The 144179-nt window shown below is 43.2% G+C and overlaps 1 protein-coding gene across 1 annotated transcript; it reads right to left on the reverse strand.

Annotated features, from left to right (window-relative positions):
* Positions 1 to 9798: 9798 nt before the first annotated feature.
* ube2wb (ubiquitin conjugating enzyme E2 Wb) lies at positions 9799 to 117702 on the reverse strand. The gene is made up of 6 exons (XM_068032050.1): positions 117621 to 117702; positions 116363 to 116454; positions 76054 to 76156; positions 50428 to 50583; positions 27655 to 27730; positions 9799 to 14467 (listed from the first exon to the last, which is right to left on the reverse strand). Exons 1-6 carry the CDS (start codon positions 117633 to 117635, stop codon positions 14454 to 14456), a joined length of 456 nt encoding a protein of 151 aa, XP_067888151.1. The 5' UTR covers positions 117636 to 117702; the 3' UTR covers positions 9799 to 14453.
* Positions 117703 to 144179: the final 26477 nt, after the last annotated feature.

Below are 144179 nucleotides of genomic sequence, written 5' to 3' on the forward strand. Positions count from 1 at the left end.
TAGGGTTGTTTTCCTTGGAGCAGAGAAGGCTGAGAGAGGACCTGATGGAGGTATACAAAATTATGAGGGGCATTGATAGGATAGATAGGATGAAACTTTTTCCCTTAGCAGAGGGGTCAATAACCAGGGGGCATAGATTTAAGGTAAGGAGCAGGAGGTTTAGAGGGGATTTGAGGAAAGAATTTTTCACGCAGAAGGTGGTTGGAATCTGGAACACACTGCCTGAAGGGGTGGTAGAGGCAGGAACCCTCACAACATTTAAAAAGGATTTAGACGAGTACTTGAAACACCAAAGCATACAAGGCTACGGGCCAATTGCGGGAAAATGGGATTAGATTGGATGGGTGCTTGATGGTCGACGCAGACACGTTGGGCCAAAGGGCCTGTTTCTGTGCTGTATAACTTTATGACTCTATAAGCCAGATCAAACTCCTGACTATTCATGGGGTTAACGTAGGGAAAATTACACCCATTAAACAGAACCCTTATTGACTCAATCCTGATAAATTGGTTCAGGTCAGAGAAGATGTTCAATATATGCTAAAGAATCATATAATTGAATCCAGTCAAAGTAACTGGAGTTCTCCAGTTATGCTGGAACCAAAGCCAGACAGTTCTAAAAGATTCTGTATTGATTATTGGAAAGTCAATGCAACAACTAAAATGGACTCTTATCCAATCCCATGACTTGTATTGCATTGACAGTCTTTATTGGAATGGCTAATTTGCTGAAAGGATAGTGGCAAGTCCCCTTGACCAAGCAAGCCAAAGAAGTTTCTGCCTTCGTGACCCCAGATGGCCTATTTCAGTGTAAGATCCTGTTGTTTGTTATGAAAAACGCACCAGCCACATTTCAAAGATTGACTAACCAGATGATTGCTAGACTAAGCAATTGTGTTATGTATACTGATGACCTATTGGTATACAGTGACACTTGGGAAGATCCTGATGAACACTTAAAGGCTCTATTTGACAAGTTAGAGACAGCCAATTTGACAATAAATTTAGCAAAGAATGAGTTTGCCAAAGCCAAAGTCACCTATTTGGGACATTTGTGGATCATGGTCAAGTGTTGCCAAGAGAAGCTAAGGTTCAAGCGACAATCGACTTTCTAGTCCCCAAGACAAAAAAGGAGACACTACGATTCCGAGGGATGTGTGGGATCTACGAAAAGTTGTTCCTAACTTCAGTACTGACAAATTTATTAAAGAAAAACATACCAAATTCTGTCAAATGGCATTTGAGAAATTAAAAGCAATTTTAATAAATGAACCTGCCCTGGTTGGTTGGCATCCTTCCATCTACGAAGGATGATGGACACGCAGCAAACAATCCATATAGATAGGGTGTCTTCTCTTGGTGCGTCTTTGCTAATGACCATGAAGGCCAATCCTGGTTACCATGAGAAGAAACCCAGATCAAAGACCCTTTCGAAAGCAGGGTACAAGGTTGCAACACCTAAAGGACAATGGGTTTCGCTCTCCCAAACTCTCATTGTAATCAGGGAGCCAGGGCTCGAATTCACGAGAGTGAAAGATAGAGGAGAAATAGAAAAAGAAACACCAGCGGCTGTTTTCTGGTGAAACATCTGCACTCAGATTACTGATACAGCAAAAGGCTTAGATTTGAACCCGGTTCGAAGGCTCAAGGTTTGTGGAGAAGACCAACAGGGTCACCAGAGATTGCCTTATTAACAGAAGTCCAGTTGAATGTTCTCTGAAGAAGTGAGCAAAGAGGACTTTGGTTTTGAGAAGGACACTGGAAGATCCAACCTTTTACAGCTGGGGACGGTTTAGACTTTTAACTGCGAAGATACCTTTTCGCTGAGAACACTGTGTAGTATATGAATGTGATGTGGGGTTTTTAAAGAGTGTGCTAATAAGTTAATGGGAAATACCTTTCTCTGTAATTTATTGTATTAGCTACTTATTAAGTATGCTTACTTATGTTGAATTTTAGTTTTGTTGTTATAGTGAGAGTCTTAAAACATTGATTGATGATTAGTGAACCAGATGGGTTTTTACAACAATGTCCTTGAGGCAAGGAACTCTGCTTTCCTTACCTGGTCTGGCCGACATGCAACTCCAGACCCACAGCAATGTGGTTGACTCTTAATTGCCCTCCGAAATGGCCTAGAGAGCCACTCAGTTGTATCAAACTGCTACAAAGTCGAAGTGGAGGAATGAAACCAGACGGACCACCCAGCATTGACCTAGACACCGGAAACAACAATGGCAAAACCAGTCTTATCGACCCTGTAAAGTCCTCCTTACTAACATCCGGGAGCTTGTGCCAAAATTGGGAGAGCTATCCCACAGACTAGTCAAGCAACAGCCTGACATAGTCATACCCACCGAATCATAGCTTACAGACAATGTCCCAGACAACACCATCACCATCCCTGGGTATGTCCTGTCCCACCGGCAGGACCAACCCACCAGAGGTGACAGCACAGTGGTAAACAGTCAGGAGGGAGTAGCCCTGGGAAACCTCAACATTGACTGTGGCCCCCATGAAGTCTCATGACATCAGGTCAAACATGGGAAAGGAAACCTCCTGCTGATTATCACCTACTACTAGCGGTGGCACCACTACTGACCAAGCTGGCAGAGTCCTAAAGGACATAGCTGCTAGACTGGGTCTGCAGCAGACGTGAGGGAACCAACAAGAGGGAAAAACGGACTTGACCTCATCCTCACCAATCTACTTGTCGCAGATGCATCTGTCCATGACAGTATTGGTAGGAATGACCACCGCACAGTCCTTGTGGAGACGCAGTCCCGCCTTCACACTGAGGGTACCCACCATTGTGTTGTGTGGCACTATCACCGTGCTAAATGGGATAAATTTCGAACATCTCTAGCAACACAAAACTGGGCATCATGAGGCGCTGTGGGCCATCAGCATCAGCAGAATTGTATTCAACCACAATCTGTAACCTCGACTCTACCATTACCGTCAAGCCGGGAGACTAACCCTGGTTCAATGAAGAGTGCAGGAGGTCATGCCAGCAGCAGCATCTGGTATACCTAAAAATGAGGTGTCAGCCTGGTGAAGCTACAACACAGGGGTACTTACATGCCAAACAGCATAAGCAGCATGCAATATACAGGGCTAAGCGATCCCACAGCCAATGGATCAGATCCAAGCTCTGCAGTCCTGTCACATCAAGTCGTGAATGACGATGGACAATTAAACAACTAACTGAAGGAGGAGGCTCCACAAATATCCCCATCCTCAATGATGGGGGAGCCCAGCACATCAGTGCAAAAGACAAGGCTGAAGCATTTGCATCCATCTTCAGCCAGACGTGCCGAGTGGATGATCCATCTCGGCATCCTCCTGAGGTACCCAGCATCACAGATACCAATCTGATTCACTCCACACGATATAAAAAAACAGCTGAAGGCACTGGATACTGCAAAGGTTAAGGACCCTGACAACATTCCGGCAATAGTACTGAAGACCTGTGCTCCAGAACTAGCCACACCCCTAGCCAAGCTGTTCCAGTACAGCAACTACACTGGCATCTATCCAGCAATGTGCAAAATTGCCCAGGTATGTCCTGTGCACAAAAAACAGGACAAATCCAACCCGGCCAGTTACCACCCCATCAGTCTACTCCGCATCATCAGCAGAGTGATGGAAGGGGTCATTGACTGTGATATCAAGCGGCACTTGCTCAGCAATAACCTGTTCAGTGATGCTCGGTTTGGGTTGCACCTTGGCCACTCAGTTCCTGACCTCATTACAGTCTTGGTCCAAACATGGACAAAAGAACTGAACTCCAGAGGTGAGGGGAGAGTGGCTGCCCTTGACATCAAAGCAGCTTTCGACCGAGTATGGCATCAAGGAGCCCTAGCAAAACTGGAGTCAATGGGAATCAGGGAAAACTCACCAATAATCTTTTATGTGGCACTGTTGGTATACCTACACCTGAAGGACTGCAGCGATTCAAGAAGGCAGCTCAGCACCACCTTCTCAAGGGCAATTATAGATGGGCAATAAATGCTGGCCTAGCCAGCGATGCCCACATCCCCCGAACAAATAAAAAGTGAAATCTTGTCATGAAATTATTTATTCAGTCACTGGTAAGTTCATATCCCTTGTTTTAAAGTTAGCGGTCTCTACGGAGGTCTTAACAGGGTGATGACATGTTTGAGGGAAAGGAAAAGGTAAGATTGTAGATGGAGTGGGAGTTTGCAAAGGATGAGGGTTGGGGGGTGGGGGTGGGAAAGAGGTAGTGTTTTTTTGAGGGGAAAAGATGATCGTTGTTTTGAAAGGCAGAAGATAGTACCTTCGGAAACGTCAGTCAGCATGAGAATCAGGAAGGCCAGTTAGGTGGTCTGCAGTTTAGTGGGAATGGAGTTGAAAGCAGGAGATGGGTGCCATGATTGAGTTGAAGTGGGAGGGAAACTAGAGATCCCACTTTAGGGCTGGGGAGGTTTGGTTTGGTGGGAAAGGGGAGGGAAAGAAACAGCAGAGGCAGCTGAATACATGTTTTTGATATCAAAGAATTCTATGAATTGCCCATATGTTCTTGGATTTAAGGGTGAAGTAAGGTCAAGCAAGTGGCTCTGAATATGGGTAAGAAAGTTTGAGATGGAGGGAAAGAGTTAGGGAGGACAGCAAAGCAGTAAATTCAGAGAGGACAAAGGAGCTAAGATGGAGAGTGAAGATGAGGAGTTGCTCAGTGGCAAGGCTGGAGGAGAATCTTGGTGAGAAGTGTGGGATAGGTGATAGAGAATGAGGTTTTTATAGGAGAAACAAGAGGCAGAACAAGGTGAAGTGTTCAATGGAGAAGGTGCCGGGGAGAAGATGATGCCAAAGCAAGCTGAACATTTGCAGATGGAATGAAAAATTTATGATTTTTAATTGTCCAAATTTAATTTTGATTGTTTCTTTTATTGAAACACTGCAGCCCATGCATTCTCGATACATTAAATATTCAGAATGTACTTTGAAGTTTATTTCAACTTATACTCTGTTAATTTCTGTACGCAAGTATTCCATGAAAATATTTCTCAAAATTTACTCCAAAACCTCAATTTCCATTAACTTGGCCTTCCTTATTTGTAGTACTTTTTAACCTTCCCCCATTCCTGTTATTCTTTCCCTCTTGTGAATCTTGAACACTTTGATGTTTTTTCACCCTATTTTCCCCAACAGAGTCAGTAATTTTAAGTCCTTGGCTTGTTCTATCTTCAACCTTGCTGCTCTGACCAGTTTTCTTTGCTTCATGAGCTTGCTCCAAGGACTCTCACTTCTCCACCTTGTCAAGGTTCCCAATTTTAAGTATTCCACTGATACGTTAACTGGCGTCAATCTTCTGACTTACCACTCTTGGAAAACAGTTATGTATGACAGATAAAGAACAAAGAACAGTACAGCACAGGAACAAGACATTCGGCCCTCCAAGCCTGCACCGACCTTGATGCCTGCCTAAACTAAAACCTTCTGCACTTCCCATCCTATTCATGTATTTGTCAAGATGCCTCTTAAACGTCATTATCGTACCTGCTTCCACCATCTCCCCCGACAGCAAATTCCAAGCACTCACCACCCTCTGTGTAAAGAACTTGCCTCGCACATCCCCTCTAAACTTTGCCCCTCTCACCTTAAACCTATGTCCCCCAATAACTGACTCTTTCACCCTGGGAAAAAGCTTCTGACTATTCACTCTGTCCATGCCGCTCATAACTGTGTAAACCTCTATCATGTCACCCCTCCACCTCCGTCGTTCCAGTGAAAACAATCCGAGTTTATCCAACCTCTCCTCATAGCTAATACCCTCCAGACCAGGCAACATCCTGGTAAACCTCTTCTGTACCCTCTCCAAAGCCTCCACGTCCTTCTGGTAGCGTGGCGACCAGAATTGCACGCAATATTCTAAGTGTGGCCTAACTAAAGTTCTGTACAGCTGCAGCATGACTTGCCAATTTTTATACTCTATGCCCCGACCGATGAAGGCAAGCATGCCGTATGCCTTCTTGACTACCTTATCCACCTGCGTTGCCACTTTCAGTGACCTGTGGACCTGTACGCCCAGATCTCTCTGCCTGTCAATACTCCTAAGGGTTCTGCCATTTACTGTATACTTCCCACTTGCATTAGACCTTCCAAAATGCATTACCTCACAGTTGTCCGGATTAAACTCCATCTGCCATTTCTCCGCCCAAGTCTCCAACCGATCTATATCCTGCTGTATCCTGACAATCCTCATCACTATCCGCAACTCCACCAACCTTTGTGTCGTCCGCAAACTTACTAATCAGACCAGCTACATTTTCCTCCAAATTATTTATATATACTACAAAGAGCAAAGCTCCCAGCACTGATCCCTGCGGAACACCACTAGTCACATCCCTCCATTCAGAAAAGCACCCTTCCACTGCTACCCTCTGTCTTCTATGACCGAGCCAGTTCTGTATCCATCTTGCCAGCTCACCTCTGATCCCGTGTGACTTCACCTTTTGTACCAGTCTGCCATGAGGGACCTTGTCAAAGGCTTTACTGAAGTCCATATAGATAACATCCACTGCCCTTCCTTCATCAATCATCTTTGTCACTTCCTCAAAAAACTCAATCAAATTAGTGAGACACGACCTTCCCTTCACAAATCTATGCTGCCTCTCGCTAATGAGTTTGTTTTGTTTCCAAATGGGAGTAAATCCTGACCTGAAGAATCCTCTCTAATAATTTCCCTACCAACTGACGTAAGGCTCACCGGCCTATAATTTCCTGGATTATCCTTGCTACCCTTCTTAAACAAAGGAACAACATTGGCTATTCTCCAGTCCTCTGGGACCTCACCTGTAGCCAATGAGGATGCAAAGATTTCTGTCAAGGCCCCAGCAATTTCTTCCCTTGCCTCCCTTAGTATTCTGGGGTAGATCCCATCAGGCCCTGGGGACTTATCTACCTTAATGCTTTGCAAGACACCCAACACATCCTCCTTTTTGATAATGAGATGACTGAGACTATCTACACCCCCTTCCCTAGGCTCATTATCCACCAAGTCCTTCTCTTTGGTGAATACTGATGTAAAGTACTCATTTAGTACCTCGCCCATTTCCTCTGGCTCCACACATAGATTCCCTACTCTGTCCTTGAGCAGGCCAACCCTTTCCCTAGTTACCCTCTTGCTCTTTATATATGTATAAAAAGCCTTGCGATTATCCTTAATCCTGTTTGCCAATGACTTTTCATGACCCCTTTTAGCCCTCCTGACTCCTTGCTTAAGTTCCTTTCCACTGTCTTTATATTCCTCAAGGGACTCGTCTGTTCCTAGCCTTCCAGCCCTTACGAATGCTTCCTTTTTCTTTTTGACTAGGCTCACAATATCCCGCGTTATCCAAGGTTCCTGAAATTTGCCAAACGTATTCTTCTTCCTCACAGGAACATGCTGGTCCTGGATTCTAATCAACTGACGTTTGGAAGACTCCCACGTCAGATGTTGATTTACCCTCAAACAGCCGCCCCCAATCTAAATTCTTCAGTTCCTGCCTAATATTGTTATAATTAGCACCTTCACCCGAGGACTACTCTTATCCTTATCCACAAGTACCTTAAAACTTATGGAATTATGGTCACTGTTCCCGAAACGCTCCCCTACTGAAACTTCGACCACCTGGCCGGGCTCATTCCCCAATACCAGGTCCAGTACAGCCCCATCCCTAGTTGGACTATCTACATATTGTTTCAAGAAGCCCTCCTGGATGCTCCTTACAAATTCTGCCCCATCTAAGCCCCTAGCACTAAGTGAGTCCCAGTCAATATAGGGGAAGTTAAAATCACCCACTACTACAACCCTTTACACATCTTTCCAAAATCTGTCTACATATCTGCTCCTCTACCTCCCGCTGGCTGCTGGGAGGCCTGTAGAAAACCCCCAACATCGTGACTGCACCTTTCCTATTCCTGAGCTCCACCCATATTGCCTCGCTGCACGACCCCTCCGAGGTGTCCTCCCACAGTGCAGCTGTGATATTCTCAACATGCAATACAACTCCCCCACCCCTTTTACACCCCCCTCTATCCTGCCTGAAGCTTCTAAATCCTGGAACATTTAGCTGCCAATCCTGTCCTTCCCTCAACCAAGTCTCTGTAATAGCAACAACATTATAGTTCCAAGTACTAATCCAAGCTCTAAGTTCATCTGCCTTACCGGTTATACTTCTCGCATTGAAACAAATATGCACTTCAGACCACCAGTCCCGCTGTGCTCCGCAAGATCTCTCTGCCTGCTCTTCCTCTTAGTCTTACTGGCCTTATTTACTCGTTCCTCCTCATTTATTTCACTTGCTGTCCTACTGCTCTGGTTCCCACCCCCCTGCCACACTAGTTTAAACCCTCCCGAGTGACGCTAGCAAACCTCGCAGCCAGGATATTTGTGCCCCTCCAGTTTAGATGCAACCCGTCCTTCTTGTACAGGTCCCATCTGTCCCTGAAGAGATCCCAATGGTCCAAATATCTGAAACCCTCCCTTCTACACCAGCTGTTCAGCCAGATGTTCAGCTGCACTACCTTCCTATTTCTCGCCTCACTGGCACGTGGCACAGGGAGTAATCCCGAGATTACAACCCTAGAGATCCTGTCTTTTAACTTTCTACCTAACTCCTTAAACTCCCCCTGCAGGACCTCGTCGCTCTTCCTGCCTATGTCATTGGTACCGATGTGCACCACAACGTCTGGCTGTTCACCCTCCCCCTTCAGAATGCCCCCTGTCCGTTCAGAGACATCCTTGACCCTGGCACCAGACCATCCTGGAATCTCTTTCACATCCATAGAAGCGCCTATCTGTGCCCCTGACTATAGAGTCCCCTATAACTATTGCTCTTCTGCGCTTTGTCCCTCCCTGCTGAACAAGTGCCAGCCGTGGTGCCACTTCTCTGGCTGCTGCTGTTTTCCCCTGATAGGCCATCCCCCCCCAACAGTATCCAAAACGGTATACTTGTTAGAGAGGGGGATAGCCACAGGGGATTCCTGCACTGACTGCCCGCCCCTTCTAGCGGTCACCCATCTATCTGCCTGCACCTTGGGTGTAACCACTTCTCTAAAACTCCTGTCTATGACGCTCTCTGTCACCTGCATGCTCATAAGTGCATCCAGTTGCCGCTCCAACCGATCCATGCGGTCTGTGAGGAGCTGCAACTGGGTACACTTCCTGCAGATGTCGTCGTCCGGATAGAATCCATTTTTTCCACTAACACAGCTCCTTAAGAAATTTAAAAGTTAGTGACAGCTTGCCTTTGAGTTGGGTCAGTGTTGCATCTACGAAACCAAAAAAATCAATTAAGTAATTCAATATTGTCTACTTCAGTAAGGCAGATCAGAACACCACAGTGGCTGCCCTCAGTCTAAAAGATTAACATGTTATCCGGATATGTATATTCTTACAGCAATGAACAGCTAGGATGCTAGGTTATTCTGCTGGCTCTGTATTACTTTCAAAGCACAGCTCTGACCAGACATACTGTACACATGCAGAACTCATCACTTGCATCGAAATAGCTGCTAGACTTTTAGTTCTACTGAAGACTGACCCCTCCTTTCTGCAAAGACCAAAAAGTATACAATATGAAGTTTTAAGAAGTCAAACATGCAATCTTTTTGCAATATTATACAAAGTGGGCTTTAACTAGTGCAAAGTCAAAACAGCGAGAGACAAGTTCCTTAAGTTGTCACATATCTTGCCAGAATTAAATTCAGCTTGGTGATGCCCAGTTACACTGTCTTTTTTTTGCATCAGTGAGCCACATGACATCAGATTCTCAACAAACAGCACAAGACAACAGGTACTGGTAAGATTTTAATGTTAACTTTTATTATTTTAAAACAACTATGTTGAATGTCATTGTCCTTGCATAAGAAATAAACCAAAATTTCTTTAGGGAACACAATTTCGATAGGATTATGAAAACTGCCCCAAAAGATTGGTGGTGAAAGTGAACAGTAACACAGTTATAAAATATACAGGTGATCAGACATTAGAGAACATGTTTACAGAAGAGATTCCCATGACTGTGCATCACATTTCTTATTTCCACTGAGTAAAAACAGCAAACATCATTTACAGGAATGACAGCATAAAAGGTGAAGATTGGAGAATAAACCCAAATCAAAGGAAAGATCCAGAAAAATGCAGGAACCAGAGAATGTAGTAATATAATTGAGGGTATTTCTGCCCTGCCTCAAATTCTCTCCTGGGGGGTATAGTTCTATGGTTCCCAATTTTGGAAGCGATTTAAAGAAAGCCCATTTCTGCCCTCAAAAGTCCACACGCAGTATCCAGCAGGAGCAACTGATTTGGGAGGGGGTGCAAGAGTTTTATTTATTCCCCTGACTCCTCAAGCACTTAATTATAAAATCTCTCCTGCAATCCTACGTGAGATCAACTACCTCAGAGATTGGGGATGGAATCTGGTAACTTCCCAGTCTGTGCAGCTCAGTTTCACACCAGGCACTGCATTTACCAACAATTACATCAGAATATTTAAGTGAAAAAACCCATTTGTAATGCATTTTCATCCTAGTGCTGGTTACAGTGACCTTTGCAGGAGATCCAAATGTACTTTGGGGAACAGTATACGGAGGTATGTTTGAGCAGCTAGTCTGCATATGAAATGTTTTTAAACTACCTGAACGCTCACATAGAACATTAAAAAGCTGCACTTTTAAAACTTTGTGGAAATAACTGTCAACAAAAAAGGTTTCAGTGGTGCAGGTGGTAGTTACCTGTCCATGTGGGAGGATTGCACTGCTCATTTGGCAATGGGAACACATTATCAAATTATTTAACGTTTGAGGGAATGTCAGCATTTTTTCTTCTCCTCTGAAGTTAATGACTCATCCTAAAATTGTGTGCATGAATAACCTTCTACTGCTTAAAAAAAGCCATTTTGAATGTACCTGGTGGGCTATTCACCATTAAAATATCATAGCTGAGCTAAATCTTGCAAAAAAAAAGTTGATGTCACACACATCTCCATTAGGATCGCAAACAGCAACAGGAATCCTCTCCCTAACCTGAAGCTGCTGACAATCCCGACTGCCACCCCAGCTTAGTCAGCATATTGAAACCTTGTGTCTTAGTGGTCTCTATGGCTCAGGACCATTGAATCATTTGGGTGGGTCAGCTGTAAAGGATTTAGCTAAACATCAGCGTAGATGAACATGTGCTTGCCAGCAGATTACTGAACACCACACACACAAATATATACACACACACATATATCAATGACGCTTTAAATGTTAAGAAATTAAAAATGTAAATATATCTATAATCCAAATAACTGAAGAACTCAAAGCAGGGAAAAACAAAATCAAGACCAAAGATTACAAGGATGTACCCAGAGATCCTCAAGTCAGGGTGACCGTATTCATTTCAAAATTGCTTATATTGTACCAATCTCTCACTTTCTACTCTTCCTTACATCTGGATAAAATCAACATTAACACAATATTGCAGCTAAAAACTAACCAGAATTTGCATAGCAAGTTTTAACGGTCAGGCTTCTGTACTAGATAAATTATTACATTCAGATTTTCACAAGCTTGTTAAGCATTGAGTAATTTAAAGACAGTGTAAACTAGTCTGGCACTTATTGAATTTAAGTAGCTCAAACATAGACCCAATTTAAAATAGTTACAGAATTTCTTAGTCGGTACCAATCTCAGCAGAAAGCAGTCCATTAAATTCTTCAATACTAGGTGAGGAAGAACTGGGTTTAATGAATAACAGATCTCTGAAGAACGACCAGGTTTCTACAATATGACATGAAAAACATTCTACATGTGACGGTCTGCTCACAGCATACCAAGAAATTCCCAGTTGAAGTTTCCACTAAAAAGTTGTGGAAAATGTGTTCAGAAGTGAAAACAAGGCTTAGAAAATCCTTTGCAGAATACTGTACTGTTATTCAGAAATAATTATTTAAGTGTTCTACTGTATAAAACTATGATTTATTTTTATTTAGCCAATTCATTACTATGTATTTTCCCCCCACAGTACAACACTCAGAAAATATGGTGTAATTAAATAGTATACAAGTTTGATCTATTGCAGTGCCAAACTAACACTGCAAACCATGAGATTATTTCCACCTCCAATGATATTAACAAATGGTAAATGCAGAATTTTGTTAAAACTTTTGCAAGTGCAAAATTTGTACAAATATAGACTACATTCAGGCTACATCAAGTCAATTAGCTGGTGGTGTACTTTTTAAAAAATGTAAACGAAGTCTAATTAAAACAAAACATTGGTCCTGCAGAGATTTCAAATTATACACTTAAGTGCTTAGGCAATGCTTTAATATTGTATTCTGGATATTAAAATTTTTTAAGTGACAGAATTTGCTGAGATAAATTTCTCCCAGAATGTTGCAGGTTGCATAGCCCATGTCCAAAGACAGTTGGGGAAATAGAATGCTTTGATGTAATTAACAGATAAGTTGTGGTTTCACACAAAATCATCAATGCTGTCTGCAAAGGGTTCTCATAGTGGTCATTTGCTGAGATGCTAAAACTGCTGTAACTTTCATCCCAGTTTTGTAAATCTGTGATGATCAAGAATCCTATTTTAAGAAAACTCACAGCCAGTAAATGGATTTGCAAGTAAATTAACCTGAAGTGTTAATCATGGGCCTTTTTAATATAGCTTTGACTATAATATGGCTAACACCAGGCAGTATATAGGCACTTCAGACTGAAGTACAGCAGTGAAAAAATAAACGGAGAGGTGGTTAGTATTTACAAATGCTGTCCAAAAATCATCATTGAGCTCAGAACTGCTGCTGGCTATGCTCTGACAAATCAATTGAACGTTGTGAATAAAAGTTGTTTGTGAATAACTCAACTCAGCCATAGGAAAGTCTATGAAAGCTGCCAATCAACAAAACAAAAATTAGAAAGGAAAGTTAAACACAGCTTTAACATCTTTATGTTAAAAATATCACAAGTATGCATATTTTAGAAGGGGGTAGCACATACTCATTATTTAACCCTGTAGTTGAATTTCTGCACCATTAAAAATAATAATGATATGACCATATTGGTCTAACTTATTTGGAGGATACTGTGAACACAAATATGGTTTCTAACTTTTCTGAATTTATTAAAAATTTACAAAAAAGGTGTTTGCCGGTGTTAACAAAAGTTAACTCGTGAATGCTAAGGCGATTCAGTACACAAAGGGTTACATTTCTTATACAGATCAACACTCCTTTGGAAAAAGTTCACCATCATCTCTGGTCGACCTCAGGTATTATCTTTGGAGGTTTTAACAGTTATGCCCTGAAATTGTTTTCCATACAGTTTTCAGCCCTAATTTTGCTATTAGGAATATATGCCATAGTGGTATAGATTATTCAAGTTCCATATTTTTACAATTACTTTCAAATTCCAACCTATGGCATTTAATTTTATTCATAAATAACGGTATAACAAAGACTAGCTCTAGGCTTTTCATAATAATGAGAAGCTAAACTATAACAGCAACATATATGTTAAACACCTTTAAGTAATATGTCAAAACATTAATTGTATCCTTCAAGATGGATTGCAATTTTTATAGCATAAAGAATTAAGACAAGGCATCATCTAGAAGTGAAATAATTTACAGGGCAATATTATGACAAAACAGCTTTTCGTTCAAAATATATTTCATATTAGAAGCTTCAAGTATAACAAAAAATGTGACATTGGAGAAACCTAAAAATTAATACAAAGCAATACATTATGGTTGTGTTCCAGTTTAAAACTGTGTCTGCTTTGGGGGAAAAGGAGCACAAGGGCCTACACTGAAGGCTAGTCAATGACCCTGACAAATACCCACGAAGAATGTATTTTTCCGTAGGCAATTTGGCTCAACTCAAGTACAATAACAATATATTTTTGTGATGAGATAAATGCTATTCAAAATTTTCTTTTGAGTTTTGGAATGCTTCATTAAATGCAATTTGTTGTCGCAGCAAAACATACAAGTTTTTATATACCCTGCCATGTGACTGCAATGCATTAAATTTAGTACAATAATAAAATTGCAAATGTCAATTAAAAATGGATCCCTTTGCTTTTATTGCACATAGATTTGTATTAAATCTCCAAGCATGCGCCAATATCCATTTATTGCACAACATAGGAGGGCTTCAAACCTTCTCACAAGGTATATCCTCACAGTAAACTAAACAAAGAGATGACTTATTGTTGAAACTACAAGAATTCTTCCTAAATGCTGCATTCATACTGTTTAATAAACCAAATAGGGTCAGTTGCAGGAACTTAACCAGCTATCAGCATGTGCCCTGATGTACACTAGTAGAAATGCAGTAAAAGGAAGTAGTCTCCAGTGCCTGCAGGCAAGTTTCTGTTAAAGTTCAAAGATTGACTGATCAAAGTGCTTTTGGACTCAGCAGTACTTTTTCCTCTAATAGGGCCAAGAATCTGAATCATCAACATGTATCATCTGTAAAACAAAAATGGACCCGAATAAGAATAGTGGCAGGACTATGGCGATATGCAATGTTCTCAGTTATTACATCACAACCATGACGTGAAGATCAGGAATACAGGAAAAATCATATGAAACTATAAATTACTTCATTTTTTTTGGAGTTCAAATAGCTGATGCAATCATCGGAAGCAGATCAAGTTACAAACTTAAATAACATTAAGGATCTATTTATAATGTACAGTCATCTATTTTTCAGATTGTAAACTTTATTCAAATCATTACAGCTTTCACACTGCTGAGTTTTGATGTGCTTTCACTGAATTTTTTCATTTTTACAATATTGCAATGAAAGCTTTGAAACAAAAATCGCTCGACAGGAATCAGTGTTAAAAGAGATTTTATTATAAAAATGTTCATTATGTTGATATTATTGAATAATTTTTAAATTGTGTAAAATGTTGTACCTTACACCATTAATATGAGCCAAGTGATGGATTATCACAAGGTTAATGATCTATCAATGCTTCACTTTGGCTTGCCCACTGCATCTAGCAGGATCATCCCAACTGAGTCTTCATAAAAGGTAATGAGATGCCCATTATATGGTTCATGCACGTTAAAAGTGCTGCTTTAAACTACCATTTAAAGCTGATCAATTTTCTCTCTGATGTTCCCATAAGCTTAACACACATGACAAGTTTGCTGTCAGAGGCAATGCTGCTGTGTAAATATTTGCTGGTGCCTTGAGATACTAAATCCTTCCACGGGAAGGGTTCGACTGGATGTTTCTAATGGAAAATGTTATTGTTGGCAAAGCTTAACGGTTCCCACTGGCAGCACTTGGCTTTAGTTTTATTGTTTTGCGTTTGGCTGTAGATGACCTAAGCCCACCAATATTGTTAGCAACTTGCAACATGAATTGACTCAATTCCACTGGAAGTGGTTCTCCAGAATAAAGCAGCATGTGTCTAGTGATTGATGCTAAATAAAGATAAAAAATGTGATGCGAAGAAAGTATTGTATGGGACACACTTAAAAACGGTTGTAAACTTTTTTGGTTTACTTTGACCCAGGAGACAGCAACGATCCAATGTGCTCCTAATTTCTTCTTGTGCTTCTATAACCAGCTGAGTAAATAGGCAGCATTGATGTTCTTGCTTGCCAATTTTCCCTTACCTGTGGAAACAGCTCCCCTGCACATCTCTCAAACTGGCTGATTTTAGGAAACTTGCAGGTGTGAATGTAAAAAGCTATTTTTTTTAAATAATCCCTATGTAGGTTCAAAAATAGATTTCTTCATGCATAATCTTAGTACAGCCCAAAACCCACACCATAACAGAAAAATGAGCAGCACTCATACAGTACGAGTTCAGTGTATAACCTTATTTGTCATTTGATCTGCACTTGTTCAGTACTATCAGCTGCTTCCATTACATGAAAGGCTAGTTAAAAGTGTCTTTTATCCATCTGTTCTGACCATATTGCAAGCGCATGTCACAGACCGAATAACAGAAGGAAGGGCAGTTCGAACCCAGAACTGGCTGAAAATTTAGTGCAATATATTTAGTTTCTTTTTCTCCACTCTAAGGTGCTGTAAGTTCTATGGTATGCATCCAGGCAGCAGACAATTCACCATTAATTGCTCCAGTGGCTATCCTTCATTCATGGTTGACAGTGGATACCAACAAGTTATTTCACTCTTAAAAGCATTATAGCAAAACTCAGTGCTCTCATCATACATCCACAAACATGCACTTTGCAGCAGGAGTCCTTTGGTATCAATCAGGCAGAGTCCCTGCTCCTTACTTTCCCCTTCCTAGCCGAGGGGTGCTGAGGCCAAATGCAAGACATCAGCTGAGATCAACAAATTCAGCAGACTGTATATAGCATCTGCAAATTTCTGGTCCTCAGGATTCAGTGCTACCCACGAGGCCATCAGGGAGCTCAAAGTAACTATGAAGGAGAAAAGTTAACCTGCATAGATCTGAAAATAAATCAAGTCTAAAAATCTGTATTAAAATAAAAATACTGCAGCTCCATTATGTTCTAAGAGATTTGTTTAAAACATTGAACTGATATATACATTGGATCCTTTAGTTAACAGGGCAGAAAACCAGCATAGTGGTTAAGCATATGCATTCATTTTACAGCAAATTGGAGAAAAGTTAACATTTATAGATGCAGAGTTAAGTTTCCTGTATGTAATCTAAATTGATGGGGAAGTTGGTCTCATGAAGATCTTCTGAATGCCCAAAACAATATTACACAATTTTTTTCCCTTTATAAACTTTGGAAATCAACCTTCACTGTGTATTCAGGTAGAAAGATACAAGAGCACACTTGGGAAAAAATAGAGAATATTAGAAGTGTGAAGTGGATCCAAGAAAGAATCCAAACTGGAGGGTCAGTGGACATAAACTATGTGAGGAATTCAACATATTCCCCATTATACAAGGTACTAAACTGAAACATGGAAATTACTGCTCATATAGAAATGCCTTCAAACGTATAACATTAAAACTTTTAAATCTTACATCACCTTGAATCATTCTCACGTTATTCCTTATTCCCTTGATGCTTTATCAGTACAATAAGAGCAAGAGGATAACTAAGGAAAGGGTAGGGTCTATCAGAGATGTACAAGGTAACTTATGTATGGACGCAGAAGATGTGGCAAGGTTCTTAATGAGTACTTTGTCTCTGTCTTCACAAAGGAGAGGGATGCTGCAGACATTGTAGTTAAAGAGGAGAGGTGTGAAATATTAGATATGCTAGGCATGAGAGGAAGTACAGACATCCTTGAAAGTGGATAAATCATCAACGCCAGATGGACTGTATCCCAGGCTGTTAAAGGAAGCCTCACTAGATACAGGCAAGGTACCAGAGGCTTGTTTAAAAAGGGTGCGAGGGATAGGCCAAATAATTATAGGCCGCTCAGTCTGACCTCGGTGGTGGGAAAATTATTAGAATCAATTCTGAGAGATTGGATTTTTTTCCCCTTAGAATAGAGGAGGCTGAGGGGTGACTTAATTAAGCTGTACAAAATTATGAGGAGCCTAGACAGAGTAGACAGGAAGGACCCATTTCCTCTAGTGGAGAGGTCAATTAATGGGGGGGCACAGACTTAAGGTAATTGGTAGAAGGATTAGACGGGACATGAGGAAAAACTTTTTCACCCAGAGGGTGGGGGGTGTCTGGAATTCACTGCCCGAATTAGGGGTGGAGGCAGAAACCCTCAACTCATTTAAAAGGTACCTGGACCTGCACCTGAAGTGCTATAACCTGCAAGGCTATGGACCAGGTGCTGGAAGGTGGGATTGGAATGGGTGGCTAGTTTTTTCAGCCAGTGCAGACACGATGGGCTGAAAGGCCTCTCTCTGTGCCATAACATTTCTATGATTCTGTGGTTCCCCTCCACTCATTCATTTGCTGTGCTGTGTTGGCTGTGCACCTTCTGTTGTGCCATCCATGAACATATTGCAGATGATTGCATTGACATCATGGCCTTAATGGAAACCTGGTTGAGGGGTGGTGACAACGTTCCCCTTAATGAAGCCTCCTGGCCTGGCTATATCTTCTACTACTTGCTCAACAAAGACGGTTCCCCTATTTTTCTTCCTTTGAGCAACATACCTGGTTCCACCTAAAGCCTGGCTACCCGACTACATCTGTCGGGTTCAGGTTGGGTCGAAATTCCGAGTCCAGCAATCGGGCTTGGGTCGGGTCGAGCTGGACACTGCTTCTGGGAAGTCACGGGATCAGGCTTACCCATGATTCCCCACAACTCCAGCTGCAGGAATAGCCTGCTACCAGAACAGATGAAGGAGATTTGTGTCAGGTGCGAAAAAAATGAAAGGGCTCGGGCTAGGTTTTAATTTTATACCCGAGCCAGGCTTTAGTTCCACCCTTCACTCAAAATTATCGTTCTCTACTGCCCACCCAAGTACAATAAAAATTTCTTCAGAGATATCTTCACTGTTTTCCTCCCTCAGCCTCTGCACTGAACTACTTCACATCCTTGGTGAATTCAACCATCATCTAAACTAATCATTCTCTCTCTCTCTCTCTCTCTCGAGTTCACTGCCCTTTTATCCTCCCTAAATCTCTCTCCCCATGTAAACTCCCCAACCCATACTTATGGCCAATCCTTTGACCTTGCCATCTCACATGGTCTTGCTCGTCCTATTGTATCAATCACAGATAAGGCCATCTCTGAGTACTTCCTTCTACTACTCTCCACCCACATCCCCCTTCCACACCCAAACTCTCTCTCCTTCTGTATCTATCCCTGGAAAAAAACTACCCCCCAATTCACTTACAACTGCACTTTCAAAATCCAACTGTCTAGCCTTTGGCCCTCTTCAGCAAAACATTTCCACAGCTATTGATTTGCTCAACTGCACCCTCACCTCCACTTAAATGCCCTACTGACCAAGAAAACCATTACTCTTTCACCCTGGCCATTCCACCAGTATGACCCTCACCTCCGCTCCCTTAAGTACAAGGGACGCAGACTTGCAGGATATGGCAGACAACTGGTTTCTCTACCCACCGCCAGATCAGGCCGGACCACATAAAGCACTATCGGTCTTGCTCTTGGCGGCAAAAACTACTCACTAGTCCAGGATGATCCTGAAATGCAAAGATAACCACCAGCTTCTTTTCTCTACTGCAAACCTTCTTAAATCCCTCTCCCATAATCTGCATCCTCACCTCCAACAATAAGTACAAACAGTTCATGGATTTCGTTGTCACTAAGATTAAGACCATCTGATCAGCGGGCTCTGCTGCGTTCCTCCCTTCCACTAGCCCACCAGGCTGTACTCCCTCTGAAGCTCCCCCTTGCACCAGCCCTGAACTCGCATCTTTCGCATGTCTCTCTATCTCCACTTGTGCCTTCTCCAAGCTCATCTTGTCCAGAGAGCCACGACTGCTCCCTGGACTCTATTCCCCCTAAACTGACCATCCAACTTCATTTCCTGGTCCTCAGGATATTGTTGATATTGTTAACTGTTCTCGCTCTTCAGGTGTGGTCCTTCTTTCCTTTAAATCTGCCGTAATTGCCCCCTCATCAAAAAAACAAACCTTGACCTTCCTGTCCTTGCAAACTATCGCCCCCATCTCCAACCTCAAAGTCCTTGAATGTGCTGTCGCCTTCCAAATCTGTGCCCATCTTTCGTGGAACTCCACGTTTGAATCCCTCCAATCAGGTTTCTGCCCCTATCACAGTAGTGAAACAGTTCTTATCAAAGTCACAATGACTTTCTATGTGACTTTGATAAGGGTAAAGTTTCCCTCCTCGTACTGTCTGCAGCCTTTGACACCGTTGACCACACCATCCTCCTCCAATAACTCTCCATCGTCATCCAGCTGGGTGGGACTGCTCTCACCTAATTCCATTCTTATCTAATTATATCCAGAGTATCACTTGCAATGGCGTCTCTTCTTGCTTCTGCACTGTTACCTCTGCTGTCTCCCCAAGAATCTATCCTTAGCTCCCTCCTATTTCTCATCAACATGCTGCTCTTCAGCAACATCATCCGAAAGCACATTGTTAGTTTTCATGTGAATGTTGATGACACCCAGCTCCACCTCACCACTACCTCTCTCTCGACTTCTCCACTGTTGCTAAGTTATCAGACCGCTTATCCAAAATCCAGTACTGGACAGGCATAAGTTTCCTTCCATGAAATATTGGAAAGACTGAAGCCATTGTTTTCTGCCTTCACTCCAAACTCCACTCCCCAGCTACCAACTCTGTTCCTCTCCCTGGAAACATGCTGAGACTAAACCAGACTGTTCGCAACCTTGGTGACCCCGAGATAAGCTTCTGACCACATATTTGCACCAACACTAAGGCCACCTACTTCCACCTCCGTAACTTTGCCCTGCCTCACCTCATCCAATGCTGAAACCCTCATTAACACCTTTGTTACCTCTAGACTTGACTATTCCAATGATGGGTGATCTCCCACATTCCACCTTCCATAAATCTGAGGTCATCCAAAACTCTGCTGCCTGTGCCTTAACTCACACCAAGTCCCATTCACATATTACCCGTGCTCACTGACCTACAATGGCTCCCGGTCAGGCAATATCTTGATTTTAAAATTCTAATGCTTGATTTCCAATCCCTCCATAGCCTTGCCCCCATCTCTGTAACTTCCTCCAACCAGACAACCCTCCGCGATATCTGCGCTCATATAAATCTGGCCTTGAGCATCCCCGATTTTAAATCACTCCACCATTGGCGGTCGTGCCTTCAGTTGTCTCGGCCCTAAGCCCTGGAATTTCCTCCCTATACCTCTCTGCCTCTATTGCGTTTTCTTCCTTTAAGACACACCTTAAAATCTACCTCTTTGACCAAGCTTTCGGTCATCTGACCAAATATCTCATGGGGCTTGGTGTGCTATTTTGATTTAATATGTTCTTGTGAAGCACCTTGGGGACTTATGATGTTAAAGCGTTACACAAATAAGTTGATATAGCTGCTGTTGAAGGACTAGGGGTAGGAGACCTGGAGGGATGAAACAGGGAGCCCAGTTTCCTTGCCTTGGTCTACTTGGTACTTCTTCAGAAAAGCATAGCTAAGATTCAGATCGCGAGAGCATGAGAGTATAGAATCTACACCATCTACAAGGCACAAGTCAGAATTGTGATGGAATATTGTCCACTTGCCTAGATAAGTGAAGCTCCAACACTCAAGAAGCTCAACACCACCCAGGACAAAGCAGCCTGCTTGCCTGGCAGTTCACCCACCACCCTAAATATTCACTCCCTTCATCACCGATGCAAAATGGCAGCAGTGTGTACCATCTACAAGATGCACTGCAGCAACTCGCCAAGGCTCCTTTGACAGCACCTTCCAAACCCAGGACCCCTACCACCTAGAAGAACAAGGGCAGCAGGCACATGGGAACACCACCACCTGCATGGTCACACACCATCCTGACTTGGTAATATATCGCTGTCCTTCACTGTTGCTGAATCAAATCCTGGAACTCCCTACCTAACACTGAGTATACCTATGGTGTAACAGTTCAAGGCGGCAGTTTACCACCTCCCTCTGAAGGGCAATTAGGAATGGATAATAAATGCCAGCCTTGCCAGCGACAACCACATCCCATGAACAAATATAAAAAAAGTGTATGCAACATTTTCCAAGTCTGCTGTTGATACTAGGATAGGAGGCAAAGCAAATAATGAGAAACAATGCAACCATATTCAAAAGCATTCAAATATGGATCAGAAGATAGCTTATCCAATTCAACGTGGATAACTGGCTAGATTTTCTGCCACCTATCCTGTTCAAACTGCCACAATGGCAGTGCAGCCCTTAGCAACAAAGAACAAAGAAAATTACAGCACAGGAACAGGCCCTTCGGCCCTCCAAGCCTGCGCCGATCCAGATCCTCTACCTAAACATGTCGCCTATTTTCTAAGGGTCTGTCCTTTCATGTATCCTGCCCATTCATGTATCTGTCTAGATACATCTTAAAAGACGCTATCGTGTTCGCATCTACCACCTCCGCTGGCAACGCGTTCCAGGCACCCACCACCCTCTGCGTAAAGAACTTTCCACGCATATCAAATCAGATTGGACTCTCCCGTACTTCTCTAGCACCTTCTCTTCCTTTGACTGCATCAAATTGATCTACTCCTCCTTTTTGTCATTTTCTACCACTCTCCCATCTCCAGTCCCAAGTTTCTCACCGAACAACCTTCCCTCAGCCTCTGCACTGAGCAATTCCTCATCCATTGTGATTTCAAGAATCATGTCTCTCCTGAATTCACTGCCACTGTGGCCTCCTTAAACCGCTCCCTCCATTAAAATCTCCAATCCATATTCATGGCCACATCCTTGATCTTCCCTCTCACGTGACCTTTCTATTTCTAATATCTTGATCACCAAGGTCACCTCTAATCACTTCGTCGTGTCCCTCACCATCCTCAATCCCCTACTCCCTTCCAATCCCACTTCTTTCTGCATCCAACCCTGGGAAATAAACTATGGCCTTTGAAGGTCCCAACTGCCGACCCTTTTTCCTTCCATTTGCCATGATACTTCAGCATCTGCTCTATCAGTTCCACTGTTGAACACTTGATCACTCTCTGCCATCCTGGTCATTACCCCTGGCATGAATCCCATATTCTCTTCAGGTCCAAGGAGCACAGATTTAGGCATACCCACTGTACAACTGGTTTAGCCATCCAGCAACAGAACTGGAGCTCAAGATGGAGAACAAAGGTAACCTGCTGCTTCTTTTCCCCCACTACCAACTATCTCCTTAAACCTCTCACCTACACCCTCCACCAAGTGTAAGGAGCTCATGGATTTCTTGGTCAATAAGATAGAAACCATCTGTTGATTTGTCTCTGCTTCTTCCCTTTGCCCACAAGCCTCCCCCCCCTTCAGTCTCCTCTCTGCCCTAGCCACAATGACACCTTTCCTTCAAATGAAGCCTCTCCACCTGCCTATATCTTCCATCACATGCTCCATCAAGACCATTGCAGTGGCAGTGTGCTGCTCATCACAAAATCATACCTTGGCCTGACCCCCTACTCTTCTGGCACTTCTGCTTTGAGGATCGCACCTTGTTCCACTCGTCTCACAATCATTCTCTATCGCCCACCCAAGTACGATAAAAATTTTCTCACCGAGATATCTTCACTGTTTTCTGCCCTCAGCCTCTGCAACGAACAATTTCTCATCCTCAGTGATTTCAACCACCATCTCAACACATCATACTCTCTCTCCTCTGTTCACTGCTGACTCACCCTCCCTAAATTTCTCTCTCCATGTAAACTCCCCAATCCAAAATCACAGCCACCCCTTGTGCTCTTGCTATCCCATTGTACCAATCACAGATGAGGTCATCTCTGATCACTTCCTTGTATCACACTCCACCCACATCCCCGTCCCATGCCATAACCCTATTTCCTTCTGTATTGGCTTCAGAAATAACTATTCCCCAAATTCACTTATGGTTTGACACTTTTAAAATCCCAACTGTCTACCTTTGGCTTTCCATTTTCCACAACACTTCTGCAGCTACTGATTTGTTCAACTGCACCCTCACCTCCAGCTTGATGCCCCAACCCCAATAAAATCATTACTTTCTCTTATCCTGGTCATTTCCCCGATATGGCCCTTACCTCCGCTGCCTGAAGTCCAAAGGATGCAGACTTGCAAATATGCAGCGGACAACTGGTTTAACCATTTACGGCCAGATCACAAAGCACTATCAGATTGTGCTCTCATCTGCTAAAACTGCTCACCATTCCAGGATCATCCAGGCAAAGATTATCCTCAGCTTCTTTTCTCAACTATAAACCGTCTTCTTAAACCTCTCTCCCATCTCCTCCACCCTCACCTCCGACATTAAATGCAAGGAGCTCTTGGATGCCTTTGTCACTAAGATCGAGACCATCCAAACAGCTGCTACTGCCGCTTCCCTACCTTCCACTAAAGTCCCCCCATGCCCTCGGCCTGAACTTGCATTTTTCTTTTCAAAGAGTGACTGTGTGGTAGATAGCGAGGGGGATAGCTGTAGGTTGCAGGAAGATATTGACGGTCTGGTCAGATGGGCAGAAAAGTGGGAAATAGAATTCAACTTGGAGAAGTGAGAGGTGATGCATTTGGGGAGGTCAAACAAGGCAAAGGAATACATTATTAATGGGAAAATACTGCGAAGTGTAGAGGAAGTGAGGGATCTTGGAGTGAATGTCTACAGATCCCTGAAGGTAGCGGGACAGGTCGATTAGGTGGTTAAGACGGCAAATGGAATCCTTTCCTTTATTAGCCGAGGTATAGAATATAAGAGCAGGGAGGTTATGCTGGAACTGTATAACTCATTGGTTAGGCCACAACTTGAGTACTGTGTGCAGTTCTGGTCACCTCATTACAGGAAGGATGTAATTGCACTAGAGAAGGTACAGAGGAGATTTACGAGGATGTTGCCAGAACTGGAAAAATGCAGCTATGAGGAAAGAGTGGATAGGTTGGGGTTGTTCTCCTTGGAACAGAGAAGGCTGAGGGGAGATCTGATTGAAATGTTCAAAATTTTGAGGGGCTTGGATAGAGTGGAGGTGAAGGGTCTATGCACCTTAGTAGAGAGGTCAGTGATGAGGGGGCATAGATTTAAAGTGATTGGTAGAAAAATTAGAGGGGAGATGAGGAGAAACTTTTTAACCCAGAGGATGGTGGGGATATGGAACTCACTGTCTGAAAGGGTAGTTGAGGCAGAAACCCTCAACTCATTCAATAGGAGTCTGGATATGCATCTCAAGTGCGGTAATCTGTCGAGCTACGGACCAAATGCTGAAAGGTGGGATTAGAATATGGATCGTTTTTCAGCCTGCAGACACAATGGAACAAGTGGCCTCTTTCTGTGCCTTAAACTTTCTTCAATGATTTCTCTAGTTTCTCTCCTATCTCCCCTCTTGCCCTCTCCAAGCTCATCTTGTCCATGAGATCCACCTCCTGCTGCCTTGACCCCATTTTCATTAAACTGCTGGCCAGCCAACTTCCAGGTCGCCATGTTAGCCAATATTGTTAATGATGCTCTCTCTTCAGGTGCTGTCCCTCTCTCCTATAAATGTGCCAACATCCCTCAAAAAAAAACCTTGACTCCATTACCCTTGCAAACTACTGCCTCATCTCTAACCTCCCTTTCCTCTCCAAAGTGTTTAGACGTGTTGGCACCTCCCAAATCTGTGCCCATCTTTCCTGGAACTCCACGTTTGAATCCCTCCAATCAGGTTTCCATTCCTGCCACAGTACTCAAACAACTCTTACCAAAGTCACAAATGATATCCTATGTGACTGTGACAAAGGTAAACATTGCCTTCTCGAGCTATCTGCAGCCTCTGACATGGTGGCACCATCCTCCAACACCTCTCCACTGTCGCCCAGCTGGGTGGGACTGCACTCGCCTGGTTCCATTCTTATCTAATCATAACCAGAGTATCACTGGCAATGGCTTCCCTTCCCACTGCTGCACTATTACCTCTGGTATCCCCCAAGGATCTATCCTTGGCCCACTCATTTTTCATCTACATGCTGCCCTTTGGCGACATAATCTGAAAGCACATTAGTTTTCACATGTATGCAGACAACACCACCGCCTCTCTTGACTCCTCCACTTTTGCTAAATTATCAAGACATCCAGTTGCGGATGGCTACAAATTTCCTCTAATTAAGTACTGGGAAGACGTCATTGTTTTTGGTCCCCACTCAGAACTCTGTTCCCTAGCTACCGATGCCATCCCTGTCCCCGGCAACTGTCTGAGGTTGAACCAGTCTGTTTACAACCTTGATGTCACATTTGACCAAGGTGAGCTATCGACCACCTATGCACACTTTTACTAAAAATGCCCATTTCCACCTCCAACATCGCAGAACTTCGCCTCTGCCTCACCTTATCTGCTGAAACCCTCATTTATGCCTTTGCTACCTCTAGACTTACACTTCTTGCTGTTCTTCCACATTCTACCCTGTCATCCAAAATTCCACCGTCCGTGTCCTTACTAGCACGGAATCCCATTCAGCTATTAACTCTAGCTCGCTAACTGCTAGGCTCCTTTTCAAGCAACACCTTGATTTTAAAATTCTCATCCATGTTTTCAAATCCCTCCATGGCTTCACCCCTCCCTAACTCTGCAATCTCCTCCAGCCCACAGCCCTTCAAGATACTCGCACTCATTTAATTCTGGCCTCTTGAGCAACCCCGATTTTAATCTCACCACCATTGATGGCCGTGATTCAGCTACCTAGGCCCTAAGCTTTGGAATTCCCTTATGCCTCTGACTCTTTACTTCTCTTTGTTCCTTTAAGATGGTCCTTAAAAGCTACCTCTTTGATCAAGCTTTTGGCCATCTTCCTTAATATCGCCTTACGTGTTTCAGTGTCTAATTTTGCTTTGTAATGCTCCTGCGAAACAGAAACATAGAAAATAGGAGCAGGAGTAGGCCATTCAGCCCTTCGAGCCTGCTCCGCCATTCATTATGATCATGGCTGATCATCCAACTCAGTAAACTGTTCCTGCTTTCCCCCCCCCACCACCCCCATATCCTTTTATCCCTTTCACCCCAAGAGCCATATCTAACTCCTTCTTGAAAACATATAATGTTTTGGCCTCAACTGCTTTCTGTGGTAGCGAATTCCACAGGCTCACCACTCTCTGGGTGAAGAAATTTCTCCTCATCTCAGTCCTGAAAGGTTTACCCCGTATCCTTAGACAATGCCCCTGGTTCTAGACTCCCTGACCATTGGGAACATCCTTCCTGCATCTACCCTGACAAATCCTGTTAGAATTTTATAGGTTTCTATGAGATCCCCTCTCACTCTTCTGAACTTCAGCTAATATAATCCTAACCGACTCAATCTCTCCTCATACGTCAGTCCCACCATCCCAGGAATCAGTCTGGTAAACCTTCGCTGCACTCCCTCTATAGCAAGAACATCCTTCCTTAGATAAGGAGACCAAAACTGCACACAATATTCCAGGTCTGGCCTCACCAAGACCATGTATAATTGCAGCAAGACATCCCTGCTCCTGTACTCGAATCCTCTTGCTATGAAGGCCAACATACCATTTGCCTTTTTTACCGCCTGTTGCATGTGCATGCTTACCTTCAGCAACTGGTGTACGAGAACACCCAAGTCTTGTTGCGTATTCCCCTCTCTCAGTTTATAGCTGTTCAGATAATAATCTGTCTTCCTGTTTTGCTACCAAAGTGGATAACCTCACATTTATCCACATTGGAAACACCGTGGGACATTTTATTACGTTAAAGGCACCACATAAAGGTAAGTTGTTGTATTTGAACACCGCATTCTGCATGGATAAATTAAACTCCTTTTGGCTCAGCAAGTCAATTTCCTTTTAGACTCAATTGGTCAGTTTTAAAAGTCAGCTTTGTAATCCAATACATGACCCAGTCCTAATGTTTAAACACTAACTCGGTGAAACTGGAAAAGTATTGTATTAATTTAGAATTTAGCATTTCAGTTTCTTCTAGTTATAAATCAAAAGCACAGCACCTCATCTAAACATGTTTAAATTTGTATCTAATATAGCGTAATACGAAGAAAAACAAATGCTTTGCAGAATAAAAACACTAAATTTAACATTAAGTTGAACCTTTATCAATTTTTCTAGATTAACACACTGAATAATGCAAGTATCTGTACCTACCATGATACCACCATTTTGTTTTCTTTGGATTTTTATTACACGTCCTTACATAAAATGAATTATCAGGAGGCCTCCTCTGTAATAAAGCAAATAAATTGAAATGATTAACACTAATGCATCAGACACTTCATTTAACATGCCAGAAAAACCCACTCCAAGGATCTGCAATCACTTTGTCATGTACATACTGCCATAATAGGACTGTGGAGCAATTTTCTACAATGGCTTTGCAGGTGTATCCAGTAGCTGCGTCATACAGATGAAGGTGGTTCCAGGTTCAATCTTCTAAGTTAGCTGATCTTAGCCAGTGTTATTTTGGTGTACCATTATTGGCCCCAGTATATGTGGGCATGCAGTGGAGGTTTGGGGGTGGGGGAGAGGCATGGGTCAGCGCTCATGTTTCAGAGACTTTGATTGCAAGTATGGATGTCAGGTCAGGATCAGGATTAGGATTAACTGTGACAACCCATGTGGTTAAATAGTCTGCTGATATAAATACCCATCACACTGATCAAACACACAAAGTGCCCCAACATAAACAGGATATGTCAGTAATACACAGCACTACAAGAGCCATCCACCCCAACAGCAGTGACGCAATTATATATTTTGGTTCAAAAGCAATTAAAAAGTGATAAGAAAACACTGGACAAAGAAAGAATCATAAAAGAGGAGATGTTTCGTGATAAAAGGAAAATCAAAGTTTGATTGAATTTCCATTGTTAAATTTGATGTGTGAAATCTCAACTTTACAAATGGTGCTTTTTTGCAAGCAAAACTGTATTAATTCAAGTTCTTGGCTTTATAAAGCTAGGTGTAAGTGATTAGGTCAACATTCTCTGTTCAAACGAAGCCCTGGGGTGGGGGTGGGTAACTATTTTTGTGAAGACACGTTGATTGAAATTTGCTTCTAGTTAACAGAGAATAAATTGTCAAAGCAGTGGATAACTTATTTTTGAGAAGGTAACTCATGTGGTTGATAAGGTAATGTTGATGGATGCTATTTATATGGACTTTGAGAAGGCATTCAATAAGGTCCCACACAAGAGACTGTTAACAAAAACAAGAATGCATGGAATTGGAGACAACCTATTGACAGGGGTAAGGAATTGGTTAAGAGGTCGGAAACAGAATAGGGATAATGGGTATGCACTCAAATTGGCAGGACATAACTGGTATAGCAAATAGTGTGAATGGGAAAAAAAACGTTGCAGTGGGACATTGATAGATTTAGTGAATGGGCAAAAGTGTGGCACATGTTGGGGGGGTGGGGGGGGGGGGGGGGGGGGGGGGGGAGTGGTGCTGAAATTGGTTTACTCCAGCAGCTTGAAACTGGCTTTTATCAAATTGGCAACCAATTTATCAGTGCCCAATATTCCTTCCAGGAAAGTTCACAGACCAATAGTTTAAATTGTTTTTGGAGACTCGTTTCTTAGTCTGTCATTTTTGCTCAGTTTAAAATTAAAAATCTTGGAAATATTTTCCAAGGTAATGAAAAATAAAAACTGGCCCGGTGGAAAAAAAAATAATCTGCCAACTCACTATGAGTGTTTCGCGCTGCTGGTGTAGACCAATTTCAACCCCATAGATTTTATGTGGGGACGTGGGAGGTCATCCACTTTGAACCCAAGAAAGATACATGCGAGTATTTTCTAAATGGTGAGAAGCTGGGAACTGGAGAGGAGCAGAGATTTAGGGGTCCAAGTACAGAAATCACTAACAGTTAGTAAACTGGTATATTAAAAAAAAAGGATAATGGAATGTTGACCTTTCTCTCAAAGGGGCTGGAATAAAAAGTGCAGGAAGTTTTGTTACAATAATATAAAGCTCTGGTTACACCCCATTTAGGGGGCTGTGTTCAGTTCTGGGCGTGCGCCTCAGGTAAGATATATTGGCCTTGGAGGGAATCTAATTGAAAGGGACCCAATTAATTGCTCTATGAAAACTGGAATAAATTGATTTACAAGAAAAGGGAATACAGCAATATGTGAAATTTTAGTTTGGTCAACATCCAGTCAATGGACAGCCATGAATAAAGGCTGAGGGGCATATGAAGCATGCATACAAATGACACTGAACATTGTAAATGCCACTGTATTAAATATTTGATAAATATTTCTAACCAATACTTAACTGCAATATGGCTTGGAGTTTATATTTTGGGGGCACTTAAAAACAACCATCAAGACTGTCAATTAAGTGTCAAAATTCTTATTGTTTTTGGTTACTCAACCAGTGGCCAGCATTAAAATAATTCAGTACCAGTGGAGTTCACAGACAGTATGTATTTCTTTTTAAAAAAGCTTTTAGATAGGGGACTGAAAAACACAAGAATTTATTGTCTATCCAAATTGTCAACTATTAGTAAACAACTGTCTTTCAAATGACACGTTAAGCTGAGGCCACGTCTCCCCTCTCAAGTGGGTGTAAATGCTCCCATGGCACTATTTCCAAGAAAAGGAGGGGAGTTCTCCCCTCCCTCTCCCATATCCCCCAGACCAAATCTTGGCACTACCCCACCTCTTTGAGCTGAAAGGAGAGCAACCCAACACCATGCAAGAACAAAAATCAGTTCCAGCCCTCAAGTAGAAATCCAATCATCAATCCGAGTGAAATAGTCACCAAATCCACCACCACCCAGCAACAAAATTCAAATCCTGCCAATTCCACCCCAGCCCCCCACCAAGCAAACCTCTGCAGAAATCAGTATGAAGGAGACACTGCATCTTCGCCCCCACCAAACAGTCATCCCTTTCTCCAAATAAAAAAATCCCTGGACCTCGCTGAACTGAAGCCAACCACATTCCCCAGTCACACAAGAAAAAAATACCCTCTGCCCTCCTCATTCCAGCAGCCCCCACTCAGAGATGGAATTAGGCTGTGACCCATGACCATTAAACCCCTTCCCATTTATCAATGTCCCTCCCCGCTGGTCTTCATTTCCTTTATACGTATGTGCATGCATAGAGTCATACCCGCTCAATGCCCATAGCCCTGTAAGTTTACTTCCAAGGTTCCAGGATTTTGACCCAGCAAACAACTGCTTTTTTCCTAATACTATAAAAGGGCAACTACATGCTCCTTAATTTAATTTTTTTTTCACAGATCTAAGTAGTTTAAGCACATAAGAAAATAAGAAATAGGAGCAGGAGTAGACCATATGGCCCCTCAAGCCTGCTCCACCATTCAATATGATCATGGCTGATCTTTTGCCTTAACTCCACTTTCTTGCCCGCTCCCCATATCCCTTGATTCTGAGACACCAAAACTCTATCTATCTCAGCCTTGAATATACTTAACAATGGAGCATTCACAGCCCTCGGGGGTAGAGAAATCCAATGAATCATAACCCTCTGAGTGAAGAAATTTCTCCTCAACTCAGGCCGAAATAATTGACCCCTTAACCTGAGTCTGTGGCCCTCTAATTTAGATTCCCCAACTAGGGGAAACCACCTCCCAGTGGCTACCCTGTCAAGACCCTTCAGAAACTTGCATATTTCAATGACATCACCTCTCATTCTTTTAAACTCCAGAGAGTATAGGCTCAATTTCCTCAGCATATCATAGGAAACCCTCTTATCCCAGGAACCAAACTAGTGAACCGTTGCATATTGTCTCCAATGGAAATATATCTTTCCTTAGAAATGGAGACCAAAACTGGGCACAGTACTCAAGGTGTGGTCTCACCAAAGCCTTATATATTTTTTTTCTTTCATGGGATGTGAGCATTGTTGGCATGCATTTGTTGCCCATCCTCAATTGCCCTTGGGGTGGTGGTGGTGGTGAGCTGCCTTCTTGAACCACTGCAATCCTTGTGGTGTAGGTACACCCACAGTACTGTTAGGAAGGGAGTTCCAGGATTTTGACCCAGCAACAGTGAGAGAATGGTGATATACTTCCAAGTCAGGATGGCGTCTGGCTTGGAGGTGAATTTGCAGGTGGTGGTGTTGCCATGTGTCAGCTGCCCCATTGTAGCAAGACTTCAGTATTCTTGAACTCCAATTCCCTTGCAATAAAGACCAACATGCCAGTTGCCTTCCTTATTGCTTGCTGTACTGCATGCTAACTTTGTGTTCCTTGTACAAGTACACCCAAGTATCTCAGAAGTTCAACATTTAAAAATTTCAGGCCTTTTAAAAAGTATTGTTTTTTTATTCTTACTAACAAAGTGAATAAACTCACACTTTCCCACATTATACTTCATCTGCCAATTTGTTGCCCACTCACCTAACCTGTCTATATTTCTTTGCAGCCTCTTTGGGTCCTCCTCACAGCTTACACATCCACCTAGCTGTTCACCGTCAGCAAATTTGGATACATTACTCTCGGTCTCTTCATTGAAGTCATCAATACAGATTGTAAATAGCTGAGGTCCCAGCACTGATCCTTCCAGCACTCCACTAATTACAGCTGGCCAACTTCAAAATGCTCCATTTATCCCTACTCGCTGCTTCCTGTCCGTTAACCAATCCTACATTTTTTTTTATATTCATTCATGGGATGTGGGCGGCGCTGGCTAGGCCAGCATTTATTGCCCATCCCAAATTGCCCTGGAGAAGGTGGTGCTGAGCTGCCTTCTTGAACCGCTGCAGTTCTTGTGAGGTAGGTACACCCACAATGCTGTTAGAAAGGGAGTTCCAGGATTTTGACCTGGCAACAGTGAAGGAACGGCGATATAGTTCCAAGTCAGGAAGCTGTGTGACTTGGACGGGAACTTGCAGGTGGTGATGTTCCCATGCATCTGCTGCTCTTGTCCTTCCAGGTGGTAGAGGTCTCGGGTTTGGTAGGTGCTGTCTAAGGAGCCTTGGTGCATTGCTGCAATGCATCTTGTAGATGGTACAGACTGCTGCCACTGGGCGTCGGTGGTGGAGGGAGTGAATGTTAGTGGATGGTGTGCCAATCAAGCGGGCTGCTTTGACTTGGATGGTGTCGAGCTTCTTGAGTGTTTGAGCTGCACCCATCCAGGCAAGTGGAGAGTATTCCATCACACTCCTGACTTGTGCCTTGTAGATGGTGGACAGGCTTTGGGGAGTCAGGAAGTGAGTTACTCGCTGCAGGATTCCTAGCCTCTGACCTGCTCTTATAGCCACGGTATTTATATGGGGTAAGTCTTCGTTCGAGTCGCTTTAAACAGGCTCCAGAAGCTGGCTGAGCGCGTCTACCCTGAGGCACAGTGTGGCTTTCGAGCAGAGAGATCCACCATTGACATGCTGTTCTCCCTTCGCCAGCTACAGGAGAAATGCCACGAACAACAGATGCCCCTCGACGTTGCTTTCATTGATCTCACCAAAGCCTTTGACCTCGTCAGCAGACGTAGTCTCTTCAGACTACTAGAAAAGATCGGATGTCCACCAAAGCTACTAAGTATCATCACCTCATTCCATGACAATATGAAAGGCACAATTCAGCATCCTGAGTGGTGTGAAACAGGTCTGTGTTCTCGCACCCACACTTTTTGGGATTTTCTTCTCCCTGCTGCTTTCACATGCGTTCAAGTCTTCCGAAGAAGGAATTTTCCTCCACACAAGATCAGGGGGCAGGTTGTTCAACCTTGCCCGTCTAAGAACGAAGTCCAAAGTACGGAAAGTCCTCATCAGGGAACTCCTCTTTGCTGACGATGCTGCTTTAACATCTCACACTGAAGAGTGCCTGCAGAGTCTCATCGACAGGTTTGCGGCTGCCTGCAATGAATTTGGCCTAACCATCAGCCTCAAGAAAACAATCATCATGGGGCAGGACGTCAGAAATGCTCCATCCATCAATATTGGCGACCACGTTCTGGAAGTGGTTCAAGAGTTCACCTACCTGGGCTCAACTATCACCAATAACCTGTCTCTAGATGCAGAAATCAACAAGCGCATGGAAAAGGCTTGCACTACTATGTCCAGACTGGCCAAGAGTGTGGGAAAATGGCGCACTGACACGGAACACAAAAGTCCGAGTGTATCAAGCCTGTGTCCTCAGTACCTTGCTCTATGGCAGTGAGGCCTGGACGACGTATGTCAGCCAAGAGCGACGTCTCAATTCATTCCATCTTCGCTGCCTCCGGAGAATACTTGGCATCAGGTGGCAGAACCATATCTCCAACACAGAAGTCCTCGAGGCAGCCAACATCCCCAGCTTATGCACCCTACTGAGTCAGCGGCGCTCGAGATGGCTTGGCCGTGTGAGCCGCATGGAAGATGGCAGGATCCCCAAAGACACATTGTACAGCGAGCTCGCCACTGGTATCAGACCCACCGGCCATCCATGTCTCTGCTTTAAAGACGTCTGCAAACGCGACATGAAGTCCTGTGACATTGATCACAAGTCGTGGGAGTCAGTTGCCAGCGTTCGCCAGAACTGGCGGGCAGCCATAAAGGCGGGGCTAAAGTGTGGCGAGTCGAAGAGACTTAGCAGTTGGCAGGAAAAAAGACAAAAGCGCAAGGGGAGAGCCAACTGTGTAACAGCCCAGACAAACAAATTTTTCTGCAGCACCTGTGGAAGAGCCTGTCACTCTAGAATTGGCCTTTATAGCCACTCCAGGCGCTGCTCCACACACCACTGACCACCTCCAGGCACTTACCCATTGTCGCTCGAGCTAAGGAGGCCAAAGAAGATTTATATGGCTACTCCAGTTCAGTTTCTGGTCAATGGTAGCCCCTAGGATGTTGATAGTGGGGGATTCAGCGATGGTAATGCCATTAAATTTCATGGGGTGATGGTTAGATTCTCTCTTGTTGGAGATGGTCATTGCCTGGCACTTGTGTGGCGCAAATGTTACTTGCCACTTATCAGCCCAAGCCTGGAAATTGTCCAGGTCTTGCTGCATTTTTACCCGGACTGCTTCAGCATGTGAGGAGTCACGAATGGTGCTGAACATTGTGCAATCATCAGCAAACATCCCCACTTCTGACCTTAGGATTGAAGGAAGGTCATTGATGAAGCAGCTGAAGATGGTTGGGCCTAGGACACTACCCTGAGGAACTCCTGCAGTGATGTCCTGGAGCTCAGATGATTGACCTCCAACATCCACAGCCATCTTTCTTTGCACTAGGTATGACTCCAACCAGCAGAGGGTTTTCCCCGATTCCCAATGACTCCAGTTTTGCTCGGGCTCCTTGATGCCATACTCGGTCAAATGCTGCCTTGATGTCAAGGGCAGTCACTCTCACCTCACCTCTTGAGCTCAGCTCTTTTGTCCATGTTTGAACCAAGGCTGTAATGAGGTCAGGAGCTGAGTGGCTCTGGCGGAACCCAAACTGAGCGTCACTGAGCAGGTTATTGCTAAGCAAGTGCTGCTTGATAGCACTGTTGATGACACCTTCCATCACTTTACTGATTATTGAGAGAAGACTGATGGGGCGGTAATTGGCCAGGTTGGACCTGTCCTGCTTTTTGTGTACAGGACATACCTGGGCAATTTTCCACATTGCCGGGTAGATGCCAGTGTTGTAGCTGTACTGGAACAGCTTGGTTAGGGGTGCGTCAAGTTCTGGAGCACAGGTCTTCAGTACTATTGCCGGAATATTGTCAGGACCCATAGTCTTTGCAATATCCAGTGCCTTCAGTCGTTTCTTGATATCATGCGGTGAATCGAATTGGCTGAAGTCTGGCATCTGTAATGCTGGGGACTTCAGGAGGAGGCAGAGATGGATCACTTCTGGCTGAAGACTGTTGCAAATGTTTCTGCCTTATCTTTCGCACTGATGTGCTGGGCTCCCCCATCATTGAGGATGGGGATATTTGTGAAGCTACCTCCTCCAGTTAGTTGTTTAATTGTCCACCACCATTCACGACTGGATGTGGCAGGACTGCAAAGCTTAGGTCTGATTCGTTGATTATGGGATACCTTAGTTCTGTCTATTGCATCCTGCTTATGCAGTTTGGCATGCAATTAGTCCTGGGTTGTAGATTCACCAGGTTGACACCTCATTTTGAGGTATGCCTGGTGCTGCTCCTGGCATGCCCTCCTGCACTCTTCGTTGAACCAGGGTTGGTCTCCTGGCTTGATGGTAATGGTAGAGTGGGGGATATGCCAGGCCATGAGGTTACAGATTGTGGTTGAGTACAATTCTGCTGCTGCTGATGGCCCACAGTGCCTCATGGATGCCCAGTTTTGCATTGCTAGATCGGTTCGAAATCTATCCCATTTAGCACAGTGATTGTGCCACACAACACGATGGATGGAATCCTCAATGTGAAGGCGGGACTTCGTCTCCACAAGGACTGTGCGGTGGTCACTCCTACCAATACAGTCATGGACAGAAGCATCAGTGACAGACAGACTGGTGAAGACAAGGTCAAGTATGTTTTTCCCTTGTGTTGGTTTCCCCACCATGCTAATATATTACCCCGCCTCCATGTGTATTAATTTTTTGAGACACACTATTGAATACCTTTTGGAAATCCAAATATACGGCATCTACTGGTTCTTCTTTATCTACCCTACTAGTTAGGTCCACAAAAAACTCTAATACATTTGTTAAACACGATTTCCCTTTCACAAAACCACACGGATTCTGTCTGATCATACAATGATTTTCCCAAGTGCATTAAGATTTCCTTAATAGATTCCAGCATTTTCCTGATGACTGATGTCAGGCTAACTGGCCTATAGTTCCCCATTTTCTCTCTTCTTCCTTTCTTGAATAGCAGTGTTACATTTACTAACTTCCAATCCGTTGAGACGGTTCTAGAACATAGGGAATTTCGGAAAATCATAACCAGTGCACCCATCATCTCTGCAGTTACCTCTTTTAAAACCCTAAGATGTAGGCCATCAGGTACAGGGGATCAGACAGCTTTTAGTCACTCAAGTTTAGCCAATACATTTTCTCTGCTGACATTAATTACCTTAAGTTCCTCACGCTTATTTGCCCCCTGGTTCCCCTCTATTTCTGGTATGAAATTTGTGTCTTCTACTGTGAAAAGAGACACATATTTGTTCAACGTGCCTGCCACTTCCTCATTCCCCACCATAATTTCTGCTGTTTTTGCTCCGAGGGACCAACATTTACTTTGGCTACTCTTTTCACATACTTGTAAAACCTCTTACAATCTGTTTTTATATTCTTGGCTAGTTTACTCTCATTTGACTTTTGCCCCTTATCAACTTTTTGGTCACCCTTTGCTGGTTTCTAAAATTCTGCCAATCCTCAGGCCTATTATTCTTTGCAACATTTCTTCCTTTAATCTAATACTACCCTTAACATCCCTAGTGAGCCAAAGATGGATCTTTCATGCTGAGTTTTGCTTTTTAATTGAGAGTAATTTTGTTGAATATTTTGAATCTTTTTTGAATGTTTCCCACCGTTTATTTACCACCATAATTTTAAATCTATTTACCCAATCCACTATAGCCAGCTCTCCCAGTGTACCTATGTAAGTAGCTTTGTGGTTTAAGATTTTTGTTTTGGACTTGAGCATGTTACTCTCAAAATTAATACAGAATTCAATTGCATTGTATCACTTTTTCTTTTACTATAAGATTAATTAAACCTGCCTCATTACACAATACTAGATTTAAAATAGCTTTATCTCTAGTGTCATGGTCCTGTAGTTTTTTTTCGGAATATGCGGTTTGCCTTTAAGGCTTGCAAGGGGTCAGTATTGCTTTAAGAACCAGCAAGCCTGAGGAGTTATAGGAAAGTACATTTTCGTTGCTTTAGAAACAGCCATTTGGAGACTGCGATTCAAAGGGTGCATTCTCGTTACCATGGAAACAGCCACTGGGAGGGAGTCTCAAGCAATACATTTGTTACAATTCAGTTTTGAACTGGCTCTTAATTGAAGACGGTTTGTTCTAACAGACAGACACAGAAGACACAACTTGTGTTGGCACCTGAAGAGCTCTCAACCATTTAAACTGAAGGAATAGGATTTTAATTTGTTTATTATTCTCAAAATTCTAAAAACAAAGTCAAGCCAAAACAGGATCTCTGGTAATTTAAATTGAAGAAAGGGAAGTTAGACTGTGACAATCTTTTATCCCTCAAAAAAATCAAAAGTCAGATTGATTTTGTTGAAAGAGTTTGCAAGTCGTTAATTGTAGAAATTCGCTGGAGAAGGAAAGCAACGTCCTGTGAGGACTTCGAGCAACATTGGACTATAAATTTGCAAGGACTCTAATTTTTTCTATTTTAAATGTTGTTTATATCTTCATAGTGTTTAAGAATTTAGATCTTCTTATTAAAGAATTAATTTATTGATTCAAAGACACCTGGTTTGGTTAGCCTCATTCGAAGGTTAACAGATAGTACAATTTGGTTGGGCCTTTCTGTAATTTGGAAACTTTTAAATGATATACGTTAGCTGATCTGTGGAATGACGGGATTGAATTAACAGTGCGTTGGTCTTACCATAATCAGAACCGTATATTTTGATTGGGGGCTTTGACAGGTGCGGTCGGTCATAACACTAGTTAGTTATACAACATATTGCTACAGGAAACCGTCGTGAAAGCATTCTACAAACTCATCTTCCAGATTACTTTTGTCAATTTGATTTGACCAGTCTATATGAAGATTAACGTCGCCCACAACTATTATATTGCCTTTGTCACAAGCTCCAATTATTTCTTGCTTAATGTTCTGTCCAATAGTACAACTGTTAGGGGGTCTATAAACTACTCCCACCAGTGTTTTCTGACCCTTGTTATTTCCAAACTCCACCCACACTGAGTCTACTTCCTGATCTTCTGAGCCAAGATCCTTTCTCATTACTGCCCTGTTATCATCCTTTACCATCAGGTTGCTCCTCATTTACCCTTTTTTAAAAAAAATATTGTGTATCCTGGAATATTTGTTCCCAACCTTGGTCACCTTGCAACCATGGTGATGATACTTAGTAGCTTTGGTGGACATCCGATCTTTTCTAGTAGTCTGAAGAGACCACGTCTGCTGACAAGGTCAACGGCTTTGGTGAGATCAATGAAAGCAACGTACAGGGGCATCTGATATGACCTCCTTTTTCCTCAACCGAGGATTCGCCCCACTGTGGTTGACAGGGCCCTCAACCGTGTCCGACCCATTCCCCGCACCTCTACCCTCACCCCTTCCCCTCCCTCCCAGAACCGTGACAGGGTTCCCCTTGTCCTCACTTTTCATCCCACCAGCCTCCATATCCAAAGGATCATCCTCCGCCATTTTCGCCACCTCCAGCGTGATGCCACTACCAGTCGCATCTTCCCCTCCCTTCCCCTGTCAGCATTCCGAAGGGATCGTTCCCTCCGCGACACCCTGGTCCACTCCTCCATTACCCCCACCACCTCGCCCCCGTCCCAGGGCACCTTCCCCTGCAATCGCAGGAGGTGTAATACCTGTCCATTTACCTCCTCTCTCCTCACTATCCCAGGCCCCAAACACTCCTTTCAGGTGAAGCAGCGATTTACTTGTACTTCTTTCAAATTAGTATACTGTATTCGCTGCTCACAGTGTGGTCTCCTCTACATTGGGGAGACCAAGCGCAGACTGGGTGACCGCTTTGCGGAACATCTCCGCTCAGTCCGCAAGCAGGACCCTGAGCTTCCGGTTGCTTGCCATTTCAACACTCCCCCCTGCTCTCATGCTCACATCTCTGTCCTGGGATTGCTGCAGTGTTCCAGTGAACATCAACGCAAGCTCGAGGAACAGCATCTCATCTACCGATTAGGCACACTACAGCCTGCCGGACTGAACATTGAGTTCAATAATTTCAGAGCATGACAGCCCCCCATTTTACTTTCATTTTTAGTTATTTTTTCTTCCTTTTTTTTTTAAACATTCTTTTTTACATTTATTTCATTTCATCTTAGTTTGTTCAGTTTGCTTACCCACTGTTTTTTTCAGGTTTGCACTTGCTGCTGTTCAATATTCAGTGTATTTACACCTAATCTGTGCTAATGCTTAGTCTTTCAACACACCATTAACATATTGTTTGCCTTTGCTCCGTGACCTTTTGGTCAGCTATGTGGCCTGGTCCAATCTGCATCTTATCCTTTGTTATCTCTTGCCCCACCCCCACCTCACTTGCTTATAACCTGTGACTTTTCTAATATTTGTCAGTTCCGAAGAAGGGTCACTGACCCGAAACGTTAACTCTGCTTCTCTTTCCACAGATGCTGCCAGACCTGCTGAGTGATTCCAGCATTTCTTGTTTTTATTTCAGATTTCCAGCACCCGCAGTATTTTGCTTTTATATTAGTAAAGGGGCATCTGTTGTTCGCGGCATTTCTCCTGTAGCTGACGAAGGGAGAACAGCATGTCAATGGTCAATCTCTCTGCTTGAAAGCCACACTGTGCCTCAGGGTAGACACGTTCGGCCAGCTTCTGGAGCCTGCTCGAAGCGACTCGAGCCAAGACTTTCCGCACTATGCTGAGCAGTGAGATTCCACGGTAGTTGTTGCAGTCACCGTGGTCACCTTTTTTTTTTAATGGAGGATGATGATATTGGCATCACGCATGTCCTGTGGTACTGCTCCCTCGTCCCAGCACAGGCAAAGCAGTTTGTAGAGTGCTGAGAGTATAGCAGGCTTAGCACTTGATTATTTCAGGGGTAATGCCGTCCTTCCCAGGGGCTTCCCAGAGAATCAATGGCATCACTGAGTTCTGATTTTGTTGGCTCATCCATGACTGGCAGAGGCTGGGCTGCATTGAGGGCAGTCTCAGTGACAACATTCTCCCTGGAGTACAGTTCTAGGTAGTGCTCAACCCAGTGGTCCATTTGCTTGCATTGGTCAGTGATTCTGTCCTGATTTAGATTGGAGGGGAGCGATCTTCTTGATGGTTGGCCCAAAAGCTCTCTTAATGCCATCATACATTCCTCTGATTATTCCGGTGGCTGAGGCCAGCTGAATATGACTGCATAGGTGTTGCCAGTAGTCATTTGCGCAGCGCTTCTGGCTGCTTTAAGTGCTACGAATGTTAACTCGCTGGGGGCTTTCTTGTAGTTCAGCAGTGCAACGCGCTTAGCAGCTATGACAGGTTCCAGCTCTTCAAAGTGAGATTGAAACCAGTCTGCATTCCAGGGTTGGGGCCGACCATGACTCATGGCCAACCTGCCTTGGGCGCTATGGCATTGGAAGGATGAATGAGAATGGACAGAGACTGCTTGAGTTGTGTACCTATCATAACCTCTGCATCACCAACTCATTCTTTCACACTAAACCCTGTCACCAGGTTTCTGGAGGCACCCAAGATCACGTCGTTGGCACCAGCTGGACCTCATCGTCACAAGGCGAACCTCCTCAGTGTTCAAATCACACGTAGCTTCCACAGTGCGGACTTCGACACCGACCACTCCCTGGTATGCAGCAAAGTTAGACTCAAACCAAAGAAACTGCATCACTCCAAGCAGAAGGGCCACCCGCACACCAACACGAGCAGAATTTCTTATCCACAGCTGTTACAAAAATTTCTAAATTCACTTGAAAAAGCCCTTCAAAACACTCCCACAGGGGATGCAGAGACCAAGTGGGCCCACAACAGAGACGCCATCTATGAGTCAGCTATGACCACCTATGGCAAACGTGTGAAGCGGAATGCAGACTGGTTTCAATCTCATTTTGAAGAGCTGGAACCTGTCATTGCCGCTAAGTGCATTTCCCTTTTATATTAGCTATAAATCTGGTCATACTCTCTTTTTGTCCTTCTGATAACCTTTTTCAATTTCCCCTTGCAATCTCTATTCTGCCTGGTTTTCAATTATTTTCTGTTGGATATTTGTCATAAAGCTCAATGTTTTATTTTAACCTCCATTTCTTCTGTCAACCAAAAAGCTCTAGCTTTGGATGCCCCATCTTACTTTTTAGGAGGGGGAATATGCTTAGTTTGAAAGCCTCCCATTGTGTACGTACTCTTTTCCTGGTCAATTTTTTGTCAGCCCATCTCTGCTACAAATGACAAGAGGGGATATGAGGATAGTGTGGGAAAAAGGCATTGAAATGGAAGATCAGCCATGATCATATTTCATGGTGGGGCAGGCTCAATGGGCTGAATGGCCTACTCCTGCTATGTTCCTATGTCCCTTCTCAAATCATTGAAATAGACTCGCTTCTCATGGGGTATTTTCATCTTTGATTTTTCTTCATCCCTTAACAAAACTACTTTAAACCTAATTAGATGATCAGTTTTACCTAGATGTTGTTCCACCAAACGCACTCCACTTGCCCTTCTTCATTCCGCAGAACTATATCCAGCACTACTTTGTACATCAATCATGGTAGCATTCTTATCTGTGCGTCAGAAGGTTGTGGCTTCAAGTCCCACCCCAGGACTTGAGTACAAAAATCAAGGCTGACACTCAGTGCAGTACTGAACTACTGAAGGTACCATCTTTAGAATGAGATGTTAAACCGAGGCCCCGCGACACTCAGTGCAGTACTGAACTACTGAAGGTACCATCTTTAGAATGAGATGTTAAACCGAGGCCCCGCCCTGCCCTCTCAAGGTGGACGTAAAAGATCCCATGGCACTATTTCTAAGAGAAGGGGAGTCATCCCTGGCTAATATCTATCAAACAACATAAAAACAGATTATCTGATCATTATCACATTTCTCTTTGTGGGAGTTTGCTGTATGCAAATTGCCACATTTCATACATTTAAAAAGTACATTGTTGGCTGCAAAGCACTTTGGGACATCTGGTAATCGTGAAAGGCGCTATGCAAATGTAAGTTTTTCTTTCTTTACTTCAATCCTCATTGGGCTAGAAACTCAGGAATTCTTCACACCCCACCCCCCACCTTGCCTTTGAGTTTCTTCCCAGCCTATACTATTAGGGTAACCAAAGTACCCTATCACGACTCTATTTTTACATTTCTCTAAAATTCACCTACAAATTTGCTCTTCTATCTCATCATTGCTATTTGGAGGTCTATAGTAAACACCCAGAAATGTCCTATAACTTGGGTATGTAACAGTTCAACTCTAAACAAATAGATTCAGTCTTTGAAGCCCTCAAATATGTCATCCTTCTGTAGAACTGTGTATTATCCTTGATCAATATTACCACCCTTCACCCACTTCTCCCACCCATCCACTACTTTTTTCCTTTCTCTATACCTCCTGAATGCATTGTAGCTAGTAATATTTAATTCCCATTCCTACCCATTTTTAAAGTCAGATTTTTGTTATAGCCAATATATCATAAGCCCATCTGGCAATTTGCGCCTGGAGCTCATCAATCTTGCTTGCAACACTCCTTACATTAACACACATGCATTCCAAGAAGATGCAAGCCTGCTTTGCTTTTTTCTGCATTTACTTCCTGCTCTTACATTATTCTTTGTTCTGTTGCTGTTTGCAGAGTTTTCTATGCACCTTGTTTCTCCTTTCCACTGCTGTGGCTTGATGCCCCTCCCTATCAAATTAGTTTAACTAATAACCTCGCCACAAAGACAGTGGGTCCCGGCACAGTTCAGGTGCCATCTTTCTGGCTTGTACAGGCCACTCCTGCCCCAGAACTGGTCCCAATACCCCAGGAATCTGCCCTCCTTCTTGCACCACTTCCCCAGCCACTCATTCACCTACACTATTCCCCTGCTTCTCTCCTCAAAAACATGGCACTGGAAATAATCTAGAGATTACCAGTTTTGAAGTCCCATTCTTCAATCTTTTTCCTAGTTCCTGAAACTCTGTCTGTAGGACTGCAACCCTTCTCCTACATGCGCTATTGGTTTCAACACGGATCACAACTTCTGACTGCTCCCCTCCCCTCACAGAATGCCCTGTATCCAGTGAGATCCTTTACTCTAAGCACCAGGGAGGCAACATACCATTCAAGACATATCTGCAGCTAGAGAAAAACCTGCCTATTCCCCTGACTATTGCATCCTCTACAACAGCTGCAGTGCTACATTTGCTCGTGCCCCAAGTATTCCACAGGGGATTGGCTTCTGACTGCACTCCCTTGAGGTGTCATCACTCTCACTGGTATTCAACACTGAATACCAGCTGGTGAGTGCCACACTCCCAGGGGATTCCTGCAGTGTCTGTCTTTTCCTCATAATCTGCCTGATGGTCACACTTTCTTCCCTGAACTCCCTGTAGGTGCAGGGTGACCTTCTCCTGAAACTTGCTATCCACAAAACTCTCACTTTCTCATTATGCACTGTAGTGGCATCAGCCACTGAACTCAAGCCAGTGGCAGCACTTCCTACATGTGGTTTTCTAGTGTTCTGGAGTTCCAACAAGGCACAGGATGTGCATGAAATGAGCCCCAGCTGTCTTGCCATGGTAGCCAACAGCTTTTTTTTTTAAAGCCGAAGAAGGGTCACTGACCTGAAACATTAGCTCTGCTTCTCTCTCCACAGATGCTGCCAGACCTGCTGAGTATTTCCAGCATTTCTTGTTTTTATTTCAGCTTCTTTTTTAAGCTTTAAAGGCTATTTACCTGTTTGGCCAATACTAAAATTAAACACTAAAACCCCGAATCAATTAGCTAAATACTTAAATTAACTTAAGACTAGTCATCAAATACTTCTCCTAAATAGATTATAATTCCTTGAAATCCACCCTTTGTGCTGCTTGTGACGTTGCTTCTTTAGTTTTCTCAGTGGTTATTTTGCGACGCTCTCTGCCAGTCCTGTTTTTATGTTCCTTGGGATACCCGGAATGCCCTCTGATTATTCACTCATTTACTGTTGCCCTTTGGTTTCAATTCCCATCATCTTGTTTAGAAAGCCACTCCGTTTTGTAGATTCCTCCTCCCCCACTCAACTTGCAAATGATTAAGCTGTCAGGAAAATGGGAAAACCAAAAGACACAGACCCATTAGACAGCTATTCAGTAGGCATAGCCATTTCGTCGTTCATGATAACATGCAGCCTTATGCAGGATGAGAAAAAGCCATTCAGCCCATTAAGCTCACTGTACCTACAGTCCGTGCTCTCACTAGCCAAAATCTCTCATTAGCTCATTTAGATTCCAAGGTAAAAGTAACAATTGATTTTCCTCTCTAAATTGGCTAGCAGTGGCTTCAGGCACTGGCTTGCCCTGCAGGTCCAAATAGGACTACTTTGGGTGTTCTCACACCACATGACCTGCGCAGCAGTTCAACAAGGTGGCTCAGCACCACCTTCTCAATGGCAATTAGGGTTGGGCAATAAATGCTGACCTTGCTAGTGATGCTCACATCCCACAAATAATCTTTTAAAAAAAGTGATAAATTCCTTCTTTTGAGGGGGTTATTAAATATTGACTTCACATCAGTAGGTACAAGATCTTACTTTTCTTCTGGCAGAAAAGGCACTGTCTAACTGTGCATAATCCTGGCAACAGAAGGGTATCCAGTATCCTTTATATAACACCAACTCCAATTGAAGCAGCACCTCACTGCAGATTTTTGGTACAACTGAGCATTCTTATCTTTGACTTTACAGTGCTAAAACCCTCATACATGCTATCATCACTTCCAGTGTTGACTGCTCCATATTTGTGGCCCCGTTCTTTCACCCTCCATAAGCTTAGACTTCTGTAAAATTCTGCTACACACATCTCGTCCTGCATCAAATCCAGCTTGTTCATCAGTCCCATCCTTACTGGCGTACATTAACACCCCATCTCCCCAATGCATTAAATTTAAAACTCTTAGTCTTTAAATCCTTCCTTTACTTCCTTCCATCCCATCTCTGCAGTCTCCTCCAATACCATATTCCCACCTTACCCAGATACACCATTCCATTGACTCTTTTGTGCATCCCTCCCACCCTAGTAACAATGCCTTCAGCTGTCAGGGTCTTAATATCTTGAGCTCCCTCAAAATCTTTCTACTATCTTTTTAAAAACCATCTCTTTGACAAGGATTTCAGTCACCCCTCCTACGTTCTCCCTTCTTTGGCTTGGTGCCTGCTTTCCTTATGCCTGTAAGGGGCCTTCGGACATTCTTTATCTTAAAAGGTGCTATATATAAACAAATTATTGTTTTCTGACTGATCCCTCGAAGGGGCAAATGCACAGACAAGGAATGTACCATGTTCAGTTTCTGATCTGCATGGAGTTGGTTTATTTCAGTAGGTTGATGGAACAGGTGCAATAATTAGCTTTAACAGTAAAAAATGTTTATTGTTCCTGCTTGCTATCCAGCAGTGCCTTCATTGGAAAGTGCATGTATGGACACCAGATGAAGACAGGATTAAGTTTGATTTCAACGTCCATGGCTGAATATCTTGCCAATAATGTTTTGGTTCATAATAGAAAAAAATCATCACTTGGATACGGGACTGTAAAGTTGCCTACATCTCATGGGAGTGGGGGGGGGGGGCGGGGAGAGATGGTGGCAAAGTGGCAATGTTACTGAAGTAATCCAGAGGCCCAGGCTAATTCCCCAGGGACAAGGGTTCAAATTCCACCATGGCAGCTGGTGAAATTTAAATTCAAATAATTAATTCAATTAATAAATAAAAAAATCTCGGATTGCAAGCTAGTCTCAGTAATGGTACCATAAAACGATTGATTGTCGTAGAAATCCTGGTTCACGAATGTCCTTTAGAGAAAGAAATCTGCCATCCTTACCTGGTTTGGCCTACATGTGACTCCAGACCCACAGCAATGTGGTTGACTCTTAATTGCCCTCTAAAATGGCCTAGCAAGCCATTCAGTTGTCAAGGTAAATTAGGGATGGGCAACAAATGCTGATACCCACATCCCATGAAAGAATAAAAAAAATCTCTGCAATGTACTACATCAACACTCAGTGTCAAGAGGAGAGGGTGAGGAAAATAGCATCATGCTGCTTATATAAAAACAAGAAATGCTGGAACCACTCAGCAGGTCTGGCAGCATCTGTGGAAAGAGAAGCAGAGTTAACGTTTCGGGTCAGTGACCCGAAACATTAACTCTGCTTCTCTTTCCACAGATGCTGCCAGACCTGCTGAGCGGTTCCAGCATTTCTTGTTTTTATTTCAGATTTCCAGCATCCGCAGTATTTTGCTTTTATTTGATCATGCTGCTGTTGGCCAAAATTCCCCATGTCTTCCATTTTCTCAGGATCTGCTCTTGTCTCACATAGAATATCAGAAACCTCATTTGCACCCTGCCAGGGTTGACAAATAAGGCAGACACCCCATGGGGGAGTATTATTTGCTCTCTCTGGCAGATTGTTTGCTGATAACCACATATAAAATATCTATCGAGGACAGAAATGCACTGTGTCCCAAATAAGTCCAAGAAGCTGGAATCTTAGAGTCAAGCTCATGCTTCATATTAGTTGGGTTCAAATTATCAACAACCCATAAGCGGGTGGTCAGCCAGGCATCAGTTTTGGAACTGAATTTATTCATAGATGCAATAAACACTACAACAATCCACAATTGTGACCCTCAAGCTGGAAGTGCAGAAAGCAGCCCGTGCGGCTTTTTCTTTCCAATTTCCCTACTCGGAGAACTAGCTCTTCCTGGGATAAGGTTTCACAGGTAGAGTACCCTCCAATACCCCACCAAGGCAGAAACTCTTCACAGCAAGTATAAGTAGGCTATTCACTTTAGAGAGCATCACAGCTGTCCCCATACCTGTTTCACCTGATGGTCACACTCATACATTTTCCAGTAGGGGTTAAGGGAGAGAATAATTAGCTGTCAGAACCCTAGCTAAATATTCTCTCCTTGGCAGTGCTGTGATGAAACACAGTGCTCTAAAGGCTGCACTGGCTTAACTGAGCATAGATCATTACTGGGAGTTTTCTTTATCCACTAACACATGGCAAAAAGGATATTAAGAACGAAGTTTGCAGACATGTTAGAGGAGAGGTGTAGACAGAGAGTTATAATTGTAGAGGTGAAAACAATGTCACTCCTGCCACCAGGCTCAACAGGCTGGCTAACTGTAGTTTTGTTGGTGCCTCCACCATTGGTAGCAGATTGCACTAGCATGGTGTAAAAAGCATTAACACTAGGATAAAAGTGCTGTAGTATAAATAATTTCTGGACCCATACTTAGATATATTGATACTGCACCTGTTTCACGAAACTCCCAACTCTGCTGAAATCGAGATTTAACAAAGCAACGAGAAAGGCAACTATCTGTCCACAAGATTTGAGGTGCACGTGCTCAAAAAACATTACTGTAACGAACATCTACGACTTCCTTAACCTTGACGTTCCAGTTTTACGCAAATACCTGAAGCAAATTTTGAACATTCTAATGCTGAAGTTAATATTTCTAAGTACAATTCATCTGTTTGTAATGAAAAACCATGTGTCTTTAACCTAGAGCTATCCAGTATGTGACAAGGGTATCTTTTCGTTCTATTTCAGTATTCTGCAAGGTATGCAGTAAATGTTATAGATTGCTATACAAAACCATAGAAACTATTGTTCTTAATTTTCCGCACTCCTATTCTGAAGACATATAGTCTCTGCTGAAGATGGTTGTACCAGTGGCAGTTGCTCCTGTATGTGTTTTGCACAAGCAGCCCTTGCTGTTGTGTGATCCTCAAAAGTGAGGGACTGCACGGAGTAGCACAGCCATGCCTTATCCTATCCTATCCAATATCCACTTCTAACATAGGAGCAGGAATCCTGGCTAATTTTCTTCTTTCAAACTCAAGAGCACGGATGCTACATGTAGTGCATCTATAAACTATCTTGGTAAAAACTGGGGATCAAATCAGTGACTGTTAGTATGGCTCAGCTATTCACAGCATACACCAGCTGAGCTACTGCTGGAGTTAATCTGAATTTTTTTTTTGAAGATCCATACTGCAAAGCTAGAAAGGTTTCAATTGACTAAATGCTCCTGTCTACATTTCTAAATCAACACAAAACTCCAAGTGGACTGCAAGTATTTTGGAGGTGGTTACAAAGACTTTAACCATAATGTCAATTTCTAACGATTAAATTCACTATATCCAATATCTGAATCAAATTGTATTATAGTTGGAGGGTTCTCAGATTTCAACTACTCGAGGCAATCCAGGATTCCAATTTCATCTTCCAAATCTGATAGATTGCCTTTCACTCTGGCCTCATCTTTGAAAAGGGATCACAATAAGGCTCAACTTCACCTAGCAGTCAGAAAAAGAGTATATATTTTTTTTAATAAAGGCACATGTGTACCAGATTATTCTAATTTGAAACAAGAGTTGATCACTGAACGAAGAATTTAGGACTGAAGTTATGAAGTTCTTCAAAAGAAGGAATGATCAAAATGTGGAATGGACCTTGGGTTCAAAACCCTTTGAATCAACTTTACTTGCTGCATGCCCAATTTTAAGCTCTTCAACTAGTCTTATCTCTTTAGCCCAAATCCTTTAAGAAAAAGCTAGATGCTATATAATATAGCAGGGGAAAGATGGAAAATCTGTAGGTCCTTTCTGGATGGATAAGTCAGGATAGATTGAGTGGCCTTTTCATTAACCAAATTTTACTTTAATTTTAGGAGAAGTTACCGATGAGATCATGAAAGTTTCAGCAATAGATGCCATATGGTAAACTAAATCCAGTGTTACCTTTTTGGTATTCTTGTGCATTAAATAGTATGGGGAGAATTTGATGCCAGCTTTGGATCTTCACTAACCTAATTGCTTTTCAGAACATATTTTAATCTAGTTTATGTTACCCTTCATAAAACATGAACAATGTAAATGTACAAAGTTTAGAGTAACTAAATACAATACATAATGGACTACATGACAAAGGAGTGTAAAACTGCTATTTATGGAAAATGATGCGTGAAACACTAAACCTTGTGCCAAAATTTCCTGTTGAATGTTTAGGGAAGTTGTTTCCTACAATCACAATATTCTATGAAAGAATATTAGTCTTAGGTTGGTGTATGTAATACTTTAAATAAACTATGTATTTTACTCACAGAAATGCTACATGAAATTGACTTAACAGCAATCATACAAGATACTATTCACTAAATATTTCTGGGCCCCTGCTTGTAAAGGAGCTCAGTGGACATTAGAACAGAGACTATCTGCTGACAGCAAAGCATGGGTTAAAGATTCCTCGAGTGCTAAAATAATGTTTGAAATTTATTTGGTTAAATTTAGCTCAGAGTTACAGAATAAAAAAGAACAGATATGTAGACTATAATTACTAAGCTATTGCTCCAGAAGTGACAGAATGGGAAATACTGCTTGAAGCCTTTAAAATGCAGTCACTCCTATAACCTTCAGGGTAAATGAATTACCAGCATACTCAAAATACAGTCAATGTTGATTTTATTGTTGCCAAACTAATAGAGGCAACGGAAGGATGAGACTAAGGGTGGTTTACCAATCCTAGCCTCAATTTGGTAAGTTGTCTAATTAGAGCCTGTTAATGCGATGTAACCACATCTCAAATCATTTTCACATTTTGCAGTTATCATTTCCAAATATGAGGTTGCTTATCCTCCTCCCACCACCCTTCGTAGCTGATCCCAGTAAAACATTGATACATTTCTAATCAACTTAATCTTTGAGTAAAGCAGCTTTTAGTATTCAAATGCAAACTGGCTAATCTGAGACTTTATACAAGCATCAGGGAGGAGATCATATGACTTGTATGATTGAAAATTTCAAATGTTTCAGTAAACTGTCAGACTATTTATTAGATTCCCTGGGTCTGCCACTCTGGAAGTACACAAACTGTGTAGCTCAACTCATTCTCCTGACCTTCTTCAAGAGAAGGATCTTTAAAAATATGCAACAGCCATGAGAATTAAGTTAACATGCACAGCTAAGTGAGGCCACTTGTTCAAAATGCTTTTCTAGTACACTTCATAGATGCATGCAAACAGAAATCTCTAATTATGGGGAATTTCAAAGCTTTCTTTCCCTCTCCGAGAGTTTATTTGATGAATTGGAGCTTTGACTCTAACCTTGCATTACCTTTTCTTTGCAACTGGAAAGCATGCTGATGATGCTAAGACAGACTGATTGCACAGAGAGAGCGGGAGACCAGTCTTCTGTCAGAATGGAGAGACAAATATGTCCGTTGCTGTAAACGTGAGGATGAACTGGAATATTGTCACCAGTGAACATAACCTAAAAAGTAAGGAAAACAATTTCAGCACTTCACAATTTCAATTTATATTTCTGTCTATAACTTTCAAGGAAGAAACTTTGGTCATCAGATTACCAATTTAGAATCAAGAAAATATGCAGCCCATCACAGTTGTGGAAGCTCTTGATAGATTGCCAGAACATAAATTTTTCTCTTTTTTCTTGTATGTTAGATAGCACAAAGGTGAGCCAAGGGGAAAACCATAATGCAAAGTGACTTGGGTTCATTCTTTGCTGGTGCCCTGGCTTATCATAAATCAGTATTGTATTCAGTACCACCTCTACAACTACTCAAATGGCATAGCCTCAACTAATTAAAAGTCTGTGGGAGCAATCCAAAGTGAACCAATGTGAAAATGTTAATGTCAGACAATGACAATAGCTCAATAATTTAAATGCATTTCTGAAAGTATGGACTCAAAGGACTTACATATGACACCAGAACAACATTTCTCTTCATTTAGTAAGACTAGTAATCCAGATGCCTAGGCTAACCCTCTGGGGACATGAGTTTGAATCCCAGGACAGCAGATGTTGAAATTTGAATTCAATTAATAAATCTGGAATTAAAAGCTAGTCTAATGGTGACCATGAAACCAGTGTCGATTGTTCTAAAAACCCATCTGGTTCACGAATGCCTTTTAGGGAAGGAAATCTGCTGTCCTTGCCTGGTCTGGCCTACATGTGACTCCAGACCCACAGCAATGTGGTTGACTCTTAAATGCCCTCTGAAATGGCCAAGCAAGCCACTCAGTGGTATTGTGATCGCGACAAAGCGTAAGAAAAGAAACCGGACAGACTACCTGGCATCAATCTAGGCACTGGAAACGACAATGGCAAACCCAGCCCTGTTGATGCTGCAAAATCCTCTTTACTAACATCTGGGGGCTTGTGCCAATATTAGGAGAGCTATCCCACAGACTAGTCAAACAACAGCCTGACAGTCATACTCACCGAATCATATCTTACAATATCCCGTCCCACCAGCAGGACAGACCCACAGTGGTATACAGTTGGGAGGGAGTTGCCCTGGGAGTCCTCAACATTGACTCCAGACCCCATGAGGTCTCATGGCATCTGGTCAAACATGGGCAAGGAAACCTCCTGCAGATTACCACCTACCACCACCCCCCACCCCTACCTCAGCTGATGAATCAGTGCTTCTCCATGTTGAACACTAACTGGAAAAAGCACTAAGGGTAGCAAGGGCACAGGATGCACTCTGAGTGGGGGACGTCACTGTCCATCACCAAGAGTGGCTCGGTAGCACCACAACTAACTGAGCTGGCAGAGTCCTAAAGGACATAGCTGCTAGACTGGGTCTGCAGCAGGTAGTGAGGAAACCAAGAAGGAAAAACCTACTTGGCCTCGTCCTCACCGATCTACCTGGCGCAGATGTATCTGTGCATGACAGCATTGGTAGGAGTGACCACCGCGCAGTCCTTGTGGAGACGATGCCCCACCTTGTGTTGTGTAGCACTACCACCGCGCTTAATGATTTAGAACAGATCTAGCAACTCAAAACTGGGCATTCATGAGGCGCTGTGGGCCATCAGCAACAACAGAATAGTATTCAACCAAAATCTGTGATCTCACGGCCCCGTATATCGACCACTCAATCATTACCATCGAGCTGGGGTACCAACCCTGGTTCAAATGTAGAGCACAGGAGGGCATGTCAGGAGCAGCACCAGGTATACCTCAAAATGAGGTGTCAGTCTGGTGAAGCTACAACAGGACTACTTGCATACCAAACAGTGAAAGCAGCATGCGATAGACAGAGCTAAGCGATCCCACAACCAACAGATCGGATCTAAGTGCTGCAGTCCTGCCACATCCAGTCATGAATGGTGGTTAACAATTAAACAACTGACAAGAGGAGGAGGCTCCACAAATATCCCCATTCTCCATGATGGGGGAGCCTAGCACATCAGTGCAAAAGGCTGAAGCATTTGCATCCATCTGCAGCCAGATGTGCTGAGTTCATGATCCAACTCAACCTCCTCCTGAAGCCCCAGCATCACAGATGCCAATATTCAACCAATTTGATTCACTCCACTGGATATCAAGAAACGAGTGAAGAAACTGGATACTGCAAAGGCAACATTCCAGCAATAGTACTGAAGACCTGTGCTCCAGAACCTGCCGTGCCCCTAGCCCAGTTGTTCCAGTACAACTACAATACAGGTATCCACTCAGCAATGTGGAAAATTGCCCAGGTATGTCCTGTACACAAAAAGTAGGACAAATCCAACCCAGCCAATTACCAGCCCATCAGTCTACTCTCAATCATCAGTAAAGTGATGGAAGGTGTCGTCGAAAGTGATATCAAGCGGCACTTGCTCAGCAATAACCTGCTCAGTGATGCTCAGTTTGGGTTCCGCCAGGGCCACGCAGCTCCTGGCCTCATTACAGCCTTTGTCCAAACGTGGACAGAAGAGCTGAAGTCCAGAGGTGATGAAAGAGTGATTGCCCTTGACATCAAGGCAGCATTTGACAGAGTATGGCGTCATGGAGCCCTAGCAAAACTGGAGTCAGAGGGAAAACTCTCTACCGGCTGGAGTCATACCTAGAACAAAAAAAGATGGTTTCGGTTGTTGGAGGTCAATCATCTCAGACCCAGGACATCACTGCAGGAGTTCCTTAGGGTCGTGGCCTGGGCCAACCATCTTCTGCTGCTTCATCACTGATCTTACTTCAATCATAAAGGTTAGAAGTGAGAATGTTCGCTGATGATTGCACAATGCTCAGCACCATACACGACCCTTCAGATAAGGAAAAAGCCTGTGCGCATATGCAGCAAGACCTCGACAATATCCAGTCTTGAGCTGGTAGGTGGCAAGTAACATTCGCCCTACACAAGTGCCAGGCAATGACCATCTCAAACGAGAGAGAATCTAACCATCTCCCTTGACATTCAAAGGCATTAACATCGCTGAAACCCCTATTAACAACATCCTGGGTGTTACCATTGACCAGACACTGAACTGGGGTAGCCATATAAACATCATGGCTACAAGAGCAGGTCAGAGGCTAGGAATCTGTGGCAAGTACCCGTCCGTCTCCCCAGTGCCTGTCCATCATCTACATGCCACAAGCCAGGAATGTGATGGAATACTCTCCACTTCCCTGGATGGCTGCGGCTCCAATACTCAAGCAGCTCAACACCATCCAGGACAAAGCAGCCCTCTTGATTGCCACTCCATCCACCACTTTCAACATTCACGCCCTTCACCTATGACGCACAGTGGCAGCAACCTGTACTATCTATAAGATGCACTGCAGCAACTCATCTAGACACCTTCGACAGCACCTTCCAAACCTGCGACCACTACCACCTAGAAGGACAAGGGCAGCAGATGCATGGCAACAGCACCATCTATAAATTCCCCTCCAAGCCACACACCATCTGACTTGGAACTATACTGCCATTCCTTCACTGTCACTGGTTCAAAATCCTGGAACTCCCTTCCTAACAGCACTGTGGGTGTACCTACCACACATGGATTGCAGCGGTTCGAGGTGGCAGTTCACCACCACCTTCTCAAAGGCAATGAGAGATGGTTAATAAATGCTGTTCCAGCCAGCGACGCCTACATCCATGAATGAATTTTTTAAAAAGCTCTGGAACAATGCAATAACAAGTGGATAGCTTCGGATTTGTGACATTTATATAGAAGTAAAAGTCCATCAACTTTCAACGTCACTGACCTCGTGTCCCAAGTGAAAGTAATGCGTGCCAAATCGTAGCAATTATGACATTCCCCAAGTGGCTTTTGCCATTTTAAAATGAGTTTACATAACACAAGCCTTTAAACGCATTATAAAATAGTCTAGCTGTGAGGGAGGGGAGAGGGGGGGCACCACCAGGTCACGGCACACGAGGGGGGTGTAGAGAGACGGAAAATGGGAGGGGGGGGGGGTTGGCGCGGGGGGTGGCACAAGGTTGGGCCCAGGACACTACCCTGAGGAACTCCTGCAGTGACATCCTGGAGCGGAGATGATTGAACTCCAACAACCACAACCATCTTCCTTTGCACTAGGTACGGCTCCAACGAGCAGAGATTTTTCCCCCGATTCCCACTGACTCCAGTTTTGCTCTGGCTCCTTGATGCCATACTTGGTTAAATGCTGCCTTGATGTCAAGGGCAGTCATTCTCTCTTCACCTCGAGTTCAGCTCTTTTGTCCATGTTTGAATTTATAATGAGGGCAGGAGCGGAGTGGCCCTGACGGAACTCAAACTGAGCATCACCGAGCAGGTTATTGCTAAGCAAGTGCCACTTGATATCACTGTCAACGTCACCTTCCATCACTTTACTGATGATCAAGAGCAGACTGATGGGGCGGTAATTGGCCAGGTTGGATTCGTTCTACTTTTTGTGTACAGGACATACCTGGGCAATTTTCCACATTGCCGGGTAGATGCCAGTGTTGTTGCTGTACTGGAACAGCTTGGCTAGGGGCGCGGCATGTTCTGGAGCACAGGTCTTCAGTACTATTGCCGGAATGTCGTCAGGGCCCGTAGCCCGTGTAGTATCCAGTGCTTTCAGTCATTTCTTGATATCACATGGAGTGAATCGAATTGGCTGAGGTCTGACATCTGTGATGTTGGGGACTTCAGGAGGTGCCAGAGTTGGATCATCCACTCTGCACTTCTGGCTGAAGATCGTTGCAAATTTCAGCCTCATCTTTTGTACTGATGTGCTAGGCTGCCCCATCATTGAGGATGGGGATATTTGTGGCACCACCTCCTCCAGTTATTTGTATAATTGTCCATCACCATTCACGACTGGATGTGGCAGGACTGCAGAACTTAGATCTGATCCACTGGTTGTGGGATCGCTTAGCTCTGTCTATCACATGCTGCTTCTGCTGCTTGGCATGTAATTAGTCCTGGATTGTAGCTTTACCAGTTTGACAATTCATTTCGTGGTATGCCTGGTGCTGCTCCTGGTATGCTCTCCTGCATTCTTCTTTGAATTTCACTGAAACTGCCCGAAGTCTCCACTTTCCAACTACCCGCATTCCTTCCCTACATAATCGGAAAGGAGAAGCTTCAGGTAGCTTCAATCAGCTGATACCTTTAACCTAAGATCAGGTTAGCCCTGCTAAAATGTCTCTATTCATTCATATGGATTCACCTACATAATGGGCAAATTACGTTAGATTGAACGCGCCTGCTTTATGCAATGGGGACTGTACGATTCTGCACAGTGAAAAAGTCTTTCTCTCAAATTTGTTTTTGGCACCTGGGTGGCACTGCCAAGGTAGCATTTATTTCACATTCTGAGCTGACCTGAAGCTATTAACAGACAACCAAAAAAAATTTAAAGAAAGATATGTTGCAACTGAATCTCTGCATACAAGGCCATTCATTAGAATCGTGAAGGAAGTATTTCTTTACAGCACGTGATGCTCTGGTAGGGGCACTTAATTTTATTGGCAAAATACTTACTTCAAGATTTACCTTCCTTAATGCATCCTTTTTAAGCTAATTTTTTGATTAACACTGATACTTCATTTGCTGTTTTACACTGCAAAAAATTTCCAGGACACTATTTTACTAAAATGTACTTAGCGTAAAGAAGCAATGCAATAGTGCATCCAGCTTCCTTAGTGAAATATTCAACCCCTGTGTCTCTTTACAACTACATTGCTATACAATAGAAAAATGAAAGGTTCGCACAGCAAGTAGCCAAGAGGTAATAGCCTGGACAATGCAGCAGTAACAGCAGCAAAACTGTCAGCACTGCTCTGAACCCGACAGCAACTTCTGGAGTCCAAAAATGGTCAGTGAAACCTAGAAATACAAAAGCTGCTGTCAGTAATCTTATGCTTCTCCATTGAGGTCCCTCCAGATTGCAAACAAGTGGAAATCTATTAATCTCACTGTAAAAACCCTTGAAAACATTACGTCTAGTTGAATAATGTGCAACTGGGATTTTAATAGCATACCAAGCTCATAATTACAGCTGAATACAACATCCTTAAATACCACAATGTGTAATATACTTTTAGGTTGAACTATCAACCAGGTTTTACTACACAACCTCTATTATTCTAAGAAAGCAGAACAACTTTCAACTGGAACTCTCATCCTCACTTCATCAACACTATCAGAAGGAAGCTGTCTCTCCCACTCCAAACAGTAACTCTCTTCCCCACCACCAAATGTTGATTCATTGCTCTCTCCCTCTCCCCCATCGACAGCAAATGGATCTCTCTGCATTTACTTTAATGCAAGAAGCCTTACAGGTAAGGGAGATGAACTCAGAGTATGGATTGGTACATGGGATTGTGATATTATAGCTATTACGGAAACTTGGTTGAGGGATGGGGAGGACTGGCAGCTCAATGTTCCGGGGTACCGATGCCTCCGGCTTGACAGAGGTGGAGGTAAGAGAGGAGGGGGAGTTGCACTATTGATTCGGGAGGACATCACAGCAGTCCTTAGAGAGGACATCCCGGGGGGAGGGGGGGAAAAACGTCCAGTGAGGTCATATGGGTAGAACTTAGAAATAATAAAGGGGTGATCACTTTGATGGGATTATACTATAGGCCCCCCAAAAGTCAGAGGGAATTGGAGGAGCATATATGTAGGGGAATCACAGATAGGTGTAGGAATTATAGGGCTGTAATAGTAGGTGTTTTTTTATTCATTCATGGGATGTGGGCATCGCTGGCCAGGCCAGCATTTATTGCCCATCCCTAATTGTCCTTGAGAAGGTGGTGCTGAGCTGCCTTCTTGAACCACTGCAGTCCATGTGAGGTAGGTACACCCACACTGCTGTTAGGAAGGGAGTTCCAGGATTTTGACCCAGCGACAGAGAAAGAACGGCGATATAGTTCCAAGCCAAGATGGTGTGTGACTTGGAGGGGAACTTGCAGGTGATGGTGTTCCCATGCATTTGCTGCCCTTGTCCTTCTAGTTGGGAGAGGTCATGGGTTTGGAAGCTTCTGTCTAAGGAGCCTTGGTGCATTGCTGCAGTGCATCCTGTAGATGGTACACACTGCTGCCACTGTGCGTCGGTGGTGGAGGAAGTGAATGTTTGTAGATGGGGTGCCAATCAAGCGGGCTGCTTTGTCCTGGATGGTGTCGAGCTTCTTGAGTGTTGTTGGAGCCGTACCCATCCAGGTAAGTGGAGAGTATTCCATCACACTCCTGACTTGTGCCTTGTAGATGGAGGACAGGCTTTGGGGAGTCAGGTGAGTTACTCGCTGCAGAATTCCGAGCCTCTGACCTGCTCTTGTAGCCACGGTATTTATATGGCTACTCCAGTTCAGTTTCTGGTCAATAGTATCCCCTAGAATGTTGATAGTGGGGGATTCAGCGATGGTAATGCCATTGAATGTCATGGGGAGATGGTTCGATTCTCTCTTGTTGGAGATGGTCATTGCCTGGCACTTGTGTGACACAAATACTACTTGCCACTTATCAGCCCAACCTGGATATTGTCCAGGTCTTGCTGCATTTCTACACGGATTGCTTCAGTATCTGAGGAGTCACGAATGGTGCTGAACATTGTGCAATCAGCAAACATCCCCACTTCTGACCTTATGACTGAAGGAAGGTCATTGATGAAGCAGCTCAAAATGGTTGGGCCTAGGACACTACCCTGAGGAACTCCTGCAGTGATGTCCTGGAGCTCAGATGATTGACCTCCAACAACCACAACCATCTTCCTTTGTGCTAGGTATGACACCAGTCAGCAGAGGGTTTTCCCCGATTCCCATTGACTTCAGTTTTGCTAGGGCTCCTTGATGCTATACTCAGTCAAATGCTGCCTTGATGTCAAGGCAGTCACTCTCACCTCCTGAGTTCAGCTCTTTTGTCCATGTTTGAACCAAGGCTGTAATGAGGTCAGGAGCTGAGTGGCCCTGCGGAATCCAAACTGAGCATCACTGAGCAGGTTATTGCTAAGCAAGTGCTGCTTGATGGCACTGTTGATGACACCTTCCATCACTTTACTGATGATTGAGAGTAGGCTGATGGGGTGGTAATTGGCCAGGTTGGACTTGTCCTGCTTTTTGTGTACAGGACATACCTGGGCAATGTTCCACATTGCAGAGTAGATGCCAGCGTTGTAGCTGTACTGGAACAACTTGGCTAGCGGCGTGGCAAGTTCTGGAGCACAGGTCTTCAGTACTATTGCCGGAAAATTGTCAGCGCCCATAGCCTTTGCAGTCTCCAGTGCCTTCAGTCGTTTCTTGATATCACGCGGAGTGAATCAAATTGGCTGAAGTCTGGCATCTGTGATGCTGGGGACTTCAGGAGGAGGCCGAGATGGATCATCAACTCGGAACTTATCTTTCACACTGATGTGCTGGGCTCCCCCATCATTGAGGATGGGGATATTTGTGGAGCCACCTCCTCCAGTTTAATTGTCCACCACCATTCACGGCTGGATGTGGCAGGACTGCAGAGCTTAGATCTGATTCCGTTGGTTATGGGATCGCTTAGCTCTGTCTATCACATGCTGCTTATGCAGTTTGGCATGCAAGTAATCCTGGGTTGTAGCTTCACCAGGTTGACACCTCATTTTGAGGTATGCCTGGTGCTGCTCCTGGCATGCCCTCCTGCACACTCCAGCGAACCAGGGTTGGTCTCTTGGCTTGATGGTAATGGTAGAGTGGGGGATATGCCGGGCCATGGGGTTACAGATTGTGGTTGAGTACAATTCTGCTGCTGCTGCAGATGGCCCACAGCACCTCATGGATGCCCAGTTTGGCACTGCTAGATCTGTTAGAAATCTATCCCATTTAGCACGGTGGTAGTGCCACACAACATGATGGAGGGTATCCTCAATGTGAAGGCAGGACTTCGTCTCCACAACAACTGTGCAGTGATTACTCCTACCAATACTGTCATGGACAGATGCATCTGCGGCAAGCAGATTGGGGAGGACGAGGTCAAGTATGTATTTCCCTCACCTCCTGCTGCAGACCCAGTCCAGCAGATATGTCCTTAAGGACTCGGCCAGCTTGGTCAATAGTGGTGCTACCGAGCCACTCTTGGTGATGGACATTGAAGCCCCCCCACCCAGAGTACATTCTGTGCCCTCGCCACCCTCAGTGCTTCATCCAAGTGCTGTTCAACATGGAGGAGTACTGAGTCATCAGCTGACGGAGGGCAGTGGGTGGTAATCAGCAGGAGGTTTCCGTGTCCATGTTTGATCTGATGCCATGAGACTTCATGGGGTCCAGAGTCGATGTTGAGGACTCCCAGGGCAACTCCCTCCCTATTGTATACCACTGTGCCGCCACCTCTGGTGGGTCTGTCCTGCCGGTGGGACAGTATCTGGGACATTGTCTTTAAGGTGTGATTTCATGAGTATGATTATGTCAGGCTGTTGCTTGACTAGTCTGTGGGACAGCTCTCCTAACTTTGGCACAAGCCCCCAGATGTTAGTAAGGAGGACTTTGCAGGGTCGACAGAGCTGGGTTTGCCGTTGTCGTTTCCGGTGCCTAGGTCAATGCTGGGTGGTGCGTCCGGTTTCATTCCTTTTTATTGACTTCGTAGCGGTTAGATACAACTGAGTGGCTTGCTAAGCCATTTCAGAGGGAATGTAAGAGTCAACCACATTGCTGTGGGTCTGGAGTCACATGTAGGCCAGACCAGTTAAGGACAGCAGATTTCCTTCCCTAAAGGACATTAGTGAACCACTAGGTGATTTTAACTACCCTGATATTGACTGGGACTGCCTTAGTGCTAATGGATCAGAAGGGGAAGAATTTGTTAAGTGTGTCCAGGATAGTTTTCTGAAGCAGTATGTGGATGGCCCTACGAGAGAAGGGGCTACACTCGACCACCTCTTAGGAAATGAGGCTGGGCAGGTGGTTGATGTGTCAGTGGGGGAGCACTTTGGGACCAGTGACCATAACTCTATTAGGTTCAAGATAGTTATGGAAAAGGATAGGACTGATCCTCAAGTTGAGGTCCTAAATTGGGGAAAGGCTAATTTCGATGGCATCAGACAGGGACTCTCAAAAGTTGATTGGGAGAGGCCGTTTACAGGTAAAGGAACGTCTGGCAAGTGGGAGACTTTTAAAAGTGAGATAGGAAGAGTGCAGGATCGGCATGTTCCTGTTAGATTGAAGGGCGAGGCTGGCAAGTTTAGGTAACCTTGGTTGACGAGGGATATTGAGGGTCTGGTCAGGACAAAGAAGGAGGCATGTGTCAGGTATCGGCAGCTGGGATCAAGCGAGTCCCTCGAGGAGTATAATGGATGTAGGAGTAAACTTAAGAAGGAAATTAGGAGGGCGAAAAAGGGGCCATGAGATTTCCCTGGCAGATAAGATAAAGGAGAGTCCTAAAAGATTCTATAAGTATATTAAGAGTAAAAGGGTAGCTAGGGAGACAGTAGGTCCCCTTAAGAATCAGTGTGGCAACCTATGTGTGGAGCCACGGGAAATCGTCTGTATTAACCGTGGAGGTGGTCATGGAAGCTGGTGAATTCAAGGGAGGGAACAGCGATATCTTGGAACATATCAACATTACAAAGGAGGTGGTGTTGGAGGCTTTGAAGCACATTAAGGTAGATAAATCCCCAGGGCTGACCAGGTGTATCCTCGGATGCTATGGGAGGCAAGGGAGGAGATTGCTGGGGCCCTGACAGAGATTTTGGTGTCATTGTTAGGCACAGGTGAGGTACCGGATGACTGGAGGATAGCTAATGTTGTGCCTTTATTTAAGAAGGCAGCAGGGATAAGCCAGGGAACTACAGGCCGGTGAGCCTTACATCAGTGGTGGGAAAGTTATTAGAAGGGATTCTGAGAGACAAGATTTATATGCATCTGGAAAGGCAAGCTCTGATTAGGGATAGGCAGCATGGCTTTGTGCGTGGGAAATCATGTCTCACGAATTTGATTGAGTTTTTTGAGGAGGTGACCAAGAGGATTGACGAGGGCAGGGCGGTGGACGTTGTCTACATGGACTTTAGCAAGGCCTTTGAGAAGGTCCCTCATGGTAGGCTAGTCCGGAAGGTTCAAACACATGGGAACCAGGGTGAGTTAGCCAATTGGATACAAAATTGGCTTGGTGATAGGAGGCAGAGGGTGGTAGTGGAGGGCTGTTTTTCAGATTGGAGGCCGACCAGTGGTGTGCCGCAGGGATCGGTGCTGGGGCCCTCTGTTGTTTGTCATTATTATTAATGACTTGGATGTGAATGTAGGAGGCATGATTAGTAAGTTTGTAGGTGACACCAAAATTGGTGGTATAGTGGACAGTGAAGAAGGTTGTCTAAGGTTACAACAGGATATCAACTGGGAAAGTCGGCAAGGGACTTTAACGCAAAGAAGTGCGAAGTGATGCATTTTGGGAAGTTAAACCAGGGCAGGACATATACAGTGAATGGCAGGGCCCTGGGGAGTGTTCTTGAGCAGAGAGACCTTGGGGTGCAAGTACATAGTTCCCTGAAAGCGGCAACACAGGTAGACAGGGTGGTGAAGGCGGCGTATGGCATGCTTGCCTTCATCGGCTGAGGCATTGAGTACAAGAGTTGGGACGTCATGTTACAGTTGTACATAACGTTGGTTAGGCCGCATTTGGAATACTGTGTGCAATTCTGGTCGCCGGCCTACAGGAAAGATGTGATTAAGCTAGAGAAGGTGCAGAAAAGAATCACAAGGATGTTGCCTGATTGGACGGCTTGAGTTGTAAAGAGAGATCGGATAGGCTGGGTCTGTTTTCCCTGGAGCAAAGGAGGCTGAGAGGGGACATGATAGAGGTGTATAAAATTATAAGAGGCATAGACGGGGTAGATAGCCAGAGTCTGTTTCCCATGGTAGGGGTGACTAAAACTGGAGGGCATAGATTTAAGGTGAGAGGGAGGAGGTTTAAAGGGAATCAAAGGGGTAAATTTTTCACACAAAGAATAGTGGATATCTGGAATGAACAACCAGAGGAGGTGGTGGAGGCAGGAACAGTAGCAACATTTGAGCAAGGCATAGAGCGATATGGAACTAATGCAGGCAGGTGGGATTAGTATAGATAGGCATTATGGTCGGCATGGACGCGGCGAGCCAAAGGGCCTGTTTCTATGCTGCACGACTCTATGACTCTTCATTCTCCCCAACTATCATCTTTCTATCTATTACCTTGCAAAAAGGTATCTCTCTTCCACAATTCAAGGAATCACAGAATGATACATCAGGCCGATCATGACTGTGGCAACTCTTTGAAAGCTATCCCCATTAGTCCCACTCCCCTGCTGGGTGGGAACGTAAGTTGTGAGGACGAGGCTGAAAAGCTATATAGACCTATTAAGTGATTGGGTAAGGAAACAGATGGAGTATAATGTGGGGAAGTCTGCAATTATCCACTTTGGTAGGAAGAACGGAAAAGCAGAGTATATGTTGATATTCAGAGGGATTTGGACATTATACATGAATCACAGAATGTTAGCACACAAGCACAGCAAACAATTAGGAAGGCAAACGGTACATTGGCCTTTATTGCAAGGGAATTGGACAGTAACAGTAAGGATGTCTTGCTACAATTATAAAGAACTTTGGTGAGATCACAACAGGTGTACTGTGTACAATATTGGTCTCTGTACCCAAGGAAAGTTACACCTGTCTTAGAGGAGGATTGGTTCCTGGTATGAGAAGGTTGAACTAAGAGGACAGATTGAGTAGAATGGGCTTATATTCACTGCAGTCTTGAAAAATGAGAGCTGATCTCATTGAAATGTATAAAATTCGAAGAGGGCTTGACATGGTAGATGCCAAGAGACTGTTCCCTCTGGTTGGAAAGCCTGGAACTAGGAGCCAGCCATTTGAGATAGACAGAGATTTCTTCACTCAGAGGGGTTCTGAATCTTTGGAATTCTCTTCCCCAGAGGGCAATAACTCTCAATGGCTACATTCAAGACTAATCGATAAGATTTTTAGGCACTAAGGAAATCAAGGGATATAGGGCTAGGGCAGGCAAGTGCAGTTGGTGCTCCTATTTATATTCCTGTTCTTTCCCCATAGTTTTCCTGTTAAAGTATTTATCCAATTCCCTACTGAAAATTATTCAATCCACTTTCACCACCCTATCAAGTAGTGCATTCCAGATCACAACCAGCTCTGTAATTTCTATTTCCTCATACTGCCTCTGGTACTTTTGCCAATTAATTTAAATCTGTGTCCTCTGTTCAATGACCCTTGTGTCAGGAAACCAATTCTCAGTTACTCTATCCCTTAACCTTCCTTGCTATATGGAGAACAATCCCATTTTCTCTCCTCTCTCCACATAATGAAGTCTTTCCTCCCTGGTACCATTCTTTCAATCTCCTGTGCACCCTCTCTAAGGCCTTGACATCCTGCCTAAAGTATGGTGCCCAGAATTGCCCACAATACTCCAGCTGGGCCCTAACCAGTGTTTTATAAAGATTTAGATAACTTCCTTGCTTTAGTATAGTCAAGGATCCTGTATGCCTTTTTAACAGCCTTCTCAACTTGTCCTGCCACCTTCAAGGACTTGTGTACACACACCTTCAGGACACTTGTACCTTTGAGATTACATTGTCCCTCATTCTTCCAACAAAAATAAATCACGTCACACATCTCTGCTTTACATTTTACCTGCCACATATCTGCCCATTTCACCAGTCCACCTATACCTTCCTAAAGTCTGTTACTACCTGCATCACTGTTGACTACATTTGAGTTTCACATCATCCACAAACTGAAATTATGCCCTGCATACAAAAGTCCAGGTCATGAATATATATCTAAAAGAGTAGTGATCCCAAAACTGAGCCCTGGGAAACGTTTCCCTCTAGTCTGAAAAACAACCATTCACCACTACTTTCTGCCTCTACCAATTTCACATCCCCACAGCCACTGCCTTCTATTCCATGGGCTCCAGATTTGCTAAGAAGTCTACTATGTAGTATTTTACCAAGTGCCTTTCGAAAGTCCATCTACACATCTACCTTTATCAACCCTCCCCGTAACGTCAAAAGAACTCAGACAGGCAAAGACGATTTGCCTTTAACAAACGCACATCTTTCCAAGCACCAATTAATTTTGTCCAGATTTATGTCTCAAAGTTTCCTCTTCACCAGCATTAGACTGAATGGCCTGTAATTGCCAGGCTTATACCCTTTTTTTTTTTGGAACAGTGGTATAAACACTTGTAACCCTCCAGTCCTCTGGCAACATGTCCACAACCAAGGAGGATTTGAAGATTTTGGCTAAAGCCTCTAATTTCCCGTCTTCGTTCTCTCACCAACCTCATAGAATGGTTACAGCACAGGAGGCCATTCAGCCTGTCATGTCAGTACCAGCTCTCTGCAAGAGCAACTCACCTAGTCGCACTCTTCTTGCTTTTTCCCAGTAGCCCTGCAAATTTTTTTCTTCAGATAATTATTCAATTCTCTTTTGAAGGCCTCGATTAAATTTGCCTCCAGCACACTCTCAGGCAGTGCATTTCAGATCCTAATCATTCGCTGCCATAAAAACATTTGTCCTCACGTTGCCATGGTTGTTTTGCCAGTCACCTTAAACCAGTGTCCTCCGGTTCTGGATCCTTCTACCAATGGGAACTGTTTCTCCCTATCTATGCCGTCCAGCCCCCTCATGATTTTGAGCACTTCTATCAAATCTCCTTAATCGTCTCTTCTCCAAGAAGAAGAGTTTCAGCTTCTCCAACCTAAAGCCTGGCTACCCAACCCGAACCCGACTAGACCCAACTACATGTATTGGATTCGGGTCAGGTTGGGTCAAAATTCCGAGTCCAGCATTTGGGCTTGGGGCGGGTCGGGCTGGACACTGCTTCCGGGAAGTCACGGGATCAGGCTTACCCACGATTCCCCACAACCCCAGCTGCAGGAATAGCCTGCTGCCAGAACAGATGAAGGAGATTAGTATCGGGTTGGGCGGGAAAAAAAATTTAAGGGCTTGGGCTGGGTTGACTGTGGTTAGGTCGGGTTTTAATTTTATACCCGAGCCAGGCTTTATTCCAACTTATCCATGTAAGTGAAGTTCCTCATTCTTGGAACCATTTCCATGAATCTTTTCTGCACCTCCTCTAATGCCTTAACATCCTTCCTGAAGTGTGGTGCCCAGAAATGGGCACAATACTCCAGTTGAAGCAGGACAGTATTTTATACAGATTTATCATAACTTCCTTGCTTTTATACTCTCTGCCTCTATTTATGAAGCCCAGGATCCTGTCTGCTTTATTAACCGATTTTCAACTTACTCTGCAACCTTTAACAATCTGTGCACATATTATACTCCCAGGTCCTTTGCTCTTGCACCCCCTTTAGAATTCTACCCTTTAATTTATATTGCCTTTCCTTGTTCTTCCTACCAAAATCACTTCACACTTTTCTGCATTACATTTCATCTGCCACTTGTCCACCCATTCCACCAGCCTATCTATGTCCTCTTGAAGTTTATCACTATCGTCCTCACCATTCACAATGTCTCCAAGTTTTGTGTCGTCACAAATTTTGAAATTGCGCCCTTTACACCCAGGTCTAGGTCATTAATATATCAAGAAAGGCAGAAGACCAAACATCAACCCCTGAGGAACCCTACTATCTTCCTTCCTCCAGTCAGAAAAACAACCTAGGATGCATCCCATCTGGACCAGGTGATATTTCGACTTTGAGTCCTGCAACCTTCTATTTTGATCCAATCCAATTTCTCTACTAGCTCCTCCTTTCCTGTGACATCAACAGCATCGTCTTTAATCAAGACAGATGCAAAGTGTGCATTTAGTACCTCAGCCATGCCCACTGTTTCCACATCACCATTTTGGTCCCTAATCAGCCACACGCCTCCTTTGACTACTTATTTGTTTATATGAATATACAAACATACGAATACATAAAAGACATTTCTGTTCCCTGATAATCAATTCTCCTTACCCATTATTTTTTCCAGTTCTCCTCTGTAGTTTCTGTATTCAGCTTGGTTCTCTACTGAATTACGAATTTATTAATCTTCATCTCTAGCTTTGCTTTCCCTTCCTTTCCACCTTGTGGGAATGTAACTAGCTTGTATACGAATGATATGCCTGGCGAAGGCCTCCCATTGCTCATTCACTGTTTTACCTGCCAATTTTTAATTCCAAAGCAGCTGGGCCTGATGCTTTTCAACTCACTGAAATTAGCCCTCCCACAGAGGAAGGGATGTCTGGTGGAATAAAGCCAGAGTACTGGGGCACTGGAAATGGGGCCTGGCACTTGGATTGGCAAAGTAGTGCATGAAGTAAGGCAAAGGCCATGGTTAAATTAGAACACAAGGCTGTAAGAGAAGGCAACAGCCAATAAATACTGCATCTAAGATTTAACAGGTGGATTTGACTCGTGGTTGGTTCCGGGACAACTAAATTCTCACATTTGCTGGTCACATGGTACAGCCCTTCAACTAGCTGCAAACAAACGTTTATTAACTCAAACAAAACACAAAAAAATTTACAACTGTGCATACGTGAATAAGTTTAGCTGTCAAAACAAATAACTTGTTAAAAAAAAATTACATGCTGATATTCAGCGTGTTGAAATTGGGTACCATTATCTAGAATGTTATGTTTTATCAATACATTAAGAGGAAAAGAGCTGGCGGACAGCCATAAAGGCGGGGCTAAAGTGTGGCGAGTCGAAGAGACTTAGCAGTTGGCAGGAAAAAAGACAGAGGCGCAAGGGAAGAGGCAACTGTGTAACAGCCCCGACAATCAAATTTTTCTGCAGCACTTGTGGAAGAGCCTGTCACTCTAGAATTGGCCTTTACAGCCACTCCAGGCGCTGCTCCACACATCACTGACCACCTCCAGGCATTTACCCATTGTCTCTCGAGATAAGGAGGCCAAAGAAAGAAGAGGAAACAGTATATCCCATAAAAGATCAAAAAAGGTAACCTGTGTAGGGGCGAAAAATATTGGTACTGTTCTTAATGAATACTTTGCGTCTGTCTTCACAAAAGGGGTGGGGGGGGGGGGGGGTGGTGATGCAAAAATTCTAGTTAAGGAAGAGGAGTGTTAAGTAGTAGATATGATAAACAAGGGAGAGGGGAAGTATTAATGGGATTAGCATCCTTGAAAGTTGATAAATCACCAAGGCCAGATGAAATGTACCCCAGGCTGTTAAAAGCGAGAGGGGAAATAGCAGATCTGACCATCATTTTCCAGCCCTCACTGGATACAGATGTCGTGGCAGCAGATTGGAGGACTGCTAACGTTGTACCTCTGTTGAAAAAGGGAGCAAGGGATAGACCGAATAATTACAGGGCATTCAGTCTAACCTCAGTAGTGGGCAAATTATTGGAATCTATTCTGAGAGACAGGATAAACTGTCACTTAGAAAGGCATGGATTAATCAAGGTCAGTCAGCATGGATTTGTTAAGGGAAGATCTTGTTTGACCAACTTGATCGACTTTTTTTGAAGTAACAAGGAAGATTAATGAGGGTAGTACAGTTGATGTGGTCTACATGGATTTTAGCAAGGCTTTGACAAGGTCCCACATGGCAGACTGGTAAAAAAAAAAATCCCATGGGATCCAGGGAAATGCAGCAAAGTGGATACAAAATTGACTCAGTGGCAGGAAATAAAGGGTAATTATTGACAGGTGTTTTTGCAACTGGAGGCTGTTTCCAGTGGCATTCCGCAGAGCCAAGTACTGGGTCCCCTGCTTTTTGTGGTATATATTAGTGATTTGGGTGTAAATGTAGGGGGCATGCTCAAGAAGTTTGCAGATGACACAGAGTGGCTGTGTGGTAGATAGCCTGTAGGCTGCAGTAAGATATTTATGATATGGTCAGATGGGCAGAAAAGTGGCAAATGGAATTCAATCTAGAGAAAAGTGTGAGGTGATGCATTTGGGGAGGTCAAACAAGGCAAAGGAATACATAATTAATGGGAAAATACTAAGAAGTGTTAAGGAAGTGAGGGACCTTGGAGTGAAAGTCAACAGATCTCTGAAGGTAGCAGGATAGGTAGATAAGGTGGTTAAGAAGGCATATGGAATCCCTTCCTTTATTAGCCGAGGTATAGAATACAACAGCAGGGAGGTTATACTGGAACTGTATAACTCATTGGTTAGGCCACAACTTGAGTACTGTGTGCAGTTCTGGTCACCTCATTACAAAAAGGATGTAATTGCACCAGAGAAGGTACAGAGGAGATTTACGAGGAAGCTGCTAGGACTGGAAAAATGCAGCTATGAAGAAAGATTGGATAGGCTGGGGTTGTTCTCCTTGGAACAGAGAGGGCTGAGGGGAGATGATTGAAATGTACAAAATTTAGAGGGGCTGGGATAGAGTGGAGGTGAAGGGCCTAGTTACCTTCGGAGAGAAGGCATAGATTTAAAGTGATTGGTAGAAAGATTAGAGAGATGAGGAAAATATTTTTCACCCAGAGGGTGATGGGGGTCTGGAACTCACTGTCTGAAAGGGTAATTGAGGCAGAAACCCTCAGCTCATTCAAAAGATGTCTGGATGTGCACCTCAAGTGCTATAATCTGCAGGGCTACGGACCAAATACTGGAAGGTGGCATCAGACTAGGTGGATCGTTTTTCGGCCAGCACAGACAATAGGCCAAGTGGCCTCTTTCTGTGCCATAAATTTTCTATGATTCTGTGAATAAAACTACACTGGAATTTTCATGAATGTGATCAAAGTAATTATGCAGATCCACCAAGTAAGACTCATGGGCTCCATAACTCAATTACTTTTCAATTCATTCATAGAATGAAAATGCCACTGACAAAGCCAGCATTTCTTGCTCATCCCGAACGGTCATTAAAGAGGTCATGGTGAGCCAACTTCTTAAACCACCGCAGTCCTTCTGGTGAAGGTGCTCCCAAGGTGCTGTTAAATAGGGAGTCCCAGGATTTTGGCCCAGTGACCTTGACGGAATGGTGATATAGTTAGGTTGGTGTGTGAAGTGAACATTTAAGATGATGGAAGGTGGGATGCCAATTAAGTGGACTTCTTTGTTCTAGTTTGGTGTCGAGTTTCTTGAGTATTGTTGGGGCTGCATACATCCAGGCAATTGAAGAGTATTCTATCACACTTCTGCCTTGCAGATGGCGAAAAGGCTTTGGGGAGTCAGGTGAGCTACTTACCACAGCTTCTGGCCTGTTCTTGTAGCTACAGAATGTGTATGGCTGGTCCAGTTAAGTTTCAGATCAATGGTGACGCCCCAGGACGTTGATGGTGGAGATTCGATGATGCTAATGCCACTGAATGTCAAGAGGTGGTGGTTAGACTCTCTCTTGTTGGAGATGGTCATCGCCCAACTTTTATGTGGCGCGAATGTTACTTGCCACTTAGCAACCCAGCCTAAATGTTGTTCCGTTCTTGCTGCATGCAGCAACGGCCTGCTTCATTATTAGGAGTTTTGAATGTAACTGACCACTGTGCAATCAACCAACAATCTACACTTCCAACCTTATGATGGTAGGAAGATCATTGATGAAGCAGCTGAAGGTGGTTGCACCTAGGACGCTGACCTGGGGAACTCCTACAGAGATGTCTTGGGGCTACAATCATTGGCATCCAACAACCACAACCATCTTCCACAGTGCTAGATATGGGACTCCATCTCGTGGAGAGTTTTCCCCGATTACCAGTGGCTTCAATTTTACAAGGATGTCTTGATGCCACACTTGATCAAATGCTGCCTTGCTATCAAGGGCAGTCAAGTCTCCCTCAACTCTGGAATGCAACTCTTTTGCCTGTTTGGACCAAGGCTGTAATGATGTCTGGAACACAGCAGTCCTGACAGAACCTAAACTGAGCATCAGTGAGCAGGCTATTGATGAGTTATTGCCATTTGATAGCACTATTGACGATACCTTTGATCACTTTGCTGATAATGGACTAGCAAAAATTGGCTGGGTAGAATTTCTTCTGCTTTGGACATACCTGGGTGATTTCCACTTGGCTAAAGTGGAGCTAACTCTGGATTACAAGTCTTCAGCACTGCAGCTGGGTTGTTGTAAGGGCCCATTGCTTTTGCTACATGCGGTGCGATTAGCCTTTTCTTGATATCACGTGCAGCGAATAGAATTGGCTTAAGACTGGTTTCTGTGATCATGAGGACCTCAGGAAGTGGTTGGGATGGATCATCCATTTGGCATTTCTGGCTGAAGATAGTTACAAATGCTTTAGCCTAGTCTTTGGCACTCAGGTGCTGAGCTCTGCCATTATTGAGGATAGGATGTTTATGAAGCCTCCTCCTCTCGTTAGTTATGTAATTGCCCACCCTCCATTCACGATTGGATGTCAATTTTCCTCTTGTACTCTCTGCCCCTAGCTTTAAAACCTGTATGCTGTTGGCCTTTATTATAGATTTATCTACCTGCACTCTTACTTTCAGGGAATAATGGTCTAGATTTTGCAGTGGCAATGACGACAAAAACGTCATTACGCCACTGAAACAGACAGCAATTTCGGGAGCCTGCACATGTGCAGAATATTATGGAAATCCAGAAGCTGCTGTCAGTCAGTGCTTGTACATGTTTCCAGAGTGTGCACTGTTCAGATCCCCCCAGACTGTAATCAATGGGAAATCTACTTTCACTCTTTCATTGTTAGCCTCACTGCAAAAACCCTCAAAAAAGTTGCACCTTGTTGAATGAGGTGTAATTGAGCTTTTAACAGCATACTAACTTCATACTTACTGTCAAACACCCTCACTAGCCCTGAAAAACGTATTTATTTGTGAAATGTCAAATTTCTCTATTACGATTAAGAAAATTCCATAATTTTAATTTTATCTTTATTTTTAGCTTCTATCTTGCTTCACAATATTCCATATCAAAAACAGAAAATGCTGGAAATACTCAGCAGGTCTGGCAGCATCTGTGGTGAGCAAAGCAGAGTTAATGTTTCAGGTCAGTGACCTTTCATCAGAACTGGCAAAGGTTAGAAATGTAATAGGTTTTAAGCAAATAAAGCGGGGCTGGGGGAAACAGAACAAAAGGGAAGGTGTTGATAGGTCAGAGGGTCAGAGAGATTAACTGACAAGGAGGTCACAGGGTAAAGGCAAAGAGAGTGTGCGAATGGTGTGGTGAAAGACAAAGCATTAGTGCAGAGAGGGTATAAAATGACAGAATAATGAACAGCCCTAGCCTAAAGCACAAACATGAAAAAAACCGGTGGGCAGGCATATGGTAAAACAAATGAAACAAAATAAAACAAAAATAATAATAAATAAAAGGGGCCAGTCATGCTCTGAAATTCAATGTTCAGTCTAGTAGGCTGTAGTGAGCTGTTCCTCGAGCTTGCGTTGATCTTCACTGGAACACTGCAGCAAGCCCAGGACAGAGATATGGGCATGAGAGCAAGGGGGTGTGTTGAAATGGCAAGCAACTGGACGCTCAGGGTCATGTTTTCGGACTGAGCGGTGGTGTTCTGCAAAGCAGTCACCCAATCTGCGTTTGGTCTCCCCAATGTGGAGGAGACCGCATTGTGAGCGGCGAATACAGCATACTACATTGAAAATGGCACAAGTAAAGCTCTGCTTCACCTGAAAGGAGTGTTTGGGGCCTTGGATAGTAAGGAGAGAGGAGGTAAAAGGGCAGGTATTACACTTCCTGCGATTGCATGGGAAGGTGCTGCGGGATAGGGACGAGGTGTCGGGGGTAACGGAGGAGTGGATCAGGATGTCACGGTGGGAATGATTCCTTTGGAATGCTGACAGGGGAGGAGAGAGGAAGACGTGTTTGCTGGTGGCATCACACTGGAGGTGGCAGAAATCACAGAGGACGATCCTTTGGATGTGGAGGCTGGTAGGGTGGAAAGTGAGGTCAACGGGAACCCTGTCGCAATTCTGGAAGAGGTGGGGTGGGGGGGGGGGGGGGGTGAGGGCAGAAGAGTGGGAAATGGGCCAGACAAGGTTGAGGGCCCTGTCAGCCACGGCGGGGGGGGGGGGAAATAGTGGGCAGTGGGAAAGAGAATCCTTGGTTGTGGAGAAAGGAATATCAGAAGCGGTGTCGTGGAAAGTTGCATTATCAGAGCAGATGCGTCGGAGATGGAGAAATTGGGAGAATGGAATGGAGTCCTTACAGGAGGCAGGGTGTGAAGTATATTCGAGGTAGCTGTGGGAGTTGGTAAGCTTAGAATGAATGTTAGTGGACAGTATATCCCTAGAGATGGAGACAGAGAAGTCGAGGAAGGGAAGTCTCAGAGAAGGACCATGTAAAGGTGAGAGTAGGGTGGAAATTGGAAGCAAAGTTGATAATGTTTTCCAGTTCGAGGCGGGAGCAGGAAATGGCACCGACACAGTCATCAATGTACCAGAAAAAGAGTTGGGGGAGGGGGGCCTGAGTAGGACTGGAACAAGGAATGTTCATATCAAATTATATCTACCACCTGCTTGCATTTTACTAACCTGCCTTCCTGAAGTCTTTTACAGTCCTCTTTGTCATTTGCCAAACTCTACACTTTAGTGCTGTTTGAAATTTTGCTCCTTATACCCAAAATGCGACTAAATTTGTCAAACATGACTTACTTTTAATAGATCCATGCTGGCTTCCATTGGTTTATCCATGCATATCTAAATGCTTATTAATTTTAAGATCTATGCATTTTAAAAGTCTATCCACAACTGATGTTAGACTACCTTGTCTATAGTTAGCCAATTTATCTCTTTCCAATCTTAAACTAATATATTGCAATGGCTTCTCTTCAGTCAATGGCACAATTTGTCACTGTAAGGAGGATTGAAACTCCACTGCAATATTATGCAGAGTTTCTGTTCTCCATAAGCCTTTTGCATGCTGCTGCTGCAAAAATACAAAGAATAAAAGTTATCAGGCTAGGGTGTAATGACAGACTGCTCCTGATCACTTTAAGTTGTGGGCAGTTCGGGGAAAATACACTTTTGCAACTCACAGAAGGGTTTAATGTAAATGAGTTATTTTTTTCCATTAGATTGCTTTTTGCAATGTAGTTTGCCATTGTTTTCTGTGCTAAGCTAGTTCTCTGCATCATATGCCTCTACCGTAACTCCAAAGTAACTTCAAAAGCACACAAACCTGGAGATCACGTTGTATACATTAAGTGCCATAGGCAGCACAAATATGTAACATTTTCTTTAATGGTGCTCCATCAAGGTATTAGTGACTTTGTAATATTAAAATACAAGAGTAGCCTCATCACTTGTGAAAATATACTCATTTGAGTTATGTCACTAATATCTCTCTGATGCTTCAAACTAGAGCTACTGTGAACTGTCATGACAAACTCTATTTTACATTAGGCTAATAAAGTCAATCTGATGTTTACATTTAATTCAAAACAAATATTTGAGGAAGCACCTGTACCGACAATTTATTGTCCTAAGACAATTAAGATGGCTTCTCAGTTTGCTTGTCTCAGAGACCAATGGTTCCTTGGCCAGAAATAGGTTGTTCAGAAATCATGCTGTCTCTGACCAGCTGCCAATCTGTTGAGTAGGGACCACTACTATTTCTATTACTAGATTTTGTTCATGGTGCTCAATGTACCCAAGTATTCAATACCGGTCAGTTGGTATCAGGATTCAGAATGGGGAATGCGGTGATGAATGTTCACTTCAGTAGGCACAGCTAGCTCGAGACATATTCACCACATTCATTGTTGAAGGAAGTATTTACTGCTTGGTAGATCAATGTAGATAATGTTACAACCGAGGCAGGAGGAGTGCACTGTTTATTCTAGTCCCACTTCTACACAGGTCACAACATATATATTTTAAATTTTCCCACTTACTAATAGTCTCATATGTTCTATTTTTCCCAGAATAGAACACACTAACCAGGTTTCTTTAATGAATAAAGTTAACAGATAAGACAAGTCTTAACTAGTAATGAAGTAAAGCATAAACACAGACAGAAATTTTTGAATAAAAGCAAAATACTGCAGATGCTGGAAATCTGAAATAAAAACAAAAAGTGCTGGAAATACTCAGGTCAGGCAGCATCTGTGGAGAGAGAAGCAGAGTTAACATTTCAGGTCAGTGACCTTTCATCAGAACTCAAACTTGAGTCATGTGACAACCAGTATACATTGTTGCCAAATTAGTTCTTTCAGTGCCCCCTTGGGAAAAAAAACTGGTCCAACATTTATTCAGTTTGACTGAATTCCTCAAAAAAATATTTTAACAAAAAAAAGCACTTTCATAACAATAGTTTATATGAGATTGAAGTTTTACTCAAGAAACCAAAAATGAGCCTGTCATGTTTACATTCACAAGATGGAATTAATATAAATTTATCAAAACTCAACAAATAATTTTCATCTGCTAGGGCTTTCAAGTGAACTTAAAGTGTGATTGGGAATGTGTTGGTCACCAGACTATACAATACAGATGATAAAACATGGGATTTGTGGGTCTCCATATTGATATGACCAAGACAGGAGGAATGCACTGCTTATTCGAGTTCCACTTCTCCACAAGTCACAACAAATATTTAAATGTTTACCCAGTCAGCAATACGGTCAATGATAGAATCTATTCTTATCCCAAAATAAAAATACACCAAGCAGGTTTCTTTAATAAAAAACAAAATCAATTTATTATAAATCAAGACATAACCAGTAACAAAGCAAAGCATTAATAGAGTGAAATATGAAAGTTCCCTTTTACCTTAGCTCTTCACACCCACCCACCAACGCCCACCACGACCCCCCCCTTCTTCCACCCCCATTAACCATAAAACTAGAGATTTTCTTTGTCTTTTTTTTTTAAAAACAGAGCTCTGAAAAAGAATACTTCGGCCAAATACTGGCCAATTGTTGAAGAATAAAAAAAAGATATGGAAAGATGCCTGTTGTCCCTTTTTTGGTTTGGCAACTCAAATACACGTAGATAACTGTCACTGGGATCCTTTTACAGAGCAATTCATTCAGGCGGAGTCAAGGATTTATCCGGCAGGTTTTTCCAGCATCTCAGGAAAAATGCGGCGACCAGGGTTTCAGGCAGGCCTTTCAGGAGGAATGCATCGTCAATTTCTTACTCGCTTCTAAGAGCTTCTCAAAGAGATGGCAAAACTAACAGGCTTTTCAAAGAGATGGAACAGGGTGAGCTTGGGGTTTTGTCTTTTAGGTTGATTTTTAAAACTCCAACTGACTGTCCAAAGCAAAGCAAAAACAATATCTCAAGTGTCAAGGCTCCTGACCCCTATAAATCTTGACCTGTCACTTCTCTGTAAACATCTCTAAGGCAAAAAGCCCCTGATGGATATTTATCTGAAAGTAGATGACTTCCAGTACATGTTGTTTGTTAACAAGACCTCTCAGACCCCAGTGGAAAAAATATCCATGGAATCCTGCTTAGTTTTCCCAAATAAAACACAAGTCCTCAAAACTTTTTTAAAAAAGTACTTTCGTAACAGTATAGCTCTTACTTTGATTAGCATGCTATTTTATATTAATTTTAGTTTCCTATTAAGTAGTTAAACATACACTTACAGGAATAACTGGAATAAATATTGCAGCCGTCAGGTTCCATGTATAAATATTACCTGAGGTGAATCAAAAGGGTAACGACCGCTGAACTTGAAGAGAAGCTGAAATTTCTCCCCTTCATATAATGTGCCTGGAGCTCCTTCCATGTCTACGATCCACCTGCAAACATAAAATAAATTATGTGGTCTGTACAGGAGTGCAGCTATTTAGCACATATCCACGCCAACTTAACAACTTTGCCACCTAGCTAACTTTCTGTTGAGGAAAACAATTAGATAATCTGTAACAAAGTGATGGAGCATGTTAACTGCACCTTCAATTACCCACATGAGCAACACTTGATTTCAATTATAGTCACAGGGACCATCAGAGATCTCCAACTTTATTAATATCCCACAGCCTGATAGGTTGAGAATGGAGACCCACTGAGGGCTAAAAGGTGAAGGGGAGCAACAACAACTTCCATTTCATATAGCACCTTTTATATAGAACTTCCCAAATCTTTGCAATTTGAAAAAAATCGACAAAGGCAATGATGTAGAATATTAGATGGAGTAACCAAAAGCTTTGACAAAGAGATGGATTTTAAGGGGCTCTGAAAGGCAGAGAGGCAAAGGAGTTTAGGCAGCGAATTCCAAAACATGGAGCCTAGGCGGCTAAAAATACAACCAGCAATGGTGGGGTGAATTGGGGAAGGGGCTATACAAACCCAGAGTCAGAGAAAGAGAGATTTCGGGCAGGGATTTAGGGCTGAAGATTAGAAAGATAGAGACAGATTAGGTCATGAAGTGGTTTAAACACAAAGATGAGAATTTTTAATTGAAGGCACTGGGAGCAGGAATCCAATGTAGGTCAGTAAGATTTGGTGCAGCATAGAATTGGACAGCAGCGTTTTGGATGAACTGAAGTTTATGGAGAGTGGAGTATGGACGTTGGCCAGAAGAACAAGTAGACAAGTCTGGGAGACAAATGCGTGGCTCTGGGTTTTAGAAGAAGATGGGACGAGGTAGGGACAGAGGTATGGAAAGTTATGGAAGTAAAATCAGGCAGTCCTTCTAATGGAAATGATGTACAGATGGAATTTCAGTTTGAAGTCAAGTACGATGCTGTGGTTGCAAACAGTCTGGTTCAGTGTGAGATAACATTCAAGGAGGGTTGGAATTGGGGGCAAGGGTATGGTATTTCTGGCAGGGGCCAAAGACGATGGCTTCAGTGTTACCAATGTTTATCTGGGATAAATTGCAGATCATTCAAAACTGCACCAAAAAATGAACAAGGCAGCAGTGGTGACGGAGAGATAGAGCTTGGTGTCATAAGCATTTGTGTAGAAGATGCCACAAGGGACAGCATGCAGTTGAGGAAGTGGAAGGAGCTTTGGGAACTTCAGAGGTAATTATTATGGACTGGGAAGAGAAGCTGTTGATCAAGATCCTCTGGCACTTTCACATAGACAAGTCAAAGGCTGTAGCGATGATGAGGAGAAATAATCTACCATGTTCCGTCTCAGATGAAGTCATCTGTGACCTTGATTGAGGGCATTTCAGTGCTGTGGTATGAATGAAAGTCTTATACAAGGGAGTGAAACATGGAATTGTGGAAAAGATAAACATAGATTTGGGAGACTTTGATGTACTGGATAGCAAAGACAGGTATTTAAAGAGCAGAGGGATTATGGGTGGGTTTCCTGAGACAGTGCTGATGATGGCAGTTCTCAAATGGAGAGCTAAATATTTACAGTATCAGCTAGCAAGGGGGCCAGGAAGGGACTTTGGGTGGTCAGCATTTTAGTGGAATGGGTCAAGGGAAAGCAAAGAGGATCGCATTGACAAAATTAGCTCAGAGAACCAAAACGGAATATGCGAGAGAAACCAGAAGACGACACAAGTTAATGAATAAGGCAAGGGTAAACAGAGGAAGCAGCAGAGACAGACGATCCACGTGATACCAAGAAATGACTGGGCACACTTTATACAGCAAAGGCTATGGGCCCCAACACCATTCCGGCTGTAGTGAAGAAGACTTGTGCCCTAGAGTTAGCCGTACTTCTAGCCAAGCTGTCCCAGTAGAGCAACATCACTAACATCTACTCAACAAAGTGGAAAACTGACCAACTGTGTGTTGTCCACAAAATGCGGGACAAAAGCAATCAAGCCAATTACCACCCATTCACCCTACTCTCAATTAGCAGTAAAGTGCTGGAATTAGTCCTCAACAAGGGCAGCACAGTGGTTAGCACTGCAGTCACACAGCTCCAGCGACCCAGGTACTGCCAGTACGGAGTTTGCAAGTTCTCCCTGTGACCGCGTATGTTTCCGCCGGGTGCTCTGGTTTCCTCCCACAGCCAAAGACTTGCAGGTTGATAAGTAAATTGGCCATTGTAAATTGCCCTTAGTGTAGGTAGGTGGTGGGAGAATGGTGGGGATGTGGTAGGGAATATGGGACTAATGTAGGTTTAGTATAAATGGGTGGTTGATGGTCAGCACAGACCTGGTGGGCCGAAGGGCTTGTTTCAGTGCTGTATCTCTCTATGACTCTATGACAGTGCTATCAAGTGGCACTTACACACCAATGCTCAGTCTGGGTTCTGCCAGGACCACCTCAGCTCCAGTCTTTGTTACAGCCGTGGTCCAAACAGGGATAAAAGAGCTAAATTCCGGAGGTTAGGGGAGAGGGATTGTCCTTTATATCAAGGCAGCATTTGACAGATTGTGGCATCAAGGATTCCGAGTAAAACTGAAGTCAATGGGAATCAGCGGGAAAACTCTGCAGTGGCTGGGGTCTTACCTAGCACAAAGGAAGGTGGGTGTGGTTGTTGGAGGCCAATCATCTCAGCCCCAGGACATTGCTGCAGGAGTTCCTCAGGGCAGTATCCTAGGCCCAACCATCTTCAGCTGCTTCATCAATGACATTTCTTCCATTGTAAGGTCAGAAGTGGGGATGTTCACTGATAATTACATAAAAGTGTTCCGTTCCATTCGCAATTCCTCAAATACCAAAGCAGTCTGTGCCACATGCAACAAGAGCTGGACAACATTCAGGCTTGGGCTGATAAATAGCATACAACATATGCATGATGCAAGTGCCAGGTAAATGAGCATCTCCAAGAAGAAAGTGTCTAATCGCCTCTTCAACAGCATAACAATCATCAAATCCCCCACCATCATCTTGGGAGCCACCACTGATCAGAAACCAAACTGGACCAGGCACATATATACTGCGGCTACTGGAGCAGGTCAGAGGCTGGGTATTCTGCGGCAAATGACTCACCAAAGGCTTTCACCGCCTACAACGGCACAAATCAGGAGAGTGATGGAGTACTCTCCACTTGCCTGGATGAATGCAGTTCCAACAACACTCAAGAAGCTTGACACCATCCAGGACAAAGCAGTCCATTTGACTGGCACCCCATCCACCACCTTAAACATTCACTCCCACCACCACTGGCACACCCTGGCTGCAATGTGCACCATCTATAGCACCCATTGCAGCAACTCACCAAGGCTTCTTCGACAGGACCTCCAGAATTGGCGACCTCTACCACCTAGAAGGCCAAGGGTTGCATGTGAATGGGAACACCATCACCTCTAAGTTCCCCTCCAAGTCACACATCTTCCTAACTTGGAAATACATCACTGTTCCTTCCTATTCACCGGGTTAAAACCTGGAACTCCCTTCCCAACAGCACTATGGGTGCCACATGGACTGCAGCAGCTTACCACCACCTTCTCAAGGGCAATTAGGGATAAATGATGGCCTTGCCAGCGATGCTCCTACCCCATGAACAATTAAGGAAGGGTTTAAACAGAGTGTAAAATATTTTTAAGTTACATATTTCACAATAACGCAAATAAATTGAATCCCCAGAGCACCATGATTAAATTTATCCATTGAATGGACTTGTGTCTTTTAATAACTTTAGTAAATCCTTGCTTCGAAAAGTTCAACCTCTTCCAAAAGCCAAACTTAGATTCATTTCCCCTGACCAATACTACTAAATAAATAGTAGATAGGAAACTGTAAGTGGTGCATCTTGCATGGCCATCATGCTGTGTTCTCAGCTTTAAAAATGGTAAGGGATAAAAATGAAGAATGGCAATTAGTATATAAATTAATGTAAACATTCCAAATTTTAAAATTGTATTCTGGGATTTTTACTGGTGTTTTGGGGATTAAATTTCACACCTGCTTCCATTATTCTTGGAAAGCTCTGGCTTTTATATATGTGCATAGACAGACATGGAAGAATAGTCATGGACCCCCACACCAAAACACCAGTTTAAAAAATTAAAAGAAAAACTTTGTTGAATTAGAATTTGAGTATTCACCTACAGTAAGTCAGTTACCCTAATGTTATGTCCTACAGAACATAAACATTCATTGTTCTGAAATACAAAATGCTCCGATTCACCATGAGCATTGCCAGAGATATACTTGCATTAAGTATATGACTGAGTACAGAGCTATATTAGCATTTCAGTAATCTCATAAGTGCAATGCAATTTGGCAAGACAATTTGGAAATTTGTCAAGAGAGGGAGAAAATAATAATCAATAAGTCAATAATAGAATATTCGTCAAATAGTTTTACACAATGGCCCAGATCTTGCAGTCAATGGCGAAGGAACAGCACATGCCATTCATCACACCAACTACCTACAAACCTTTGGTGAGCTTTTGAGCAGCAACTTGCACTATTTACAGATCATTTCTAACAAAGCACCTTCTCCAGGGGATCTGGGTTGTTTGTAAGCAGAGCAACAAACAGCATGAATTTTCAACCAAGCACAGAGATGCAGTCTAAACCAGGAAGTATAAATTAGATTCCATTCAATGCAAAATCATGCATAGTAAGCAAAATAATCCCATCTTTCTTATCCAATCTTTAAGAGGGATAAAATAGACAGAAAAAGTAAAATTATATTTTTAAGTCTCAAACTAATGAAATTTGGAAGGAATGAGACTCTGCACCTATAAAAATTACACTTTCAGGACCAGAGGTTATTTGGTAGTATTACTTATCTATTTTCTTCTTCTTTAGCCTCCTTGTCTCAAGAGACAATGGGTAAGCGCCTGGAGGTGATCAGTGGTTTGTGAAGCAGCGCCTGGAGTGGCTATAAAGGCCAATTCTAGAGTGACAGACTCTTCCACAGGTGCTGCAGATAAAATTGGTTGTCAGGTGGTTACACAGTTGGCTCTCCCCTTGCGCTTCTGTCTTTTTTCCTGCCAACAGCTAAGTCTCTTCGACTCGCCACTCTTTAGCCCCGCCTTTATGGCTGTCCGCCAGCTCTGACGATCACTGGCAACTGACTCCCACGACTTGTGATCAATGTCACAGGACTTCAAGTCGCGTTTGCAGACATCTTTAAAGCGGAGACATGGACGGCCGGTGGGTCTGATACCAGTGATGAGCTCGCTGTACAATGTGTCCTTGGGGATCCTGCCATCTTCCATGCAGCTCAGGTGGCCAAGCCATCGCAAGCGCCGCTGGCTCAGTAGGACATATATGCTGGGGATGTTGGCCGCCTCGAGGACTTCTGCATTGGAGATATGGTCCTGCCACCTGATGCCAAGGATTCTCTGGAGGTAGCGAAGATGGAATGAATTGAGACGTCGCTCTTGGCTGACATACGTCGTCCAGGCCTCACTGCCATAGAGCAAGGTACTGAGGACACAGGCTTGATACACGCGGACTATTGTGTTCTGTGTCAGTGCGCCATGTTCCCACACCCTCTTGGCCAGTCTGGACATAGCAGCGGACGCCTTTCCCATGCGCTTGTTGCTTTCTGCATAGAGAGACAGGCTACTGGTGATAGTTGAGCCTAGGTAGGTGAACTCTTGAACCATTTCCAGAGCGTGGTCGCCGACATTGATGGATGGAACATTTCGGATGTCCTGTCCCATGATGTTCGTTTTCTTGAGGCTGATGGTTAGGCCAAATTTGTTGCAGGCAGCTGCAATCCTGTCGATGAATCTCTGCAGACACTCTTCTGTGTGGGATGTTACTGCAGCATCATCAGCAAAGAGGAGTTCCCTGATGAGGACCTTCCGTACTTTGGTCTTCACTCTTAGACAGGCAAGGTTGAACAACCTGCCATCTGATCTTGTGTGGAGGAACATTCCTTCTTCTGAAGACTTGAACGCATGTGAGAGCAGCAGGCAGAAGATCCCAAACACTGTAGGTGCGAGAACACAGCCATTGGCATGTTTCTGGCAGTTCCTGCAGCTATACCGGTGCCAAACGTCGTGCTCTGCACTCCTTTGGACCCCACCAGGAAGGCCGAAGGGGGGTTTTGACGCTTGGGCAACTCACAACCTCCATACATCCACCCAGGCATGTGCCATGGAGAGCTCACTCCATAGTCGCCTCACAGCGACCAAAACAACATGGAAGGCAGCAGTTATGGATGATAATTCCAGCTCAATTGGTGTTGAGATTGGGCGCCACGGGTTGCCTTTGTCGGTGGGAGAGGTCATTGCATCTCACTGGACAGCTACCGCCTGCCTCAAACCAGGCAGCCCCCGATCAGTAAGGTCCTGTCCCGCCACAGTCCACCTGCTTCAATGGGTGCTTGGAGCTCAGGGTCATTGTCTGACAAGTGGACTGTAACACCGCACCAAACAGCACGACAAAAAAAAGGAAAGAAGGTACCAGCCCTGCGTTTTGCAAGCTGGAACGCCAGAACTGTGTCTCCTGGCCTGTCAGAAGACCTTACACAAATCAACGATTCTCGGAAGACTGTCATCATTAACAACGAGCTCAGTGGACTCAATGTGAACATTGCAGCACTTCAGGAGACACGCCTCCCTGCGAACAGACCTCTAAGAGAGCAAGATTACACCTTCTTCTGGCAGGATAGGGATCCTGAAGAACCAAGACAGCATGGAGTGGGCTTCGCCATCAGAAACTCTTTGCTCAGCATGATAGAGCCACGTTCAAATGTCTCAGAACGCATACTGTCCATCCGACTGCTCACCGCCTCTGGTCCAGTACACCTACTCCGCATCTATTACTCATCACACATTAAAAATTCACTTACTCCTGAATGCATCAGCCCGAGCTTTTTCTGTCATGTTTATTGGATAAGTACTTCATGCCATTAAACTGATTTCAGTGCCACGTCCATCAGCGAACCTGTTATTGCACAGCCTGTGAAGCAACAGGACATCTGACAGCGTCAACATTTCCGCATTTAAATGCGCATGTGCAGATGCCCGAAGTTGCTGTCCGACTTGCTCCATTAACAGCAGCGAGCGCTGTTCGCCTCACCATTATAATTGATGCAAAATCCAGGCAAATAGATTTGGAAATATTGCAGTCAACAGTTAAAAAATGAAAATAATTGAACAAAGCATGGAATAATTTGTACGCACATACATGGCGGAAAATAGTGCAACACATTGTTCATCCCATTTCAATTATAGTCACAGGGACCATCAGAGATCTCCAACTTTATTAATATCCCACAGCCTGATAGGTTGAGAATGGAGACCCACTGAGGGCTAAAAGGTGAAGGGGAGCAACAACAACTTCCATTTCATATAGCACCTTTTATATAGAACTTCCCAAATCTTTGCAATTTGAAAAAAATCGACAAAGGCAATGATGTAGAATATTAGATGGAGTAACCAAAAGCTTTGACAAAGAGATGGATTTTAAGGGGCTCTGAAAGGCAGAGAGGCAAAGGAGTTTAGGCAGCGAATTCCAAAACATGGAGCCTAGGCGGCTAAAAATACAACCAGCAATGGTGGGGTGAATTGGGGAAGGGGCTATACAAACCCAGAGTCAGAGAAAGAGAGATTTCGGGCAGGGATTTAGGGCTGAAGATTAGAAAGATAGAGACAGATTAGGTCATGAAGTGGTTTAAACACAAAGATGAGAATTTTTAATTGAAGGCACTGGGAGCAGGAATCCAATGTAGGTCAGTAAGATTTGGTGCAGCATAGAATTGGACAGCAGCGTTTTGGATGAACTGAAGTTTATGGAGAGTGGAGTATGGACGTTGGCCAGAAGAACAAGTAGACAAGTCTGGGAGACAAATGCGTGGCTCTGGGTTTTAGAAGAAGATGGGACGAGGTAGGGACAGAGGTATGGAAAGTTATGGAAGTAAAATCAGGCAGTCCTTCTAATGGAAATGATGTACAGATGGAATTTCAGTTTGAAGTCAAGTACGATGCTGTGGTTGCAAACAGTCTGGTTCAGTGTGAGATAACATTCAAGGAGGGTTGGAATTGGGGGCAAGGGTATGGTATTTCTGGCAGGGGCCAAAGACGATGGCTTCAGTGTTACCAATGTTTATCTGGGATAAATTGCAGATCATTCAAAACTGCACCAAAAAATGAACAAGGCAGCAGTGGTGACGGAGAGATAGAGCTTGGTGTCATAAGCATTTGTGTAGAAGATGCCACAAGGGACAGCATGCAGTTGAGGAAGTGGAAGGAGCTTTGGGAACTTCAGAGGTAATTATTATGGACTGGGAAGAGAAGCTGTTGATCAAGATCCTCTGGCACTTTCACATAGACAAGTCAAAGGCTGTAGCGATGATGAGGAGAAATAATCTACCATGTTCCGTCTCAGATGAAGTCATCTGTGACCTTGATTGAGGGCATTTCAGTGCTGTGGTATGAATGAAAGTCTTATACAAGGGAGTGAAACATGGAATTGTGGAAAAGATAAACATAGATTTGGGAGACTTTGATGTACTGGATAGCAAAGACAGGTATTTAAAGAGCAGAGGGATTATGGGTGGGTTTCCTGAGACAGTGCTGATGATGGCAGTTCTCAAATGGAGAGCTAAATATTTACAGTATCAGCTAGCAAGGGGGCCAGGAAGGGACTTTGGGTGGTCAGCATTTTAGTGGAATGGGTCAAGGGAAAGCAAAGAGGATCGCATTGACAAAATTAGCTCAGAGAACCAAAACGGAATATGCGAGAGAAACCAGAAGACGACACAAGTTAATGAATAAGGCAAGGGTAAACAGAGGAAGCAGCAGAGACAGACGATCCACGTGATACCAAGAAATGACTGGGCACACTTTATACAGCAAAGGCTATGGGCCCCAACACCATTCCGGCTGTAGTGAAGAAGACTTGTGCCCTAGAGTTAGCCGTACTTCTAGCCAAGCTGTCCCAGTAGAGCAACATCACTAACATCTACTCAACAAAGTGGAAAACTGACCAACTGTGTGTTGTCCACAAAATGCGGGACAAAAGCAATCAAGCCAATTACCACCCATTCACCCTACTCTCAATTAGCAGTAAAGTGCTGGAATTAGTCCTCAACAAGGGCAGCACAGTGGTTAGCACTGCAGTCACACAGCTCCAGCGACCCAGGTACTGCCAGTACGGAGTTTGCAAGTTCTCCCTGTGACCGCGTATGTTTCCGCCGGGTGCTCTGGTTTCCTCCCACAGCCAAAGACTTGCAGGTTGATAAGTAAATTGGCCATTGTAAATTGCCCTTAGTGTAGGTAGGTGGTGGGAGAATGGTGGGGATGTGGTAGGGAATATGGGACTAATGTAGGTTTAGTATAAATGGGTGGTTGATGGTCAGCACAGACCTGGTGGGCCGAAGGGCTTGTTTCAGTGCTGTATCTCTCTATGACTCTATGACAGTGCTATCAAGTGGCACTTACACACCAATGCTCAGTCTGGGTTCTGCCAGGACCACCTCAGCTCCAGTCTTTGTTACAGCCGTGGTCCAAACAGGGATAAAAGAGCTAAATTCCGGAGGTTAGGGGAGAGGGATTGTCCTTTATATCAAGGCAGCATTTGACAGATTGTGGCATCAAGGATTCCGAGTAAAACTGAAGTCAATGGGAATCAGCGGGAAAACTCTGCAGTGGCTGGGGTCTTACCTAGCACAAAGGAAGGTGGGTGTGGTTGTTGGAGGCCAATCATCTCAGCCCCAGGACATTGCTGCAGGAGTTCCTCAGGGCAGTATCCTAGGCCCAACCATCTTCAGCTGCTTCATCAATGACATTTCTTCCATTGTAAGGTCAGAAGTGGGGATGTTCACTGATAATTACATAAAAGTGTTCCGTTCCATTCGCAATTCCTCAAATACCAAAGCAGTCTGTGCCACATGCAACAAGAGCTGGACAACATTCAGGCTTGGGCTGATAAATAGCATACAACATATGCATGATGCAAGTGCCAGGTAAATGAGCATCTCCAAGAAGAAAGTGTCTAATCGCCTCTTCAACAGCATAACAATCATCAAATCCCCCACCATCATCTTGGGAGCCACCACTGATCAGAAACCAAACTGGACCAGGCACATATATACTGCGGCTACTGGAGCAGGTCAGAGGCTGGGTATTCTGCGGCAAATGACTCACCAAAGGCTTTCACCGCCTACAACGGCACAAATCAGGAGAGTGATGGAGTACTCTCCACTTGCCTGGATGAATGCAGTTCCAACAACACTCAAGAAGCTTGACACCATCCAGGACAAAGCAGTCCATTTGACTGGCACCCCATCCACCACCTTAAACATTCACTCCCACCACCACTGGCACACCCTGGCTGCAATGTGCACCATCTATAGCACCCATTGCAGCAACTCACCAAGGCTTCTTCGACAGGACCTCCAGAATTGGCGACCTCTACCACCTAGAAGGCCAAGGGTTGCATGTGAATGGGAACACCATCACCTCTAAGTTCCCCTCCAAGTCACACATCTTCCTAACTTGGAAATACATCACTGTTCCTTCCTATTCACCGGGTTAAAACCTGGAACTCCCTTCCCAACAGCACTATGGGTGCCACATGGACTGCAGCAGCTTACCACCACCTTCTCAAGGGCAATTAGGGATAAATGATGGCCTTGCCAGCGATGCTCCTACCCCATGAACAATTAAGGAAGGGTTTAAACAGAGTGTAAAATATTTTTAAGTTACATATTTCACAATAACGCAAATAAATTGAATCCCCAGAGCACCATGATTAAATTTATCCATTGAATGGACTTGTGTCTTTTAATAACTTTAGTAAATCCTTGCTTCGAAAAGTTCAACCTCTTCCAAAAGCCAAACTTAGATTCATTTCCCCTGACCAATACTACTAAATAAATAGTAGATAGGAAACTGTAAGTGGTGCATCTTGCATGGCCATCATGCTGTGTTCTCAGCTTTAAAAATGGTAAGGGATAAAAATGAAGAATGGCAATTAGTATATAAATTAATGTAAACATTCCAAATTTTAAAATTGTATTCTGGGATTTTTACTGGTGTTTTGGGGATTAAATTTCACACCTGCTTCCATTATTCTTGGAAAGCTCTGGCTTTTATATATGTGCATAGACAGACATGGAAGAATAGTCATGGACCCCCACACCAAAACACCAGTTTAAAAAATTAAAAGAAAAACTTTGTTGAATTAGAATTTGAGTATTCACCTACAGTAAGTCAGTTACCCTAATGTTATGTCCTACAGAACATAAACATTCATTGTTCTGAAATACAAAATGCTCCGATTCACCATGAGCATTGCCAGAGATATACTTGCATTAAGTATATGACTGAGTACAGAGCTATATTAGCATTTCAGTAATCTCATAAGTGCAATGCAATTTGGCAAGACAATTTGGAAATTTGTCAAGAGAGGGAGAAAATAATAATCAATAAGTCAATAATAGAATATTCGTCAAATAGTTTTACACAATGGCCCAGATCTTGCAGTCAATGGCGAAGGAACAGCACATGCCATTCATCACACCAACTACCTACAAACCTTTGGTGAGCTTTTGAGCAGCAACTTGCACTATTTACAGATCATTTCTAACAAAGCACCTTCTCCAGGGGATCTGGGTTGTTTGTAAGCAGAGCAACAAACAGCATGAATTTTCAACCAAGCACAGAGATGCAGTCTAAACCAGGAAGTATAAATTAGATTCCATTCAATGCAAAATCATGCATAGTAAGCAAAATAATCCCATCTTTCTTATCCAATCTTTAAGAGGGATAAAATAGACAGAAAAAGTAAAATTATATTTTTAAGTCTCAAACTAATGAAATTTGGAAGGAATGAGACTCTGCACCTATAAAAATTACACTTTCAGGACCAGAGGTTATTTGGTAGTATTACTTATCTATTTTCTTCTTCTTTAGCCTCCTTGTCTCAAGAGACAATGGGTAAGCGCCTGGAGGTGATCAGTGGTTTGTGAAGCAGCGCCTGGAGTGGCTATAAAGGCCAATTCTAGAGTGACAGACTCTTCCACAGGTGCTGCAGATAAAATTGGTTGTCAGGTGGTTACACAGTTGGCTCTCCCCTTGCGCTTCTGTCTTTTTTCCTGCCAACAGCTAAGTCTCTTCGACTCGCCACTCTTTAGCCCCGCCTTTATGGCTGTCCGCCAGCTCTGACGATCACTGGCAACTGACTCCCACGACTTGTGATCAATGTCACAGGACTTCAAGTCGCGTTTGCAGACATCTTTAAAGCGGAGACATGGACGGCCGGTGGGTCTGATACCAGTGATGAGCTCGCTGTACAATGTGTCCTTGGGGATCCTGCCATCTTCCATGCAGCTCAGGTGGCCAAGCCATCGCAAGCGCCGCTGGCTCAGTAGGACATATATGCTGGGGATGTTGGCCGCCTCGAGGACTTCTGCATTGGAGATATGGTCCTGCCACCTGATGCCAAGGATTCTCTGGAGGTAGCGAAGATGGAATGAATTGAGACGTCGCTCTTGGCTGACATACGTCGTCCAGGCCTCACTGCCATAGAGCAAGGTACTGAGGACACAGGCTTGATACACGCGGACTATTGTGTTCTGTGTCAGTGCGCCATGTTCCCACACCCTCTTGGCCAGTCTGGACATAGCAGCGGACGCCTTTCCCATGCGCTTGTTGCTTTCTGCATAGAGAGACAGGCTACTGGTGATAGTTGAGCCTAGGTAGGTGAACTCTTGAACCATTTCCAGAGCGTGGTCGCCGACATTGATGGATGGAACATTTCGGATGTCCTGTCCCATGATGTTCGTTTTCTTGAGGCTGATGGTTAGGCCAAATTTGTTGCAGGCAGCTGCAATCCTGTCGATGAATCTCTGCAGACACTCTTCTGTGTGGGATGTTACTGCAGCATCATCAGCAAAGAGGAGTTCCCTGATGAGGACCTTCCGTACTTTGGTCTTCACTCTTAGACAGGCAAGGTTGAACAACCTGCCATCTGATCTTGTGTGGAGGAACATTCCTTCTTCTGAAGACTTGAACGCATGTGAGAGCAGCAGGCAGAAGATCCCAAACACTGTAGGTGCGAGAACACAGCCATTGGCATGTTTCTGGCAGTTCCTGCAGCTATACCGGTGCCAAACGTCGTGCTCTGCACTCCTTTGGACCCCACCAGGAAGGCCGAAGGGGGGTTTTGACGCTTGGGCAACTCACAACCTCCATACATCCACCCAGGCATGTGCCATGGAGAGCTCACTCCATAGTCGCCTCACAGCGACCAAAACAACATGGAAGGCAGCAGTTATGGATGATAATTCCAGCTCAATTGGTGTTGAGATTGGGCGCCACGGGTTGCCTTTGTCGGTGGGAGAGGTCATTGCATCTCACTGGACAGCTACCGCCTGCCTCAAACCAGGCAGCCCCCGATCAGTAAGGTCCTGTCCCGCCACAGTCCACCTGCTTCAATGGGTGCTTGGAGCTCAGGGTCATTGTCTGACAAGTGGACTGTAACACCGCACCAAACAGCACGACAAAAAAAAGGAAAGAAGGTACCAGCCCTGCGTTTTGCAAGCTGGAACGCCAGAACTGTGTCTCCTGGCCTGTCAGAAGACCTTACACAAATCAACGATTCTCGGAAGACTGTCATCATTAACAACGAGCTCAGTGGACTCAATGTGAACATTGCAGCACTTCAGGAGACACGCCTCCCTGCGAACAGACCTCTAAGAGAGCAAGATTACACCTTCTTCTGGCAGGATAGGGATCCTGAAGAACCAAGACAGCATGGAGTGGGCTTCGCCATCAGAAACTCTTTGCTCAGCATGATAGAGCCACGTTCAAATGTCTCAGAACGCATACTGTCCATCCGACTGCTCACCGCCTCTGGTCCAGTACACCTACTCCGCATCTATTACTCATCACACATTAAAAATTCACTTACTCCTGAATGCATCAGCCCGAGCTTTTTCTGTCATGTTTATTGGATAAGTACTTCATGCCATTAAACTGATTTCAGTGCCACGTCCATCAGCGAACCTGTTATTGCACAGCCTGTGAAGCAACAGGACATCTGACAGCGTCAACATTTCCGCATTTAAATGCGCATGTGCAGATGCCCGAAGTTGCTGTCCGACTTGCTCCATTAACAGCAGCGAGCGCTGTTCGCCTCACCATTATAATTGATGCAAAATCCAGGCAAATAGATTTGGAAATATTGCAGTCAACAGTTAAAAAATGAAAATAATTGAACAAAGCATGGAATAATTTGTACGCACATACATGGCGGAAAATAGTGCAACACATTGTTCATCCCATTCTTAGAAACACCCAATAACCTAAAGAACGTTACTAGTGCATTTAAGGAATATTCCTCACAAGCAAAATAAACTGGAGTAAGTCAATGTTTCTTGTTGTTTTTATACTTGTACATAATAAATGGAACAAACAAGGTTTCATTATTCCCCATTTATTAGGAATCACCCCTCAACTCTTTCCAGAAGTTTGAACATTTTGTCCTATTGTGCTCACTAGTTGGTTAGTCTCTATATTCCAGGCTAAATATATGATACGATCATTGAAAGGCAGCACATTTGAAGCAGGAGTATCAATGCTATCCCAATCATCAAATTATATTTATTTCAATTAATGTTATTTAATGCAAGGAAAGCATGCAACGGATTTTTATTTTGGTCAACTAGCTTCTGATATACATAGAAACCCACCACCATACTGGATTGTCTTCACATCAAGCAGAGACAGGAACACACACCATTTACCTAGAGATAACAGGTGGCAACTACAGAGATCCCAAGGTGTGCACCGTACTGATGGAGTTCATTCAGCTAAAATCAAACAGTCTGCTGGCACAATTAAGTTTTCCATTGTTTTCCCAGCAACGACCACCCTGCCCATTGAGGTGTTGGCTTGCAGGATTATCTGTAGCCAATTGGCAAGACTCCTAGCCCCAGTGACCAACTACTCCTCCAGTTCCCATTATCAACAACAACCTGCAATATTACCAAATGCACCACTGAAAATTAACTGTCCTAACCTTCCACCACCAGCTTTCTCATTTGAGTCATCTCATCTCTATCTTAAAATGATGAGCGAACACTTATCATTAGAGAGCTGAACCACAGAATTATTGCAGCACAGTAGGAGGCCATTCAGACGTTGTGTCTGCACCGACGCTCCACATGAGCGATTCAACTAGTGCCATTCCATCGCCGTCTAGCCGTAACCCTACACATTCGTCCTTTTTAGATAATAGTTTCATTTCCTTTTGAATGCCTCGATTGACCTGTCTGTACTACACTCTTAGGCAGCGCTATTCCGGCCTTAACCACTTGCTGCTTGAAAAGGTTTTCCTCACGTTGCTTTTGGTAGGAAGAACATGGAGCAACAATATAACAAAGGGTACAACTCTAAAGAGGATGCAAGAGCAGAGCGACTTGGTGGTATATCTGCATAAGTCATTGAAGATAGCAAGACAGGGTGAGAGAAAGCATACAGTATCCTGGGCTTTATTAACAGGGGCATAGAGGACAAGAGCAAGGAGGTAATAAACTTGTATAAGACACTAGTTCGGCCTCAGCTGGCGTACTATCTACTTCTGGGCGCCACACTTTAGGAAGGATGTGAAGGCATTGGAGAGAATACAGAAAAGATTCATGAGAATGGTTACAGGGATGAGGAACTTCAGGTATGAAGACAGATTGGAGAAGTTGGGACTTTTTTCCTTGAAGAGAAGGCTGAGAAGAGATTTGATAGAGGTATTCAAAATCCGGACAAAGTGAATAGGAAAAAACTGTTCCTGCTCATGAAAGGATCGAGAATGAGACGGCACAGATTTAATGTGATTGGCAAAAAAAACAAAAACGACATGAGGAAAAATGTTTTCACACAGCGAGTGGTTAGGATCTGGAATGCGCTGCCTGAGTGTGGTGGAGGCAGGTTCAATCAAGGCATTCAAAAGGGAATTAGACTGCTACCTGAAAGGGAAGAATGTGCAGGATTATAGGGAATAGGCGGGGGAATGGCATTAGGTGAATTGCTCATTTGGAGAGCCGGTGCAGATGGGGCCAAATGGCCTCCTTCTGCGCTGCAACAAATGTGTGATGCTGTGAATTTGTGAATGTACTTTTACTGCCAATATCTATTTAAAGTAGAAAGTAACCAGGGTATGTAATAAAAGGACCCCTTGTGATTTAACTAGGTATATGGAGGTAAATTACATCACCACTGTGTGTTGATCTGGTGAAGTGGATTGCCTGCCTGTTGTAAAAACCCAACTAATTTTCATCCCATTGATTCAGTCTGCATTCACTGCATAATTGGACATTTCATAATCTCATACTTTATAGATTCATAACGCTTCCCAATTTGAATCTCAATTTCTAAGAGACCAGCAAATAATTAACCTGTGATCTGCTTCACCACATTTAAAGCATGCAATCTTACTGTCTTCAGATCCGAGACTTCTGTTTGGCTGCCCCACTTCAACTTGGTCCAAGGCAAGCTGCGCCCCTAACACCACCTTTGTGTGTCATTAAATGAGTATTTGACTGCAATGGCCATCAAAATCTAGCCAAATCCTGTCTTCTGTTGCGTACATATGTGCACTTCAAGGAGAGGTCAATGAAAAACAAGCTGGATCAGCAACATTGGCCATCAATTGCATCACTTCTACCTCTCCAGCAGAGAACTGTTAACTTAGCAAAAGTTAAATTTGGAACCTGGCTCATCTATTCACTTTTACCTGGACAAGTTCAACTGAACATGTACCATTTGGCTCTGTAAACAGGAACTTCAAATTTTAGTCAGTTTTTGGTTTATCCTTTCACTTCAGTTCTAACCACGGTAATTAAATAGTCTAAAGAACAAATATTGCAGAGGTCAGCATATTTATATAACATACAAATTATTGCCCCTCATAATGAACACATCAGTACTGTATCCACTGAACTTAAGGCATCATGCCTGAATGCACACAAATGTCAATGTTCTCACTGTACCCGATTAGTCCATGTTCATATCCATAAAGCATCAATAAATCACAATTTAACAGGTAGGGAAAGCACAAGTCAAACACAAGGAAAGTGAGTAGAAAAACAATGAAGAATCACCAACAAAAATAATATTTATATAGTACCATTAACGTAATAAAATATCCCAAGGCGCGTCACAGGAGTATTATAAAATGAAATATGACACTGAGCCTCATACGGAGATAATATGTCAGATGACCAAAAGCTTGGTCAAAGAGGTAGGTTTTAAGAAGTGCCTTAAAGGAGGAAAGCAAGGTAGAGGGGCGGAAAGGCATCAGGAGGGAATTCCAGAGCTTCGGGCCTAGGCAACTGAAGGCACGGTCACCAATGGTGGAACAATTAAAATCAGGGATGTTCAAGAGGTCAGAGAGTTAGATAAGCAGAGACATCTTGGAGGGTTGTGGGGCTGCAGTAAATTAGAGATAGGGAGGGCCAAAGCTACAGAGATTTGAAAACGAGGAGAATTTTAACGTCAAGATGTTGCTTGATCGGGAGCCAATTTAGGCCAGCAAGCACAGGGGCGATAGATGAACGGGGCTTGGTGAGAGTTAAGGCACAGGCAACAGAGTTTTGGATAACCTCAAGTTTACAGTGGGTAGAATTTGGGAGACCAGTCATGAGTGTGTTGGAATAGTCAAGTCTGGAATAAAAAAGGCACGAAAGAGATTTTCCAACAGCAGATAAGCTGAGGCAGAAGCAAAATAGGATGATGTTACAGAGGTGGAAATAGACGCTTAGCGATGGCGTGAATACAAGTGGTCAGAAGTTCATCTCGGGGTCAAAGATGACACCAGGTTGCGAGCAGACTGCTTTATTCTCAGCTAGTGGCCAGGGAGAAGGATGGCGTCGGTAGCTAGGGAACAAAGTTTGCATCGGGGACTGAAAACAATGGCCTCTAAACTACGGACATATGAAACTACAAAATCAAACTTGAGTTGTGAGCAAATAAAGGGTGAAGTTGAACCAAACAATGCTCAAAAAAAAAACAATCCTTTTGGCCATCAGCTTTGTTTCACCACTAATGTGGGCATCTACTACTAGAAATACGATTAATATGATAAATTTTAGAATTATGCAAGGAAATTATTTTTTCAGTATTCCAAATGCCTGAGCAATGCATGCAAGTGAGAAACCTGAACCATGGGTTCCCAGGCTCATCATGATTAGCTGGAGATTCCAATTAACAGACTACAGTTCCCATGCACCAATGCATACAACTTAAAAAGAGTATTTTGCACCCAATGATGGACAGCAAGACTGGCAATTCACAGAGGACATCAAGACTCAATATTTCCAAGGTAATGGGAAATTGATGCAATGAAAATGAACTGAAGTAAAACAAAAGTATCAAGAAGGATGGTTTACAGCACGTTACAAGTACATGACAAATTAAAAGCTTCAAACTAGACAAACTTCAAGAATCTTCAAATCTTCAGATTTTGTAATATGTTCAACATAATTACAGCAATTGGCTTTTATTTATACTGCGAACTCAAAAGCAACTGTTGATATAAACTTCTGTAAGGATTATGCTACTAAAGCTTAGAGGGAAAGTGTGAATAAAAGACTTGAATTTAAAAAATTGTTTTAATATAAGTCTCAGCTTAAATATGCTAAGCACTGCTGCAGGGAAAGGAAGGCAGTTTCAAATAAGGAACACAGTAAATATTTCTTGGTCTTCTTTATATAAAAAAGCTACATCTTACATCAGAAAAATAGACATGGGTCGTCAAACAAGGTTTCATATTTCTGAATGTCTTCACTTGCTAATGCATCATTAAATTGCTGTATATTAATAAAATGTACTTTCTGCAACATAAGCTTTTCCTCTGAATAGTTGATGTTACTTTTCTGAAATGTGGATAGGGATCCTCAGGAGTTTGCCAATACTTCCAGAAGGTCCTTCATAGAGAAAATTTTGAAAACTGCACTTAGTATAAAGAGCTTCAATCCCAGTACATGTAGAAACTTATGCATGTGTGAGAGAGAGCAAAATTTATTTCTTCACTTGCAGTTGGTACGGAAATATTTTGATTTTTTTCAGGTCTTTTACTTCAGTGTCTTTGTATCAGATTGCCAGCATCCAGAGTATTTTGATTTTATATCTACAACTCCTCTGAATAGTTTTGGAGAGGCAGAAAGGGGTGTCGGGGAAACAGGAAGAAATGGAAAGAGAGGGGATATGATGGTTTAACATCTAGATCTGGTTTGAATTCTGTTCAGATTGATCAGGTGAAAATCTCTGCCAGCTGTAAAGCTTTACAAAACCAGTATGGGTACTTACATTTTTGGAACTCAATAACCAGCACAAATATTTACCTTAAAACTATGTACATAGAGGATAAATATATTTGAGATCTATTTATTCAAAAGGCTATGGAAGTTCTGTTCTCAGTACATATACAGAAATTTCCAAATGTATTGTTTCTAGCATTGGTACAAATAATAAACTCTGGCTTACAATAGGTTTAAAAAAAAACGATGGGAACTCGCTCTGATTTACAGCAAGTAGCAAATAGCAATGTCATGCTATTATAGAAAAGACTTGCATTTATATAGAGGCCTTTCACAACCACCAGATTTACGAAAGCACTTTATAGCCAATGAAGTACTTATGAAGTGCAGTCACTTGTTGTAATGTCGGAAACGTGGCAGCAAATTTGTGCACAGCATACGCGCACAAACAATGTGAAAATGACCAGATAATCTGTTTATTTATGATGTTAGCTGAGGGATAAATATTGGCCAGGGCACTGGGGATAACTTATGAACACTGGACTTGGTAACACGATTATATATATATTTTTTTTTAAATGATTTTTAACGTAGTGGAAGAATGAGTCAAAGAATCATGTGACCTCAAATCAACTTTGCTTAAAGACAAGAATCTTGGTTACCAGAACAAGGAGCACAGATCAATTACCTTTTTTTTTGAAAATCAGAGACTGCAGGAGTATGATACCTGAAGAACAATGGGTTTCACACTCTCAGACTTTCAGATCACAAACAAGGAATCAGTGACTCTGAGAATGTAAATGAATAGCAGCTGCTAACATCTGGAAACCATGGTAACCCCAGGTGACACTGCTGTAGCCAGACTTGTGCACTTTACATCTTGGAAAAGGGCAACTGGCTGTTAACATTTGATTAAGATAAATCAGAAGATTTTCTGAAGGCAGACAGGCTGTAAGGAAGACCACCCAGCAGTGGCAGCCTCAAGGGAGAGGGAAGGGTTGGGGGAACACCTACTCTCCGAAAATTGATACAGCAAACGGCTACAAAGACTTGAACATGTCTTGAAAGTTAAGGCTTGCGGAGAAGTAAAAGACCAACCGGATCACCAGGCATCGCCCCTTATTCATGGATGTTCAGGTTGAAAGTGCTCAAAGAAGTGAGCAAAGAGGAAAGGTCTGGGAGATCCAATCCACTGTAACTAGGAGGAGTTTGGGACTTTTAACCCGCAAAGATTCGCCATCAAGGAGGACTGTGTAACGTATGAGTGGTGTGAGATTTCCCCCCCCCGCAAGTGTTTCAATAAGTGAAGAACATTTTCTCTGTAATTTGGGATATTAGCTACTTACAAAGTTCCATTTAGTTATTGGGGATTTCTTTTAGTTTAATTATAAGAAGTCTTAAAATGTGAATTCTTGTCATGCATTTCTTTAAGTTGGTCTGGGGAGTTCATATCCCGCACTTTAACGTTAATGGGCGCACTGAAGCTGTAACATAACTTCCCGACTCTTTGAAATAGTGCCTCGAGATCTTTTATGTCCACCTTAAGAGGGTAGACAGGCCTCAGTTTAATATCTCATCTGAAAGACGGCACCCCCAACTATGCAGCACTCTCTCACCTGCACTGGACTGTCAGCCTTGATTTTGTGCTCAAGTCCTGGACTGAGAGTTGAACCCACAACCTTTTGACTCAGAGGCAAATATGCTACCAACTGACCACAGCTGACACCGTCGTAGAAAGCAATGTAAATCAAAAATAGTTCTGTTCCCATGGCTATAACTAAAGAAACCATTTTAATTTAAAAGTTATTAGTGAGTTGAGAGAGCCCAGCACACTGAGAAGGCATCCAATTAAACAGAATTTGGCCTGAAGTGGAGTTAGCTACCGGTTATGAGTTTGTACATCCATATAATATGGAAGGACAGAGGATAGCAGTATTTTACAGAAATTGCATTATGTAGGAGTTTTTGGAAACCACTGTGTCTAGGACAACCACAGCTGGTATAAATGCCTCCAGATGGATACACTTAAGCTCACTGAGCTTAAGAAAAATGCCCTGGAAAAACATTGCAAGAAGTGGTCCCACTACAGCTTGAGGGTTGAGAATAGGAATTGAGTTCAGAGTTATGAAAAAAGGTGTGAAAATTTGAGGCTTTTTTCTGCTGGAACAGAGAAAATTAAGAGGTTCTGAGGTTTCCAAAAATCTGAATGAGTTTAAAATCTCTCAATAGCTAAAGATTTTCTCACTAGCTGGCAAATTGCTAATGAGGGCTCAAAGTTTCTTTTTAAAATTCACAAGGGTCATGAAAACACTGCATGCTTTTCTACAAATGGCTCTGAAGCAACAACCTGCATTTATATAGCACCCAAGGTACTACAGGTGGGGGAGAAACTGAAAATAGTACAATGGTAATAACAGTATGAATAAAGGAATAGACACTGAGCCATGGTCTGAGCCTGCGGTGAAATGCCCAAAATCTTAGTCAAAAAGATGGGTACTGGAAGTGGAGAAAATTTCTTCCCACTAAATACTGGGAAAACCAAAGCTATTGTCTTTGGTCCCCATCACAAACTCCATTCCCTAGACACCAAATCCATTCCTCTCTCTGGTAGCTGTCTGCGGCTAAACCAAACTTTTGGAACCTGCTGAGTGAATCCAGCATTTCTTGTTTTTGTTTCAGATTTCCAGCATCCGCAGTATTTTGCTTTTATTTTGGAACCTTGCTGTCCTACCTAACTGAGATAAGTTTCCAAACAGATATTAGCACCAAGACTATCTACTTCTACCTCACAACACTACCCAACTCTGGCCTTGCTTCAACTCATCTGCTGCTGAAACCCTCATCCATGTCTATGTTACCTGTCGACTTAACTATTCCACTATCTCCTGGTTAGCCTCTACCCCCATATACCTGAGGTCACTCAAAACTCTGCTGCCTGCATCCTAACACGCACCCTGTGCTTGCTGACCCTGTTAAGCAACTTCTCCATTTTAAAATTGTCATCCTCGTTTTCAAATCCCTGTTACGACCTCACTTAGATAATAAAACTAACACTTTGTCTCCAGGCTACAAACTGTGTGCCTTAGCTTCTATCCGCTTGGCTTTTGATCACTTGCTGAGAAATCTTCAGATGCTTTCTGGCCACCTTAGAAGCTTTTGAGAGTCTCTCTCGAAGTTCTGATGCATAATCTAAAAGGATATTTTATTGGGTAAAAATCTCCCCTTAATGAGTTTAAGGGGACTCTTAACCTCATGCCCATAGATCAGCAGACTCATTTGTCATGTCCCTGGTGGCAAATAATAAAAATGATATCCCCTTATCCCAATCATAAGAATACTTAAAATAATAAGCCATCATCATACTTTTTAGTGTTTGTTGACACCTCTCCAAAGCAGCTCGTGACTGCGGGTGGTAAGCGGACAATTTGAGCTGTCTCACTCCCAAATTACTCATGACCTCTTGAAATACCAAGATGAAATTTGACCCCTGGCCAGAATATGGATTGCCAAGAGAAATTCAGAGTGAAAAGTTGAATTAACCCCTCAATCACAACTTTTGCTGTGATCTTTGTCAAAGGTTGAAAATCTGATGAATTATAGGCCAATCCTCATCACTGGGCCTCTGGGGCGGTCTCCACTTTCTCATTAGAATGTCATTTTTAATATAATAGCACTCGGGGACCTTTTCAGCTTCTGCCTCAGAACACGCTGTGAGACAAACTTCTTAAATCAGAGCTTGCTTGTGCCTCAAAGTGATCTGCTAAACAATTTACCATTGCTAGCTTTAGAGCCTTTTTTTTTTTTAAACCCATATCCCCATCTAAATCCCTGAAATAAGTTTCAGCCAACTAAACACCCACCCGAATTGTCCTCCACAACAACTGAGTCCTTCGCATCTTGTTTAATTTTATGAGCCTGGAATCTGGGAATATTCCAGGAAATTTCGCCTGCATAAAACTTTTGTTTCAGCAACCTCAAAAGGCTTTTCTGAAACTACTGGAGATGCCAATACCTCATCCCCAGCTAAGTCATTCCCTAGCAACAAATCCACCCTTTGAATATGCAGATCAAGAACTATTCCTACTGTTATCAGACTGGTGACTAAATCACATTGCAAATTAACCTTATGCAATGGAACAGATAAAATGACCCCCCCTCAATGCCCTGCACCATGACTTTCGCATTCATAGCACTATTTGGGGAAAAATATCTACATCCATTGCTACCAATGACGGAGTTGCATATATTGATAAGCAGCACAATCTGCTTGCCTGCCTCATCTGACAAATATGGAGACACCTTACCCCTGAACACAAAACTTCCATACCCTTCAGAGACCTAACTTAATTCGTTAGCACACAAGGGTGAACACCTCTGTTCCCTGTCCAACATTGGCAAATCCACTGGCTTGTCAATAGTGCCACCTATTGGGGCATCCCTTTCAGGACAGTCTTTTAGTAAACATACTAGAGCTACTAGCTTGCCCTTTAACTTCCAGCATTGATTTCACATGCCCTCTTATTACAAAAATAACATAGTAGTCCTTTTAACTCAACCCTGGTCTCCTGATTTTTTTTTTAAACCACTGAGGGTTGCCTGTATCCCCTCACTAAAACCAAATCTCTTCTCATTATCCACTATCTTTCCAACTTCTTTGCAAGTTTCCAAACTGTTGTGAATTCATAATCATCCACCATTTCTGCAGCATTCCTTATTTGACCAACTTTATGTTCTTCCAGGTGGGACTTTAATCTTGAAGGGTTACTATTTTTAAATTCCTCCATTAGGATTACTTCCCGAAGGTTTACAAAGTCTTGTTCAATCTTCAAGGACCGATACCATGATCAAATATAATTTCCTTTTCGCTAGCAAATTCCATGATCAAATATCATTTCCTTTTCGCTAGCAAATTCCCTGCCTCTTTTTTAAAAATTCCTGAATTTTTGCCTGTAAGCCTCTGGTACCAGCTCATAAGCATTGAGGACTGCAGTTTTAACCACTTCATAATCACCTGACTTATTCACTTCACAAGTGTTGAATATACCTCGAACTCTTTTTATACTAACACACTTTGCAACAAAATTGTGTCACTTTCCTTCTGTCATTGCAATTTCGCAACAACTTTTTCCCCAAAGGACACAAAATACATTTCAATTCCTTCTTCACTAAATTTAGGCACTAAGCAAATATTCCTTTCCAAATCAAAACCAGGAGTTAAATCAGATTCATCCTCAAACCTTCCTGCCAGCCACTCCCTGTCTGCGTAATCTAAGCTTTTCCTTGTCCAGTTCAAATTCCTGGCTTCCCTTTCTCTCTAACTCTATTTTCCTTTCTCTTCCCTTCTGAGTTCAAATTTTCTCAAGTTATAATCGTCTCTCTTTTCTTTTCTTTCCAATCTCAGCTTCTCTAACTCAATTTTGGCTAGTTCCAGTTGAACACTAGTGAAAACTGCCTCCTCTTTTACCAGCTTCAAGCAAGGAACCAATTCTTGGATTAACTCTGCTTTCCTAGTTCCTGAGCTTATACTAACCCCGTGTGCTGCTTTTGTGGCCAAATTGACCTTTCTTAACAGCTGTGATATACTGAGAGTCAAATCTTCTCTCAAATTCTTGTGCAATAATGGTACTCATGTTGATTTCCCACCGAACCCAGCCAAAGTAAATATGAAATCTAGTTCGTTTAAATTCCAGCAAATTCCAATATATCCATTTTGCAGCCTTTGAATTCGTATCCTGGATCCAAGTCCTCAATTTGTTATGACCTCAGTGAGATAGTGAACATTAAAAATATGAGATATAAACCCCAGAATAAATTAATGTGAAATCTTGTGTAATTTTTAAGACTTTTATTATAACTAAACTAAAAGAAATCCCAGTACTTTGTAATTAGCTGATACCCCAGATTACAAAGAAAGGTATTTTCTTTACTTATTAAAATACCTGGAAACCTCACACCACACTTACACGTTACACAGCCCTCTTTGATGGCAAAATCTTTGAGGTTAACAGTCCCAAACACCTCCCAGACTTTTTCAAAAATCAGTGTCCTCTTCGCTCACTTCTCTAAGCGCTTTCGACCTGCGCGTCCGTGAATAAGGCCATTCCTGGTGATCCTGCTGGTCGTCGTCTTCTGCACAAGATTTAACTTTGAAAACAGGTTCAAGTCTTCGCAGTCTTTTGCTGTATACAGCTTCCGAGAGCAGGTGTCCCCCCCTCCCCACTCTCTCGAGGCCGCCACCACTAGTGGTCTTCCTTACAACCTGTTCTGAAGCTGCAACCGCTGGGTTCCCTTCTTACAGCCTCTCGAGGCTGAAACCGCTGGTTTTCTCTTACAGCCTGTCTGCCTTTAGAAAATTTGTTAAATTTATATAGACTCAAAAGTCAGTAGCTTATTGCCCTGTTCCAATATGCAAAGTCCATAAGTTTGGTTTCACAGAGCCATCTGGGCCTTCCATTGGTCCCAAGTGCTAACAGCTGCTTGGTGCATTTGCATCTTCAGAATCACTGATTCCTTGTTTTACAATCTGAAAGTCTGGGAGGGTGAAATCCATTGTTCTTCAGGTCTTACCCCAGTCTTTGTTGTTTTCAAAAAAAAGTATTTGATCTGTGTTCTTTGTTGTCCTGGTAACCAAGACTTCTGCTTGCTCTTTCACACAGTGGATCACACAGGTCACCTGACCTTCCAGACTCCATCTTAAACTTGTAAAAATCACAATTTTTACAACATAATCATGTTACAAAGTCCAACCTTCATAACATTCCTTGCTGGTCTTATCCCCCCCTATATCTGTAACCTTCTCCAGTCCTACAACCCTCGGAGATCTCTGCATTCCTCCAATTCTGGCCTCTTGAGCATCAATATAGATCACTGACGACGTGGGGTGGGGGGATGCTAAATGAATAGGACTTACCGCAATACAGGATAAAGGCTGTTGAAGTTAGAATGAGCTGGAATTGATGAAGTGTGGAGGATGGGAGGTCCAGAATATGAATAAGGGTTTTCATGGCCGTTATGGGTAGGAATTGGACAATATTACCAAAGTGGAAGTAAGTGGCCTTGGTGATGGATGGGATGTGGGTTTGAAGTTGAGTTCTGAATGGAACAGGCTGCAAAGGTCGCACAAGATCTAACTCAGCCTGAGCAAATTGCCGCAGGGAAAGGAAAGGGAGTCAGCGGCAAGGGAAATTTTTGCTGTGGACTGAAAATGATAGCTTCAGGCTTTCCAACGTGTAGCTGGAGAAATTTGGCTGATCTGTGACCGGATATTAGATGTGCAGTCTGGCCGCACAGGAGGTGGTCACAAGGTCAAGAGAAGTGGTAGAGAAGTAGAGCTGGATATCACCAGCGTCCATATGGGAACTGATCCTGTGTCTACAAATGATGTCACTGATGATAGCATGTAAATGAGGAAGAATAGGGCCATGGATAGATTTCTATTTATTGGTTAATTTATTTTTACACCAAAATCAGGGAACATTTAATACATGATTTTCTGCAATATGTGCAAGAAAAACAGCTGCAATTGACTAAAATCATTGATCTCTTAAATCAAACTACTTTGAAAAAATCCTACACATACATAAGCTACATATGTTACAGCTGTTTGATAAATCTAAACTGCCCAGCTTTTTGCAAAACACAGCTGAAATTATAGCACCCAAATATAATCTTCAACATAGCTACAACTTATAGATTTACATGTAGGTCATTTTATAAAATTACATGTTAGAATGCATCAGTGAGGAGGGAAAAAAAATCCATCTTGAAAACCTTTACCAATTCCCAGTCTAAGTGTCTATGAAGAGCATCCATCTATTATAGGAACAGTCATTTTATTGGACTGAAATATGCTTTCACATCAGAAATCACTTTCATGAATTGAACCGGAACCGGCTGCTATAACAAATAATCAAGAGTACAAACACCATAGCTGCCAACAAAACAGCTTAATGGTGCCACTATTACTGTTCAATTAAACAGAAAAGTAGTTTAAATCCCTAAACTTGGAAAATCTAAAAGTAGAAAGTGCAAATTGAAATACAGTACTTCTTTCAAAACAAATCCAGCCATCCTTTCCCATGGCAATTGAGACGACGGTGATAGAAAATGTGTGTGTCGTCCCAGTGAAATTTGGACATGGTAAGTGAGCCCTGATACCATGTTCTACAACAAAGTTATGAACAGAAAAGTTTGTTCCAGTAAATTCTAGTCTGCTGGTTTAATAAAATTAAATATAACCATTTGGCAAGAACTACGAACAGATCAGAACAGAGCACGAGCATCTGAACCACTATTTCAGCAAGTTAATGCTCAACAGTGTCTTGCATTTAGATTACAAATTTGCAATAATCTTGCAAAGAAAAGATAATTAAAAGAAATGATTTCCATCTTAAGTCAAGAAATTTATAAAGCTTCAGCAGATTAAGATATTTAAACTTTAACAAGTAATCTGAATTTTAGATGCGAATATTCCTAAATTATAACTTCCAATACTTACTTTTTACTAAACCCTTTTGGATATTGAAAAAAGTCTAACAATAGATGTTTCTTAAATCTTTCAGAGGGTATTACAGAAAAAAGTGTCAAAGGCCGAGATAGAACTATTTATCAATTCACAGAATTGTTACAGTGCAGAAGGAGGCCATTCAACCCAGTGTCTGCACCAGCTCTCCTAATGAGTATTTCACCTAGTGCCACCCCACCACCTTCTCCTCGTAACCCTGCACATTCTTCCTTTTCAGATAACAGTCTAATTCCCTTCTGAATGCTTCAATTGAGTCCGCCTCCACCACACACTCAGGCAGTGCATTCCAGACCTTAACCACACACTGCGTGAAGGTTAGTTATTAATAGTAATCTATCATTAGAGAGTGAATGAGCACTCGGACAAGCGTCAGCCAAAGAGAGCAAGCATGGATTTGTGATGGGTAGGTCATGTCTGACCAAGGTAGTTAAATTTTTGAGCAGGTAACTAGTATAGTGGTTAGGAGTGTGTCTATGGATGTTGCTGTTATATGGACTTCCAGAAGGTATATTTGATAAAAGGTTCCATACAAGAGCTAGGCAAAAAATAAAAATTCAGAGTTAGAGGTAACCTTATAGAACAAAGAACAAAGAAAATTACAGCACAGGAACAGGCCCTTCGGCCCTCCAAGCCTGCGCCGAATCAGATCCTCCATCTAAACCTGTCGCCTATTTTCTAAGGGTCTGTATCTCTTTGCTTCCTGTCCATTCATGCATCTGTCTAGATACATCTTAAAAGAAGCTATCGTGCCTGCGTCTACCACCTCCGCTGGCAACGCGTTCCAGGCACCCACCACCCTCTGTGTAAAGAACTTTCCACGCATATCCCCCCTAAACTTTTCCCCTCTCACTTTGAACTCGTGACCCCTAGTAATTGAATCCCCCACTCTGGGAAAAAGCTTCTTGCTATCCACCCTGTCTATACCCTCTCATGATTTTGTACACCTCAATCAGGTCCCCCCTCAACCTCCGCCTTTCTAATGAAAATAATCCTAATCTACTCAACCTCTCTTCATAGCTAGCGCCCTCCATACCAGGCAACATCCTGGTGAACCTCCTCTGCACCTTCTCCAAAGCATCCACATCCTTTTGGTAATGTGTCGACCAGAACTGCACGCAGTATTCCAAATGTGGCCGAACCAAAGTCCTATACAACTGTAACATGACCTGCCAACTCTTGTACTCAATACCCCGTCCGATGAAGGAAAGCATGCCGTATGCCTTCTTGACCACTCTATTGACCTGTGTTGCCAACTTCAGGGAACAATGGACCTGAACGCCCAAATCTCTCTGTACATCAATTTTCCCCAGGACTTTTCCATTTACTGTATAGTTCACTCTTGAATTGGATCTTCCAAAATGCATCACCTCGCATTTACCCTGATTGAACTCCATCTGCCATTTCTCTGCCCAACTCTCCAATCTATCTATATTCTGCTGTATTCTCTGACAGTCCCCTTCACTATCTGCGACTCCACCAATCTTAGTGTCGTCTGCAAACTTGCTAATCAGACCACCTATACTTTCCTCCAAATCATTTATGTATATCACAAACAACAGTGGTCCCAGCACGGATCCCTGTGGAACACCACTGGTCACACGTCTCCATTTTGAGAAACTCCCTTCCACTGCTACTCTCTGTCTCCTGTTGCCCAGCCAGTTCTTTATCCATCTAGCTAGTACACCCTGGATCCCATGCGACTTCACTTTCTCTATCAGCCTACCATGGGGAACCTTATCAAACGCCTTACTGAAGTCCATGTATATGACATCTACAGCCCTTCTCTCATCAATCAACTTTGTCACTTCCTCAAAGAATTCTATTAAGTTGGTAAGACATGACCTTCCCTGCACAAAACCATGTTGCCTATCACTGATAAGCCCATTTTCTTCCAAATGGGAATAGATCCTATCCCTCAGTATCTTCTCCAGCAGCTTCCCTACCACTGACGTCAGGCTCACCGGTCTATAATTACCTGGATTATCCCTGCTACCCTTCTTAAACAAGGGGACAACATTAGCAATTCTCCAGTCCTCCGGGACCTCACCCGTGATTATGAAATGGATTGGAAATTGGTTGGTAGGGAACGTAGAGCAAGGATAAAAGGAATGTGCTCTGATTGGTGGGTTGTGACAACTGGTATTTTCCAGGGATCTATACTGGGGCCTCAGCTTTTCACAGAGAGATCGACCGTTGACATGCTGTTCTCCCTTCGTCAGATACAGGAGAAATGCCGTGAACAACAGATGCCCCTCTACATTGCTTTCATTGATCTCACCAAAGCCTTTGACCTCGTCAGTAGATGTGGTCTTTTCAGACTACTAGAAAAGATTGGATGCCCACCAAAGCTACTAAGTATCATCACCTCATTCCATGACAATATGAAAGGCACAATTCAACATGGTGGCTACTCATCAGAGCCCTTTCCTATCCTGAGTGGTGTGAAACAGGGCTGTGTTCTCGCACCCACACTTTTTGGGATTTTCTTCTCCCTGCTGCTTTCACATGCGTTCAAGTCCTCTGAAGAAGGAATTTTCCTCCACACAAGATCAGGGGGCAGGTTGTTCAACCTTGCCCGGCTAAGAGCGAAGACCAAAGTACGGAAAGTCCTCATCAGGGAACTCCTCTTTGCTGATGATGCTGCAATAACATCTCACACTGAAGAGAGCCTGCAGAGTCTCATCGACAGGTTTGCGGCTGCCTGCAATGAATTTGGCCTAACCATCAGCCTCAAGAAAACTAACATCATGGGGCAGGACGTCAGAAATGCTCCATCCATCAATATTGGCGACCACGCTCTGGAAGTGGTTCAAGAGTTCACCTACCTAGGCTCAACTATCACCAGTAACCTATCACTAGATGCAGAAATCAACAAGCGCATGGGTAAGGCTTGCACTGCTATGTCCAGACTGGCCAAGAGAGTGTGGGAAAATGGCGCACTGACACGGAACACAGAAGTCCGAGTGTATCAGGCCTGTGTCCTCAGTACCTTGCTCTATGGCAGCGAGGCCTGGACAACTTATGCCAGCCAAGAGCGACGTCTCAATTCATTCCATCTTCGCTGCCTCCGGAGAATACCTGGCATCAGGTGGCAGGACCGTATCTCCAACACAGAAGTCCTCGAAGCGGCCAACATCCCCAGCTTGTACACACTACTGAGTCAGCGGCGCTTGAGATGGCTTGGCCATGTGAGCGCATGGAAGATGGCAGGATCCCCAAAGACACATTGTACAGCGAGCTCGCCACTGGTATCAGACCCACCGGCCGTCCATGTCTTCGCTATAAAGATGTCTGCAAACGCGACATGAAATCCTGTGACATTGATCACAAGTCGTGGGAGTCAGTTGCCAGCGTTCGCCAGAGCTGGCGGGCAGCCATAAAGACAGGGCTAAAATGTGGCGAGTCGAAGAGACTTAGTAGTTGGCAGGAAAAAAGACAGAGGCGCAAGGGGAGAGCCAACTGTGCAACAGCCCCGACAAACAAATTTCTCTGCAGCACCTGTGGAAGAGCCTGTCACTCTAGAATTGGCCTTTATAGCCACTCCAGGCGCTGCTTCACAAACCACTGACCACCTCCAGGCGCGTATCCATTGTCTCTCGAGATAAGGAGGCCCAAAAGAAACATATTAATTACTTGGATGAGGGAAGAGAGAGTTGTGTATTGTAAATGTGCAGTTGACACCAAGTTAGGAGGCATAGTAAGTTGTGTGAATGAGAGCAGGGAGTTACAAAGACAGAAACAAAAACAAGAAATGCTGGATTCACTCAGCAGGTCTGGCAGCATCTGTGGAAAGAGAAGCAGAGTTAACGTTTCGGGTCAGTGACCCTTCTTCGGAACTGACAAATATTAGAAAAGTCACAGATTATAAACAAGTGAGGTGGGGGTTGGGCAAGAGATAACAAAGGAGAAGGTGCAGATTGGACCAGGCCACATAGCTGACCAAAAGGTCACGGAGCAAAGGCAAACAATATGTTAATGGTGTGTTGAAAGACAAAGCATTAGTACAGATTAGGTGTGAATATACTGAATATTGAACATCAGCAAGTGCAAACCTGAAGAAAAACAACCTGAAAAAAACAGTGGGTAAGCAAACTGAACAAACTAAGATGAAATGAAATAAATGCAAAAAAAGATTGTAAAAAATGTAGAAAGGAAGAAAAAATAACTAAAAATGACTAAAAATGAAAGTAAAGTGGGGGGCTGTCATGCTCTGAAATTATTGAACTCAATGTTCAGTCCGGCAGGCTGTAGTGTGCCTAATCGGTAGATGAGATGCTGTTCCTCGAGCTTGCAGGTGTAATACCTGCCCATTTACCTCCTCTCACCTCACTATCCCAGGCCCCAAACACTCCTTTCAGGTGAAGCAGCGATTTACTTGTACTTCTTTCAATGTAGTATACTGTATTCGCTGCTCACAGTGTGGTCTCCTTTACATTGGGGAGACCAAGCGCAGACTGGGTGACCGCTTTGCGGAACATCTCCGCTCAGTCCGCAAGCAGGACCCTGAGCTTCCGGTTGCTTGCCATTTCAACACTCCCCCCTGCTCTCATGCTCACATCTCTGTCCTGGGATTGCTGCAGTGTTCCAGTGAACATCAACGCAAGCTCGAGGAACAGCATCTCATCTACCGATTAGGCACACTACAGCCTGCCGGACTGAACATTGAGTTCAATAATTTCAGAGCATGACAGCCCCCCACTTTACTTTCATTTTTAGTCATTTTTTCTTCCTTTTTTTTTGCATTCCTTTCTACATTTTTTACAATCTTTTTTTGCATTTATTTCATTTCATCTTAGTTTGTTCAGTTTGCTTACCCACTGTTTTTTTCAGGTTGTTTTTCTTCAGGTTTGCACTTGCTGATGTTCAATATTCAGTATATTCACACCTAATCTGTACTAATGCTTTGTCTTTCAACACACCATTAACATATTGTTTGCCTTTGCTCCGTGACCTTTTGGTCAGCTATGTGGCCTGGTCCAATCTGCACCTTCTCCTTTGTTATCTCTTGCCCAACCCCCACCTCACTTGTTTATAATCTGTGACTTTTCTAATATTTGTCAGTTCCGAAGAAGGGTCACTGACCCGAAACGTTAACTCTGCTTCTCTTTCCACAGATGCTGCCAGACCTGCTGAGTGAATCCAGCATTTCTTGTTTTTGTTTCAGATTTCCAGCATCCGCAGTATTTTGCTTTTATTTTAGTTACAAAGACAGACTGAGTGAGTGACCAAAATGATGGCAAATGGAGGGAAGTGTGAAGTCATCCACTCCGCATACAAGAACCCAGAATATTTTAACAGAGACACAAAGGGCTGTCAAAGAACAAAGGAATTCGGGTGCCCATGTACACAAATCTTTAAAAGCTTGTTCAGAGTACAAAAAGTAAATCAAGAGTAGTAATGGAATGTTGACCTTGATTTCAAAAAAGGTTAGAATTTACACATGAATGAGTGGTGCTTCAGCTTTACAGAAACTTGGCAAGACTCGATCTATAGTCTGCTTTCAGTTTTGGGCACCAAACTTCAGGAAAGATCTACTGGCCTTGCAAGTCATACTGCACAGGTTCATCACAATGATACCAGGGTTAAAACTGAGGACAGGCTGCATAAACTTGGCTTATATTCCCTTGAGGTTAGAAGGTTGAGGGGTGTGCCAAAGTGCATGAATGATAATGGAATTGATAGGCAGAAGCAAAGAATATTTTCTCTGGTGCAGGAATCCAGAACAAGAGAGCATAATCTTAAGTTTAGAGTTAGGCCATTTAAGAGTGAAATGATGAAGCATTTTGTACACTCCTACAAAAGGCTGTGGATGCTGGGTCAATTGAAATTTTCAAGACCAAGATCAATGACTTTTTTTGTTGGGCAAGTGTATCAAAGGAAATGGAACAAAATTGGATAAATGGAGTTGAAGTACAGTTCAGCCACAATCTAACTGAATGGCAGAATAGGTTTGAGACATGAATAGCCTACTCTTGTTCCTATGTTATGTGCCCATGATCATACAATTCAAAGACAGAAAGAGAATAATCTGTATTCAGTTTAAAACGGCACTCGTTAAAAGTTATTCTGGTTCTCAAAATTAATATGTGCAAACTGTCAAGAACACGATTTGTCAAATGAGGAATTTTTAATTCATTGGAGGAAAACTTACATTAAACTTTTAAAGGGAAAACCCCTGCAGTTAACTCTTTAAAAAATTGGCGGACAAGATGGCCACCGCTATTTGCATCTGAAACACCTTTTCATATTCAAAAGATCCACCTAGAGCCAGAGGTTTGAGCAGCATGGACCCAGGACAATGGCTTTCTCTAAGTGCTTGAATTAGCTAAGTGTTTCATTAGCACGACAGTCAAGGCAATCCTAACATATTGACTTTGAAAGAACAAACCCCTCCAGGTACAAATTGGCATCCTGAGGCCTGTGGAGCCAATTCCTAAGTTTGAATTTCATTAAAAGGTTCCAGAAAACCTGAAGGTGCCATATGACCATCTGTCCATCTTCGGGGAAGCTTTTTTTTCCCCTTTGGGCAAATAGACAGGCTGTAACTCAGACTGTGCAGCAGAAAAGGCTGTGTGCCTCCCTTTCTCTCTCCCCAGATAACACAACTTTGGAAAACCACCTGCAATTGTGAATCCCTCCAAGCCTACAGATTGCTACAGAGGAAGAGAACCAACTACATGTCTCCCTCCAAGAAAATCTTGAGCCAAGCAGGCCAACCACAAAGTGCACTTTGACCAACTGAGGACTTGAAGAATACAGCTTCAGCTGGAAGACTACCGGATCATTCACTTCACAAACTGAGTATTTAAGTTCCATTTATTCTGGACGTTAATCCAACCACCAAATCTATTTTTCCCCCTGGAATTTATCTGTGTGGTATGTGTGATTCTCGTGTGAATGCGTGCATGAATGTGTAGCTTTTTTTTAAAATTATTTTTAAATCAGGGTTAGATTGTTATGTATAATAAACTTAGCTCTTTGGTTCTTTCACTATCACAGTAAAGGAAAAAGGTAAAACACTCAGAGGTGTTAAGCACAACCACTGTTTAAAAGGAATAAACCCTGTTTCGGTCAAATAAGAGGACGGGCAGGAGAGGCGACTGTGACCCTCTCCTCACTTGGCCATAACAAACGTTTCACAAATAATAAAAAGTCAATGCTGAATCTTTGGCTGTACCATCTCACTGTTAACACTGGACTTAATTTTGTGAGCTTTAACTGGAAGAAATATACCAAACAGTATTTAATTTTATTTTGCTTACAACAGCAACCCAAATCATTCAGGTAATGTTGTTACCAACTAAGACATCTAGCGCACGGGGATACATATGTATATAAAAATTTCATTTTTGTTCAGCATTATGCAAAATAAACTCTAGCTACCAATTGAATAGTGAAAAAAATTAACCCATTTTATCATGGAAGAGAAATCTTGATACTCAACAGCCTTCCAACGAGAATCTTTTCTATATTACTACAAGTCTAGATGCTTTCTCAGTGAGTTCATAATTCATTAGAGAACCAAGATGAATATAAAAAGTTCAGGGAGAACTGAAAACTGAACTAAGAGGGACAGAGCGTGTACAAGTATAGTTTAGCAGGTAACATAAATGAGAACCTAATAAGTTTTTTGTGCATGGGTAAGGCTGATTAGGGACCAAAAAGGAGAAGATCTTCTGGAGGCAGAGGGCATGGCTAAGACACTAAATGAATACTTTACACTTGTCTTCACTAAAGAAGAGGATGCTACCAATATGATAGTAAAAGAGGAGGTAATAAAGAAAATGGATAGAACAAAAATGAGCGCACCAAGGCTCCTGAGACAGCACCTTACAAACCTGCAAATACTACCACCTAGAAGGATAAGATAAAGAGATAGTAAAAAAAGGTTGGCAGCATTCAAAGTAGGAAAGTCTCACAGTGCGGGCGGCACAGTGGCGCAGTGGTTAGCACCGCAGCCTCACAGCTCCAGGGACCCGGGTTCGATTCTGGGTACTGCCTGTGCGGAGTTTGCAAGTTCTCCCTGTGTCTGCGTGGGTTTCCTCCGGGTGCTCCGGTTTCCTCCCACATGCCAAAGACTTGCAGGTTGATAGGTTAATTGGCCATTATAAATTGCCCCTAGTATAGGTAGGTGGTAGGGAAATATATAGGGACAGGTGGGGATGTGGTAGGAATATGGGATTAGTATAAATGGGTGGCTGATGGTCGGCACAGACTCAGTGGGCCGAAGGGCCTGTTTCAGTGCTGTATCTCTAAACTAAACTTGGAGTGCATCGGAGATCCATAAGGGAACTAAGGGTGGAAATTGTGGACACAATCTTCCAATCCTCCTTAGACATGGGAGTGCTGCCAGAAGATGAGGGCTGGGGGGGGGGGGGAAAAAGAGGGGAGGGATGCGGTAGCAAATGTTACACCAAAGAAAGAGGAGAGGTTAAACTAGGCAACTACAGGCCAGTCAGCCTAATGCCAGTGGTGGGGAAACTTTCAGAAACAATGAGACAAAATTAATTGCCACGGAAAAATATGGATTAATAAATAAAAGTCAACTCACCTCCCGACTCCCCAAAGCCTGTCCAACATCTACAAGGCTCAAGTAAGGAGGGTGATGGAATACTCTCCACTTGCCTAAATGAGTGCAACTCTATCATTCAAGAAGCTTGACACCATCCAAGACAAAGCAGCCCGCTTGATTGGCACCCCATACACAAACAAACATTCATTCCCTCCACCACCGACACACAGTGGCAGCAGTGTGTACCATCTACAAGCTGCACTGCAGCAATGCACCAAAGCTCCTTAGACAGCACCTTCCAAACCCATGATCTCTACCACCTAGAAGGACAAGGGCAGCAGATGCATGGGAAGACCACCACCTGCAAGTCCCCCTCCAGGCCACACACAATCCTGACTTGGAACTATATCACCGGTCCTTCACTGTCTCTGGATCAAAATCCTGGAACTCCCTTCCTAGCAGCACTGTAGGTGTACCTACACCCCAAGGGCTATAGCAGTTCAGGAAGGCAGCTCACCACCACCTTCTCAAGGGCAATTAGGGATGGGGAATAAACGCTGGCTTAGCCAGCGCAACACCCACATCCCATAAACGAATAAGAATAATTTCTGAAAATAGAGACATGTTGTCGAAGCTTTTTATCTTGCACGCAGCAGGAAAATCACAAGAATACCAATGTAAGGGAAAACAACAACTTAACCTACATGACAAGAGAGTGCTGATTGGTTGGCAAATGAACTCTGATTGGTAGAGGCTTTGACATGGCGAATGCACCAGTTTACGGTGACTGACAGTGAACTGTCAAACTTTACTTAAAATTTAAACCAGGCAGCTTGACTGATTGGTCAAGGCATTGCCCTAAGGAATAAACCAGCTGAAACAGGCGCAATGTTTGTACATATTCTGTCTGCAAAGAACAGGGCCCTGTGTATTAATATATGTTGATTCCAGTACGCGCAAATGTACCACACTGCAAGCCCTACCGACAATCTTAAATAGGCTGTCAGCGTAATTCTTAGCACACTGTGGATTAGTTAGCAAATGCTGTCCAATCATGGAATCACATTTAATGTTGGACACTGTGTTTCAAGTTTTGCAAGCACGGGCTGGTTGGGTACGGCCCGTACCTTGCCCATTGCGAACAGCAGAAGGGACATGTTGTTTGATACCATCCGCCAGTCTTTGAGACATACGGCCTATATACCTAGCATCACACTGGCATTGTAATTCATATTTCACATTACTCAATTGTGTGATAGGCAGGACGTCTTTTTGGCTTGACAACAGCACCCTGTTAGTGGCGAATGCCACATGTGTTGTTACTGCATAGTAGCAGCATGAATCAGCTAGCTTTACCCGTTGCTCAAATTCTCTTCTCATGCAGTATAAGTTGTTTCCCCTGACATTGGTTATTCTTGCAATTGTCCTGATGAGTGCAAGACGCAAAGTTTCGACAACATGTCTCTATTTTCGGCTATAAAAAAATGTTTGAAGGCATATTCCAAATGTTTTTGGGCACATCCATAAAAGCACTCGCATTTCATATGCCTTTGTTTCCACTGCACTGAAAATTAAATCTGTACCTAGAGTTCAACCAGCTATGTGTGACTTATTAACTGGTCCCAATGTAGATTTCTGTTTCCATTGTACACTTTAACTTGGTTGCTATAACTTCGTCTAGAAAAGTTATTCACTTTTAAGTACAATTTGATATTTTATTGAATGACAGCCACAGTATCAATTCCTCTCAGCTCATCTAAAATGCAGAAAAAAAGATCATAAAATATTCAAGTAATTGTATCTTTTTCTGGCACATGGAGACACTTTCATATGAATGAGAATTCAATCCAAACCGCACTCAACTACCAAAAAAAAGTTAAAGTTTACTATTACCTGCAAAGGATTTTTAGCTAATTGGTTATTTAACTGCTTTCAAAGTACACCATGTACTGAACTTCCTGACAAGGCTGTATTTAGCCTAGATTTCTGATTCTATTCCTAAATACATGTTAAAATTTTGGGTAAACCAAGTTTGTTTAAATTGAAATTAGCACTAATTTTATACAGCGTTTTTAAAATGATGACTTTAGTAAACAATCATAACCAAAGACAATAGCATACTTTAATGACCGGATCAAACATTTTAGTCAAGTAGTTAATCCACCGAAACAATGCAATCACATCATGATTACCATTTTTCAATTAACTCAAATGTGCTAACATTATAAGCTTCAGAAAAATCATGTTTCAAATATATAATCCAACACCTACCTAATAGATCAAATTAAAAATACAGTTTGGTATTTTACTATTGAAATAATGGCAGCAGTCTCCTACAGAACAAGATCTGAACATTCAGATGAAATGTTTGTACTCCTACAAAGTGTTTCAATAAGCAGGATTGCTGGTTCCACTTGAAACATATAAAGATCCTGAGGGGTCTTGACAGGATGGATGTGGTAAGGATGTTTCCCCTTGTGGGAGAATCTAGAACTAGGGGTCACTGTTTAAAAATAATGGGTCGCCCATTTAAGAGAGAGATGAGGACAAATTTTTTTCTCTGATGGTCGCGAGTCTTTGGAACACGCTTCTTCAAAAGGCAGTGGAAGCAGGGTCTTTAAATATTTTTAAGAGGTAGATCGACTCTTGATAAGCAAGGGGGTGAAAAGGTTATCAGGTGTAGGCGGGAAAGTGGAGTCGAGGTTACAATCAGATCAGCCATGATCTTACTGAATGGCGGAGCAGGCTCGAGGGGCCTACTCCTGCTCCTAATTCATATGTCTGTATTTTCTTTGAATTCTAATTTTGTGATCGAGTGCAACGGTTTTATAATAGTATATTCACTGTATGAAATTTGTATAGTCAGTGTTATATATTACAGGCGATGATCATTTGTAAGACAAGTTTTCTGCAGCACGAAATTTTAGAATACAAATTACTCTATATTCCATAACATAATTCTACAAGCTAAGTATTTCAGTAATGCCCAATTGAAAATTCAACTTATTACTTACATATAGCTCATATAGAACTGAAACTGGTCAGAAATTTCATCAAGCATCAGATAAAACATGTTATGCTCACAAGCAAATAAAGGCATTACAAATTTTTACACTGATCATATACAGTTCTAAACCATTTGGTGACGTGAAGAGTTAAATGAAGCAATTAAACAGCAATGAATGGTACATACTTCTAAAAATAATCAGACATTGCTAAACCCCAAGTCAAGGTAAACAAAGACACTATCTGAACCGTAGAACTTTTTTTTTGAAATGAGATAACATTACAGTCACATTGCAAAAATATTGACAGCATATAACCACTTCACTACACAGTCACATTAGAATCTACTTGAAAGTCTGTCACATCATGCAGTACCTAACAGATTCACAAAACAAAAATCACTTTACATTTTTCATACAGTTCTCAAATTTCCAGATAGTATTCAAAATTAGCATTATATAAAATAGTAGTCATTGCACAAACTTAACTTTTATGAGCAGCTATACTTCTGTTATTCACTACATAAATGTATCCATTTTAAACCTTTTTTTATAATCCCTGCTTCACCTTGATTTCTATCCAGCATATTATATATAAATACTCACATTGTGAAATCATAGAGATTCACCTTATTTAAAAACATAATCTGATTTTGTAACCTTCTTAAATTGTACCTTCTTGCCAAAAATAATGTTATACCTCTTATCTAACTGAGGGTACATATGCTGCTCATGTGCCGTGATAACCACACAGCAATTGTACTGGAAAATGATCCTCAGTTCTAGTAAAATAGTCAAGATTTTTAAAATGTACATGCCTTATACCTTTTTTCACATTTTAAGAAGATGTAAATAGACATAAATATTTAGAAGTACATACTGTGTAATTGAATTTTGTACACTCTTCTCATTTAAAGTCATTCCTGGGGGTGGGTCATTTTGCAAAGCCATTAGCTCCTTCTGTAATCTTTTCTAATAAAGAAGTATATACAATCATTAGAAAAAAATGCATTACTGTAATTGCGCAAATTGAGTTATAACTTTCCAAATCAATTCTCCACTTCTATGAAGGTAGGACTGCAATTGATTTTTCACTTTAAAATTAACAGTTCAACATGCTTGTACAAAAATTCTGCATGAAACCTTTATTCCGTTTCATACCTTCCTAAACGAATCCTGTAGCCACTCCTTTTATAAACACAGCTAATTACTGTATAAATAGTAATTACCACGATCTATACAATTGCTGGTCTCGTGCATTTAAGTACCAGTGAAGCAACTTGGTAGTGTTAAATATATATGCACGAAAAAAGTCTGCACCAACTTATTCAATTACATCTTTCAATAATGTGGATATGATTATTTTTTAATCAGGATGCGAAATATAGCACGGGTCTCCATTTTCTGGACTGATTAAAGTTTTACCACAGAAACAACAAACACAAATGAGACACAAGTCCATATCCATGGCTTCCACTGTTAATTGGCCGTTCATACGCTGAAAAACTCAGTAGTTATAAGTTGACTGATGTGATCCAGCGAAGGCAACCTCACACGACCCTACCTTCGACAGGTTACCTCACACCGGGGTGGGGGGAGAGATGGAGAAGAGTGGGAAAGAGAAACAAAGCTCAGGTCGTGAAAATGAAGTCGATTTGATCAAAGCAACTTCTCAAGTGGGAAAACAAACGATGGTGGCAGAAATGACTCCTGACTCCTCAGCCACTCTGTTCCTGCGGGGCCTCGACAGGTAACCCCTGGCACCTGTAACCTTCACACGGTGCAATGTTGCTGCCGTCGCCCGTACACACAGGGACAGGGGACAGACATAGAACCCACCTCTTCCCCGAGGGATCACTTGGCGATCTCCCACTCCCTTAAACTCATCGTCATGAGACCGACACCAGCACCAACCAGACGCCGTCAACCCTCTGACAGCCGCGGTTTCAGAAGCCACACAGAAAGACATTTGTAAATGTACATCAATAGTCGCGGGTGGCTCAGTCAGGCTACCCAGGCCCTTGATGAAGAAACAGCGAACATATGCCAAGAATACCAACACCCACTCTGGCTCAGCTATGGGTAAAAAGCAACGCTGTGCCCCGCAAGAAGCGTCGCCAAGCAGCTCACACACTCACCTGCATTGACGCCATGATGGAAACCCCCCCCCCTGCGCCAGAGCCTCCACTCAACCGGGAAGACGTTAGTACGTCATGACGTAGACATGCGCGCGCACTCACCCAGCCGCTCGAGGCAGGAAGAAGCACGTGGGTAGCCGTGCGCCTCGGGATGAGCGTGCGTGAGTTGGACTTGCACTCCTTTTGCAAAAGCAAAACGGATGCTGGAAATCCGAAATAAAAACAGAAAATGCTGGAAATACTCAGCAGGTCAGGCAGCATCTGTGGAGGGAGCAACAGAGTTAACGTTTAAAGAAGATGACCCTTCTGATGTATATTATGTTTTTATTTCGCACTCTTAGTTTATTCTGTGCTAAGCAGCTTCAAAAGACAAAGCTCAATTTGTTTTCTCTAATGTAATCTGTTTTGATACATGCCATCCTTATGAATTAAACATTTGCTCATTTGTTTAAATGGTTTTGCAATTTATCTCACACTTTGTAAATTTCACTTACCTATTTTCTTCAAATGGACAGCCGTGTAACTTATACATTTTCTATAACTACTCTGTAGTTTACCTTTTATTATCTTAATCTTTCATTCTTACCCTATATCTGAATAACAGGACTAAGCTATGAGGTCTATTTTGTGGTGAAGCAGAGTTCTTAGCTTCAAAGATTTTTTAATTTAAAACTTCCACGGGAAAATTTAAAATCTGGTGTTAACACGTTAAAGTCATTATGAGAACATTAGGTAGCAGTACTTATCAGCTATTCCTACATTTAGCGCATTCAATGGCTCAAAAGATTTGTACAAACCATAAATTATTGTTTTCTTACAAAGCACCTTTAAAATTGAACAATATCCTAAGCTATTTCACTGAAGGCAAAAATTGACATTGGGATAAAGGAGATATTAGGAGCATTGTTCCCTGTAATTTTTTTGAAGTGCGCGGGTTATTTAAGTACGTGGCCCTTTAAAAAAATGTTGTGCCGCCACACTCACTAATTTAAAGGAATCGACTTGTGCACGCCCTGCGCGGAGATTTTTGTATTGCTGTGCGGCCAAGTAGCCCACATAGCTTACATTGCCCACAATGCTCATTAGGAGGGGTGGCTAAAAACTGGCTACACTTCGAATGTAGTTCCTTGGCTGTAAAACGTTGCAAGTCTTTCCTTTTTCTAAAAGCTTGGTATATTCAGAGGTCGGCATTAAGGAGAATCTTAAAGGAAGATAGGAGGAAAGGTTTAGGGCCTTGTTGGCTGAAGGCATAGGTGGTAATGGTGGGTATGAGCAAGTGGGCAGAAGTGGAGGAATGCAAAGTTCTTGTTGTAGGGATGGAAGAGGTTACAGATATAAAAGGGCAAGTCATTAAGAGATTTGAATAAAAGAATGAGATGTTGGGAGACCAGAAGTCAATGTAGGTCAGCGAGCACAGGTTTGAAGGGTGAGTAGGACTTAGTGCGAGTTAAGATACAAGCAGTAGAGTTTTGGAGACAAGGCATTAGTGGGGGATGGTATGTCAAAGGCTTCAGAGAGTTTGATGAGGACGAGGAGGGATACTGCACCATGGTTATAGTCACAGGATGTCATTTGTGACTTTGATTCAAACCATTTCTGTGCTCGACAATAGCTGTACTCCAAGTGGCAGACAATGAGATTGAGTAAAGAAGGTGCTTGAGTGTTTTCTAAGATTGCCTTTTGCAGCAGTGAGTTTTCCTGATGCTGAAGGAGTTATGAGTAAGGGGGACAAGGTAGTCAGTAAGGGTGTATGGGTAGTAGAGAATGCTTATTGGCAAGTATGCCAATCTAAGCTACCCTTGTGAGTTCATTGAATCTCTACTGGCATTGTAGAGGGCAGCCTCCATACCAACTGGTATCAATCCCTCGGCCTCATTGCCATCACTGTGATTTTATCTTAAATATCCTGATTGGCACTCAGCCTTTAAATGCTTCTGCACAGCATTGAGGTGTATGACAGCTATTTCAGTTTTATATGAAATTGTATCAGACAGTTTCTATTCCAATGTCAACCATTCTTCTTGTAGGTCTGCTGGTTCATTGGAACAGGAATAGGCCAGTTGGCCCCACGAACCTGTTCCACCATTCAATGAGATCATGGCTGATCTGCAACCTAACTCCATATACCCACCTTTGACCCATATCCCTTAGTTTTAAATGTAACAATTGATCTAGCATCAATTGCTATTTGCAGAAGAGAATTCCAAACTTCTATCCTTTTGTATAGAGAAGTGTTTCCTAATTTCACTCCTGAATAGCCTGGCTCTAATTTTTAGATTATGCCCCCTAGCCCTGGACTCCCAAACCAGCAGAAATAGTTTCTCTCTATCTACCCTATCTGATCCCCTTAATATCTTCAGATGGAGCTTCAGGGCTTTATCACTATTCTGAAAACAGCCTTTGTCATTTGTATAAATATCTTTCTAATACAAACCAGTCTTTATTTAATCCTTCCCTCGCCTTGCTCCATCTTAGCTCTGTAATTGCCGTCATGCCCACATATATCTTCTGTTCTTCCAACACCTTCTTACCTTTCCCTCTGTAATTGGTGGCAGATCTTTCAATGACATGCCCCTTCCCTCTGAAATTTTCTCCCTAAGTTCCTCAGCTTTGCCAGCTCCTCTCCTGCAGTCAAAGGCCTCCTAAAAGCTGTATCTTCAGTGCTTTCATCTGCTGCTCTTCTCCACTGTCCAGGGTTAATGGCATCCTCCAGCAATGACCCACTCTTCTCCCCACACCCTCCCCAATCAGCTTGTTGACAGACTCCTTATTCAGTTGGAGGTCTCAACTTCTCCAGCGAACAAAGGTCAGCGGACATTGAGTTGACCCATAAATTTGAAACGCAAAAGTGGTAAGTTTAGTCATGCAAACCTCTCTCTTCACTCCTGCAAGTAGATGATTGATATATTGGGCAGCCTCAAAATCATCAATCCTTGCCGTTCCCTGTAACTTAGCATTTTTGCGTTACTGATGCCATTTTCAGCTTCCTCTCCTATGGGTTGCAACCACAGTCTCGAGAATAGGTGATCTCTCTTTTTATTGAGCTCAGATTTCTTTTTGCATTCCCAGCCTTTTTGCGCGTCCCCAGGACTCTATAAAAAGTACTCATAGAGAAAGAGATGCTGATCCAGGTGCCCACTAGCTCATTCAAAAACCACAGCTTGCAGACATCTTGGCATTTAACAGTGTTCTCACTGAAAAGACCTCTGAACTATAAACTCACATCCTTCACCTGGATTCAGAAGGTTTACAGTTGATTGGCTGTTGAGAGGGCATGGTTTTAGTGCCATGGCCATTCTCCCGCATAGTGGACACTTTCAAAGCTTCCTGAAAACCACTTACCAACAAAACTTGTAATTTAAATCAAAGATGTTTGTGGAATGGATTTGTTGCCCAAGTCATTAATCCTGTCTCCTGTGATGTTACAGCAGTGTCACTATGTTTAGATTTCTTGAGGGACTTCCATTTAAATTATGCTTCATGAAGCAGCAATGTCAACCTTTCATGATCTATGGTTGGTTGAGGAAAAAGTCATTTCTCAAATAATGCATGGTTTTGAGTATCAGAAGCTACTCTCTTTTCCGTCTGTCACAAATCTTAGTTTAGACCCTGAAAGTTTGTGGGGGTGGAACATATTGGTGCGGGTGCCGAGGTGAGTGGAATCAAAACTAGAATCCAAATTGAAACTAAGAACTTACACCACATCCTCAGAACATCCTAAAGCACTTCACAGCCAATGAATTATTTTTGAAGTATTGTCACTGCTGTGATTTAGGAAAATACGACAGTTAATTTGTGCTTGATAAATCCTTTACTCTTTAACCAGGTTGGTACAACTAGAGACAGTAATATGTTTGATAGTTCACTTCATTTAATATTAACAAAACATTAATCTTGTAACACCCTAACCAACGATACTGAGTAATCAACATTAGCTGGCAAATCACTCGTGGGAGGATTTAATGAGAACTCGCAAAGATGGCTTCTCTAAGCCTGTTCATGCCATGGGGTCTTGAAGGCAGCAACGGCCTTCCATTCTTTCTAAGTAAGTTAAAATATGACATCTTTTTTACACCATTTTCTTTTATGATTCTCTTCCTGACAGATGCAACATTCTATAATGTTTTGTTACGACCTGGTGAGAAAGAGGTCTAGGGTTCCCTTTCAGCCTTCACCTGGTCTTACCGTAACAGGGTTTAATTTTTAAAACACTGTGTTTTTAGCTCCCCCTTGGTGAATCCTTGTTCACCACTTTCCAATTATAAGGCAAAGAAACCAACACAAACAGGTTCTCTTAGGTTTACAGAAGAAAAGTTGAAATTTATTAAACTTAAACTCTAATTCGGTTGATGCCTACAGATACATGACGTGCCCACACTAGCATGCATATGCGACAAACCCATGCAAATAGAGACAGAAAAGGGCAAAAGAAAAATAAAGTGGAAAAGTTTGAGGCATTATCTGAAAAGTTTTTGTTACGGTTCTTCAAGCTCACTGTAGAGTCCTTGATTGTAGGTAGATCTTGCTTTTCATTGGGGCCCAGTATTCGTAAACCTTGTTCAGTGTAGGAGACTTTTCTCTCTTGGGGTTCATGTGTCTTCAGTGGATTCAGAGGCTTGTGAGAAAGAGATGGGAGCAGACAGGAGAGATCTTCTCAGTTCAGGAGCAAAAAGACAGAAAAACCCAGGTTGCCAAGCAGATTAGTCATGTGACTAAATGGTTTTGCCACTTCTTGGATTGTATCACCTTAGCAGTCTCTGAAATGCTCCTCTTACACACAATACCTTCAGATCAAGGTCCATTGTGGGTTGAATGTGTCAGGGAATGGTCCTTTGTCCTTCCAATCACCGTCTGTTAATATGCAAATGTCTTTTTCAGCCACGGCTGATCTGTTTAATAAGTCCTTTCTTCACTCCAGTAACAGTTTAAAATCAATGTTCATAACAAAATTAATGTGCAGTTGCTCAAACCAATTGCCAAACAAACGAGGCCACATGCTTTTTCACAACATACTGTTACATCATATGATCACTTTCCCAAACCATAGCTTTATTATAAACAGCCTTTGATGTTCTTTTCATAGAGGCACATTACCTTTTATATTGCTTGCCCTGCTGTAATAAAAAGGCTGTGCTTCAAAAGCTTCATCTCATCAGCTTCATTGAGGGGAAAAGACAGGTTTTTTGAAAACACAATTTAAGCCAACTCTGACTACATTACTGTTTTGTCTTTATTCAAAACCAAAGTAATGTAAAAATGTTTCAATATTTTTACAATTTGTGCACAGCCAGGTCCCGCAAACAGTACCGGGATAAATGACCAGATAATTGGTTTTCATGGTGTTGGTTGAGGGATACACGTTGATTGAGGGACAAATGTTGGCCCTGCTTTTCTTTGAATAAAGCCATGGAATTTTTTTGTGTGCCCATCTAAGCAGATGGGATCTCAGTTTAATATCTCATCCAAAGGACGGCCCCTCCAACAAAGCAGATCTTCACTACTGAAGTGCCATCTCTCAAAGTATCTGAGGTGGGGTTTGAACCCACAATCTTCTGACTCAAAGGATACTACCACTGACTAAATGCTGACACTAAAAAAATGGGAGAAATACATATAAATGTCAGGGTAAAAATATTTACAATTATAAAGATGACATTAGTTAACTAAAATACACTTCAGTGCCTAAAACAAAGCATGTATAAAGCATATAGAAATAAATATTCTCACTACTTCCATTGTACTTTCTGAGCAGAAATGGTGTAGGAATTTTTTTAGCAAGGAAATTTGAAATGCTTCCCCTAAATCTCTTTGCACTTCTGGAAACCCCCATGATCTGCCCACTGAGTCATCCTCATTTCCATGTGTGAAAGTGGCAGTAGCAAAGCAGCTAGTTTCCTTGGTTTGGACTGTTGATGCATTCAGAGTACATTACAATGAGCTCTATGAGGCACAGCAGCTACCAGAATCAGCTGATCAAGGCAGAAGTGAGGAGTTCCTGATAGAGAAGTGACTGGAAATCTTTGAATATGGGGCTGAATTTTAAAAAAGAGGTCGGGAACTTGATGTCCGGATGATTTCCAGGTCCCGACCCCATACCTGAGCTGTGTTACGAGCGTGACACAATCTTCAAAAAGGTATTGCCCTAACTGGGCAGGAGGGGAGCTTGGCACCCAATTACTGGCGTAGAGCGTCTGCAGGAGGCGGGAGCTGCCCGCAGAGAGTGAGTGACAAAGGCAGCCGGCAGCCAAGATGGGGCCTGATGCTGCCTTGCCAATGAGAACAGGCAACTCCATAGACAGCCATGAGAATAAAGAAGTGAAGCAGCGCTTCCAGAATTTAAAAAATGTCCTGCGCTCGACCCGGCACAAGATCCCCGTGAACCCAAAATATTTCACCCTGTAGAAATAATATATGCCCCCTGCCCGCTGTGAGCCCGACCAGACTGGTCATTGTTGCCGGATCACCTTTGAAAATTGCAGTGTAGACTCCTCTGGCCCGTTAATGCGTTCCTTCATGGACTTAATGGGCCCATAATTGGAGGCGAGTGCCTTCCCCATTCCCTCCCCAACCCTCACATTATAAATTTCAGACTGTCCCTGAGGCATCAGGTTCTGAAGATAACCTCTGGGACCATGATTTTCAAATCGTGTCTGCACTGGGTCCCGACCCTGCAGCCCTTTGAAAATCCAGCTCCAGATTTCTGTTGGTGGGAACTGTATCTTAAAACATTTTTTTTGCCATTTTGCCTTCAGACACCTGCACTGCCTCTGATTGTTTCACACAAGATTAAACCATGGCAGATTTGAGGAACTCCACCCTCCCCCTTCCCCAATTCCACCTACCCACACTGAAGGCTTCTCATGAGCAAGTATGGGAAAATTCTTGTGTGCAATTATCATGGATGTGGTGCAGGACCACAGGATGGAGAAAAAAAACATTCGGGCCTCATTTACTTCCGGAGCCATTCTTTGACATAAGAGTCTTGCCCCCTCCCTCCCAATTTTCAAATTAAGGAACTTACACTAAACCCATTACCCATCCTACCACACAACAGCATATCAGCTCTTTTTGCCCCTAAATTAATGTGTCAATCATCATCACCGGAGTGAAGATGTCAGCATTACCTAAGTACATTTTTTCCCATAGAGCTTTAACCTACATTATAAATGAAGTGCCATTTTAGTTTAGAGATACAGCACTGAAACAGGCCCTTCGAGTCTGTGCCGACCATCAACCACCCATTTATACTAATCCGACACTAGTTCCATATTCCTACCACATCCCCACCTGTCCCTATATTTCCCTACCACCTACCTATACTAGGGACAATTTATAATGGCCAATTTACCTATCAACCTGTAAGTCTTTTGGCATGTGGGAGGAAACCGGAGCACCCGGAGAAAACCCACGCAGACACAGGGAGAACTTGCAAACTCCACACAGGCAGTACCCAGAATTGAACCCGGGTCGCTGGAGCTGTGAGGCTGCGGTGCTAACCACTGCGCCACTGTTCCTCCACACAAGATCAGATGGCAGGTTGTTCAACCTTGTACGTCTTAGAGCGAAGACCAAAGTACGGAAAATCCTCATCAGGGAACTCCTCTTTGCTGACGATGCTGCATTAACATCCCATACAGAAGATTGTCTGCAGAGACTCATCGACAGCATTGCGGCTGCCTGCAATGAATTTGGCCTAACCATCAGCCTCAAGAAAATGAACATCATGGGACAGGACATCAGAAATGCTCCATCCATCAATATCAGCGACCACGCTCTGGAAGTGGTCCAAGAGTTCACCTACCTAGGCTCAATTATCACCAGTAGCCTGTCTCTCGATGCAGAAATCAACAAGCACATGGGAAAGGCATCCGCTGCTATGTCCAGACTGGCCAAGAGGGTGCGGGAAAACGGCACACTGACACGGAACACAAAAGTCCGAGTGTTTCAAGCCCTTGTCCTCAGTACCTTTCTCTACGGCAGCGAGGCCTGGACAACGTATGTCAGCCAAGAGCAACGTCTCAACTCATTCCATCTTCGTTGCCTCCGGAGAATCCTTGGCATCAGGTGGCAGGACAGTATCTCCAACGCCGAAGTCCTCGAGGCGGCCAACATCCCCAGCATATACACCCTACTGAGCCAGCGGCGCTTGAGATGGCTTGGCCATGTGAGTTCCATGGAAGATGGCGGGATCCCCAAGGACACATTGTACAGCGAGCTCGTCACTGGTATCAGACCCACCAGCCGTCCATGTCTCCGCTTTAAAGATGTCTGCAAACGTGACATGAAGTCCTGTGACATTGACCACAAGTCGTGGGAGTCAGGTGCCAGTGATCGCCAGAGCTGGCGGACAGCCATGAAGGCGGGGCTAAAGTGTGGCGAGTCGAAGAGACTCAGCAGTTGGCAGGAAAAAAGACAGAAATGCAAGCAGACAGCCAACTGTGTAACAGCCCCGACAACAAATTTTATCTGCAGTGCCTATGGAAGAGTCTGTCACTCATAGAATTGGCCTTTATAGCCACTCCAGGCGCTGCTCCACAAACCACTGACTACCTCTAGGCACGTACCCATTGTCTCTCGAGACAAGGAGGCCAAAGAAGAAGAAAGAAGAGAAGATGTCAGTGCACAACCTAATTTATTCTTGTGCTTCTATGTGCTGCCTGAGGGCCAAGATTGCAGGAAGTGGTTGACTGCTTATGCTGTACAGAAGGCTAATGGGACTCTGGTGGTCCCTTAGCATCTTGGTACCACCTTACATTCCACTGGTTTTGTGCTATGAGAGTGATGGCTAGGAGCCTGGCATGTGCTGCTGTCCTAAGATATATCAGTATCATTCAGCTGGGACTCGTGGATGGCTTGCACCATGTTATCATCATTGTCCTCTTGTGCTACCCTGTGCTGTGGTGGACCTACAAGAAAGAGGGTAGAAGCCAAAATGGGTATCAACTCCCTTGAAAATAAAAGGATCGACAAGCAGGATGGAAGATTGTGTTTTTTTTAATTTACTCATTCACAGGCTGTGGGCTTTGCTAGCAAGGCCAGCATTTATTGTACGGACATACGTACATACGAACATAAGACTTATGAGCAGAAGTAGGCCATATGGCCCCTCGAGCCTACTCTGCCATTCAATAAGATCATGGCTGATCTGTTTCTGTCTCGAATTCCACACTCCCATCTACCCCCGATAATCTTTGATTTCCTTGCCTAACAAGAATCTATCTCCGCCTTAAAAATATTCAATGACCCCTCCTCCACCACCTTCTGAGGTAGAGTTCCAAAGTTGCACAATCCTCTGAGTGAAAACATTTCTCCTCTTCTCTGTCCTAAAAGGGCAATCCCTAATTTTAAAACATTGCCCCCTAGTTCTGCACTCACCCACAAGAGGAAACATCCTTTCCACATTCACCTTGTCAAGACCATTCAGGATCTTATATATTTCAATCAAGTCTTCCCTCACTCTTCTAAACTACAGTGAAAATAAGCCCAGTCTGTTCAACCTTTCCTCATAAGATAACTCACTCATTCCAGGTATCAATCTAGTAAACCTCCTCTGAACCGCCTCCAATGCATTTACATCCTTCCTTAAATAAAGAGACGAAAACTGCATGCAGTATTCAAGATGTGGTCTCACCAACGCCGTGTATAGCTGAAGCATAACATGCTTATTTTTATTTTCAATTCCTCTCGTAATAAAGGATAGCATTCCATTAGCCTTTTTTATTACTTGCTATACTTGCGTACTAACTTATTGTGACTCATGCACTAGAAAACCTAGATCCCTCTGCACCCCGGAATTCTGCAGTCATGTTCTGTTTAAGAAATACTTTCCATTTTTATTCTTCCTGCCAAAGTGAACAACTTCACATTTTCCCACATTATACTCCATCTGCCAGATTTTTGCCCACTCAATCTATCTACATCGGTCTGCAACCTCCTTACGTCCTCTTCACAAAATACTTTTCAACCTATCTTAGTGTCAGCTGCAAATTTAGCTACCATGCCATTGCTCCCCTCATCTAAGTCATTGATATATGTCATCCCTAATTGCCCTTGAGAAGGTGGTGGTGATTCTCCTTCTTGAACCACTGCAGTCCTAGAGTTGAGGGCACTCCCACAGAGCTGTTAGGTAGGGATTTCTTGGAATTTGACCCAGCGATGATGAAGGGAGCACAATATATTTCCAAGTCAGGATGGTGTGTGACTTGGAGGAAAACTTGGAAGTGGTGGTGTTCCCATGTTCCTACTGTCCTTGGCCTTCTAGGTGGTAGAGGTCACGGGAAGTGCTATCGAAGGAACCTTGGGAGCTGCTTTATTGCATCCCATAGATGATACTGACTGCAACCACAATGCACTTGTGGTGGAGGGAGTGAATATTTACGATGGTGGATGGGATGCCGAACAAGCGGGCTCTTTCGTCCTGGATAGTGGTGAGTTTCTTGATTGTTATTGGACTGCATTCATCCAGACATGTTGAGAATATTCCATCACATTGTGCTTTGTAGCTGGTGAAAAGGCTTCAGGAAGTGAGGCAGTGAGTCACTTGCCACAGAATATCCAGCCTCTGAGCTGCTCTTGTATCCATGCATCTGGTCCGGTTAAGTTTCTGATTAATGGTAACTCCCAAGGTATTGATAGTGGGGGATTCAGCGATGATAATGCTGCTGAATGTTAGGGCAGCTGGTTACAGTCTCTCTTATTGGAATTGATCATTGCCTGGCACTTGTGTGGCATGAATGTCACTTGTTGCTTATCAGTCCTGGTTTTGCTGCATGTGGATATGGACTGATTCATTATCTGAGGAGTTGCAAATGAAAGTGAACATTATGCAATCATCAGCAAACATCCTCACGTCTGACCTTATGATGGAGGGAAGGACATTGATGAAGCAGCTGAAGATGATTTGACCTAGGACAGTACCCAAGGAATTCCTACAGCTATGTCCTGGGACTGAGATGATTGACCTCCAACAACCACAACCATCTTCCTTTGTGCTAGGTACGACCAACCAGCAGAGAGTTCCCCTTGATCCCCACTGATTTCAATTTAGAGGGCTCCTTGGTGCCACACTCAATCAAATGCTGCCTTGATGTTAAGGGCAGCCACTCTCACCTTACCTCTGGAATTTAGCTCTTTTTTTCCATGTCTGGACCAAGACTGTAATAAAGTCAGGATCCAAGTGGTCTTAGTGGAATCTAAACTGAGCACGGTTAGTAGGTTATTGCTGAGTAAATGCCGCTTGAGTCAAGTGAAAGAACAAAGCACTGTTCATCTCTTACCTGCTTGCCCTGCAATGTTCTACTGAAGACTGTAGGCTGAATTGTCTTTTTAAAGGCTGCATAGAAGTTTCAACTGCCTCCACTGATTTTACCCTCGTCTACACCAGTACCCACACCAATGGGAATGCAATTGAGTCGATAGGAAACACATTCTATTGTCAGTTATTACAGAAGCTTCTTTTACTCATCGAGTAAAATGATAACTTATTAATCCACTGTTATAAATTTCGGGTCTGCATTCTCAGGTTCAGCATTGCTGGTCTCCATCATATGTGGATCCTGCGTATATTATGATCAGAAGTTTACCTTTACAGCCCACAATCTAGTGAATTCCCTCCCAATATCTTTCTGACTCTCCCTCACTTTCCTCCTTTAAGTCACTGCTTAAGATCTACCTCTTTGACCAAGCTTTTGGTCATCTGCCCTAATACCTCCTTATGTGGCTCAGTGTCATATTTTGTTTTAAATGTTCCTGTGAAGTATCTTGGGACGTTTTATTATGTTAAAGGCACTTTGTAAATATAAGTTCGTGTTGATTTTTTAAATTCTTTCATGGGATGTGGATGTCGCTGTCAAGGCCAGCATTTGTTGCCCATCCCTAACTGCCCTTGAGAAGGTGATGGTAAGCTGCCTTCTTGAACCGTTGCAGTCCATGTGGGATAGGGACACCCACAGTGCTGTTAGGAAGGGAGTTCCAGCATGTTGACCCAGCAGCAGTGAAGGAACAGTGATATAATTCCAAGTCAGGATGGTGTGTGGCTTGGAGGGGAACTTGCAGGTAGTGGTGTTCCCAAGCATTTGCTGCCATCGTCCTTCTAGGTGGTAGAGGTCGCGGGTTTGGAAGGTGCTGTCTAAGGAGCCTTGGTGCGTTGCTGCAGTGCATCTTGTAGATGGTACACACTGAGTTCAGGTTTTTTGTCCATGTCTAGATCAATGCTGTAATGAGGTCAGGAGCCAAGTGGTCCTGGCAGAACCCAAACTGAGCATTGGTGAGCAGGGTATTGCAGTTTGTTGCACTTGATAGTACTGTTGACAACACTTTTCCTCACTTTGCTGATGATCGAGAGTAGACTGATGGGGCAAGAATTGGCTGGATTGGATTTGTCCTGCTTTTTGTGTACAGGACATACCTGAGCAATTTTCCACATTGTTGGGTATATGCCTTTGTTGTAGATGTACTGGAACAGCTTGGCTAGGGGCACAGCTGGTTCTGCAGCACAAGTTTTCAGTACTACAGCCGGGATATTGTCAGGACCAATAGCCTTTGCATTATTCACTGCCTTCAGCCATTTCTCGATATCATGTGGAGTGAATCGGATTGGTTGGAGACTCGCATCTGTGACCGCAGGAGGAGACCGAGATGGATCATCAACTTGGCACTTCTGGCTGAAGATGGTTGCAAATGCTTCAGCCTTGTGTTTTGCACTGATATGCTGGTCTCCCCCATCATTGAGGATGGGGATATTTGTGGAGCCTCCTCCTCCTGTTAGTTGTTTAATTGTCCACCACCATTCATGACTGGATGTGACAGGACTGCAGAGCTTTGATCTGATCTGTTGGTTGTGGGATTGTTTAGCTCTGTCTATCACATGCTGCTTCAACTGTTAGCATGCATGTAGTCCTGTGTTATACAAAACACATGCATGATGCAGGTGTACATATCATACAACAGCTTGTAAGTGGAGCCCATAATACAGCATTCTCGTGGCAATCGATTTTATAGAAAAAGGAAGAATTAATTAATAAGTAGAGTAACTAAACCAGAGGGAGGAGATTACTGTATTTAGTTAGCATTTAATATTTATAGTAGAAATCTAGCACTAGGGACCATATAGTTAATTGTAACATAATTTAGTCAGGATTTAATAAGTGTTTATTGATTTTAAATTAATTTATTAATTAGTGCTAGAAATGTCAGTTAGAGGGGTAAAGTGCTTCACCTGTGAGATGTGGGAAGTCCGTGACACTTCCAACGCTCTGGACGACTACGTCTGCAGAAAGTGTACCCAGTTGCAGCTCCTCACAGACCGCATGGATCGGTTGGAGCGGCAACTGGATGCACTTAGGAGCATGCAGGTGGCAGAAAGCGTCATAGACAGGAGCTTTAGAGAAGTGGTTACACCCAAGGTGCAGGCAGATAGATGGGTGACCGCTAGAAGGGGCAGGCAGTCAGTGCAGGAATCCCCTGTGGCTATCCCCCTCTCTAACAAGTATACCGTTTTGGATACTGTTGGGGGGAATGGCCGATCAGGGGAAAACAACAGCAACAGCCAGAGCAGTGGCACCACGGCTGGCACTGTTGATCAGTAGGGAGGGACAAAGTGCACAAGAGCAATAGTTATAGGGGACTCTATAGTCAGGGGCACAGATAGGGGCTTCTATGGACGTGAAAGAGACTCCAGGAAGGTATGTTGCCTCCCTGGTGCCAGGGTCAAGGATGTCTCTGAACGGACAAGGGGCATTCTGAAGGGGGAGGGTGAACAGCCAGACGTTGTGGTACACATCGGTACCAACGACATAGGCAGGAAGTGTGACGAAGTCCTGCAGGGGGAGTTTAGGGAGTTAGGTAGAAAGTTAAAAGACATGACCCCTAGGGTTGTAATCTCGGGATTACTCCCTGTGCCACGTGCCAGTGAGGCTAGAAATAGGAGGATAGTGCAGCTAAACAGGTGGCTGAACAGCTGGTGTAGGAGGGAGGGTTTCAGATATCTGGATCATTGGGATCTCTTCAGGGACAGGTGGGACCTGTACAAGAAGGACGGGTTGCATCTAAACTGGAGGGGCACAAATATCCTGGCTGCGAGGTTCGCTTGTGTCACTCGGGAGGGTTTAAACTAGTGTGGCATGGGGGGTGGGAACCAGAGCAGTAGGTCAGCAGGTGAAATAACTGAGGGGGAACTAGTAAATAAGGCCAGTAAGACTAAGAGTAAGAGCAGGCAGGGAGATGTTGCTGAGCACAGCGGGACTGGTGGTCTGAAGTGCGTTTGTTTCAATGCAAGAAGTATAACAGGTAAGAACTTGGAGCTTGGATTAGTACTTGGAACTATGAAGTTGTTGCTATTACAGAGACGTGTTTGAGGGAAGGACAGGATTGGCAGGTAAATGTTCCGGAATTTAGAAGCTTCAGGCGGGATGGAGGGGAATGTAAAAGGGGTGGGGGAGTTGCATTACTGGTTAAGGAGAATATCACAGCTCTACTGCAGGAGGACACCTCGGAGGGGTCATGCAGCGAGGCAATATGGGTGGAGCTCAGGAATAGGAAGGGTGCAGTCACAATGTTGGGGGTTTACTACAGGCCACCCAACAGCCAGCGGGAGGTAAGGAAGCAGATATGTAGACAGATTTTGGAAAGATGTAAAGGTAACAGGGTTGTAGTGGTGGGTGAGTTTAACTTCCCCTATATTGACTGGGACTCACTTAGTGCTAGGGGCTTGGATGGGGCAGAATTTGTAAGGAGCATCCAGGAGAGCTTCTTGAAAAAATATGTAGATTGTCCAACTAGGGATGGGGCCATACTGGACCTGGTATTGGGGAATGAGCCCAGCCAAGTGGTCGAAGTCTCAGTAGGGGAGCATTTCGGGAACAGTGACCATAATTCCATAAGTTTTAAGGTACTTGTGGATAAGGATAAGAGTAGTCCTCGGGTGAAGGTGCTAAATTGGGGAAGGCTAATTATAACAATATTAGGCAGGAACTGAAGAATTTAGATTGGGGGCGGCTGTTTGAGGGTAAATCAACATCTGACATGTGGGAGTCTTTCAAATGTCAATTGATTAGAATCCAGGACCAGCATGTTCCTGTGAGGAAGAAGGATAAGTTTGGCAGGTTTCGGGAACCTTGGATACTAGGGATATTGTGAGCCTAGTCAAAAAGATAAAGAAAGCATTCGTAAGGGCTAGAAGGCTGGGAACAGACGAAGCCCTTGAGGAATATAAAGAAAGTAGGAAGGAACTTAAGCAAGGAGTCAGGAGGGCTAAAAGGGGTCATGAAAAGTCATTGGCAAACAGGATTAAGGAGAATCCCAAGGCTTTTTATCCGTATATAAAGAGCAAGAGGGTAACCAGGGAAAGGGTTGGCCCACTCAAGGACAGAGGAGGGAATCTATGTGTGGAACCAGAGGAAACGGGCAAGGTACTAAATGAGTACTTTGCATTAGTATTCACCAAAGAGAAGGACTTGGTGGATGATGAGTCTAGGGAAGGGAGTGTAGATAGTCTGGGTCATGTCGTTATCAAAAAGGAGGAGGTGTTGGGCGTCTTGCAAAGCATTAAGGTAGATAAGTCCCCAGGACCTGATGGGATCTACCCCAGAATACTGAGGGAGGCAAGGGAAGAAATTGCTGGGGCCTTGACAGAAATCTTTGTATCCTCATTGGCTACAGGTGAGCTCCCAGAGGACTGGAGAATAGCCAATGTTGTTCCTTTGTTTAAGAAGGGTAGCAAGGATAATCCAGGAAATTATAGGCCGGTGAGCCTTACGTCAGTGGTAGGGAAATTATTAGAGAGGATTCTTCGGGACAGGATTTACTCCCATTTGGAAGCAAATGAACTTATTAGCGAGAGGCAGCATAGTTTTGTGAAGGGGAGGTCGTGTCTCACTAACTTGATCGAGTTTTTTGAGGAAGTGACAAAGATGATTGATGAAGGAAGGGCAGTGGATGTTGTCTTTATGGACTTCAGTAAAGCCTTTGACAAGGTCCCTCATGGCAGACTGGTACAAAAGGTGAAGTCGCACGGGATCAGAGGTGAGCTGGCAAGATGGATACAGAACTGGCTCGGTCATAGAAGACAGAGGGTAGCAGTGGAAGGGTGCTTTTCTGAATGGAGGGCTGTGACTAGTGGTGTTCCGCAGGGATCAATGCTGGCACCTTTGCTGTTTGTATTATATATAAATGATTTGGAGGAAAATGTAGCTGGTCTGATTAGTAAGTTTGCGGACTACACAAAGGTTGGTGGAGTTGCAGATAGTGATGAGGATTGTCAGAGGATACAGCAGGATATAGATCGGTTGGAGACTTGGGCGGTGAAATGGCAGATGGAGTTTAATCCGGACAAATGTGAGGTAATGCATTTTGGAAGATCTAATACAGGTGGGAAATATACAGTAAATGGCAGAACCCTTAGGAGTATTGACAGGCAGAGAGATCTGGGCGTACAGGTCCACAGGTCACTGAAAGTGGCAACGCAGGTGGATAAGGTAGACAAGAAGGCATACGGCATGCTTGCCTTCATCGGTCGGGGCATAGAGTATAAAAATTGGCAAGTCATGCTGCAGCTGTACAGAACTTTAGTTAGGCCACACTTAGAATATTGCGTGCAATTCTGGTCGCCACACTACCAGAAGGACGTGGAGGCTTTGGAGAGGGTACAGAAGAGGTTTACCAGGATGTTGCCTGGTCTGGAGGGCATTGGCTATGAGGAGAGGTTGGATAAACTTGGACTGTTTTCACTGGAATGACGGAGGCGACATGATAGAGGTTTACAAAGTTATGAGTGGCATGGACAGAGTGGATAGTCAGAAGCTTTTTCCCAGGGTGGAAGAGTCAGTTACTGGGGGACATAGGTTTAAGGTGTGAGGGGCAAAGTTTAGAGGGGATGTGCGAGGCAAGTTCTTTACACAGAGGGTGGTGAGTGCCTGGAACTTGCTGCCGGGGGAGGTGGTGGAAGCAGGTACGATAGCGACGTTTAAGAGGCATCTTGACAAATACATGAATAGGATGGGAATAGAGGGGTATGGTCCCCGGAAGTGCAGAAAGTTTTAGTTTAGACAGGCATCAAGATCGGTGCAGGCTTGGAGGGCCGAATGGCCTGTTCCTGTACTGTACTGTTCTTTGTTCTTTGATGTGCTGAAAGGAACATAGAATCAGGAGTAGACATTTAGCCCCTGGAGCCTGTTCCATCATTCACTGAGTTCATGGCTGATCTGAGACCTAACTACAGATACCCACCTTTGACCCATATCCTTGATTACCTATGGTTAACAAAAATCTACCAATCTGAACTTTAAAAGTAACAATTGATCTAGTATCAATTGCCATTTGTGGAAGAGAGTTCCAAACTTCTACTACCCTTTGTGTGTAGAAGCATTACCTAAATTCATTCCAGAAAGATCTTGCTCTAATTTTTAGATTATGCCTCCAAGTCCTAGACTTCCCAAGCAGCAGTAATAGTTTCTCTCTATCTCCCCTATCTGCTTCCCTTAATATCATGAAACCTTTGATCAAATCAGCCATTAACCTTTGAAATTTCAGGGAATTACAACCCTAGTATGTGTAATTTCTCCTCATAATTTAATCTGGTTGTCCAGGTATCATGCTGGTAAATCTACGTTACACTTCCTCCAAGGCCAATGCATCCTTCCTTAGGTATAGTGCCCAGAACTGCTCACAGTACTCCAGGTGTGGTCTAACCAGGGCTTTGAAAGGCTGAGATGAGGTTGATAGAATGGGAGGAGACTCATGTGGAGTATAAACACTAGGGCAGACTGATTGGGGCAAATGGTCCGTTTCCGTGCTATATACTCTGTAATTCTAAAATTATTTTTCTCAATGCCTTTCTCATGCTGTAATATGATTTCTGATGTTAACTGAATGGAAATTAATCCTGAAAGCTTTTAAGGCAAATATTTCACAGGACCAAAGTTGAAGTATGAGCAGTTGTGCTCCATTTACACTTTCAAATTGAAAACTTTTTAATTAAAGTATCTCAGCTCGCCATTCATTTATCAAGCTGCTGTGTGTAAGAGAAAACAACAGAAGAGAACTTTTGAAGTACTTTGAACCAGATGAAAATTGATATAAACTTCCATTGCATTTGTGTCAAATGCCAGGAGCCCCTCTCACTGCTAACAAAGGCCAGTGCCCTTCACCTACTGTTGCTAAACCCTAGGATCCCCTAGATATTGGTACATGTTGCTTACAATTTATTTGTGTATCCTGGGCTTTCAAGAAGGTTAGAGATAAGATTGAGCACATGTGTAAAGGAACATATGATAATAATCAAGGCCACTGATTTACAGTTTTCAAGGGTAAAACCACAGAACCATAGAAAAGTTATGGCACAGAAAGAGGCCATTCAGCCCATCATGTCTGTGCAGCTGAAAAATCTAGCCATCCAATCTAATCCCACCTTCCAGCACCTGCTCCGTAACCGTGCAGGTTACAGCACTTCAGGTGCAGGTCCAGGTACTTTTTAAATGAGTTGAGGGTTTCTGCCTCAATCACCGATCCGGGCAGCAAATTCCAGACACCCACCACCCTCTGGGTGAAAATGTTTTTCCTCATGTCCACTCTAATCCTTTTACCAATCACCTTAAATCTGTGCCCCCTGGTAATTGACCTGTCTGCTATGGGAAACAGGTCCTTTCTGTCTACTCTATCTTGGCCCCTCATAATTTTGTACACCTCAGTTAAGTCACCCCTCAGTCCCCTCTGTTCTAAGGAAAACAACCCTAGCCGATTCAGTCTTTCCTCATAGCTGCAATTTTCAAGTTCTGGAAACATTCTTGTAAAACTCCTCTGTACTCTTTCCAGAGCAATTATGTCCCTCCTATAATGTGGTGACCAGAACTGTATGCATTACTCCAGCTGTGGCCGAACCAGCATTTTATATAGTTTCAGCACTACATCCCTGCTTTTGTATTCTATACCTCAGCCGATAAAGGAAAGCATTCCATATGCCTTCTTCATCACTTTATCTACCTGTCCTGCCACCTTCAGGGACCTGTGGACATGCACTGCAAGGTCTCTCACTTCCTTTATCCCTCTCAATATTCCCACGTTTATTGTGTATTCCCTCGCTTTGTTTGCCCTCCCCAAATGCATTACCTCACACTTCTCCAGATTGAATTCCATTTGCCACCTTTTTGCGCACTCAACCAAACTATAATTATCATTCTGGAGTCTACAGCTATCCTCTTCACTATCAACTACATGGCCAATTTTTTGTGTCATCTGCAAATTTCCCAATCATGCCTCCCAGATTTAAGTCCAAATAATTAATATATACCAAAAACAGCAAGGGACCCAACACTGAGCCCTGTGGAACACCACTGGAAACTGGTTTCCATTCACAAAAACATCCATCGACCATTACCCTTTGTATCCTGTCACTGAGACAATTTTGGATCCAATTTGCCACATTCCCCTGTATCCCATGGGCTTTTAATTTTCTGACCAGTCTGCTATGTGGGATCTTGTCAAATGCCTTACTAAAATCCATGTAGACAGCATCCACTGCACTACCCTCATCAATCCTCCTTGTTACTTCCTCAAAAAATTCAATTGAGTTAGAAGGCACGACCTTCCCTTAACAAATCCATGCTGACTATCCCTGATTAATCCATGCTTTTCTAAGTGACAGTTTATCCTATCTCTCAGAATTAATTCTAATAATTCACCCACCACCGAGGTCAGACTGACGGCCTATAATTATTTGACCTATCCCTCGCACCCTTTTTAAACAATGGTATAATGGTCGCAGACCTCCAATCCTCTGGTACCTCACCTGTATCTAGTGAGGATTTGAAAATGGTCCCCAGAGAATCTGCTATTTCCTTCCTTTAATAACCTGGGATGCAATCCATCTGGCCCTGATAATTTATCCACTTTCAAGGATGTGAGACCTTCTACTACTTCCTCTCTCATTATGCTTATCGTATCTAATATTTCACACTCCTCCTCTTTAACTACAGTCTGCATCATCCCTCTCCTTTGTGAAGACAGAGACAAAGTACTCATTAAGAACCCTGCCCACATCTTCTGCATCCATGCATAAGTTACTTTGTACATCCCTGATAGACACTACCCTTTCCTTAGTTATCCTCTTGCTCTTAATGTACTGATAAAACATCTTTGGGTTTTCCTTGATTTTACCTGCCACTATTTTTTCATGTCTTCTCTTTGCTTTCCTAATTTCCTTTTTTACTTCACCCCTGCACTTTCTATACTCCTCTAGGTTTCTAAAGTATTAAGATTTTTATGACTGTTATAAGCTTTCCTTTTCTGCTTTATCTTACCCTGTATGATTCTAGATAACTAGGGGGCTCCAGATTTGGCAGTCCCACCCTTTTTCTTTGTGGGGACATGTGCCCGTAGAATGTTTGACTGCCTCCCATTGGTTTGCCACTCATTTTCCTTCAAGTAGCTCTATCCAGTCCACTTTTGCCAGATCATCTCTTGGCTCCATAAAATTTGCCTTCCCCAATTTAGAACTGTTACACCTGTTCTATTTTTGTCCTTTCCCAGAATAATGCAAATCTAACTGTATTATGGTCTTCTTCTTCTTTGGCCTCCTTGTCTCGAGAGACAATGGGTAAGCGCATGGAGGTGGTCAGTGGTTTGTGGAGCAGCGCCTGGAGTGGCTATAAAGGCCAATTCTGGAGTGATAGACTCTTCCACAGGTGCTGCAGATAAAATTAGCTGTCAGGGCTGTTACGCAGTTGGCTCTCCCCTTGCGCTTCTGTCTTTTTTCCTGCCAACTACTAAGTCTCTTCGACTCGAAACACTTTAGCCCCGCCTTTATGGCTGCCCGCCAGCTCTGGCGATCACTGGCAACTGACTCCCACGACTTGTGATCAATTTCACAGGACTTCATATCGCGTTTGCAGACGTCTTTAAAGCGGAGACATGGACGGCCGGTGGGTCTGATACCAGTGGCGAGCTTGCTGTACAATGTGTCCTTGCAGATCCTGCCATCTTCCATGCGGCTCACATGGCCAAACCATCTCAAGCGCCGCTGGTTCAGTAGGGTGTATAAGCTGGGGATGTTGGCCGCTTCGAGGACTTCTGTGTTGGAGATACGGTCCTGCCACCTGATGCCAAGGATTCTCCGGAGGCAGCGAAGATGGAATGAATTGAGACGTCACTCTTGGCTGACATACGTTGTCCAGGCCTCGCTGCCATAGAGCAAGGTACTGAGGACACAGGCTTGATACACTCGGACTTTTGTGTTCCGTGTCAGTGCGCCATTTTCCCACACTCTCTTGGCCAGTCTGGACATAGCAGTGGAAGCCTTTCCCATGCGTTTGTTGATTTCTGCATCGAGAGACAGATTACTGGTGATAGTTGAGCCTAGGTAGGTGAACTCTTGAACCACATCCTGAACGTGGTCGCCAATATTGATGGATGGAGCATTTCTGACGTCCTGTCCCATGATGTTAGTTTTCTTGAGGCTGATGTTCAGGCCAAATTCGTTGCAAGCAGCCGCAAACCTGTCGAAGAGACTCTCCGGACACTCTTCAGTGTGAGATGTTAATGCAGCATCGTCAGCAAAGAGGAGTTCCCTGATGAGGAGTTTCCGTACTTTGGTCTCAGCTCTTAGACGGGCAAGGTTGAACAACCTGCCACCTGATCTTATGTGGAGGAAAATTCCTTCTTCTGAAGACTTGAATGCATGTGAGAGCAGCAGGGAGAAGAAGATCCCAAACAGTATGGGTGCGAGAACACAGCCCTGTTTCATGCCACTCAGGATAGGAAAGGGGTCTGATGAGGCACCGCTACGCTGAATTCTGCCTTTCATATTGTCATGGAAGGAGGTGATGATACTTAGTAGCTTTGGTGGACATCCGATCTTTTCTAGTAGTCTGAAAAGACATCACGTCTGCTGACTAGGTCAAAGGCTTTGGTGAGATCTATGAAAGCAACGTAGAGGGGCATCTGTTGTATGCGGCATTTTTCCTGTAGCTGACGAAGGGAGAACAGCATGTCAATGGTCGATCTCTCTGCTCGAAAGCCACACTGTGCCTCAGGGTAGACACGCTCGGCCAGCTTCTGGAGCCTGTTTAAAGCGACTCGAGCGAAGACTTTCCCCACTATGCTGAGCAGGGAGATTCCACGGTAGTTGTTGCAGTCACCGCGGTCACCTTTGTTTTTATAGAGGGTGATGATATTGGCATTGCACATGTCCTGTGGTACTGCTCCCTCGTCCCAGCACAGGCAAAGCAGTTCGTAGAGTGCTGAGAGTATGGCAGGCTTAGCACTCTTGATTATTTCAGGGATAATGCCGTCCTTCCCAGGGGCTTTTCTGCTGGCTAGAGAATCAATGGCATCACTGAGTTCCGATTTTGTTGGCTGTACGTCCAGCTCATCCATGACTGGCAGAGATTGGGTTGCATTGAGGGCAGTCTCAGTGACAACATTTTCCCTGGAGTACAGTTTCAGGTAGTGCTCAACCCAGCGGTCCATTTGCTTGTGTTGGTCAGTGATTGTGTCCCCTGATTTAGATTTGAGGGGGGCGATCTTCTTGATGGTTGGCCCAAAAGCTCTCTTAATACATTCCTCTGATGTTTCTGGTGTCTGAGGCCAGCTGAATATGACTGCATAGGTGTTACCAGTTGTCATTTGCGCAGCGCCTGGCTGTTCTTTGTGCAGCGCTTCTGGCTGCTTTAAGTGCTACAGATGTTAACTCGCTGGGGGCTTTCTTGTATTTCAGCAGTGCAATGCACTTAGCGGCTATGACAGGTTCCAGCTCTTCAAAGTGAGATTGAAACCAGTCTGCATTCCGCTTCATACGTTTGCCATAGGTGGTCAAAGCTGACTCATAGATGGCGTCTCTGATGTGGCCCCACTTGGTTTCTGCATCCCCTGTGGGCGTGTTTTGAAGGGCTTTTTCAAGTGAATTTAGAAATTTTTGTAAGAGCTGTGGATAAGAACTTCTGCTCGTGTTGATGCGCGGGCGGCCCTTCTGCTTGGAGTGATGCAGCTTCTTTGGTTTGAGTCTAACCTTGGTGCACACCAGGGAGTGGTCAGTGTCGCAGTCCACACTGTGGAAGCTACGTGTGATTTGAACGCTGTTTAAGGAGGCTCGCCTTCTGACAATGAGGTCCAGCTGGTCACTATCTCCAAAATGGTCACCCATTGCATCTTCATCCACTTGCCCAGGAAAAAGGATGAAGCCACAGAATTTTATCTTGAAAATGCCAGCAAAAATCCAAAAGTACCATGTGATAAAAATGCAATTTGACTTTATCAATTACTGTAAATCAGAGGTGCTGATAATACGTTGTGTATTACCTGACTTAGCAGCCCAGCTATTATAAAACAGTATAATCTGTGACTGACTATGAACAATTAACGGTGATTCAATAGTATATACAAAAATCTTTCAAACTACCATCTGTTTTATCTTAATTAATATTTAAAAGGTATTATCTTCATTCCTAAAGCTTTAGAATGATTCAAACCCTTTTTTGTACATGATGGAATAGGAATTTCACTTCTGTGCTTCCTAATCCATGATTTTCTGCTCATGCACTTTAAAAGGGACAAATTACAGGCTGGCAAAGGCAGAACTGGAATTTCTACTGTTATATATTTAATCTCACTTCTCGGATTATTTACAATTCCATTTCTATATACAATCTCATCTATTTTTCAATTTTCTTTTTAACAACATTCAATTTATTCCAAATACTATCAAAAGTATAACAGCACAGCCCAATAATATATTCTCTATTACATATCCTCTGACTTACTATAATTGTTAGAATGGGAGATCCCCATGCTTTATATATTTTGAGTCTGTCACACTTGAAACATCATTGTTTAAAGTGCCACAAGTTGCAGAAAAATTCATTAAAATGTATAAAAATGGGAACCAAGCCAGTCATTTATTGTTGGTTCTTCTCAACTTTAGGATCAGACAAATATTTACAAGCACCTGCTAGTCTACAGAGAAATAATTATCTCCCAATTGGCCTCAAGATGTACCTAAAAAATCTCTTCATCTTTGAAGATGTGTATATTTTAAGTTCATACTGGATTTGAATTGATGTGACTAAAATACATAAATCACATTTATTAATACCTCATTCAAGTGGTGATTTTTCATGTGGGAGCAGGCTTTTCCATCAAGGAGTTTGTGTGTGAGGTGGATCACAAAGCAGTTAGCTCCTATCCTCACCCAATATGCAGATTTTCTGGCTATCATCACTGAATAATGATCAAAAGCAGAATCTGTGGCTGATTATTCCCTCCTTTACCAAAGGGTCTTGAGTCTAATTGCAGCATTGTTACTGTTATTAATCAGCAGAGATCAACTAGCTCAGCACGATCAGGGATCAAATCTGGAACCTTCCTGGTCCATACGGCTCAGTATGTCCAGTCTGAAAAACAAGCATTTACTACAACTAGCTGTTTTCTGTCCTTAAGCCAATTTATTTTTAATCCAAGCTGACACTGATCCTCCTATTCCATGAGCCTCAATTTTGTTACCCAGCCTTTTTTGTGGTACTTTGTCAAATGCTTAAAATCCATAGACAACATCCATTGCTTTCTCTACATCAACGTGCTCTGTTACTTCATCAAAAAAATCAATTAGATTAGTCAAGCACAATTTGCCTTTACAATTCTGTGTTAGCTCTCCTTAATCAACTCAAATCTCTCTAATTGCATGTTGATTTTTCCCTGATTATTTTTTCTAAAACTTAACCCACCACAGACTGACTGGCCTATAGTTACTAGGAATGTCCTTACAGCTGTTCTTGAATAAAGATGTCACATTGGCCACTCTCCAATCCTCTGGCACCTCCCTTGTATCTAGGGAAGATTGGAAGATTAAATACAAGCCATCTAATTACATTAGAAATATGGTGCCGGTTGTTTTGTAGGCAAACTGAATTTTCTTTGTAGCCACCTCTTGTTTAAATTATTATTGTGCTGTTTAATTATACCTGACTGTGTGAAAACTCAGCCATAAATAGTTTCCATTGTCAGCCTGAAGGTTCATTGATCTAGTCACTATAATATTATAAATAGCAAAGGAGGTAAAGAAGTACACTTGACAAATAAGTTTTCTACACTTAGCCAGTATGAACAAGTTTGAATTCAACAATGTAACTAATTTTAGAATAGGAAGTTACTGCTCTCATGCTGCTGATCTCCACTCTTTGCCCGAGTTACTGGCAATCACAGAATCAGAAGCTGTGCATCAACAATGGGAACTACCATGATTATTGAATAAAATGTGTTTTCCTATCTTTAATTTGAAATTAAAATGTAGCATGTGCAATTTTACAGCTTTAAACTGTTATGGAACCTAGATGCCACTTTTCCTAATTTTCAGGTATTTTGTCCAGACAGTATCAAATCCTGTATTTTTTTCTATCCTTTGTATAAGCCTGGCCTAGTTATATAGGAGAACCTGTTATCCGGCATTGACTAGCATCACTCTTAACCAGCCATTAGAAGCTTGCAATGTATTGTTATTCAGTTGGAGAAACCCATTCATATGATGTATTAAGCCCTCCTCAACCAACAGCAATTACAAGGGTTGAAGACCTCTCTGGTCATGGGTACTGATTCCAGCACACAGACACCATTAAAAAGATCAATATTAGGCTGGATTGGATTGCAGGACTTCCATAAAAGTACCTTAGATCGAATGTGGCGGTGAAACCAGTGAATGCTTGAAGAAATTTTACATATAAAATTTAAATGATATGAAGCGGTTCAAGAGGCAGCTGACCACCACCTTCTCAAGGGCAATTAGGGATGGGCAATAAATGCTGGCCTGGCCAGTGACGCCCACATCCCATGAATGAATTATCAAAAAAATCTGCAAGGATTTAATTGGGATCTAGTTGAGAGCAGCAAAAGGAGCAGATGGACCTGTGAGGGAACCGGTGGCAGTGGTCACTTCAATAAAGCCCAAGACTCAAGGCCCAGGCCAAGATAGTTGGGAGCAGCAGCAGGAGCAGACAGACCGATTTTGAATTAAGAGCTCGAAAATTCAAGGGGGGAAAAAAAAAAATCGAAATGTGACATCACAGGAAAACAGGCAAGTGATTGGTTTGTGAGTCTTTCTCTTTCTCTTTTTTTGCTCTCTAAACTTGGTAATGATTTAAACTAAGAGCCTGGAAATTAAAATTTTCAATCTGGATAAGTAAAACAGTAAATTAATCAATAATAATGAGTATCAGCTCAGAGCAGCTTCACCTGAGTGCAGATTTCATCAGAGTGCAAGGGAATTTTGTGAGCCTGCGAGTTCAGTGAGGTGGGGCTAAGAGGTACTGCCTGATGTATAAAAATATAAACAAATAAGATTAAATTAGGACTGTAATCAAAGTTACTGTAAAGACCTAAAGCATGTAACTAAATTTAACAAATTAAACAAGGCTATTCCCTAGATTAAATCTATAAATAGACAATTGAGTAATATTTAAAAATTTGAAAACCTGATTAGTTAAATAAAATACAATAGATGTGACAGGGTGGGTATGTGTTTCAGCTGTAGAATGTGGGAGCTGTTGGACACCAGTGTAATCCACTGCAACTACATCTGCAGTA

Source organism: Heterodontus francisci, chromosome 5 (assembly GCF_036365525.1).
Source record: "Heterodontus francisci isolate sHetFra1 chromosome 5, sHetFra1.hap1, whole genome shotgun sequence".
NCBI lineage: Eukaryota > Metazoa > Chordata > Chondrichthyes > Heterodontiformes > Heterodontidae > Heterodontus > Heterodontus francisci.

What these genes read in the sequence shown, in the direction of transcription:
- ube2wb (XM_068032050.1), bottom strand. An exon ending in ACCCTTTTGATTCACCTCAG is followed by an intron (nt 50,584 to 76,053) that starts GTAATATTTATA and finishes CTTACTTTTTAG; the next exon opens with GTTATGTTCACTGGTGACAA. An exon ending in TTTCCAGTTGCAAAGAAAAG is followed by an intron (nt 27,731 to 50,427) that starts GTAATGCAAGGT and finishes GCTTTATTACAG; the next exon opens with AGGAGGCCTCCTGATAATTC.